At 44.1% G+C, this 144179-nt stretch overlaps 1 protein-coding gene across 1 annotated transcript; it reads left to right on the top strand.

Moving 5' to 3' along the window:
* Positions 1–57251: 57251 nt before the first annotated feature.
* Positions 57252–127562, top strand: LOC115311832 (A disintegrin and metalloproteinase with thrombospondin motifs 5-like). The gene is made up of 14 exons (XM_040218603.1): positions 57252–57279; positions 60378–60550; positions 60644–60733; positions 65670–65793; positions 73466–73522; positions 73640–73749; positions 77344–77415; positions 80687–80829; positions 94541–94587; positions 97829–97946; positions 103062–103238; positions 114149–114296; positions 127285–127398; positions 127518–127562. The coding sequence occupies exons 1-14, from the start codon at positions 57252–57254 to the stop codon at positions 127560–127562; spliced, it is 1446 nt and encodes a 481-aa protein (XP_040074537.1).
* The last annotated feature ends 16617 nt before the right edge of the window (positions 127563–144179 follow it).

Raw genomic sequence — 144179 nt, 5'->3', positions numbered from 1 at the left:
AAAAAAAAAACTGCGATCGAGCACTAAGAATGCCCCGCACCATGGGCTGTGGGAGCGAGGGTCGGTTACCACCACCAGAGGCTGCTGCTGACCACCCAGAGCAAAGAACGTCCGGGCGCGCAAACAGCGCACGAAAGACAGGCGCAAATGCATAAAAGAGCGGGACACGCCCACTGAAGGGGGGAGACGGACCGGCGGCACGGAGACGCGTAGGTCGAATGCCCGGCATTGTTATACTTTATTACTAACAACCCTTTGATGTCACGTTAATAAATGTAGTTTCTCGTTTTGGAAACCCCGGCTTCGTGTTGTTCCTCCCGGATGGGCATGCAGCAAGGCAACCCTACCACATGGCGCCCCACGTGGGGCCCGAAAAGCTCCCTGGTGCCGGCGACTCAAGCAGGTATTCGGACCAATGCCACAACTGTGGACAGCGCAGCCACTTCCAAAGAGAGTGCCCAAATACAAGCCCGAGGCAGTACGAAACAAATGACGGAAGGGCTGGAAGTGAGCGGAGGGATTGTGGAAATCCGGTCAGCCATCGCGCGCCTATGGGCCGTGAAAATCCTGAAGGTCACGTCGCATCACAATCGGCAAACTATTACGGCCGGCGGCAATGAGCCCCACTGCAGAGCCGCCGATGGCCGCTATCACAGCCGGGATCACGCTAGCAGCGTCACTTGTTCCATCGGTATGTCGAATTCAGCATAACGGTGAAATGATCGAGCCACGCATGACGATCACTTTGCTCGGTTTTCCTTTTGCCGCGCTTTTGGATACCGGGGCTGCTATCTCGCTTATAGTGGGCGCTGCCTATGAACTATGCAAAAATAAAAAAAAAAAATCTTTCGTTTGACAGCCACACGTCTGCAGTTAGCCTCCGGGTCAACAATATCGGTGGACGGAGCCGTAAGGCTTAAAATTTAATTTAATGAGAAGAAACAGCGTCAGCGCTTTCTGTATCTCCCGGGACTCGCCGTACCCGTGATCTTGGGTCGAGATTTTATCGCAGGCGTAAGCATGACGCTCGACTTCCCTGGTGGCGGCTATCGTCTGGGAAACCAGGCGGACCTGACTCGGTTCACCAGACGAGAGAACTGCATCGCTGGCCCAACCCTCCCAGCCCACTTCACAACGCCTGCAGCTGCCCTACCATCCGAAATCTCGGATACCCTACAGAAGTGTCCAGGCACTGACCTCGAGAAAGGACAGCTGGAGGACGTCCTGCGGCCGTTCTCTCCGATGTTCACGGAGCGACGAGGAAAGACAGGCATCCTGCTGCATCGGATTGAAACCGTTAACGCACCGCCTTGGGGGTGCAATCCACGCCCCATCAGCGTGCACAAAAGAGAACTCCTGGACGTGGCCCTTCAGGAGATGCTGGACACCGGCGCAGTACGTGAGTCAAAGAGCCCTTGGGCATTTCCTGTCGTTATCGCTCCGGAAAAAGATGGAACTGCCAGACTCTGCGTAGATTACAGACGGCTGAACGAAGTGTATGTACGGGACGGCTACCCTTTCCCTAGCATTTCCTCTATAATCCACGCGCTCGGCAACGCGACGGTGTTTACCACATTGGATTGCAGCCGTGGATTCCTTCAGATCGAAGTGCATCCGTTAGACGTGAAGAAAACCGCTTTCATTTGCCACTTAAAGCTGTACGAGTTCACCCGCTTGCCTTCTGGATTGTCCAACTCGCCAGCGAGTTTTCAGCGTCTGATGGACGTTGTGCTCGGAAACGCAAAGTACGAAATCGCGATGGCATACATGGATGACGTTGTTGTTTTCTCGCGTACATTGGAGGAGCATCTCGAACACTTGACTATCGTGCTTGAGCGGATGCGGAACGCGGGTCTAACAATCAACCCGGGGAAAGTTCAATTGGCCGAGCCCAAAATTAACCTCCTCGGATATGTTGTCGATAGCGGCACGCTCTGTCCGAACGAAGAAAAACTGCGCGCACTAACTGAGTACCCGTGCCCCCTTGACGTGAAAAGTTTACAGCGATATCTCAGAATGATTGCATTCTATAGGGACTTCATTCCTTACTGCTCCGAGATTTTTCAGCCGCTTAATCACCTTCTTCGAAAAGGCGTCAAATGGTGTTGGAGCCAACAGCAATAAAGCGCATTCGTAGCGTTATCAAAAGCAGTGACAGAGAACGCGTGTTTGCATCTTCCCGACCTAGACCAACCATTCGTTTTGCAGACAGATGCAAGCGATTGCGGCGTCGGAGCTGTTTTACTGCAGGAACATGACGGTATACTTCGGCCGGTTGCTTTCGCAAGTCAGACCCTCAATTCCGCACAGCGTAATTACAGTGTTGCCGAAAGAGAATGTTTAGCCATAGTGTATGCGTTAAAGCGATTTGACATGTATTTGGATGGCGCAACATTCCAAATTCAGTGTGATCATTTAGCGTTGTCATGGCTGAAAAGACTTCAGAACCCCGCTGGTCGCCTCGCTCGTTGGGCCCTTACGCTACAACAGTACGATTACACTATTGTTTACAGGCCGGGTGTTACAAACCAAATTGCTGATGCACTTTCCCGCGCCCCTCTTCCTGAGAACCACGTGCAGGAAGTCCCAGGTCTGGTCGCAGTCGTTAATACAACACAGGGACCCCCTGACTCACTGTGGGGTACATTGGTCTCAAGAGAGGATCTTCTCAAGGCCCAGCACGACGATGGGTTGTGCCAACAAGTGACTGCTTGGTTGGCAGCGTTCGGTCCAATCGACCACCCAAGTGACAAGGAGTTCGACTCCTACTTGATGAGCGACAACGGCCTCCTGCTGCGCTACATCCCTCAGACCGACGATGATCCGGATGGCTCGGCATTCCGGACCGTGACACCCCGCAAGCTACGTAAGCTTTTCATCCGATACATGCATGACTCTGCCTTGGCAGGACACAGCAGTGGGAGCAAGACTTACGATAAGTTGTCCCAGATTGCGACGTGGCCCGGCATGCGGCAAGATGAACAGAGGTATGCGCGTAGTTGCCGTCATACCAGAAAGCGGAGCCACGTGGTGGTCAACCCCCAGGTCTCATGCAACCGATCGCAAGCCAGAGCCCTTGGCAGATCTGTTGCTGTGACGTCATGGGTCCATTTCCACGTAGCCCACGCGGAAACCAGTACTTGTTCGTAGTAACAGACCATTTCACCAAATGGGTGGAGCTGTTCCCTTTACGAAAGTTGGATTCGCAGAAAATATGGGACTGCCTACTTCAAGTTTTCGCGCGTTTCGGTTTCCCGGCAAGCCTAATTTAGGATAATGCGTCGTATTTTACGAGCAAAGTGTTCGTCGATGCATGCGCGGTTCTGGGAATTGAACATAAACGGACTTCACCATATCATCCACAGGCAAATATAACCGAAGAGTGAATCGAAACCTTAAGATGATGCTTGTTGCTCATACGGAGCGTCACAAAGACTGGGATGCGAAGCTACCAGAAATGGCCTTCGCCACTCGCACCACGGTTAACCGGTCAACCGGGCTCAGCCCTGCCCAGCTCAATTTTGGCAGAGAGCTTGCTTTCCCTCTCACTAACACTCTCCGTTCGACAGAGCCCAGGGCACAGGACCGCGACTGCACAAAGTTCGCAGACGACCTGCGAAAGCGCTTCGCCATCAACCTCAAGGAAGCCCGGGAAAGCCTTGACGTTGCCAGACTGCAGCAATCCGACCAAAACAACTAGGGACGCCGAGACCTGCAGTTCGAGGTGGGAGACTTGGTGCTCAGGCGCACTCACCCCCTGAGTGACGCGGCGAAAGGCTTCACGGCCTCACTGGGCAACAGGTGGGATGGTCCATTTCGTGTAGGCAAAAAGCTTTCCCCGCTTACATACACACTAATTCACCATTTCAGTGGTGAGTCCAAAGGAACAATTCATGTCACCGACCTTAAACGATTCCACATCCCGGAAGATGGTTTTTCGCAGGGTCTGACCGATGCCGACGACGGCCCGGTCCCAAAACCCCCCTCGCCGCACAAAGGCGGTACAACCTGCGACGTCGGTGACGGCTGAGAGAGAAGTTGTGAAGCGGTGGACAAGATTATTCTGGTTTTTTTTTTTCCTTTCTTTCGGATTTCGAGCGTGGTACCTCGATCGTATATCATCCCACGGGTCTGATCGCCTTTCTGAGGGGGGGGGGGGGGGGGGGATTGCGCGATTGTGTGCCCACCCCAGATCCTTTATCCTTTTTTTATGCAACATAGAGCCAGGGGTTACACATGAGAGTAACCCATGGCAATTGCTCGTTCTGATCCACGAAGATGGATCACGGGCAACGCCACCACCGATCCCGGACATCTGGACGCCAGGGTCCCAGGACACGTGGCGGTTCCAGTCACCGGGGGCGGCAGCCGGCGAGGCCAACCCCACGGAACCGCGGCCAGTAGGCAGGATGGGCCAGGGACACCGGAGGCGGCCTCTGCCGGCGATGCCGGGAACGGCCGCAGAGGACGGCCGCTACCTGGACGGTCCTCGTCGAGGACATCTCCCGAGGCTGGGCTTCGGAATTGAGCTGGGGGGACCAGCCCAGGGCAGAGCGCGCCGGCCCTCCCAGGCAGTACCGGAACCGTTCCGGGGCCAGACACTGGAGGAGCGCCACCCCACGGAGCCGGCCGCGCACTACACGTCGGAGGAGATGGGCCTCCTCTGCCCGCTCTGTGGGGTTTCTGAGATATGCCGGGCGACGCAACTCCGAGGGGCCCTGCATGGGGAGCGGGCTGACGCGGAGCGCATCACCCGAATCAACCGTCTCGGCGACCGCGACTTGGAGCGCGCAATTGCGCCCATACAGCGCCGCCGGCCAGACCTTCTGCACCGACCCCCTCCCAGCGACGACCACGACGACACTGTCATTTATATGCCAGACGCCTAGGGGGGGGGGGGGGGAAATGTGGGAGCGAGGGTCGGCCACCACCAGCGGCAGTTGCGGTGCGCGGACGTGTTTCCTGGTTCTCCTCGAGCATCCGTAGCTAAGTGCCAGTTTTTCTTCTTTTCTCTCTCTTTTTTTGAGAGTTGATTGGAAGTGACTATGCGGTAGCAGTATTAGGTTTGAACAGCAGCAGTTAACGTTAGTTTCGCAAAGTAGGCTCTGTTTGAATTTTTGACGGGAAGGGACGGTTTGTTCCCGGTCTAGACATGGGTCTAGATTTGGGTCGGCATGACAAGGGTGGGGACGGGTTGGTGCAGTGCGAGGGGTGTGGGAGGTGGTGTTACCTAGAGGAGACGGGTTTCGGGAGCCTGGAGGAGGCGGCGGGGATGAGTTTCGAGTGTCGGCTTTCTGTGAAGCTTCAGCAGGTAACTGGGGAATGGGAGGGTAGAGTTCGGGAAATTGAGGCCCAGCTTAAGGCAGAAGGAGAGAAGCGGGTGGGTCTTCAGGCCCAGGTAGAGGAGCTGACTAGGCGGCTTAATCATGAGAGGGAGCAGCGGGTCGGCCTCGAGAAGCAGGCGGAAGAGCTGGGGGAAGTATGGAAGGCGGGTTTAGAGGAGCGTAAGAGGGAGTGTGACAGTAGGGTAGAGCGCCTGGAAGGGGTAATTCGAGCGAGTGAGAGTAGCAAGGGAAGAAAGGAGGAAGTGTCAGTTCTAGCGGGACGAACCGCCAGTCTGCAGGCTGGGGTCCCTGGTGGTCGGGAGTCCGGCCTGTTGGCAGGCGGGCTCGACGACGCTGGAGAGCTGATTGAACCTCAGCTCAATGGAGCCTTCGAGCAGCAGGCGTCGGGCAGTCAGGTGACAGGAGATAAGTCGCAGGACAAAGGCGCGCAGGCACCAGGGGGATCTAGGGTACTGGTAGTGGGGAGCTCTAACGTAGCTCGGGTTAGGAGGGGTGTACATAACAGGGTGAAGGGAGACCAGAGGGTAACCGTAGAAGTCCAGCCAGGGAAGTGTACGGTGGATGCTATGACCGCAGCACGTGAGGGGTGTGGGATAACCGGGAGGGAAGGAATCCAGTAATAGTTCATGCGGGGCTTAATGATGTGCTCAAGGGTAGCAGCCAGAACCTCTAAAAGCAGCTAAACGTGGGAATACGTAAGCTGAGGGACGTGTCTGAGAATGTGCATGTGGTTGTGTGCACCATTCCAGAAGTTCGGGGGCAGTCCGGGTTAACGGAGAGGAGGGTTGTCGAAGCCAACGGAGTAATTAAGGGTATGAGTCGACAGCTTCGGTACGACGTAATGGAAGTAAACAGAAAAGTGTACGAGGCTGGCTCCCGCCCTTTTGCAGATGGCATTCACTACAGTGAGGCCACGGGTTACAGGGTGGGGATAGGATGGGCCACACGGTGACTGCTTTTTTGGGGGGACCAAAGGCCCTGGGAGCACTGAAGTAACTGAAAACCCAACCAAGTCAGGAGAGGCACCCGGGGTTAAAAAGAGGAGAAAACGTAAGAACAGGTATAAACAAACAGCACAATCAGACATTGGATATATTAATATGCAGGGTGGTAGAAATAGCTTAAAATGGGAAGAGGTAGAGGAGCAACTAAGAAAGGAGGATTTAATGGTGTATGGGTTTGTGGAAACACATCTCAGAGACATGGAGCAGCCACCTTGCAACCCTGACTATCTGTGGGAAGAATGCAACAGAATGGAGGGAACGAGGAAGGGAGGTGGAATTGGAGCATTTATTAAGAAGAATATGAACTTTCAAAGGATCAGAAAGGAGTGCGCCGAACATTTGTGGCTGAAAGGAAAAGTCGCTGGGGAATCAACAGTCCTTGGAGTTGTTTACTTATGGACAGGGACAGGTGCTAAAGAGGAAAACAGACAAATGATTGATTGCACATCAAGAGACATTAGTGAACTAGGGGAAGGCTCCGAAATAATTATTATGGGAGACATGAATGCCCATATTGAGGGTCTGGATGGGTTTACAGACTCAACTGGAAGCATATTACTAGAACTGGTGGAAAAACATGACTTAGTTTTATGTAATACCAGTCAGAAGTGTGACGGGCACATAACTTGGGAAACTGGCAATCTAAATTCATCTATAGATTACGTATTCATGTCCAACAAAATATATGGTAAGTTACAAGTAATGAAAATAGATGAAGAAGGTTCCAAAAGTCTTGGTAGTGATCACAAACGTATTAAGCTGAATTCTGCCAGAGAAGTAAATACTGAAACTAGACAACATAATTCAAAGCAAACTTTCTGCAGCGACAAAGAGTTGGAAATAGTTGTTGAAAGAATAGAGGCGGCAGTTTCAGGGCAACGGTATACAGATTGGACCTATGAGAGCCTAACTAGGCTTTTTGCTCTAGAACTAGACAAAGTTCAGAGTAAACGAAAGGGGAAGCAAGGACATAGACCAAAAAGCTGGTGGGACAAAGAAGTGAAGCAAACGATACAAAAACGTTAGGAAGCCTCTAGAGAACACAGGTATTCCAAGCGTAGTGGGGAGTCCGAAACGGAAGTAAAAAGAAAATGGGACAATTTTATAACATGTCGCCGAGAGGCATCCAGTTTGATCAATGCGAAAATTCAGAGAAAGGGTGAGGAATGGATGAGTAATGTTACTAAGAAAGATAGAAACGCCGCCAAGAAGTTTTAGGAGCACTTGAACTCACTCGGTGAAACGACGCAAGCTAGAGACAGGTTCATACTCTCGCATCAGGGAGATCAATTAGAGGGAGATGATGCGATGCAATATACCGGAGCAGTGATGGAGGAAAAATTTCGGGAACGGGTACATGTGGAAGATAGGAGAACCGAAGGAAGTAGCAGTCCAGCTTGTGACATCGCGGATTTTGGACAAAGAGAATGGGAAAAGGCGGAGCGAAGAGTCCCTAGTGGCACGTCGAGAGGCACAGATGGGATCCCAATCAAGCTGGTGAAGAATTTAGGTCCTAAATCTAAGGCAAATCTAAGGCAAAACCATGATAACAAAAGGAAATATTCCAGATAAATGGAGGTTTAGTAGGATGAGTATGATATATAAGGGAAAGGGAGATAAGTCTGATATTAGGAATTATCGTCCCATAACCGTGACACCGGTTATTTACAGGTTGGTAATGCAGATTATAAAGAACAGACTGAAGGAATGGGTAGATTGCGAGGGCATACTGGGTGAGTTACAGAACGGGTTTCGGAAACAAAGAAGGTTGGAGGTCAATTTATTTTCTCTAACACAGTGTATAGAAATAGCACAAAAAGAAAACAGACAGCTCTGGCTGGCATTTCTGGATATCAAGGGTGCCTATGACAATGTGAACCAAAGGAACCTGTGGGAGATAATGGAGAGCTTAAACCTAGATGAAGGACTAACAGCACTCTTAAGGAACATTTACAAAGATAACAGGGTGATTATAACATGGGAAGGAAAGGCGACAGGGAAAATAGAGATAAGACAAGGCCTTAGGCAGGGGTGCCTGTTATCGCCTTTGCTGTTTATGTTGTATATGAGAGGATTGGAGGGTAGACTAGAGAAGAGTGGGCTTGGACTCGACCTTTCTTACAGTAAGCTAGGCCAAAAAATTCAGCAATCCTTACCGGAATTGATGTATGCGGATGATATCGTACTGATGGCTAACAACAGGACAGAGTTGCAGGAATTAATGAGCATCTGTGGTAGGGAAGGAGAGGAATTAGGTTTAGAATTCAGTAGCGAAAAATCAGCAGTCATGATTTTAACGAGGATGAAGTTGAGAGGCTGAAGATACAGAATATTACAGTTGAGAGAGCTAGTAAATACAAGTATCTAGGAGTATAGATATGTGATGGTGCAGAATATCTCAGAGAGCATGAAAAGTATATAATAGGTAAGGGCAACAGAAATGCAGCTGTAATGAAAAATAGAGCACTTTGGAATTACAACAGGTATGATGTGGTGAGAGAGATTTGGAAAGGGGTCATGGTGCCTGGCTTGACTTTTCGAAACGCAGTGCTATGCATGAAATCCAAAGTGCATGCGAGACTAGAAATAAACCAGCGCGGAGTAGGTAGACTGGCTTTGGGGGCACATTGCAAAACGCCAAACCAGGGAGTACAAGGAGACATGGGATGGGCGTCATTTGAGAGCAGGGAAGCGGTGAGCAAGATAGAATTTGAGGACAGGTTGAGGCAAATGGATGGTAGCAATGGGCACGAAAGGTTTTCAGCTATTTATACATGAGGAGTGTAGACACAAAGTGGAGACAGCGCACTAGGAAATTAAGAGGAAAGTTTTTGGGCTATAGCGAAGATACGGAAGAGCAAGTCTCAGTTAAGAAGAAAGTTAAGGCCACAGAAAGAGATGGGTGGCTAGAGGGAATGCAGACAAAGACGGCTCTGGAAAGCTATAGATTAAACAAAAGAGTTATTGCCAAAGAAAGCACTTATGACAATTCTAGGGGAAGCTCATTGCTGTTTGAGGCGAGGACGGGTGTTCTGCGAACCAGAACATACAGAGTGAAGTACCAGGAAATGGATACAGTGTGCACTGCTTGTGGAGAGGAGGATGAGACGGCTGAGCACTTGATACTCTACTGTAAAGGGCTTCACCCTATGCCTACCGAAGACAACATAGAATTAATAAAGTCATTGGGTTTTAGAGACAACGAAGGAAAAGTGGATTTCAAGAGTGTAGAGATTACCAAGCAAAGATTAAGTGAATGGTGGCAGAAATCGAGAGAAAACTAGGTATTTTCTTATTCACTGATGGCAAGGGGGTTTCATAGCCTCACTTTCTTTGCACTGCGGAGGGAATATAGATTTCACATATAAATATTCTAAGCTTAAATGGTAAAACAATATGGCTAGGTGGCGTAAGCTATCGCCCGATCCAAAGGGCTCAGCCATATTCATCCATCCATTCATCCAGCAAAGAACGTCTGGGCGCGCAAACAGCGCACGAAAGACAGGCGCAAGTGTATAAAACAGGGGGACACACCCACAGAAGGGGGAAGACGGACCGGCGGCACGGAGACGCGTAGGTCGAATGCCCGGCATTGTTATGCTTTATTACTAACAACCCTTTGATGTCACGTTAATAAATGTAGTTTCTCGTTTTGGAAACCCCGGCTTCGTGTTGTTCCTCCCAGATGGGCATGCAGCAAGGCAACCCTACTACAAGCTTAAAAAGGGGAGGGATATTTAATGTGTCAAATAGACTTCGGCTTCACTACCGTGATTCGAGTTGGCCATTATTCTTAACATACGTTTTTTTTTTAAACTTATAGGTCTATTATAGTTTGTCTTAACCGTGGTGCCCCGATCTAGTAAACAGTAGCGAAGTTTTTGATAAAAGGGGGTGTAGTATATTTGTACGTTCAACCATGCCGGTAAGAGGTCTTTTGTCTTATAAATTATTCCTATTGTTCTAGAGGGGTCGATTTGTATATGCTCAGTTTGTGTTGTCCGGGATATTTTGTCACTAAGCCATACCCCTAAGAATTTGCAATCAGTTATACGGTCTATAAGGCAGTTGTGAACATTAGGTGCGTTAAAGCCAATAGATAAACGGATAACTTGCCAGACACAACACACGTGGGTCGCGCGAACAGAAGGGCATTGAAAGATCACACCGGGTTTTAAGAACACGGGGACCACACTGGGGGTTCACCAGACGCTGTGTCTGCGTCTGTACGTAAACCTTTGTCGTGCTCGCGGCTCCCGCAGGCAGACCCCACAACCATGAAACTTAATCCGCGGTCTTCGCCGGTGCACCCTGCGCCCGAGACTAGCGTCGACGGCACTTCGTCTAGTTTTTTTAAACGGCTTGTCCGTTGACAAGTGCACTTAGGAGTTATGCGTGCTGTCCAGGTTTGCGTGTCTGAATCGACGGCCCTTGGGTTAGGGGGAAGACTTGAGGGCAATAATTAGCCGTGGGATAGACACAACCTCGCCGATGGCGAGAAAACTGTAGGTTCAACACGCACCGGAACGTATAAACAAATTAAAAACCAATTTCTGTCCCGGCGGCGCGCATATATACGACAACCTCTACCCCTATTGAAAATTCCATCAAGCTACGTAATTTGGGACACTGACTGCCAGTCAGCAGCGTTGGTGGAACGTGATGGACCATCAGACGTCATCTGATGGTCCATCAGATGACGTCTGACTGCTACTGCCAAGGGAATTTCATCAACAAGGGCAGCATTTATATAAGAGTAAAGCTATACGCACTCATAAATATCGCCAAATGCCTCAATAAAACAAAATGTTCGAGAAAAAAAAAATAGCACCACCGCGCATCGAATCCGCGACCACATGCGTACAAATCGGACATCTTAACCGCTATGCAACGCCACGGTTAGAGAATCTCGATTTGACTATTCGTTTTATACGAAATGCTTTGGCTGCAAATGCAGCATGTTATGCAAAGCACTTGTACATCACTCGCCGTACTTCAGTTCTACTCACCTGCCATGTAGAGTACTTTCGCGTCGTAGAACGATCCTTTTGTTCGCGCATCACCGGCCCAGTAGACCTGGTACACCCTGTCGTCTTCAACTACACCGCTAAAGTCCCTTACATCGTCGGAACTCACAACAGGCTGTGTCTTGTCGAGTAGAAATTCTACTAAAACATAAGACATTGTAGAGCCCGGGCAGGATCGACAGGTTGGAGCGAGCGGGCAAACAAAACGAGTCGAGAGCGATCGTTCATGAAAGCTCGGCGAAGCCTCTATGGGCGAAGCGAAGTGCGAAGTGTCGTGTTCGGCGCTTCGGCGGGCTTCTGATCAAGGTTGTCGGTCGGTTGCGTGTCATATCTCTAACGTCAGCGGTTTTATGGGCTCACGTCCCAAAATCGTTTTCTCGTGCATAGATTACTTTTCGTATTCATAGATTTGACGAAATAGTGGTATCCGAATGAACTTTACGTCCTTTGACCGTACGTCTGTCTGCACGTCAAAGCTTTCTGACGTACAGTCAGAGACAATCGATGTACAATCATAATCGCCACCAAGACATCTTGATGGCATTTTGTGGCGGCCGACTGCCACCAGGAAACCATCAGAAAGCCGACAAGTGGAGTCTGACTGGAGTTTGACTGTCGGTCCGAGTAACTTGTTGGCCAATCAGACATGCTTGACGTACAGTCAGGCACAGTCAGCGGTCCACTAGAAAATATTGACTGCCAAACAGGGTTACATTGATGGATTTTTCCTTCGGGACACTACATTCCCTATACTGAGAAGCATGTCTGTCAAAAAGAGCTACACTGACTAGGAATAAGTAGATGCACGTTTGATGATGCGCCGAAAGTATAGCATATTTGGCAATCGTTCTCCGCGGGCAACCGATTCATACCTTTTTTGTGATGTGGTCATCGCCAACAGCGACGATTGGCCGTTCTGCAGATTATGTCGTTTTCTTATAACGGAAGACTAAGAAGTGTACTGTGCATAAAATTTACTCTAAGGATGTAAGTGCGGGTTTGTTTTTCGTGCTTGAAATGAAAAGCAATAGAATCTACATCATTTGTTCTCAAGGTTTGGCAACTGTTTTAAAAGTAACAATGCATAATTACCTAATGCATCTCAACTTTAGACTTTCACATACACAAAAACTAAGTAACCGCTTTAGAGATGCTTTTGTTATGTCTACATTTCTTGATACTTGTTTAGTGACAGAGCGCTCTTGGAAGGACAATTTTAATAAGCTGTTTAGTACTGGTGTTTAAATCGTTATAGTGCGCCCTACAGTATGTTTGATTTTACCTCGAACCTATTTATTTTGAAATTCAGTGTAAGGTACGCTAATGCGATTTATGCAGGTGACTTCTACAGCCTGTGTGACATAATACAAAGTAGTATTCCTCATGTTACATCTGTTGATTAACTAATATTTGGTAACTAACTCTCAGCAAGTGAAAATGAACAAATGGTTATAGCTAGAAAGTTAATAAACGCCATCGAAAACAGCGAAAGCAGTATATTTCAGAGGGACTTGAAGCACGTGGGTAGCGCTGGGCGCTGGGGAGAGCCATTGTTACTATTCGCGAAACAGGTACCAGGCTACCAGTGCCTATCCTCGGATGACAGGATTTTATCCTACGGTGTCGCAGCGCTAGCCTCGTGCGTGTTGCGCGAGTAATAACTTTGCCATTACCCAGAGCTTTCCAAGTGCTTCAAGTCCACCTGAAATTGTGATTTAGTGGTTCTTGGTGACGCTCTGCAAATGTATCATTCGAACCTTATGTTTATTTTCACTAAATAAAAAAGTAAATACCAAACAGTAAATAATGGACGTAACGCGAGTAATAACCCACTATAATATATCCTTGACATATAACTCACCTGCACTAACAGGACTTGTTTACCTTTCACGGACTTTATCTTAAATAAATATTTGCAATTCAAACAAAATAGCCTACATAATTAAACTAAGTAATGTTCCCGCTCTTTTTGCACTAACTTATCTTCGTTTGATTGCTCTATATACAGCGAATCTCTGATATTTTTGTGTTTTAATCATGTTTAATGAACTTAAACGTTTGCCAAATAATTTCATAAAAATAATGTATGCTTCGATTTCAGCTTTTTCTTCTACGCTTTTCTACGTCTTTTAAGACTAGTGCACACAGGTGGAAATTCGATAGACACTCCGTGTTCTTTAAAAAGAATAATGCAAAGCAATCCTAAACCGACCGCGGTGTTGTTTCTTGATATATTGCAAGCAGACTAGATCGTTTCTGTCTTACGTTAAGTATAGATTGATCACTAGACCAGGAAACTGCAGACATATAAATTAATAGTCGATGTCTGTAACTATATCTCTTTGCACAATACAACAAATGGTGAGCTTCAGGTGCAGTGCATCCTGCCGTTCATTATTGATTTAAATATGAAAATAATTCTAATCACTTATTTGTGAACCCTTAGAAGGGGAAGATAAAAAACCGACAAAAGAATACAAGATCTGCTGTGTTTTATTAGTTTTTTTCCGTCTCAGGGTGTACAAGTATGCCGTTTCATAACCAGCTAGCCTGCAAGCTTGCACACTTCCTAATCGCTGTATTCGCGCAGTAGCTTATGAAACTATGTAAAATATATACCATAATTAGTTTACTTTTATTCGCATTTTAAGAATCAATACAAAATATAATAGCAGAAGCAAAGATTGTGTCCGTCCGCTTTTAAATCTCAATTTTCCACACACACAAAAAAAAAATGCTGAGGCCTTTCTTTTTGCGAAAAGGCACAATAAAGGTTATCGGTTATTTGTAAAAATCAACTAAAGGTCTCATAAACCTTTTAATGCCGTCACAATATTGTTATAACTGCAGTTTCTTGCTGACATTTTACTCTTCCATGGTTGCATTGCATTTCTTTCAGAATCTCGCAAGACATCCACGGAGGAGAGACAAAAATGTATAAACAGGCAGTTACAATGTAAATATTCTACAAAAGTCCAATCAAACCTTTTATTTACTTGAAGTCCAGTGTTCGCAATCTTTAGCTGTGTTTGGAGATTTATGTTTGTCCCTTGTCCCTCTTGTTCCCCTTCTCCAGGGATTATTTTCATCATTATTGTCCAGCTCGCTTGCCCCTTTGCATTTAATTGCATTATAATTATAACATGCCCAGTTTGCTTATGTTGGCGCCACCACGCAGTCATAGGGAACTGCGGTGGCGGCGCAGCTGAGTTGTTTTGAGATGCCTTGTATATTTAGTGAAAAACAAATGGCAGAAATACGTAGGGTTAAAAGGACAATAAAAATATCAATGCTGTAGGTGCTGAAAAAAAAATGAAAGAAAACAAGATTGCCACCGCGGACTTCTGCCTTCGTAAAAGACTGCGGGCGCCTGGATATCTTTTTGTCTGTCTATACACACGCACATTGCCTGTGTTTACCCATTTATTTACATTTTAAACAAAATTATCATGGGTTGTCTCGTCTGATATGTGGAGGTTAGCTTTGATAAATCTTTCAAGGTGAAGAAGTCGTGTTTCCCCGCTTTATTCAGAGAACGAAAGATGTTGAAAGCTTCGCAGCTGTGATCCTAAAACAGCTAGAAAAAGACATACTCGATTCACAGAATTGTCAGTCCTAGTGCCACGACAACACTACTGTAAAAGTGTTTTTCAAACAGGGCAGCATGAGGAAACAGGGCAAAAAGCAATATCTCAAAGGCGACGCGAAGCTTAGAGAAGTTTCCCTCATCTCCATACTAAAAATATCATAAAGGTAAGCTTTACGTATTGACACTTTCAGGTCAGTTTACTTTGAGATAAACCAGTTGAAGATTAAAATCTCTTCATGCAGAACATGGGCGTCGACATAACAGCCGTAAGATTATCCGAAAATAGCATTGTGCCCTTCGTCTACTTTATATGAAAACGGTGGATGGTACATCCTTTCCCTCGTCTCCGGTCATAACGATGTGCTTTTTAACTCGTTTGATATACGGGCGACCAGTCAGAGAGTAGGATAATGATGTCAAAGTCTTTCTGATAGGTTAGGGGAGTAGTAAAGGGAAACGGGGTTCGGCTCTATTAATAGAGTAAACGAGTGACCCGGAAGGGAATTTGGGATATTGGGTTCCAATTCAGAGGGTCAAGGGTGATAAAGGAGAAACACAAAGCTCCGGGAGGGGACATTCTTACCAGCCTGATTATTGAAATGTGCTACGCTAAATAAACCTTTTTAAGTTTGGAAGTTACGACAAGAGGTCACTTCGCAATTTGTTCGCCACCAGGCCCTCTTGTCTCAAGTGGGTGAACATCGAGAATCATCCTCGATGAAAGACCAAACATCGTAACTCTCAGTTTGCTCAGTTTTTTTTTTCGCTTCTACAGTAAACAGAGCGAGATGACAAAGTTTATCTTGGCACATGGAAGCTCGAAAGCTTAAAAGTATTAATTTCCTAGTTCAACATGAGCGCATTGGTGAAATTAAATGAAAATAGAAAGAATAAACATAGGGACGTACAGAACAGCACCTATTTCGAGGTGCTGTTCCGTCTGTCCCTATGTTTATTCTTTCTGTTTTATTTAATAATTTCAACTTGCTAAACGACGTCTCACAGGCAGGGATGAAATCGGCTATAATAACCAATAGCTCGAAGGCGATGCGAAGCTTAGAGAAGTCGCCCTCATCTCCATACTAAAAATAAAATAAAGGTGGGCTCTGCGTATGGACACATTCAGGTCAGTTCGCTTTGAGATAAACCAGTTGAAGATTGAAATCTCTTTATGCAGATGATGTGCGTCGACGTAACGGCCGTAGAAATATTCGAAACTAGCATTTTTCCCCTCGTCTATGTTATGTGATAACGGTGGAGGGTATATTCCATTCTTCTTTCTATTTTCCGCTTGGTCATTGAGCAGTCCACTGTAAATGTTTTCCCATACACTTTTTGTTTCTTGGACGCCTTTCAACTTTGATGCCTCCCTCTTCGCAGAGACGAAGCCTTCGTAAAGTCACTCGCACACCAAGGTTTCTTGTTTATCATGAAAATAAGTACAGAGCGCTTTAATGTCTAATCCTACATTGTGAAAAACCATTTTGAATCTTGCAGCCTTTTTGAACGCGACCTATGCGAACCCCTACCTTGTTTAAAAGGCCAAGCAAAATCGAGAACTCGAGACTCAGCATTCGATTGTACCAGTTTTATATAACTTCTTTCTTCTCATCTGGCTGGTTTTAATTTAATTGCTTTTGATTACCTGTAAAACTTAAAATACCTCCTCAAGGTAGCTGCTGGTGGGCTTCACTTCTTCCGTCTGCGCAATCCACCTCGTTTCGAACTCCAACTAGGGAGGAATAGGCTCGATGCCTTTTAGTTCTTCCCCCCCCCCCCCCCCCCCCCACTGCGTTAAGCGAGAAAAAATACGTAAAGTGCTTTAATAATCTGAAAAACGCAACCATCATTGTGCTTTGATTTGCGGAATGTACGCCCACCATGTTGAGGAAGTGATTGTCACAATATTTTCATTTGTTTATTTTTCGAGCATACCAATAGCCATGCGCTTATCCCGGTAGACCACGGTTAAAATTGCGCACAAATAAAAAGGAACAGTAGAGAGAGAAAAGAGACAAGCGCAAACTTGCAGCTTCATGTATTGAAGGAAGAAAAAAAGTGAAAGCCGTTTACAACTCCCTGTAACAACGAATTAGAGCGCAGCTCTTGAGGAGGAGGAGCGAAGGGTACTGGGGGTTGAAGTGACCTGGGGGGATCACGTGACCTTGGGGTGTTACGTGACCATGCCGATGATGTCATCAGTGACGTCACTGATGACGTTATCAGTGACGATGACGATGCGGACTCCGATGACGTCATCAGCGATAATGACGATGACGATGCGGATGTCGGTGACGTCATCAGTGACGTCACTGATGACGTCATCTATGATGATGACGATGCGGATGCCCCCCCGAAGTCACGTGACACCCCCAGGTCACGTGACCCCCGCCGAGGTCACGTGACCTCCCCGATGACGTCATCGTCACTGATGACGTCACCGGCATCCACATCGTCATCGTCATCATCACTGATGACGTCATGTGACGTCACTGATGACCTCACCGGCATCCGCATCGTCATCGTCATCATCACTGCGGACGTCATCAGTGATGTCACTGATTACGTCATCTGTGATGATGACGATGACGATGCGGATGCCCCCCCCCCCGAAGTCACGTGACACCCCCAGGTCACGTGACCCCCGCCGAGGTCACGTGACCTCCCCGATGACGTCATCGTCACTGATGACGTCACCGGCATCCGCATCGTCATCATCACTGATGACGTCATCAGTGACGTCACTGATGACCTCACCGGCATCCGCATCGTCATCATCACTGATGACGTCATCAATGACGTCACCGGCATCTGCATCGTCATCGTCATCATCACTGATGACGTCATCAATGACATCACCGGCATCCGCATCGTCATCCTCATCATCACTGATGACGTTGTAGGGCCAGCAAAAAGGAGAAGAAGAACCAGGGGCTTGATATAGAGAGCTCGAGACCGAAGACACCATCGCGGACTGTCGACCGAGATGGAATGTACATATAAGTAAATATATGAAGGGCAGATGAGCAACCCTTCATATGGTGACCCGGACGTGATCCCGATCTCAGCAAACTGAAATCCACACCTGACAGGACAACGCAACGGCAAGTCACCGTCGTTTTTCTCTTCACAGTTCTTCCCACAGTAGCCCGACATGGCTGACGCTAACGCCGGAGGTGAACAGCCGACCACCGAACAATTGGTCCACCAACTCGGCACTATCAGCCGCCGACTACCCACATTCTGGCCTGCGGACCCGGAATTGTGGTTCGCGCAAGTAGAGCAGGAGTTTGCCCGTAGAAACATCACCGCACAAATGACAAAATTTCGTGAGGTCGTCACGTCCTTGTCGTCTGCAGAGGCAATGGAAGTGAAAGACATCGTCATTTCTCCACCAGACCAAGAGCCCTATGAGCACCTCAAGCGAGAATTAATCCGGAGAACCACCGCGTCAGAACAGCGACGCCTGCAACAATTGATCACGGCTGAGGAACTTGGAGACCGCAAGCCGTCGCAGCTCCTACGACGCATGACACAACTTTTGGGCAGCCAAGCCTCCTTGCGGGATTCTTCCCTTCTACGAGAACTTTTTGCAGCGTCTGCCTTCGGATGTCCGCAGGATCCTGGCAACATCCAGCAATATTCCTCTCGACGACCTCGCCGAACTCGCCGACAAGATTCTAGATACGGCCCCACCAATGATTCAGGCGACCACTTACCCCACAAGTGGCCACCCGCTGCCTGCGACAGAGGCGTCTTCCTTTGATTTTCAAAGGCTGCACGATGACGTAGCCCATTTGATAACTGAGGTGGCTGCTCTTCGACAACCTCGTCCTAACCTGCCTCAACCGAATCACATGAGACGCTCTTTCTCAAAAGGCCGAGCAGATGCACCACCAGTTTGCTGGTACCACCGTACCTACGGACCCCGTGCGCACAACTGCTCTCCACCTTGCAGCTGGCCGAAGGAAAACCCCAGAAGCACTTACTGAAGGTGACAAGTCAAGTGCTTCTTCCCTCTCCAGGTCACCTTTTCTTTATCGTGGAACAGAACACAAAATTGAAATTTCTAATTGACACCGGAGCCCAAGTAAGCGTAGTACCACCGTCTCCCACAGAACGGAAATCTAAAAATGTCGCTTCGAGCTTACAGGCAATAAATGGATCCGGCATAGCTACATACGGACAGAAGTCGCTCACTCTCAATCTTGGGTTTCCGCGAATTTTTCGCTGGATTTTTCTTATTCCTGATGTCCACCATCCCATCTTGGGAGCAGATTTTTTGGCATATTTTGGTCTCTGCGTCGATGTACGCCATTCACGTCTTTTTGACACCACAACCCGACAAACCGTTACAGGGGCCACCACAAAGGCATCTCTGTCACCCTCACCTGCTCTTCACAGCACCACTTCTATCTATGACAACTTGTTCAGAGAATTTCCAGACCTCGCTAGACCAAGCAACATTATGCGGCCTTTAAAGCATAATGTTACACACCATATTGTAACCTCCGGGCCACCAGTTTACGCTAGAGCTCGAAGACTAGCTCCGGAACGCCTTCAGATCGCCCGTCAAGAATTTGACCACATGCTGGAACTGGGCATCATCCGACCATCTTCGAGTTCATGGTCTTCTCCACTTCACATGGTGCCTATGGTGACTCCAGGTGATTGGCGTCCCTGCGGCGATTATCGCGCCTTAAACAACGTAACACAAGCTGATCAACACCCCGTGCCTCATATTCAAGACTTCTCAAGCAAACTCCACGGGATGAAAGTGTTCTCTAAAATAGATTTAATCAAGGCTTACCACCGAATTCCCATCGAACCAAGTGACATTCCCAAAACGGCTATTACCACTCCATTTGGACTTTACGAATTTATCCGTATGCCATTTGGACTTCGAAACGCTGCACAAACGTTCCAGCGATTTATGGACCAGGTGACAAGAGGACTCGATTTTTGTTTTGCCTACGTTGACGATCTCCTCGTTGCAAGCAGAAATCAAGAAGAACACCTGGAGCACCTCCGCCTTCTCATGACACGTCTGGAGGAGAACGGCGTCATCATCAACCTAAACAAATGCCAGTTCGGCGTTCAGGAATTGATTTTCCTTGGGCATCGCCTTGACACCAACGGCATTAGACCACTACCGGATAAAGTAGACGCAATTATTCGTTTTCCGAAGCCCCAGAACCTCAAGAAATTGAGAGAATTCCTGGGATTCATAAATTTTTTCTGGCGTTTTCTTCCTAACTGTGCTACTACCATCCAGCCTCTTACAGAGGCCCTGTCTCCTAAGAACAGCAAAGACCAAGACATCATCTGGACGGATCGCAGAGTCCTCGCATTTGAGAGGATTAAGGACGACCTCGCGAGTGCCACGATGTTGGTTCACCCGGTGCCTAACGCTCCAACGCGTGTCATGACCGATGCGTCCGAAGAAGGCGTCGGGGCTGTTTTACAACAGAACATTGAGCAGCAATGGCAACCTCTCTCCTTCTTTTCTCAGAAACTACGCCCATCAGAAAAGAAGTATAGTACTTTTGGAAGAGAACTCTTGGCAATACATCTCGCATTGAAACATTTTCGATACTTCCTCGAAGGACGCTCCTTTCACATAGTCACCGATCACAAGCCCTTGACTTATGCCTTAACATCCAGTGGACATACATACTCTCCTCGAGAAATCAGGCAAATGGCGTTCATTATAGAATTCACAACCGATATCAGATACGTCAAAGGTTCTCGCAACAACGCAGCCGACGCTCTCTCCCGCGCAGATATACAGTCGTTGGAAGGAACCTTCTTGAGTACCGTCGATTTTCATCAGATGGCGCGCTCCCAACAGTCAGACCAAGAACTTCAAAATCTACGCTCTGGACACACCGCGCTCAGGTTCGAAGATCTTCATCTTCCATGGTGCAGTGCCACTCTAACGTGCGACATCTCTACAGGCACACCACGGCCGTTTGTTCCTCAGCAGTTCCGTCGTCAAATCTTCACTGCTCTGCACTCACTCGCACACCCTGGCATTCGGGCCACACAACGCCTAGTCACATCACGATTCGTCTGGCCCAAAATCAATGTCGATGTTCGCACATGGACACGTACTTGTCAGCAGTGCCAAAAGGCAAAAATTAATCGCCATACCGTTGCGCCAGTCGGCAGGTTCAAGCTCCCAGATACTAGATTTTCCGAAGTTCATATCGACCTTGTTGGACCATTACCACCTTCAAATGGATTTACGTACATTCTCACGTGCGTTGATCGATTCACACGCTGGCCAGAAGCAACACCACTAACCAATATCACAGCTGAAGAGGTCGCCCAAGCCTTTATGACAACATGGGTCTCACGCTTCGGCGTACCGGCCAAAATCACAACTGACAGAGGCCGACAGTTTGAGTCCCGCCTTTTTGCACAACTCCTACGGATTTTAGGAGCAACGCGAATCCGCACCACGTCCTATCACCCGACCTCAAACGGTCTAGTGGAACGGTTTCATCGGCAACTGAAGACATCGGTAAAGGCCTGCAAAAATCCAACAAACTGGTCGGAAGCACTCCCACTCGTTTTACTGGGTCTTCGTACGGTCTACAAAGCAGACCTCTCCTCTACACCGGCTGAACTCGTTTATGGTACGACCCTAAGGTTGCCAGGCGAGTTTTTCCATACTCTCGAAGAAGATGCTGTACCAGACATGCAGAACTACGTATCAAGACTCAGGACGACGATGAAAGCTTTGCGCCCACCACCTACACGACAACCGCTTAACAGAAAAGTTTTCATGAGCAAAGACTTAGATACGTGTACACACGTTTTCGTTCGCAGAGACGCAATGCGGACACCTCTGCAGGCCCCTTATGACGGACCGTTTTCCGTCATTCAACGGGGCCCCAAGGCTTTCCTTGTAGACCTAGGAAACAGACACGACAGGGTGTCTGTTGATCGACTGAAACCCGCGTACATTGAGAGTGTACAAGTTTCGCCCCAGACACCATTGAAACCATCGTTGCGACACCCTCCACGACTTCAGACCAAGTCATCAATTTGCCGACATGTGCATTGGCAAACCGTGCCTTGGCCTTCCCGGAGGGGGGAGTAATGTAGGGCCAGCAAGAAGGAGAAGAAGAAGAACCAGGGGCTTGATATAGAGAGCTCGAGACCGAAGACACCATCGCGGACTGTCGACCGAGAGGGAATGTACATATAAGTAAATATATGAAGGGCAGATGAGCAACCCTTCAACGTCATCAGTGACGTCACTGATGACGTCATCAGTGATGATGACGATGACGATGCGGATGCCGGTGACGTCATCGATGACCTCATCGGGGAGGTCACGTGACCTCGGCGGGGGTCACGTGACCTTGGGGGTGGTCACGTGACCTGGGGGTGCCACGTGACTTCGGGGGGTCACGTGACTTCGGGGGGGTCACGTCACCTCGGGGGGGTCACGTGACTTTAGGGGTGTCACGTGACTTTGGGGGTCACGTGACCTTGGGATGACCTTGGGGGCCACGTGACCTTGGGATGACCTTGGTTACGCCGACGGCGACGCCGACGGCGACGGCGACGCCGACGCCGCTCTAGCCGGGAACGGGCCCCTAAGAGCTGCGCTCTAAAAGAACGGGCCGCTGTATCAGCTCGAGCCGAGCCCACACTGGCACGGGCGAATCCCAGCACTCGGAGGACACACACCATCAACCGCACTCATACGTTTGTTGAAAGGCGATTTGATTGTCGGTTAATGCCACAGAAGGTACTTTTTCTGTGACAGACTGACGATCCAGGTACATTGCAGTGGTCTGGGATTTAGTATATTGTCATTCGCATGCCCCGTAATTGAGTATTATAATGCGTCCTGAAATTTCTAAACTAGATCTCTCCGAGTTCGCAAATGGTGCCTTACCTCGTCCACATAAGTGTCCGTCGATATCCGCCTGATCACGTCGTAGAAGTGTCATGCTGTCGCAGGTCGCGATCCAGGAGGCGTCCCAACAGCGGTGCTGAATGTGGAGAAACGTGTTCTGCTGCAGGTCCGTCTCCAGTGTGGCAGTCCACAGAAGTTTGGGCAGCCGCAAGTTGGGACGCCGCGACGTCAGCAACGCTCGCGTTCGCTCGTGCTTTACGCCAGCATTTGTACGGCGAACCGCCAAGATCGCGACATCCAACAGCATGACGCCTCTGTTTTTGGGACGTCATTTGTTGCCGTTTAGGGATCACTTTAGATGTATCGGCAGCATAGGACGCTAAACACACGAGTTGGAGACGTTCTTCAAGCTCCATAGTTCTGAGGAGTGCTAGAGCGGCGCAGCGGCGGCGCGGGACCGGTGCAGCCATCGCGTTAGGACTGGTGCTGTGATCGGCTCCCGGAGCGGAACCGTAAGGTGTCGTACGTCTGCATCTGTTGGCCCTTGTGTCTCCACACCACTTCGTATGCTACATTTTATAATTCGCGGTTTCATGAAACCATTCTTTATTCGAGTGTGCTAGAAACGATGTTTCCCGAAATTGATTTTTGTCTGCGTTTTTAAGCGCCATCCGTTTTCTATCGTTTCCTTAAACGCTCGTGTTATTCACATTCATTTAACAATAGTAAATTCATTCAAAATGTCTCGAGTTTTGCATATGAACCATAGGTTCGCGGGATCATGATGATTTCGTGCCGGAAGTTACTGGCGTTAGCGCGCCGTAGCGGTCACTAAGAAGTCGAAGGTTTGACGAGAGCGTCTAGCCAAAACATTTAGCGACGGTCACTTTGGTATATCACGTCCGGGTCACCAAATCTGTAGGAGCTGGATCGAGAGCAACCAGTAAAGGCAGCGGTAGGATTCGAACTGCGTTTATGTGCCCGCACCGAGCGAGCCTGTCTTTTTGTCATCTTCTTTATAGATCGACTTGTGCTGACCGTGAGGGTCGCTGTAGGCATCATGTTGAAGCGTAGATTCAGATTCTTAAGAAATATCCCCGTAGAACTAGCATTCCAATGCCTATTTTCGGTGTTTTTTTTTTTCTTTTTTTTGTTTTACAGATTTGTTTGTGGTCTGGAAACCCGTTAGCGGCCTGGAAACCCAGACCTATACTAACGCAAGGCGTGAAGTTGGGCTAGTTAGTTCATAATGCAAACTTGGAAACAACGCAAAAAAGACAATGGACAAGAACGACAAGTGAACGAACACAACGCTGACTGGCAACTGAAGTTTATTTCTGCGAGGAACAGAAAGGAAATCATAAAAGATGCAAGATAGATAAAACATAATCTACCCCCTTGAGGCACGCCCGAGCACTTAAACAAATCTGCCGAATTTCTTAATGAAAGTCACTTTGTCATCCGCAAAAGCCACGGACGGGGCACTAACACACGTGTCCGCTCCGTAGGTAGAAATAAAAAACGCCTCATCAATTTCTCTAGTCACTTTGTTGCGGTAACGAGCAAGAATCTTAATCTCCGAGAGAACCGGAGAACACGAACACCTTTCGCAGTGAACTGCAAGCTGTCCCGACGGTGAAGGCCGAAGGGAAAGGGAATGCTCCCTGGCCCTAACATTGACTCACCTCCCCGTCTGACCTATGTACACCCTGCCACACAACAAAGGGATCAGATACACGACACCCGTCGCGCACGTAACATACTGGGTTCGGTGGCTAACCACACACCGAGGCCCAGATGACCCAACATGATTAACTGCGGCGCAAAGACGGGACAACTTCTAAGGAGCTGAGAACACAACAGGCACGTCAAACTTTTCAGCCACCTGCTTGATCCTATCTGAAAATTTGTGTACATACAACAGAACAACCGACCTGGAGGGCCATCCTCCTCCTTTCCCTCATACTCAAAAGACCTCGAAACACTTTGAGAAGTGATTATGCAACACACACAACCACTGCCACCGGGAAGCCCGCAGAATGCAACCTGCTGGCCTGAGACAAAAAACTTTTCTCACAGCTATAGCGACAAGATTTCACCAAAAAGGAGCGTAGACATGACACAGCAATAGCCCTTTTTACAAGTTTTGAATGGGCATAATCATACCTCATTAGCCCCTTCTTTGACCGTGGTTCATACGACCAGCAAATATGAGAGGCCTGAATCTTAAGAGACAGGTCCAAATATTGAATGGCACCCTCAGAAGGGGTCTTGGGCTTGAACCTCAGGCCCGGGGAACATCCCGAAAAAAAGGTCGATCATCTCCTTTCTCGTACAGCGCGCCAGTGATGAGATGGACCTCGTTCCTCCAGAACACATCTGAAAGTGCTGAAAGCGCGTTGTCTCGTGTTTTCTTGTTTTTTTTTATTATTTCGCGGGATATTTTCCTATTTCGGTTCATAAACGAATAGTTAACATTAAGTTAATGAGTCTTAATTAACTAAAGGATTGGGCGCGTTAGAAAAATTTGAGCACTTTCCCGATATGTTTGCTTACAACATGCAGTTCGCGTAATTCTCGCAGAGCGCTCAGTATTTTTTTTTGTAAAGTTTTGTGCAATTTATTTATTTATTTATGTGGGACACCATGTATATCTATATGATGATTATGCCATTGATGCAAAGGCGTAAGCCAGCTGGACAAGACTGGCGAAGATAATCCCTGGAGAAGGGGAACAAGAGGGACAAAGGTCAAACACCTATCTCCAGACACAGCTAAGTGACTGGTGCGCGACTGATCGGTCGTGCACCAGTCACCTAGCTGTGCTTGGAGATGTGTGTTTGTCCTTTGTCCTTTATATATATATATATATATATATATATATATATATATATATATATATATATATATATATATATATATATATATATATATATATAGTCCAGGAGCCCGGCCTTCGTCAGAAAGACGAAGGCCGGACTCCTGCCGAAACGTCGAAGAATAAACCGTCCGTTATTGCTCTTGTTTTCACCAAGTTTTTTGTGTTCTTCTCAGTTATATATATGTATTATATATATATATATATATGGTGAGCGGGAAGCCGAGGGTGTGGGTATAATAATAATAATAATAATAATAATAATAATAATAATAATAATAATGGTTTATTTTCCAGTGCCCACAAACAACCTAGCGGTATACTGTGTGGTGCACAAATATGGGTGAATTATCATACATATAAGACAAAATACAAATCATCAAAGAAGAATTAACAACAGACACAAGCAAAAAAAAAACAAAAAAAAAACTAGGAGGCTTGATTTGTCCTGCTTGAGGCAATTGACCTTTTTCGGAGAATTTTGTGCGCATGCCCGAACTTGAGGAGAGAGTAGGAAAGGGAAAGGCGCCATCTTTGCGGGCTCTCCTCGTACGCTGCCTGGCTTCGCTCGCATTGCTAGGCGCGTCTGTCCGGCACTGTCGCGATGCTTCACCGCTGCTCGGCTGTTGCATGTACAAACAGCAAGAAAAACACGCCGAACGTGAGCTTCTTTAGATTCCCGAAAGCTACCGCGCACCTCAAGAAGAGAAAAAAATGGATTCAAGCGCTGCGACGCGAGAACTCCGACGGGACGCCTTGGCAGCCATCTGCGAACTCGCGTGTTTGCAGCATCCACTTCATTGGAGCTTAGTTCATTCATATTTGTTTGAACTCAAGATATACCCGTCATACTCCGTGCAGGCTAGTCATTCATAGCAAGGTTTTTGTTCCTGATTTTTACGACGCAGGGGTATCTTCACGAGACCAGAATCACCCAGACTTCGCTCCCTCCTTGCTTACATAGAAGCCGACACGTGCCTCCGCACCGAGTTTGCTTGCACGGTACAGCAGGGCAGCAAAGAGGCGGGACGCCAAGCCGTTGTCACGGAAAGCAGATCTTTACACTGTCGCATAGTGTAAAGAGCAGGCCAGCAATGTGCTGGCGTGTTCCGCTCAACCTGCAAAGTATATATTTACGCTTGAAACTCATTAAAATATTGAATAAAAAAATGGCCTACTACAGAATTTTATATCAACACGTCACCTAGTTCGATAAGTAGATCGATGACATAGCTTGGCCCTTTTTAGTTGCATGCTGAAGTACCACAAAAAAGACGAAAACGACAAATCTTGTTTTTTTAGATAACTTATCGCGTCACGCATAAAATATGATCAAAGGACTGGCACACACGGATCTTGATACAAATCTGCCGAAAGGATAGCGACTAAGGGGCTCACGCCTAACAAATATTGACACATCTTGTAGTCCTTAAGACACATTATTACATCGCCACGGGTTTTACCGAAGAAACAAACTCACACTGCAACGCAGTCGCAAGACGCTTGAACGATATCGGCGCTCTTGGAAAGCGATATCAGTTGCCTGTAATGTCCCGGCTTCATAGACGGTGCACACGTGCTCCTTACAAGGCGAAAGCTGTGGTCGGGATCAAAGTTGTTCACCATGACCTTCTTGACGTAGGCTTCTTTGAAAGCCCATCCTTTCCGGAGTTGTCTGCAGTCCTTCGCCAAGTACCGATCGACGTACGCTGTGTTGACGACCGGTACCGATGCAGCATCGGCACTCCATCAGTCTTCAAAAGCGTACAGACGGATAAAGTACGAAGTGTCGAAGACGGTTGCTTTACTCGATCCTCCGGGATCGTCATTAGCCATTTGTAGAGAACGACGGCCGGAAAACAGCGAGAAAAACTTTCCACAACGAACGCACCAAAACGATCGCGTCTAGGAAGCGAACGGGGTGACGGGAGGACGGACTGAGCTGACTGAGCCCGCAAACGTTTTGAATTATCTCCACGAGGGTGCGCCACGGTCGCTTCAACGAACTCTGAAAAAGGTCAATTGCATCCATTCGCGTAATTGTTGCATAAAATCCTGATGTGCACTAAAAATATCAAAGTTATTCTGATGTAAAATCAATTTGAACCCTCAAAAGAGGTGACACAGGTGATGTACAGGAGGGGTAAAACGTTGATTTGTTCCTAATGATTCGGGGTGGAACATGGAAGGAAATAGACTGGAATAAGTCCGTCGAGTTTACCTCACCATGTAGAACTTCGTATAAAAACATAAAATCTCAGTACTGTCTTCTCACAGTCAGTTTGTGCAATAGAAACCCGTGAAGCAATGATTCGTAATGGTAGAAACACCCCCTTCCAACATACCTATCATAGACAATTCTAATCATTCGCTGCCGGACTAAGGCCGAAACGTCGAAGAATAAATCGTCCGTTGTTGCTGTTTCCACCAAGATTTTTCTTTCTTCCCATTTATATATATATATAAGTAAAAAAGCCACCGAAGGTTCAAACAAACTTGGATAGTTTAATCGGACGTTTCGGAGGCGGACCCTCCTTCTTCAAGCGTGACATAAAAGTGAATAGGGTTACATGATGGCCGAGATTCTCACTCGGAGAGGGAGAGGAGAAAGCAGTACATGAGAGGGGACGACAGAAGGCACAACATAACAACATAAATTCCCCAAAAAGTGACGGCAACAGTAATTATATTTCAAGTTAAGATTTACGACAGGCGGAACACAAGTGTCCCCAGCCCCGAAAAGCCTCCCCCGATTACGGAACTGCGATGGCAGGGCCCCAAGGGCAAGAAGCCACACGCGGCCGGCAGAGCGAGGCATCTGGGGCTGACCCCCGCCCGCCCCGCCACGGGCGAGTCCCGCACACTTGCTCCCATGCCCGTTCGACTCCGACACCGGACCAGAAGCGCCAAAGGGCGCCGCTCACAATACATCTGCTAGACAAAGAGCGAGAGGGGCATTTTTGTTGTGTGGCCAAACCAACAGGAGCAAGCAAGGTCCGGTCAGGCTCCCATGTAAATTTATAACTTTAAAAGTAAGGTATCTCCGTAGGTCCTTCGAAAACCAACAGGAGCAAGCAAGGTCCGGTCAGGCTCCCATGTCCTTCGTCAAGATCTGAAAGCTTCACGCGAAGAAGATCGTCAGCGCACCTAAAATTTGCTGATTTAGGGGCTTTCGATTACGTTCAGCAAGCTTGCAGTTGGAACCCGGTTTTTTTCTCACTAATTAAAAAGTGAGTTACTAGATCTAGCATTTATTATGTTTCTAATTTTTTTTTTGGAAGCTCTGCTGTCACCGTCGTCAACAAATTTTACGGGAAAATGTTTAGTATTTGTTTCTCAACCAACCTATGGTTAGGAACGTTTGAAAGCATTCGCTGAAGCTCCCGTTATGTGCTACAATTTTTAATGTCAAAATCACTTCACTTCGCCCTTTCGAATTGTCAGAATGCAATGCATCTTGTGACCGTCAGACAACAATGACTCTTCTAACCTTTACGTAAACATGCTCTCGACCAAGAATAAAGGTCTATTGGTGTAGGCATTTGTGGGCGCTACTTGTTTACGTTGGTGTTTGAACACAACTTGTGCGATTCTTTATGGTAGCTGCAGCTTGGTGTTTGGTATTTTACTCACATGCCATTTTGAGTTATAGAATCATACGATACATCCAACATGTTTACAGAAATGAAATGCCAAGTGAAACGCGACAGTAATTCGAAGGTCGTGTGTGAACAATGCGAGCAGTAAACAGGGTGCTTACATTTTAGTTGGAACAGATTTACAAAAAAATATAGGATGAGAGATAGTCGAGCTTCGGTTTTCAACATGTATGAGGCTCGGCACACATTAAATCATGGGATAATCGACACGTAAAGTTAACAAATTAGCTAACATGATCAAATTAACTTTTACTTGGGCGTTTAAATTGAATAAGTTATGGTAATTAGTATTGGAGAATAGAGGAATTTAAATATTTCCAAGAACGTAATTTTTTTAGATACATTAATCGATCAAGTCCCGCGCTTTTTCGCCCGATTTAAAAACTGCGTGCGAAAAGAGCGCCATTAAGCTCCGGTCATGATGACACTTGGAGGAGTGATGTAGTCCTTTAGATAACGTCATGACAATACTTCTTATCAGCCTACTTCCACCGCAGCTAGAGCTACGAGGTAAAAGGACCAATCAAACAACTTCGAAGGCACAAGTCACAACGCATTTTCGCTTTATGATTGGTTCAGCGATGATGGAGCAAGCACAGACAAATCACGAGTATAATGATGGTGCGCTTTTGATGCTTCCTGGGTGGTTCCATCAGCTCGTGCGTCGCCTGCGTCTGGACTTAATGTGAAACGAAGTACGGCTTCGTTTGACTTACCCGCTCTTCCTGCACCGGTTCAGAAAAGTGTAAAGCAGCGTACTTCCGGTATGTGTACTGAGATACGACCGGTGGCTCACCGCCCTACACTTTTCTGCACCGGTGCACAGAAGGTGCGAATAAATCTAACGAAGCTCCTATGTCGCCAGTGTTTCCCTGAAGGGTGTGCCGGCGACACAAGGGACGACGTGACCTAAACAAATACGTCACTCAAGCGTCATTGCGGGCGCTTTTTTTGTGCGCGATTTGTAAATCGGGCGAAAAAACGCGAAAATTGATCGCAAAATGTTTATGAACGTCACTATTTCACAAATTTTATAAATTGGTCTGGCGTGTACTAGCAATTTCCGTCCATACTGCGATTCCAAGGGTAAAACTGAAATCAATCGGTTAAAAGGCAATTAAGAAATATTAGTCAATTAGTCTACTTACCATGACGTTCTTGCCCTCATCTGATGTCTGCCTAGCCTGATAGTGCGTGGTAAAGACGGCACTGGCCTAACCCTCACCCGCCTTTGAAAACCAAAATGAGTGATTTTTTATTAAAGGGACAATGAAGGCAATTTCGGACATCTTTTTGGCGATTGAACTGGGTTCCAGGCACGTCTCAGGCCACGTTGCCCAAATTTCAGCCAAAACCGGCGTTTGTGTGCCGCGCAAATCAATCAACAGTCGCGGTAATAATCGTACCGAGATCAACTGGGGCGACGCCCCGAGAGTTGCGGGAGAAGCCAGGAGAAGCGGAGCTCACGTGACCGATGCGGGGCCAAGAAGCGCGACGTCACAAGAGACGCGTCAGCGATTGGTCGAAACGAGAGACGTGGCCTCGGTCACGTTTTGGTTCGCGATTTTTAGGAATGCTGTTCTAATTTCCGCTTGAATAATCATGAAAAGTATAAATCGGACCGGAAATGATTACTAAACCGTAAATAAAGCAGCCATAAATGTTTTTTTTTTTCTTTGCTACGCTGGACGCGAAACGGCCAACGAGCAACTATGGGCACTTCGGCATGCGGGCCGCTCGTTTTTGGCTGGGCGGTCTCCGTCGGGTGGTGGTGGAGGCCGCCACACATGTACTCCCGTTCCGTTCGTGTTGGGTCACTGAACAAAAGCTTGAACTCGCTCGCGAGAACGCCATTGCCGTCCATGTTGACAGATTCGACGAAACGATCGCGCCACCACGCTGCTATAACCCACCGCGGTAACCGGAGTCTCGATCTCCTAAATGCTACCGATACCGACTATTCACACTTGACGTCACTCCCTACGTCACCTCCGTTTTCGGAGGCCCAGAAACGAGAATAGAGATTGTTCAGTCTCGGTTTCTTTACTTCTTTCGTAGGCACAGAAATACGCGTCAAAAATGTCTACAAAACATTGGGCAGCATGCTATGTTCCCAAGAAGCATAAAAACACCATTTAAAAGAAATTAAATAAAAGCGTCTTCATTGTCCCTTTAAGCACCCATTTAATTTAGGTTAACCCGAAAAACCTGCCTAGTATATCTAACCACCGAGATCTACTCAACAACACTTAATAACTACAATATGATGATTTTTCATCATCCTGTCTTAAAATATATATATATCAGGGTGTCGAACCGGAACCGAACCGAACCGAACCGAAAACAGGAACCGAGCCGGTATTTTTTCCGGAACTGAACCCGAACCCGAACCGTTATATTGTTATCGCGATGAACCCGAACCGGAACTGAACCGGAAAAAAAATAATGGTTACCGGCTCATGTCAAAACCGTTCGGCCACGCGCTGTTGACTATGAATGTGCTATCAATGCCATTTGTTTTTTAAGTGCCGTCAACTGACACACACCTTGCTTACATATTTTTCTTCTCCACTCAGTCTTAGAAATATAAACGCTGCATCCATGAATCTTGACAAACGCTGTATCCATGAATCTTGACATAGGAAGCAGTATTGCGCTGGTCGCGGCTTGCAGGAAAGAAAAAACATTAAAAAGCTGTGCAAAAAAAAAATCGCGTCACGGGATTTCATTTTCCTACAATCTCGTACATCCTAAATGCTGCTGTGTGCTCATTTCATAACACGTTTCTAGAACGCGCGAGTTCTTGAAGCTTGCTTCCATCGGAGTGAGAAAAGAAAAGGCTGTGGAGTTTGATAATAATGCATCCGGTTTCGTATAGGCACTTAGAAGCTAACATATTTGTGAGACAGCGAACTCTTCTATTTTAATATTTATCCTATTACGTCCTTCTGGCGTTGCGTTCGGTGAAGTTTTTTTCATATTTCGTGTCTTGTTTAATGAAAACTTCTTTAAGGGTCTAATTTGAGTTTCCGAAGGCTAGTTTAAATAAAGAAAGCTGTATTTTCTCTCCACTGTTCCTTCAATTGGTTACACGCCGAGGGGGCGGGATAGATAGCGAGTTCTACCTGTAAGTGGGTTTGTAAGGAGGTCGCGGATTTTACAGCTACTGCGTCGGACCCAATTAGATGAAGTCCGAATGCGTAAACGTCGGTGAGGTAACCTTTGAGTGCACATAAAGAAACCATTCCTGGTAGAAATCCCTGAGCCTACACTACGATGTATCCCGTTTCGTATGTGCTGATTTCAAATGTTTTATTTGTAATTGATTTTGATGTTGCAATTTGTCATTTATAATTTCCGAACCGGTTCGCGAACCGGTTCGCGGATCGAATTGATTGAACCGGAACTGAACCGGAACAAAATAAAATTACCTGAACCTGAACCGTAACCGAACCCGTATTTTTTTCGGTTCGACACACTGATATATATATATATATATATATATGTTTCTTTTTTTTTTATTTCAAATTTTATAGTAAGAACTGACTCAGTTCAATATTATCAACGAAGAACTTTTCTCATTATGCGTGGTATGTAAACACACAATGCGGAGACGTGATATTATGGTTAGCGTGGCAGAGTTGGCAGCTAATGGGGCTTAATTTCGGAGCACCGGATTCAAACTTCATTATTAAGATCTCTATTTAACGGTGATAGCTCTTTTGGGCTCTTCCCGCCCAATGGAAATGGCGGCCGTTATCCTTATAGTCGTTAAGGAAGTTTTCGTAGTGAGGAGTAGGGTATACAGCATTCGTTGTTAATATCGTCGAATGCTTGAAAACAATCGCCCACCGCCACGGTGTTCTATAAATTTGATCTTGGCTCCGCAGCGTATGAAACGAACGCGGCCTTACGCGCGTGTTACCACTTCATCGGCGTGTGATAAACACGGCACATATGAGTCTGCTGTAGTTCAAGCAAGACCATGCAAGATGTCCACAGTTGCTGTGACGTTCCGGTATAATATTTTATCATTTTCCTGTAACTCCAAATTTTATCGTAGGTAATTGTTTGAAACTAAAAAAGCTAAGGCTCAGTGCGTAAGCCGCCGCCCCATCCATCCGTCCTTCCATATGTAGATTCGCACCATGCCATTTGTCACAGCGTGTCACAAAATCTGCGACGTCACATCACGCCACATGGCAAAATTTCACATGGAAGAAAATTCCTGCACATTTTCCTTAAACGTAATCACTATGGGAACCCCCGCAGCGCCAATCAGCTTGCGGCTTGCAGCGTCTCCCAACGAGGGCGACGCTAGCACGCGTTTACTCCAGGACGTACGCGTCTGTCGGTTTGCGGCGAATCTCAACGAGGTTCGGCGTGTGTGTTGCTTGAGGTGGGTCGGGATTTACTAACAATGACGTCATCATGAGACTTCCAGATCAAGACTTCACGGTGCTTGATCGTGGCACCGATGACCAACGAATTCGCCGTTACGTGTCGCAGCTATCGCTGTGACTGTACTGGGAACTCACACAGGACTGCTCATTTTTTGTCATTAGTCACTAGTCGAGAATATTGCAGTTAATTATGAATAGCTAATTTTTGTTCTAGTTTAAAATTTCTTAAAATAAACCTTGTATAAAAGCAACAAAATCGCGCTGAATTCGGTCAATATTCTCCTATGTTTTTCGGTTCGACACCCCTACGCCGAGAGGACAATTATTCTATTTATTTTTGACAGAAGTTCTCGATATTAAGATCATCCATTTCCCAGTAGAAACGTATGGATTTGATTAGTCCGCTTCCTACGTCGACGTCGTTAGACCGGTGGATTTTCGTGGCAACACACTATCTGGCGCAACACGCCAAGACGAAGCTCTCCCGTTCGGGACTTCACTAGAAGTTTGCAAGTTATTCGTCGAGTACATCTTTTTCTGACAAGGCACGCCAAAACGTCTGATAGCCGATCAGAGGTCCGCCTTTTTGCCCCATATCACGCAAAAAGTGAGTTGCGTAAATTACACCAGCTATTGCAGGACAAAAAACCATCCGCCAGACGGATGAAGCAACCGAAGTTTGGACTGACATATTCGCTTTCTAAGTAGACTAACAGTCTGAAGTGTTCGCGCTCTACATATATAAAGTCGTCGAGAACAAAACGTGAGATGCAGTTCTGCCGTCCGTTACCTTCGTGTACAACACGTCCGTTCAAGAAACAACTGGGATCACTCTGCTTCAGACATTGCACGCCAGAAGAGTTACCACTTATCCCAATGCCAAGTTGCGTCACGAGCCTATTGACGATGGCAACGACCACGCTTAACCGATCTCTCAGCGCGTGGAGGCGGTTGGCAGACTGGTAAGACTCAGGGTTCAAGATCAACAGTGAGTTGTCGCAAACCGGTACAACCGTGATTGTCACGATATCCACTTTGAGCCCGGAAACTGGGTATATATTTGGTGGCCGATACTGGGACGCTGTCTCAGCGAGAAGCTTTCAAAACTCCCTTTGGCATACGTAGGGTGCGGCAAAGAGGAGTTGGGTTTTGGGGGAGGGGTTGGTGCAGGTGCACTTGGTGCCGCGTAGAAGCGTGTGTGTGGAAGGGGAGGGAGGGGCCACCGGTTTGATGAGTACACGGGAAGGAAGCCCTACGTTAGGATTGGACAAAGGCCACTGCGGGCCAGAATCTCTCTGTCCGGGTAGCCAGTGCAGTGAGCTCTCCACGCCGAAGTACGCTGGCCACCTGGTCGTCAAAGCTTAGGTACGCCAGGGCGCAACACTTGATGACAGTCAGCGCGAGGGCCGCTGTGTCCCCCCTCGCTACCGTTTTCTTCCTACATTTAACAATACAATTATCTTTGTTGCCTTGGTGTCGCACTGTTTGCTTATGCCACCACGCAACCGGGAAACCGTTACGAATATAATGTAATTAAATGCAAAGGTGCGAGCGAGCTGGACAATAATAACGAAAATAATCCCTGGAGAAGGGGAACAAGCGGGACAAAGGACAAACACAAATCTCCAAACACAGCTAAGTGACTTGTGCGCGACCGAAAAAATCCGCCAGGTACGGGTATCGAACCCAAGACCTCTTCACTTTCTTTTTTTTTTTTTTTTTGAGAGCCCTACTAGCTGAGTTATCTGACTGCGCTACTGAGTTGTTTTGAGAAGTCTCGTATATGTAGTGCAAAAATGACAGAAATGAGTAGTTATGGAAGGCCACTTAAAAGTCCGTTGCTGGAGGTGCGAAAAGAACGAAATAAATATCGCAATAGACCGATCTCACCAAGCGTTCCACGCATGCGCGAGGCAGCCATAACTTTAGTTCACAGAAGGCAGTCGGCAGTACACGAGACTGGCGCCAACAGCTAAATTATTACATCGGGTAAAAAGCGACAATTTGATATTAAGCGGCGAAACCTTCTATATACAGGCACATTCGGCTAAAAGCTAAAAGCATCTCCAAGCGTGGGCTCTCCCGGTCCCGGTCCGAGCAGACTCCCGAAACCCGAAACGCTTCTTAACGACCGCGGGGGAACCGCTCCCGCATTGCGGCCGCTATGGCCCCGCCGACACAAACCTAGAAAATTAAAAAAAAAAAAAAAAAAACAATGCCGACGCAACTCTGGAAAGATAAACTTTCCTAACAAAAATCACCTCAACTAATAAGCAGGATTCCTACAAACTTAACACCTCCCCAGCAAGAATGTTGCAAGTACACTTGTTGTTCGCGCAACATCAGTCCCACTGTTCGTCACTTCGGAGACACACAGCAACGAGCAAGACCCAGAGTCGTACATTCCAGATTCCACAATGTCCATATAGATATATTTAAACCCGCTAATCCCAAAGCTCTACAGTATGGGTGCAGACATCACTAGGCACTCTATTTCTAAAAAAGTTCACACTAGTCAAAGTAAACATTCAAAATAGAACAAAAAACTAGTCAAAGTAAACATTCAAAATAGAACAAAAAACAAAATAGAACAAAATAGAACAAAAAGAAAAAAAAAGAAATGCAAAATGCCCCAAGAAAGGAAACTACAGATAACTCTCAGCGTCTCCGCCAGCGCTTTCTCTAAGCTCTTTCGAGCCTCGATCTGCACGTTTCGAAATATGCTGAGGATTGACAAACTTCTCCTACGGAGAATAAAGGCTATGCGCCAAGAAATATTACGTAGAATATAAAATTCCGAGAGGCCGACCGAAAAGCAAAAGGAACGTTAATCAGGAGGGCAGTAAAATAAACGTAGCCTAAAGGCGAAACAAAACCCCAGTAGCCTTGCTAACAACCCTCCTAATCTTGGCCGTCTTGTCGTTCAGCTCGTTGCCATCGGAGACGTTCTGAGAACTGCCTGAGGCGGTGCGCAGTAGGTCGCTTCCACGACACTCGCTGAACCCGAGCTCAACCTGAAAGTCTGTTGTCCTCGCGTGCGAGCTCTGGCCACTGGCCGGAGTGGCTTCCCCTTCTTTTCCATGCCCATTTGTCGCCCGCAGCCCCCCGCAGCTACTTGCGTCCGGACTCCTCCTTCCGGACTCGTTCGACGCAGCCGTCTTCCTGATTGTCACCCTACGATGTACCGCCGGCCTGACCTTCGGCGAAGACACGGTGCCCGTACCGGAGTGTGTGCCTCTCCGCAGACGGAGCTTCCGTCTCGACGCCTGGATCGGAGGAATCAAGACCCTTTTCGCCGTCCTCTCGCCGTCGTCCACAGTCTCGCCGTGGTCATCCGCGTCGTAGCCCGGAGCCGATGCAGGATTCGACCCGGAGCACCTCTCGACCGCCGACTCCGACCTGTCGCTGCACCCCTTGCGCAGCTGCTTCTTTCAGCCTGGGACGGCACTTGCGTCCCCAATGCTGCGGTGACGGTTGCACCGGGGTTCCCCTGATCCCTGCGCTCGATGTAGCCAACCAGGGGCTCTAAGCTGGACGCTTGGCGAAAACGACGGCGAGAAATCTGGCGGCCGCGATTGGCCAACGCCACACTTGACCTTGGCGCCGGCCAATCATAGCCGCCGAATTTCTCGCCGATTTTTCTGCCAAGTGTCCAGATTAGGGCCCCAGGTTCGCCCCCTCGTCGCCACCGTCACCATCGCTCCCGCTCTCGCTCTTAATTTTCACTTCGCGGTCGCCGCAGTCATCGCCGTGTGCATCCTCCTCGCGGTCTTCCTCCGGGCTCATTTTAGTCTCAGCGCTCTTAAACCATGCCGGAGCGACGAGGGCTGCAAACTCCGGCATCGGCGCGAGGACGGCGCGGGGTTCTTTCGCGAGCTCTCTCATTTTTGTCGGGTCCTTCGAACTCCATTCTCTCATCGCCTGAATCTGGGCCAGCTTTACTTCCTCAATTTCGCGTTTGAGTCTAAGAATTTCAAGCGCTATAGCTGCCAATCTGCTACCTACTCCATCCTCCGCCCCCGAGAGCCGCCCTTAGCCCCTGATATTGTGGCCTTGGACATTGTGAGCCTCGGAGGAAACAACCCTGGGTCTTACCTGGGAACGAGGGTCCTGCCGTGCCGTCACATTTTCCCGGGGCTTCTCTGTGTCTCCCTTGTGCTGCCTCCTTCCGCCGGTCTCGAGTCCTTGACTCCCGGAGCCTCTCGCTGGGATGCCGCTCCGTCCGCCGCACACAACGCAACAGGCTATTGCCTCCGTCTTCTCACTCAGATGTTGTCGGGGCTCACCATCACCTGACGTTGTGGCGTTCTTCTCGCAACCCGTCGCAGAAAGTCAGCGGGATCCTGTCGACTGCGCCAGTCAACTTTCCTTTGGGCCTCCTGGATGGTATGGGGATGGGCGCGTCCTGGTCCAGATGGTGACGACCGATGACGGTGCTCGCCCGATGACAGCCCCCGGGAAGTTGATAATAAAAAAAAAGAACTAAAAGAACTAAAAGTTGTTCGATCCCGCTGAACACATTACGACGTTGGTTGGCTTTACAGTGGCCAGTGTGGCCACGTTTATTATGAAACAAAACAACTCAACAGTGAGTTAAAATCCCAAAATAAAACCCCGTACTTTTGTTCCCAGTCTCCCAAAATCGAATCGAAGCCAATCCTCCAGAATCCTCTCGGGAATCCTTTTGTAGACTCGTAGGGGCCTCCTTTCCCCTCAGAAACCGACCAATCCCTTCAAATTTCACCACTCCCACGTGGTACACTGTTCCCCAATGGTCGGCGAGCTGTCAGCCTGGCGCTCCTACCGCCAAATCCGAATTATTTCTAGAGTCAACCCTTGCATTTTACGTAGACTGGCTGGTGCCAACAGCTAAATTATTACATCTGGTAAAAAGCGACAATTTTACACTAAGCGGCAAAACCCTCTATATACAGGCACATTCGGCTAAAAGCTACAAGCATCTCCAAGCGCGGGCTCTCCCGGTCCCGGCCCGAGCAGACTCCCGAAACCCTAGACGCTTCTTAACGACCGCGGCGGGGGAACCGCTCCCGCATTGCGGCCGCTCTGGCCCCGCCGACACAGACCTAGAAAGTAAAAAAAAAACAATGCCGACGCAACTCTGGAAAGATAGACTTTCCTAACAAAAATCACCTTAACTAATAAGCATGATTCCTATAAAATTAACGGTTGGTAATGTCGGGGCGCCTCTTGGTTTCTGCGTGTCATTGTGAGCAGTGCTGTGTGCGTCGGTACCGATCATCTTGTATGGGGGACGGTGAGGACCGTGGTGTGACTCTCAACAGGGTTTTCCAGAGATAGAGTAGCTGGTCGTAGGCTGCATTATGTTATCTTTGTTTATGGCTTGTTGGACTTGGCGTGCTGGATTAAATGAGGGGTGTTCACCGTCGCAACGCTAGCAACAAGAGGTGCATGGATGGGGGTCTTACTGTTGTAAAGTCGACGCCTGTGGCAACTGACGGTGCGGCGCCCGTAGACACTGGAGCGTTCGCATTTTGTGGCTTTTGGTTGATGGGGGACAGGGCTGCTCCTCGCCTGAAGAGGACGGTGTGGGGAACTGTGGTGCCTTCGAAGGGTAGGATGACCTACTCGGTGGACCCCATCGTTCATGCCGTGATAATGGTGGCTTGATATCCTTCCATAAAGGCCACTAATTCATTGGAGAAAAAACCGACTTCGAAACCTTTTATAAAACCTTTGCATGAGTTAAGTGGTGCGGTAAGATAGGATGTGATTTGTTTGAGGTGATTATTATTTCTTACGTCGCCGACTTGTGTGAGTTGTTGTGCTTTGTATTATAGGTACTTTTGAGAAGGACGCTTTACGGCTTTTTGTGGCAAGCGAGTTTGTATTGTTAGATCCTTACATGCTCGGGGTGAAAGTGCCGCAGCTGAAATCAAGGCGGATAGGGATGCGTACATTTTGATGTGTTGCAAGTGGAGGGTGTGGGGGACTCGCATCACGATGGTGCGGAGACGTACCACAATGCTGCGGTCGAGGTACGAGGCTTTGTTTTCGGTTTTTGGCAGGCGTTATCTACCGTGATCCGTATCTGGATGAAGATTTTCGGGGAAAAGGGTGAGGGGGGGAGCCTAGTCCGAGTCGGCGTCGATGTTTGCGGCGTCTGAGTGGTGTTCGGAGAGTGATGCTGCAGGTGGTGGCTGCCTTGATGCCGCCGACGCGGCGTCCGTCATAGCAGAGCGCCGCGCTAGGCAGGAGGCTCAACGAGGCTTAACGGCAACCCGCCGCCGCGGAGATGAAGATTGTCGTTAATTCCATCCTCATTTTCACAGGTTGGTGTCAAAAGGAGAATGGAAGCATTTTGGGCAAGGTGAAGTCAATATTTTTCGTGGATGGCTCACCAATTGGAGGATGTCGATGGATTACTCGGAGCACAAAGCGAGAGAGTCAACACTCGCGGCGTTCGAATTTGAAATCCCCCGATGATGAAGTGCGAATAACACGCTTCGAAATTAAGCCCCGTTAGCTGCAAATTGTGCCACGCTGACGGCCATCTTATGTCTTCGCTTTATGTGTTTAGATGCTAGGCATAGTGATACACGTTTTTTGTTCATAGTACTCAACAGTGTACGTTCTGAGTACTAAATCTGAATTGAAGAAAAAACAACTATATAAAGAAATGAAAACCCATCATACTGTGTTCTTGAGTGATTTCGAGTCGGTCTCGGTGTTCAGACATGACACACACGTTTCTCTGTTTAAGCTGAATACACTGCTTTTTTAAAGTTTATTGCAATTTCCAAACACATTCTTTAAGGCGGCGGAGAGTTAGACGAGTGCCGACATCACCACGTATTTTTAGGCTCGTGACACATAATATGAAGGGAAAATCATAAGGGTAAGTTGACTAAATAACTAAAATCTCTTTATTAACTTTTGGAATATTGATTTCTGGGGCAATGTTAGAATTGCAGTATTGACGGTGATTACTAGTACAGGCCAGAGTAATTTATAAAATGTATAAACATGGAATGATCTTAAATATTTTTCGATCAACTTTCGCGTTTTTTTTTTGCCCGATTTAAAAATTGCACACACACACAAAAAAAACGCATCTGACTACAATGACGCTTGAAAAAGTGACGTATTTTTTTAGGTCACGTCGTCACTTGTGTCGTCTCGCACTCATCAAGGAAACGCTGTTGAGATACTGACGACGTTATATAAACGACTACGTCAGTCTTCCAAGCGTCATTCTGGGCAGGGCTTCATGAGCTCTTTTAGCATTTTTGTACGCGGAATGTTCAGATCGGTCGAAGAAGCGCGAAAAGTGATGGATTGATTCACCTAAATTCGTAACCTTTTTTGCAAATCTTGTAAACTTGTCTGATCTTTATTATTAATTGCTATGAATTCCTACAAACCAATAATTAAAAAGTTTATTATATTATTTAAGTTAAATAGTCAGCTTGAACTTAACGGCTATTCCCTCATTCAATGTCCAACAAGCCTTATAAATACAAGATGAAGGCATAACTCGTCGAACTCTTATCCTTTATTTTGTTCAAAATTATGTTGGAATTAAGATCAAACACCTTGTATATCGCTCGTGTCGTGCACACACGACCTTCTGAGTACACTTGTTCTTCTGCTTAAAATTTCGGTTCTGTAGCATGTTGGATGTATTGTATAACGCAAAATGGCACGTCAGTAAAGCACCGAGCACCACGATGCAGCTATCATAAAGAATCGAACACGGTGTGTAAACACATCAACTTAAACAAGTAGTACACTCAAATACCCACAGCAATGACCTTTATGCTTGGTCACCGAGAACTTGTTTACTCAAAGATTGAGAAAGGTCATTTTTCTCTGACAGCCACAAAAGTCATAGTTCTCTGAGTATCCAAAAGGGCACAATCAAGTGATTTTGACCTAGGAAATATAGCACATCACAGGGGTTTGAGAGAATGCTTTCGAACGCTCTTATTAATGGCATGGTTGAGAAGAAAACAAATCTTCTCGGCAACAATTTATTGACGACGGCGAAGTCAAACCTTGTAAGAAATAAAAAATAAGATATAAGAAATTTAAAATTTACTGACTCACTTTTTTAATTATTGTAAATAAACAGTGTCCCAAATATAAGCTTTCTGAGCGTCATCAAAAACCTCTAAATAGGCAAATTGTAGGTAGGCGGACGATTTCACTCACGTGAAACTTCTCTATCCTCTTGAAGGTCCTGCGGAGGAACCTTACATGAACAGGTGTAAATTTACATGGCAGCCTTAAACGGACCTTGTTTGTTCATGCTGATGTTGATCACACAACAGCAAGGCCACGGGAGAGAGTGTCGGCGACAAATCGAAGATATTGGTTTGATTTCACAGCGTGGGCGAGCGATGGCAGAGCGCGCGCCCCAAGCAGCACACACGCCGAAGCTCGGTGGCTTCGCGCTCGCTGTGAAACGCTGCAAGGCGCGAGCTAGTTGGCGCTGCGTGGAATAAATACCCTGCCGAAAACCAAAGTGTTACTTTTCTCTATCTGAATTACGGAACTAAAAAAATCTATCTAGGTTCTATATCGATTTCAGGATTTCAAAAATTATTCCTTTGTGTACAATCTGGATATCAGGTATCCAGATACAATTCCAGTTAGATTCTCGGTTTTATTATCCAGATAGTGAACAGTTATCCTGGATTTTTATGGTAGGGTAGTGGTGACGTTTGGGGCGGGGGGAGGAGGTGTAGGCCTTTTTTTCTAGGTGTTTTGGGGCCAAATGGTGTAATGTGACGTCATGGGTGGCATGACAAGACGTGACAAGTGGCATGATGTGACAATATATGGAAGGACGGATGAATAGCTCGGCGGCCTACGCCACCGAACAGTAAGCTTTTCAATTACCACAATTAGCTCCGATTAAATTTGAATTTACCTAAAAATAATAATTAAAAAAAATATATCGCCACATCACAGCAATTGTGGCCATCTTGCTTGATCTTTCTTGCACTACACGAGACTCACACCCACTGTGTGTTTTTTTAATGTAAATAACAAGGTAAGGCATAGTAACACGTGGAAACGCCCCCGCTTCACACGCGGCTGACCCAGGATCGAATCTTTAGAACACCGCGGCGGAGGGCGATTCTTTTCAAGCATTTGACGATATGACGACGGACAGTCTACGCCCAACTTCCCACTACTACCAGTACGTTCACTACTACAACGAAAACGGACGTTATTTCCTATGGTGGGGAGAGCCCAACGCATCTAAAGTTGTAGAACGAAAATTGCGATGTTGAAGTTAAAATCCCGTGCTTCGAAATTAAGCCCCGTTAGTTGCCAACTGTCCCACGCTGACGACAATATTAGGTCTTCGCGTTGTGTGTTTGCAAGTGAGGTATAGACCTTTTCATTTTAGTAGTTGCCTCACCGGCGGATAGAGGGCGCTGATGCGCTCAGCGCCATTAGGTTGCTTCAATTTTATTGGTTTCGGTTTCAACGTTTTTGCTTAAGTTTGTGATACGATTATTTTTTTGTAGCACAAAATCAATGAAACAGTGGTACTGAACCACTTTGAGGACTACGAGGTATATTTTAGCCTAAATTGCGGGCTTTTATTTTTTCTACCAACTCCTTTGATGATCTGATTATGGTCGGTTGCGAAACGACTGACTGATGTACAGGGAAGATTACCATCGTCTACGGCCGTACCGGATAACACCAGTTTCCAGGAAAGCCTATTGAAGAGACTAACACGGGAATGTAAAGAAGCATATCGACAGCTTGATTAGCATTGTGCTGAATCGACCAGAACAGATGAACTCGCGAATTTACTACTCACTCTTTGGTTTTTGTGGGAACCCAACCTTTAGTGAACTTGGCAGACTAAAACGTATCGTGTAATGACGCAGATAATTGATAGAAACAGGCACTTTCTTAATTCAGTACTCGAGCATGTTTTGACAGGCCGAGTAGGAAAATTGTTAAATTATCAACCCTGCTGAAGAACTCATTAGCAGCATTTCGCGATGTTGGCCCTAAAAAATAAATTATTTTTATCTCAATATTTGCTTACTCAAGATATGATACAAGTGACAGGCCCGTCAAATTAAATCTGGCATTTGTCCCCCGTAAAATTGGCCAATTAAAATTAAAGGGCGCAGGAGGAGAAATACTTCGGAAAGTTTGGCTGAATTCAAGCGCTTGGCACCACCTCATGGACCTGTCTGAACAAACATTTATTTGTTTAAACAAATTCGCTTTGTAGATTTCGGCGTCGGCAGCCACCAAAAGTGAACCTCTATTCGCCATCGACAATCCTGGACTCAAGTAATTGCAATATAGACGTCTTTTTTTTGCGTCAAATATTGCGGATTCCAGATACTAGAAAAAATTAAAACCCCAACGTGCGCAAGAAAAATATTAAAAAAGCCACGTCATTATTGCGCATGCGCCGAACCCAAACCGCGTTTTCAATTTGCAAATCGAAACGGCGTTATTTCTTTCTGCATGCTATTTTAAAAAACCCTATTGTTAAGTGTCTGTTGCAGTTTCTTAAACGGGAAGTCCCAAACTTTGTGTTAACATAAATTATGTGGATGGCACTGGTTATGTAAATATAATAAATAAATCACTTAAATTACTGTTGAAATGGGAGCGAGTAGGGTTCAAAATTTCTTAAACTTTATAAGTAAACCGACCAACCGAATATTTACCTCGCAAAAAAGGAATGAGAACCATATACACAGGTAGGTGTGATATTATGTACAAACAAATCGCCTGATGTTGACGTACCGTTACTTCTAGCCTCACGTTCGTTGTCTATCTCCTCCGCGAGTTTCCTCACATAATCAAAAAAAACAGTTTTCCATACATTATGAATACAATGAACGATACTTTCAGGAAATACAGATAGTCTCCTTGCGCTCCTTCCGATCCAAAATGCGTGATGTGAATATACGTGCTTCTTATTGAAAATGTTCCGTACTATTAGTAAACAAACCTCAGTTGTCGTAAGGACCTTTGAACCCTCTGTTGTCTTAGTTGTCGAGTAGACGTATCGGACTACAGTTTCCAAAGTAAGGCAAGAAAGCACGGTGAAACGCGACGAAAAGCACGAATTCAACGCATTCGCTAAGGCGCGGAGGGGAGAGCGGAGCAGCAAGTTGAAGCAACCTAATGGCTGCCGCGTCACGTCATTCCAAGATGGCAGCGCCCATGCGGAGGAGGATGAAAAGGTCTACAATGAGTCAAGCTCTTCGTTCACAATACTGAACTCGGTCCGTTTTGAGTATTAATTTTGATTATAACCATGTAAAGAGATGCAGTAGAAAACCACTCAGGGTTTGTTGTTGAGTGCTTTTGAGTCAGTCTCGATGTTTAGTTACACCGATCAGGTTTCTCTGTTGAACCTTAATATACTGGCCGTTAATTTTAATTCGAACAACTTGTTTTTAAATTTAAATTTGGGTGAGATTTTGACGAGTGCCGCCCTCGCCACGTGTTATTAGGCTCGGAAGACATTAGATGAGGAGAAAGTCGTCAAGGTCATTTAACTAATTAACTAAATACTCTTAATTAACTTTTAAATAAGGGTGGCGATGTGGTTTAGTTGGTTCATACTGACGAAAAGGCAAACCGTGCACAGTAAACGAGGACTAAAGGAAGTACAAACAGAACAAACGCTGCAATTAAATAATTTAAATAATTTAGTTCCGTGATAATGTTAGACTTGCAGAATGGACGGCATCTTCTAGTACACGACAGACCAATTTAAAAAAAAGTAACTGAAAATGTAATGTTTTTACATTTTTTCAATCAAGTTTCGCGTTTCTTCGCCTATAAAAGTGGCGTGCAAAAAAAAACGCGCCATTTTTTTTTCCATTAGGACGCTTGGAAGAGTGATATATTTCTTTAGGTCCCGTCGTCACTCGTGTCGTCGGCGCACCCATCAAGGAAAGGCTGCCGTGAAAGTGCCGATGTGACTTAAAAACGACAACGACACTCTTCCAAGCGTCATTTTGGGGAGAGCATGAGGCGCCCATTTTGCGGGGAACTTTTAAATCAGGCGAAAAAGTGCGAAAGTTGATCGACTGATATATATATAAATCACTTTTTTTTGCGAATTCTTTAAATTGGTCTGGTATCTTAAAGTAATTGCCATAAATTTGGCAATTTCATCATGACCCTTAAAACCAATACTTAAAAGTTATTATAATATTTTACTTCACTATTCAACTTAACGTTACGATGATCCCCTCATCTAATGTCCGCCAAGCCTTGTAAATATATGGTGAAGACAAAACTCGTCTAATTCTCATCCACTCTTTTTAAAAATATGTTCCAGTTAAAATCAAAAACCCTGTATACTACTCGTATTGTGCACGCAGGACCTTCTTATTACCCTCGTTCTTCCAATTGGAATTTATGTGCCGTAGACATGTTGGATGCATGTATTGTATGACGCAAAATGACATTGTGTAAACCACCGAGCACCAAGCTGCAGCTACCATGAAGAATCGCACACGTTTTTAAAGCACCAACGGAAACAAGTAGTACTCACAAATCCCCACATAAAGCACCTTTATGCTTGCTCACCGAGAATTTGTACTCGAAGATTCAAAAGTCATTTTTGTTTGACAGCCGCAAGAGTCATTGCTTTCTGACGATCCATAAGTGCGAAATGAAGGGATTTTGACGTTTAACACTATAGCACACAACTGGCGCTTCAGCGAATGCTTTCACACATTCCTATCGATAGGGTGGTGAGAAACAAAAAAAAAAATCCGAAAAAAATGTTTATTGACGACGGTAACATAACAACTGGCAAGAAACAAAAATAGATATAAAACAAACTTAAACTCTACGAACGTTCTAATTAATAAAAACGACCAGGGTTCCAAAAATAATCTTGCTGTGCGTCATTTAAAGACTTTAAATCAGCAAATTTTGCTTAGGCTGACGACCTCCTTCTAGTTATGCTTCTCAAACTTGTCGAAGGACCCTTGGAAATATCTTAATTTTAAAGTTTCAAATTTACATGGCAGCCTTGAAAGGACCTTGAGTTCTCCTGAAGGTGTTGGTCACACCATGGCAAAGCCATGGGAAGAGCGTCGGCGACAAATCAAAGGTGTTGGTTGACTTCCTCGCGCGGGCGACCAATGGCATCGCGCCACTGAAACGTAACCCTCTCATGGATGAGTTATAATGACCATATAGAAAGTGTACTATGTTGGGACGTTCATCTTGACTATAGGTTAAGTAAATACAGGATGTATATCTTAAAATAATTTGCATAAGCTGAACAGACGCGTTCTCTTTTGAGTGCAGCATGCATTCCAGTTGTCAGGTAATCTTATATTTGGTGCTACGCAGTAGTTCATTTTAAAATCAAAATGATTAGTGTATTTGGTCTTGAACAGCTTAGCACCGTTTCATTTCTTGATTAAGATACTAAACAAAATCCTCCTGCAGTGAATAATGAACGCGAATGTCTCCCGATGCATTTGACCTTTCAAAGCCCTCGGGGCAAAGAGAGATATCACAACGTTTACATGTGTGGCGTGTCTTGCTACTGCAAGGCTTGCTGCGACAGGCGACATCACTTGCGGTCTACCATTCTTCATCACCGCTGACGTCAAGGCCATCTTCAGGGTTATCAGTTATGTCTCAAGCTGCGTCAATTTCTTCCTGTGTGAGGGAAACTTTTTGTTTAGGTATTTTCATTCAGCGGAAGACAGTGCAGAGCAATAAAAAATTCAAGCCGTAAGAAGTCATCGTGTATTTGCCAAGAAAAAGTTGAAAACGCATGAAGCCTAATGAGGGCAGTGTTGCTGCATGGTGTCTATATTTCAGAATAACTATAGTGAGCGTCAACAAAACGACCGAAGAGAAATCTTTTTTTTTAAATTTTTATTGCTAATAATTTATTTATGGCTCAAAATATATAAAACAAAACTTGGATTCAATGATCGGACAAGCATTTGCCTAGAAATTGTTATTTAACTTTACAAACAGCTGCTTGGCGTTGCTAGGAATTGAGGCGAAGTTGCATGTCATCTTGGTAACAGCCGGCAAACGCTATCCCCCACCTAAAAAGGCCACCTAAAAAAATTACTTTTATGTCCTCACTAGAGGACACCAAGCCGCAAAGTATGGTGTAGGCGTATGCTCGCTTTTTTGTGGGCGCTTCTGTGATCAATATTTTTATTGCGAAAGCAACATTTGCAGAGGCCAATCTGATAAGTGGGCGGTCTAGGACACTACAGATCAACTCACCGTTTTGACGTCACGCAACGAACGAGATTACATTATTGGCAGATAAGTGCGCCGAATAGCGATTCGCGAAGCAAGACGCTTGAACAATATATGCAACGGCATGCGTTTTTTAATTTGTCGGGACTCTATAAATAACATCTTAAGAAACTCCGGGTGTGGCGAGTCCCGCACACTTTCTCATCGTTCCGCGGCCAATGTGATTACGGTAACAACGCCGAAGAAAGAATCACAAATGTAGAAATTAACCATATTAAGCCTCTCCCTGTGATCCGTAAGCTGCCAACGTCACTAGACGTACCTTGGAAAACAGAAGTCCATTCTTTACAAGAGAGTCATCGTTCCTTGCATTGCCCGTACTTAGTGGCATGTCCGTTAGTAAGAACTAGAGTAACTAGGCATAGCTGAACGCTCGTCTGATGGTTGGCCGAAAGAACGTGATATTTGAAACTCCTTTTCCGTGGGCGATCCTTGAAGATTCCCTTTGCAGGTGGTCATCGCCTCTGCGTAGATAGGGCACGTCCCGCAGATTATCGAGTTTCGTATAACTGACACATGACTAAGACCTGCAATGTACATGAAATTTGCTCCAAGAGTTCAAGTGTGGGGGCGCTTTCGTGTTTCTATTACAAAAGTAATAGAAGCTATATAATTTATTTTCATGTTGTGTCATTTTTTTAAATGTAACTACGCTTAATTACTACATGCAATTCAACTTCAGACCTGCACATACGCAAAAACGGGGTGATTGCCTCAGAGATGATTTTGTTATGCCTGCATTTGCATATTCATTTGGTGATTGAGCACTTAAAAGTGCAATATTTATGAGCGGTTTAGTGTTATTTAAACCTTCATAGCGTGTATATACATTGTTTTAATTTTAATTTGAACCCACGTTTGTATAACCGTTTCATGAAAGGTACGCTACTGCGGTTTGTGCGAGTGAGGTATACGGCCTGGAGTGCACAGTATAACAGATTTATCCTCACGTTACGTTAGATAACTAAAATTCGATAATTACCGTTTAATAAATGATAATGAATGTATGATTGTATTTACAAACATACTAAACGTAATCGAAATCAAATAAATCAATTATTTTCAGATTTCAGGTAGAGTGATTGTTTCCACTTCTGCAACAGGAACAAGGCTAGCAATGTGTAAACACGGATATCAAGGTTCTAATCTCCGTTGTCGCACGGCTAGCCTTGTGTCGGTTGCACGAGTGGTACTTTGGCACTCCCAAGCTTTTTTCACGCGCTTTAAGTCTAATTTTAACAGTCTTATTGAGTCGCTCTTTGCGACCTTCAGCAAGTTTATATTTCGAGCCACATGTTTATTTCTACAAATTAAAACTTAAGATATGAAAGTTTGGTTGAATATTCGACGTTACGCGAGGAATTACAAATTATATTATGTCCCCCTGGCCGTATAAATCACCAGCACCAACCGGATTGGTGTACAATTCGCGAATTTGATTTAAACAAATATTTAAGAATTAAAATAAACACCCGAAATCACAAAATATTCTTGCTCTTTTAGCACTAACTTCTAATCGTCCCATTGCTTTATGTGCAGCGAATGTGTGATCTGCGCGTATTTTCACCAAGCTTGACGCACTTATAATGTTGTCAAAATGTTTTGATAAAAATGAATTTATTTTTTGATTTTTACTTTGTTTTCTACGCCTCTTTATATCTCGTACAAATGGAGCATATATACCGCTGGAAATGTGACAAATAGTCAGTTTTTATTTTATTTAAAACGCAAAGCAATTCACTCCCCATAGTTGTGTTGTTTCCCGAGAAATTGCAAGCAGACTAGAGCGTCTCTGTCTTAAGTTTGGTAAAAAACAATCAGTAAACAAAAAAAAACAAAAAACAGAGCCACGTTTGATAATGGTAGACATTTTCAGTAATATTCGTGCAATCAATATGCCCAAGATGAGATTCAGGTGTAGGGCATCAAGCTGTTAATTATTGATTAAATATTAAAGGAATAGCATAGACTTGTTTGTGAACCCTCCAAAGTGGAAGATAAAAAACGGTAAAGCAACAAAGGGTCTTTGTTTTATGTCATCAATATCATAAAAGGCCGCGGCAATACTCCTGCATAATACTATAACAGTTTTTCATTTAGTTGATATATACAAATATATAATGTAAACGACTAAATTTTTGCTAGGACCTAATTTTCGCGAATTTCGCGAGTCACGTGCAATTCGCGAAAAATACACCCCGCGAGCCAAAAAACGGCGGAGCCATTTTTTGGCTTTCGGCGGGTTCCTGAAAAACTTGGATTCTTTAATTCATTGGATTAAGTACGGTTCATTCATCTGCACATATTCATTCATATCCTCCTCGGAGACCACGTACGATGACGTGAAGTGCCCGTGTTGTAAATATATATATATATATATATATATATATATATATATATATATGCTACAAGAGGCGAAATCAATGAGACGTTTGTTAAGATTTAAAATATATCTTTACATGCGAGCTTTTTTTTTTTTTTTAAGCGGACCTTGCTTTCTCCGAGTGGGGTCACTGGCGACAGAAAGGGAGGACTCCGATCCTGAGAGGGAAGCATCCATCGGACCTCAGCCAATTTTCACCCATGGATCTGTCAATTGCCTCCGGCAGCTGACCCTCCGAGGTCGATTCCTCCGCGGGCTTCCTCTAGGAAGCAAGGGTGCCAGTGAGTTTACCTCGGCCTTATAGAGTCGAAGTACCCGATGGAGCAGGGGGTTCCATCCCCTGCTCCGGGATGGATGCTGACGAGGAAGCACCTGCCTTGCGATTTGAAAGCGATGCTACTTCCGAGGAAATAGCTCGGAGACTGCGACGGGAGACGCAGATCGTTCGTAGACGTCCGTGTTCCAGTCAAACCATTGGCAGCACCGGTACCCTCCGTGCGGCCTGGGCCTAAGAGCCTCTGGAAACAAAGACGCAGCGCTTCTTTGCACTAATGTACACTCTTAGATATAGGGGGTGTATAGGGGTACATTACTGTCCCCAAATGTAGCACGCCAAAACAACATTTGGACCTTCAGGCCACTGACGTCGAGCTAGCGATGCCAACTTTTACGAGCGACTTGATAGCTGTTGGATATAACGTACCACATAGCTAATGTGCGACTAGAAAAAAAAACACGGTTTGCAGCAGGACTAAAAACAGCTTGATGGTCTTACTGTAGCCTTTAATGCGTACAGTAGCTGTTTTAATAAGTTGTATCGGTCGACTATCAAGCCGCTCTTGAAAGTTGGTATCGTTGTTCTAGGGTGTTACATATGGGACAAAGGGTGTACCACTATATTCCCCCTATTTATTAGAGTGTAGAAAATATTCTCAGTAATTTTAAGGTGAGGTTATTTTTTTCTTGTTTCTATAAGGCGCAATACCGGGAATATCTTGGATGCTTACCATTACAGTTGGCGCATTGAGCTTCATTCTCAGACGCATCAATGACAGGCTCCTTACTAAAGCACTTGGCGGAGGTATCCCCAACCAGACAGTTTTGCGACCCATGGGCGAGCATCAGCGGCACTTAAAGCACCGCTGAGGGTATGGACATAAGGCCGGACACGGCACTAAATGTAGCCTGCCTTTACCGTAGTTGGAAGAGGCGTAGAATCGTAGGTCTAACTAACATGCCTTGTTTGGCGTTCTACGCCGTCACGGAGTATGGTGATGCGTCGTGCTGCAACAAATACATGCCCAGAGAGACCATCAACTAGCTCCCTATCTGCTGAGTCGAGCAAGTCATCTCTAGAGATGAAATCATGGACAGTGTTCAGCTTTCGGTGAAGGGTTACTCCATCGTTGAAGTCTGAAGCGGAGTTGAGGGCTAGAAGTGATTAACTTTGCGTCTTTTTTATTTATGTCAACGACATTGTCACCTCAAGCAATCATTTTGGCGCTGAAGATTGACCCGAAAACAATTTTGAACACTTTGGACACCAAAAAGAGAGAAAGTTTAACAAGTGGCTTTTCGCCCTCAGAGTGCAGAACAAGGAACTTCGGGGAATTTGAAAAGATGAGGGGACGTTTTGGCAATGTCAAGAACTTCCGCTAGCCCTCTTTTCAGAGGCCGATCGCGAGGTTGTAGTTTCGAACCCGCAATAAATGGTAGATTTTATGCCCGAGTGCACCGCCCACCGCGGAGCCCAACACGGGGATAGGTAATGTGCCATAGCAAGAAGGGCTTAACTGACAGAAATATTCTACCAGTGCTGCGCAGGCACGATACCCGTGTGTGGTTGTAGGGAAGGGACCTCTTTCCACACAAAGTTGATCCGCGCCGCCTAAGAATAAGAAAACAAAAAATAATAAAGCGTAGTTTAAAACAAAAATCGGCAGAGACACTTAAGACTGCTTACTTGTAGGAATGCAAAAGCATTCCTACACACAGCGCATTCCTACAAGCAGCGAGCCACGTCTTCCTTTTGCACACGGCGCTCCGGTGGTGACGTCACGCTCCCCCACTGCGCAGGCGCCGCGAACCCCGCCGGCTTCACGACGGCTTCCGTGACGATGCATCTGCGTGGCTCTGCTTTTCTTCGTGTTTCATTTCTGAGGCGCGTCCGCTTTGACCTTAAGCGGCCCCGCCGGCTTTCGTGACGAAGCATCTGATATGACGCGTCGCCGCCAATGGGAATTTAGCTGCCGTTTCGCTGCTACTGCCACCGGCTTCGCTCCATGAAACGGTTGGTGCGTTAAAAAGAGAGAAATGAAAGGAATTTAGAAATAAGGAAGGCGAGGGTAGAAGAGGCGACTTACTAAATTTTCCGGCCCGGGACACGCAGGACACCTATCTATGGGAAGCAGGGACCGAAATGTTATATTGCTTCGCCCGGGGAGCCCGAGAGGGTCTAAAACTCTAAACATACCCCGGCTCAGCTCAACTACATAGATCAACTTTTTCCCAGACTCGTGTTAAGTCACAAACAGCCAGGCGTGGCTAGGTTAACCCACATGGCTCGGTGTTCGTAATGGAGCCACTCACGAAACACCTACTAACACAGACGCAAGTGACCCTGAGGGTGAGTCACTTGCGTCTGTTATTCACACACCCACCCTCAGCTGGCTGGGCAGCCACCCACAGCTGGCCTGAGGGTGGCTGGGTCCGTGGTGACGCCACTCCCTAAGCACCTAACACCTAAGATGTAGCTGCCCCCTTCGGGGGTTTGTTCTGATAGAAAAGAACTTGGGTCTCGTTAAGATAACGTTGTAAGATTGGACTGTACTTTGTCGTTTCTAATCGTCCTCCACATTTGAGAGAACACCATTTCTCAAGTTTGGAGGCGCCCATCCGTTTATTGCTCTTTCAGAAACGCCAGAATATTTATTTCCCTAGTTGAATGGATCGTAAACAATTGACACACTTCATGAAGCGACAGTTGATTAATATAAATTCTAAACATATAACACAGGTCTCGTCAGATGACACAGTGGAATGCTGTTTAACGAGACGTTGTTGCATATACATCTAATCACTTATAATATAAAGACATGGGGAAAGCGGAAGAAATAGCTCCAGGCTCACCCGCAAATGTTAGACCACCGCTCCGCGCGCGACCAATTGCTGGGATGCGTTGTATTCAATTGTGTTGAATGTTTTCTTTCGAAATATCACACTGACATTAAGTAAAACAACATCTTCCTAATCCATCATCTTATACTTGGCATGCTTGCGGACTCTCTGGGTAATAACAACGCGAATAATACAGTTTACAATGGGAATTGACATTTGAAATTCGGGGCATAAAACTTTCATTTTGACATTTGAAATGTTTGTTTACATTGAGTTGTTCTAATATGTTTGCCGTATTGCTCATCTCGCTATATATTTGGGTTTCTTTTAAGCAAGATAGCCATTCAGGTGAGTGAAAATTTTGGAGCTTAAGATGTCGCACGTCCTTCTGTGGATTTCTTTTTTCGCAATTTGGACGGGAGTTCATGATGCCTCTGGTAAGTTTGTTTAGTTCAATTTTATTTTCCTCCCCATTTGTATACATTTGGCAGTACTACTACGGTAAAACTTAGGTCATATAGCATGCAAACGAATAACTAATAACTAGTATGAAATAATGAGATCATAAAAAAGGACTCCGCTTCAAGTGGAAGGAAAAAGAAAAAGAGTCATAGCAGAATGACGGGTAATCACACTACTACTAAACATTACTCGGTGCATTAAACTTGCAATCAATCTGTTTAAAAATAATAAAGAAATTATTAAACAAATTAAGAAACAGGGAATCGTTTTTTTTTTTGTCCATGGTAAAGGCTGCATTTTAAGCGTTTTATTTTTTAGTTACGTTAGTTTGTCACGCAATGTAGATTCAAAGGGAGAAGTTCATTCCCGTTTCCTGAAGGAAGTCCAGAAGGGAACGGTGGTGCGGGCCATGTGTTCAGCTTTGATATTCCGGCGGCTGTTTAGGATGAAGGACGAACCCGCTGAGATGGCGCTAAAGGGTCGCTTGGATGCCCGGCACATCTAGAGGACGTGCTCTCGATCCGCCCCTAGCACATTCCGAGCACACTCTGAACCTGCCCGTGCTTTCAGTTAGCCGCGTATGTAATACAAAGTGGCCTTTAGTTGACAGCGTACGCAACCTGATTTGGTGATGTCCGGGTATAAAAAAAAGTAATGGTGCATGAAATGCAGATTCTGCGAACGACAGTTTCAATTGTTTGGAAGTCATTAAACAGTGGTTCCGGGAGTTAAGAACCTATATTTTGTTTATTACTGGGCGTCGATTAAAATTTAACCCCTTACTTCGACACTCCTTAATCAATTATTAATTGATCATTTGGCCTTGTTTATTCCTAATAACAATATGAAAAAATTGTTGCCTTTTAGAGCACAGCTCTTAGGCGCCCGTTTCCGGCTTGAGCGTCGTCGGCGTCGGCGTCGGCGTCGCCGTCGGCGTAACTGCGCGGGGCATTATGGGTAACTTTCCTTGCTAAATGTAGCAGAAAAGTTTCCCCGCTAAATTTTGCGAAAAAATTTCCTCGCTAAATCTAGTTGAAAAATTTCCCCGCTAAATTTAGCGGAAAAATTTCCTCGCTACATTTAGCAAAAAAATTTTCCCGCTAAATCTAGCTGAAAACTTTCCCCACTAAATTTAGCGGAAAAATTTCCCCGCTAAACTTTGCGGAAAAATTTCGCCGCTAAATCTTCCGGAAACATTTCCCGCTAAATTCAGCGGAAAAATTTCCCCGCTAAATCTAGCGGAAAAATTTCCCCGCTAAATCTAGCGGAACGATTTCCCCGCTAAATTTAGCGGAAAAATTTCTTCGCTCTATCTAGTGGAAAAGATTTTCGCTAAATTTAGCGAAAAAAATTTCCTCGCTAAATTTAGCAAAAACATTTTCCCGCTAAATCTAGCTGAAAACTTTCCCCACTAAATTTCGCGGAAAAATTTCCCCGCTAAATTTTGCGGAAAAATTTCGCCGCTAAATCTACCGGAAACATTTCCCGCTAAATTCAGCGGAAAAATTTCTCCGCTAAATCTAGCGGAACGATTTCCCCGCTAAATTTAGTGGAAAATTTCCCCGCTAAATTTAGCGAAAATTTTCCCCGCCAAATTTAGCGGAAAAATTTCCCCACTAAATTCAGCGGAAAAATTTTCTCAATAAATTTAGCAGAAAATTTTCTACGAAATGGGAGGCGAGCAGGAGAGGAGGTGGGGCATAGCCTCCTCTCCGTACCTTCCCCTCCTCCTCCTCAAGAGCTGCGCTCTAATTCGGCATTCCAGGAAGTGGAAAACGGCTTTAATTTTTTTTATTAGTGACAAAGGGCACAATATACAATTTTGATTTCAAATCAACCTCAATGAGTAGTTGATAACAGTTCATATCAACCTCGATGAGTTGTTGATAACAGTTCACACTCACGCTAAAATTATTACTTCGCCTGCCTCAGGCCGATATTCGTTGATATTCTACTGCAAGGGCGACCTCCTTGGTTGTTCAAAAAAGTCTGCTGTTCACAACAGTTTATGCTGCGCTAACAGGACACTCGAACGGCGTTGAAGTGGCCGGAACACGGGTAACCTTCTGCAATTGTCTGGAGTTGCAAAGCACGCCCATACAGTTTAGTCTAGACTGAAAGTTTATCTAAGGTTTGCCCTTCGTGCTGTTGTACTTTTCCACGTCTGCGCGGTAAATACGTTTAATTTTTGCTTTTTTTTTTTTGTTTCCTCAAAATTTTATTGTTCAGAGTTAATCGTAGCAAAAACATTAAATGAATAATCGGCCGTTAATCGATCAATTAATTGCCCAATCATTTTTTTTTTATTTTTGGGGGAAGCTGAATTGAGAGGGAATCAATGGCTGACACTGTTAACGCACCACAGCTTGGAGCACGTAGAGCGAAAGCTCGCTCTCCTGTACTCAGGGATCGTGGGTTGAATCCAAACTTGCGCCCGTTACTTGAAAAATGTAGTGCATTACAATTGCATATTACGAAGCCTCAAATGAAATGTATTACGGTTAAACATTACTGATTCTGAATTGCATGCTCATTGCGCTCTAGTTTCTGTATAATACTCATATTCTTAAAGACTAGAGTGGTTAATATAATCACTTTTCAATATCTTGTATTGAAAATATATTACAAATAACTGCCGCGCGAAGTAAAATGCCAGTCACAAAATTACTTCAAAAAGGAACAGATTACAAGAAATCCGCTACTTGTAACGGCTTACTTTCCAAGTATAATTGAATCCCAAGGCCTATTCGTTTCGATCTGGATGAGTGTCGTACCGGTGAGCGGTCTTGTATCACTACTGCGTGGTTCACATTAACCTGGCAATCGTACTGGCTAAATTTCTCATCTACAACTGAGGCACCCGACGCCCACTGTGGCCAACTTCCGGCTATACACACTAACAATACGTATTAAAACTGAATTGGTGTTCACGTGACTGGGCAGGAAGAAGGGAGGCAAATTGGGAGGAAGGGTATACAGAACGGGGAAGGAAAAAAGGAGAGGGTAGGGAGGGGTAGGGCGGAAGATGGAGAGGGGAAGAGAGCACAGTAGGAGGTTGAGGCATGGTATTTGGAAAGGGAGCGAAAGAGAAAGGAGAGAGAGGAATCGGGGAAGGAATCGGTGTGTCGTATGGCGTACATTTCTCCGCTAAATTGAACGGTGAAACTAATTTTATATGTCAAACAACTAAGTGATGGAGGGTATTGTATGAGAATGGGGAAAGAAGGGAAGCCTTATGGAGGTAGGTTGGAAGAAGGGGAAGCGAGGAGAAAGAAGGCAGATGGGGGACATCTTTGGAGGGGGTAGGTATGGGGAGAGAAACGGAGGGGAAGGGAGGAGAGGGGTAAGGGGAAGAGATCGGTGTGTCACGCGACGTATATTTCCCCTCTAAGTGGTATAGAAAATTAGAGTTCTAGTTTATCCCAGATTCCCCCGACCTTGACTCTTTCAAAATAAAAAAAATATATTTAAGAACTTCGACTGTTATGAAAAAAAAAATATAAGACCATATCTTGTTAATAAACCATTAGCAGTATATCTCCCCCTTCATGTAAACTAGATGGTAATACGGAACACCGTTGCTTAAACCTTCCTTTATTCATATTCTGTTTCGCCGTATTCGGTTTCTTCTGGACTCTCAGTTTTATTTATTTTTTTGTGATTGATTTTTTTCTGCTTGCTTCAGAGAAACGAACACGATAAGTCTATATTAGAAACTAGCTATATTAAAGAAACGTTTTTGATTTAGTTAAAACCATTTTAAGAAGTCTAAAAATGTTTCTTATTAGTGGAGTACATAATAAAATATTTTTCACTGAAGGAACTCTATCCTCTGGCTAAGAATTTAAGGTAATATGATCTGGGAGGGCTGGTTGGTTGTCCATCATGAGGATATATCGCGTAAAACAACAAGGAAGGATACACAAGGGAGACAGGATGAGCGCTAACTGACAACTCGCGTTTTCATACAGTTTAAACAAAAATGAGAAGAATGAAGTTCCAGATGCTATAGCGTAAAAGAAAGAGTAAAAAGAATATCCTCAAAGTCATTTGTTATACCTTTTAAAATTAAAGATAACGAACAGAAAAAAAGGAAACAAAAATCTATGAATTTATTAGAAACGATGACTAAGAATACTCTGAACCCTTTCATTCTGTGTTTAGCTATGATTTATTCGATAAACCAAAACAAAAACAAAAAGACTAAAAGAAGACATATGAAGTGTACCTGTGCTCAGTGAATTAATCCATCCTACAATTACATGCATGAACAGAATTCAAAAGGAAATGAACGGAATTAAAAAGGACATTTTTGCATGAATTGTTTTATTCTACAAATGAACTACTGGAACTTACGAGAAACAGGAATTTATATTCCAACTGATGAACATTATCATTTTCAAATTGTTAGAAATTCAAACGACACTTATAAAATCTCGAAACGAAATAGAACTGTTGTGCTCCAACACCATGTTTTCCGAAAGTATTTCAATGCAGACTAAAGATTGTTAAAAGTTACGATACGAATCGCAATGATGCCGTTATTGTTACATTTGTTAATGAGACTGGTGCGAATGCATTTTTCGAGCTTAGATTAACTGTTAATAATAAAGAAATCAAACATCTTTTTTTTTTTCCTCAAATCAGTTCAACGATCGCCAAATTCATCCCGTGCTCAGATGGTGTCTCAAGGTCTCCAGCCACATCCTAGTTTTGGTATCCAGACACGTTTGAAACGCATGAACTAAACAAATACAAAGTCATCGTAGATGCCCTGAACAGTGTTACTGGTGTTAAAGTAAACCGAAGAGATATGAAATATCCAAAAACTTAAAGATTGCAGAAGTGTTTGTTAAAGTCGAAGATCTAATAAGTTTTCTTTTTCAGAATTGATAAAGTATTTTAAGAAATGAGATTTGAGCAAACTCTAACCAAAATAAATACACTGACAGGTTAAGTAACACTGGAGAAAGTAACAAAGTTCTGTTTGACAGGCTATTGTGAAAGTTTTCAAAGTTAAGACCAAATTTGGAAACTCGATTTCTCGTAACCGAACAATTAAAGAGCAATGAGATTGTATCCTACGAATGGGAAAGTTCTAAAACATCTAGAACATTAGATTTTTTTAAGGCAGTTAAAACCTCTAGAACAATGAATTTTTTAATGAAAAAATTGTAAGGGTGCAGGCGAGCTGGTGGAAGTTAACCATAGTTTTGTTTAACCCGAGACTGGGGTATTTCGGAAAAGGGACGAGAAGAAAAGAGGCCACAAGGAGGCGACGTCTCAAGCAGAATACACCATAGATTTTAGAGGAATATTGTATAAACTAAAATATATTTATATTGATTTCTGAAACTTTTCTAGAATCAATTCTTCAATTGGAATCAATATGTTTTCATAATTTAAACCTGGAAAATATCAATGTAGAAGTAAACACCCATACATTTTTTTTTCAATTTGTTGTGATTTCAAACTCGCCAATTTCGTTATTGATCACTTTTAGAAGCCGGATTTAAAACTGTAGATGCAAATACCGGGACAGTTGTAACAAAACGAACATATGCAGGTCTTTACCCAATATTCTGTTTCGAAGCTACAAATATGCCTACGAATGCATTCGAAAATGTTTACACATCTCTACGTAAATGTTAAACCTCGAAGTAATCCGGCTACAGGATGGTAAAATTTTGGTATTTGTGGTTCCGTTAAAAATAATTTCATGCTTTAATATCCGGTTGTTCCGAAATAACGGCTTGCGAAGATATTGATACTTTACTCGCCCTTGTATGAGTTTCGAAGTCGCATACTATTGAATAAATAGCCGTCGCACTAACCGGTGGGCAGCTCTTGTAAAAGTAGCTTCTGCTTGAGTAATATTTGATACTCAATTATACACTTCATAGCACACAAAAGACATTCGACTGAAATTGGTTCATATCTGTGCACTAACTCGGGTTTTTAAAAGTCTATTTTGTGCATGGTATTAAGCGGTGCCGCATGAATTTCAGTCATGCGCAAGAAGGTGTAGGAAATAAAAATTAATGAAACTAACTTCCAAGTAAGCCTTCCAGATGTACTTTGGGCCATTTTTTTTTTATCGGCGGCCAGCCTACAGTAGAACAAATAAAGAACATTTTCAGAGGCTCATGTCATCTAGTTGCGAGTGAGACAATTTTCTGAGTAAGCCATTGCTTGGGCACACACGCTGAGCATGTTTTGGAAGCAAAAGCTGAATCAGTGTTCGACGTGAGTTCAGCTCAGCTCGTATCAAGAATGCTGCTTGATGGTGTTTGGCACAGGGCTTATTGTTCCATCAATATTTTCTTTTTTTCCTCCTAGGATTCGGGAGAAGAAGGCTTGTGTACCCACGTCTAATAGAGGCTCGAAATTACGGCAGTCAGCTAACGCTGTTTATCAATGAAGAGATTACTTTATCACTGGGACCAGCGGATATTTTTCCGGAGACGTTTTTGTTGCAGTATGACGAAGGGGCAAGCCGGGTGATACATAATGTGAGAGTTTTTTTGTTTTTTTTATCTTGCAGCATAAAATCTAAAAAATTCGGAAGAACATACAGTTGAATTATATCTTCTTCCTCGTTTCAGATGAATGGAACGGAGCTTAACAAAATGGTATATCATGACACGGACCAAAGGGCGGCCGTATCTGTCGAAAGAGATAAAGGACTGCGTGTGGTAATGACGAAATATTTCTTTGGGATATTTTCAATGTGAATTCGTGAAAAGTAGTACTACATAATTAAGCTAAGCGTAACCATTCTTCAAGACGAGATGCAGAAGCAGCAAAAATTCCGAAACTTATTTTAGAAAATCGCTAATTAATTTAATAGAAAAGTGAATGTAAGAAAAAAAATCCTAAATATAATCCTTGCAAATCAAAGCAATAAAATAAATATGGCGTTCTCTTTTCGTTTCCATATATATATATATATATATATATGGAAACGAAAAGAGAACAAAATATTTATTTTATTGCTTTATATATATATATATATATATATTCCTCACCTATTAACGCTGAACTAGAGTCATTTTATGTGTTTTTCAGGGAGGCGTTCCATAGTTACTCAATTGAGGAAAACTGGCTCCGTTTTAAAAATAGGTTATCATTCCTTGCGAATAAATACGTGCCTCTGGTGAACATCAAGACAGATAGTCAGAACCCCTGGTATACTAAAGCAATCAAGCGACTAGCCAATAAAAAAAAAGATTATTCAAGCGTGCTAAACAGAAGCCCTTAAACAAAGAGATACAAAGTGAATATGAAGAATGCGAAAAATGATATAGATATGAAATTACAAAAGCCAAATCAAAATTTTACGGTACCGACCTATTACAAGTATTAACCGACAAACCCAAACAGTTCTGGAACGTAATCAATCCTAAGCCGTTCACCCCTCTTGCTCTCACATATGACGAAGGTCTAGTTCTCTCCGACGACCAGTGTGCTGATTGCCTAAACAACTTTTTTTGTTCCGTGTTCACTAACGAAAATCTTAACAACATTCCGCTACTTCCGGCCCTTATTCATCCGTCCATGGAAACCATTGCCATCGACTATTCTGGAGTTATCAACGCAATTGAAAATCTTAAACTTTCCTCGAGTTCTGGCGATGACCTCATCAACTCAAAAATATTAAAAAATACGAAGCATGCATCATCTCTGTTTTTAACCGACATTTTTCTTGAATCCCTTTCGACAGGTATCTTCCCTCATGACTGGAAAATTAGCCGCGTCATCCCCATACATAATTCTGGAAACCGAAATTCACCCTTAAATTATCGCCCAATATCACTGACCAGCATTCCTTCGAAAATCTTGGAACATATTGTCATGCGAGACCCAACTCCTCGAATTTGTACATAACATTCATTCTAATTTCGAACATAAACAACAAACTGACGCTATCTTTCTTGACTTTTCGAAGGCCTTCGATAGAGTATCACATAACCGCCTTATAATGAAACTTCACCAATTAAAAATTGACCACTTTGTTATTACTTCGATTTCTGAATTTCTTTCTGATCGCTATCAATATACCGTTGTTGATAACTCAGCATCAGCCAAAATGAGCGTAACATCTGGCGTTCCTCAAGGGAGCGTGCTCGGACCACTCCTTTTTTTTAATCTACATCAATGACCTCCCTCTTTGTGTTTCTTCGACCATCCGTCTTTTCGCAGACGACTCGGTAATCTACCGTATTATCTCGAGCACCAGCGACCACTCATCCCTGCAAGCTGACTTGCCATCCACTGCAAAATGGTGTGATAATTGGCAGATGTCACTAAACCTAGATAAATGCAAAGTACTCACCTTTTCTCGTCTTTTGTCCCCGTCTTCTTATAACTACAGCATTAACGATATTATTCTCGGTTCATTTTCACCTTACAAATATCTTGGTCTTCATATAACCAGCGATCTGACATGGACCACCCACGTCAATCACATTGTTGCTAAGCCAAACAGCACACTCGGTTTTCTCCGACGGAACTAAAGACTCGCACCCCCTAAAGTAAAACAAATTGCATATCTAACATTAGTACGCCCAAAACTAGAATATGTTGCATCCATATGGTCTCCGGGGCAAACTTATCTGAAAGACGAACTAGAACGTGTCCAAAGAAGAGCATTACGATTTATTTATTCTGATTATTCTTTTCACACAAGTTTGTCTGAACTACGTAAACGAGCAAACTTCCCTGAACTCACTTTAAGGTGGAAAATATTTCGTTTGACACAGTTTTACAAGATTTACCACCATAACCCAACAATTAGAAATAAACTATTTTTTCCTCCCACTTCTTTTTTTCCGAGATTAGATAACAGCTGTAAAATACAACCCATATATGCATCCACGACTTCTTACGCTAGCTCTTTCATACCTTTTACAATTAATGAATGGAACGCTTTGCCTAACAGCATAGTCACAGCTCACATTATAGATGTATTTAAAAAAGTGCTAGGCGAAGTTTTAGAATCCACAATGAACTAGCACTTTTTAGTGCTAGTTCATAAGTGTATTCGAATACACATAAGTGTATTCGAACTTTTTGTCATGTTTTGTTTGAATATTTTGTTGATTCTTTTTGTTTTATTGTTCATGAGTGTATATGCTTTATATCCTTTTCTTATTATCCTACAAATATGAGGTGCCCATCCCTTGTATAATGCCCTGTTTTAGGGCCTTCAAGGTACTAATAAATAAATAAATATATATACATATAGAAAGAGAGATGAAAAAAAAAACGTAGCTCAGGATGACGAAAAGTATATACGGCAGAAAACGCACTTCAGACGGTTGTTGGAGTTTTTAAAACATATTATACGAAGAATATGTTTTAAGAACTCCAACAACCATCTCAAGTGCGTTTTCTGCCGAATATATATATATATATATATATATATATATATATATATATATATATATATATATATATATATATATATATATATATATATATATATATATATATATATATATATATATATATAGGTGAGGAAGAGTTGTACGATAGTTTCGCCGAGAGGCTCGGATTTGTCAGGAGATGGCATACATGTATGCCATCTCCTGATGAAGCCGAGCCTCTCGGCGAAACTGTCGTAATATACACAATAAACTTCTAGCATAGCAACTCCGAAAGAACGCGTCTTTGACTTATTATATATATATATATATATATATATATATATATATATATATATATTAGTTTTTCACACGATATTTATAAAAAATTAAACTTTAGTGTTTTTTTGTTTTTTTTTTTCAGTCAGTGCGGTGCGGAATAGTTGAAGCGTTTATGATGCTTCCGTTGCTTGTGTTATTGTGAACAGTGTGCGAGTATTAGAGAGTTTTAGTATCGCGTGTAGGAGCAAACGGACGCACTGTGTGTTTGCGAAAGTGCTGCATACTCCACGTTATTTATACGCCATACGCACGCCGCGCAGCGAGCTGGGCGAACGTACGCATGCTATCGATTTTTGCGTGCGTACGTAGCGTCACTCTACGTGACCTTCTCGTTGCTCCCTTCGCGCGCTAGAGAGCGCTAGACTGTCAGATTAAAAAACGAGATACATACCTGTAATAGTATTTTTAAACGAAACAAGACAACAAAAAAAGGCCTATTTAGAGGCGCCACCCGGGAGAGAGATGCACAGCATTTAGGTAGCGTTGGTATTCGCGGCATCAGATTGGCCTGACCCAATTCTGGATTTGGATTGCTCGAAGCAGTTTTCGAGGACACATTTAGATGACCTTGCAACTGCAGGCTCGCGTATGCAGTGTATGCGCTTGAGCTTCAGTCTATTTAAGTTACTAGTTTAAACTGCTCTGCAGCGTTTCACTGAGGGCTTCAGTGCATCGTATACCCAGTGCTGACGCAGGGGTAATTCTGCTATTCTGAAACAATGTATTAAAATAGCTTCTCTCAGCACGATGCTGACAAGAAAACACTAAAATTACCATAAGAAAGAATAGCAACCTAAAGGTTTGTGATTGGCGTAAAATGCATAACTTTACAAATTTGTAAAATAGGACTTTGTATATGACACTAGAATCCAAAATATTCTGATGATAACGACACACGCACAAAAAAGTAAAGACGCAGCAGATATTGAGTGTTAATTTAGCAAGGACCTAAAATTCACTCGTCATCTACATCGCTATTACTTTAAATATTATTAATTATACCAATGTAGCTTTCCAAATTTCTATAACAATAACGCCCTTTTTTGCATAACAGTAAGTTTAGAAAGTGCCCGCTCACCAATTACTACGGCCGCTCGATTCTCCTATGCGGTCCCGTTCCGTACACTCGAAACTGACAACCCGCCGAGGTGCGCGTTTCTTCAGAAGCGGAAGCTGGTCAAACTGTCAAATCTGGGCAGCAAAAGGCAGATGGTACTACGTTTCAAAACACTCATGAATTCACGAAACTTTGATTGGCAGGCTTGAATCTCATCATTTGCCTGAACAGAACCACTGAAGACACCAATGTACTATCGGGGAAAAATTAAATGCGAGCAGAGGAGCGCGTGGCTCGCGGTACAGGCTGCGCCGCCTGGAAGGGAGTCCAGAGGCGAGGGTGCGTGGCCTACTCTGACGTGCTTACGCCCTGCCGCTCGGCGCTCCCCAAGCTTCGGCAATCTGCCACCGCTATCTCTGCTCGCTCGGCGCGATTACTCGCACTATGCTTTTTTTCACTTTGATCGTTCACCAGCTCGCCTGCGAGTATCAATTATTTCATTCATTCAAAGAAGACAGTCATGGACCCATTCTTGGCAAAGGAAAATTTTCTGATAAAAGACAAGTTAATGAAAAAATATAGCGCAATTATGTCATTATAAGTAATGGAAGCGAAAACCGTAAATCATTGCTAGATGGCTCATAGGTCCATGGCGTGTCTACTGTTTACAATGTAGAAACTTATAAATAAACACTAATATTTATTTCCGCAAAAGAGGAGGGGTCTTTTTTAGGGCTTCGAGTTTATCTGGCTTACTGCATCACATGACGCAAAAAGACCAAAAGGCTTTGTGTAGAAACACTGCCCACTAATGCTATGTATCTACTAGTTTCATAAAGTAAATTACTGCTTCTCTCCTATTCACAGCATGGAATTATCCGCGATTCACTACGTATAAGACCAGTTATTATTGTAGAGCGATCTAGTGCCGGACACATTGCACACGAAATTTTTAGTGTTGATGAGCACTTTTCAAATACACGGGACGATTGTGAGTAAATCATTCCATAATTTTAATGTTAGTGGTTATGTCCAATTTTGAATTATGTGTTCATAATTACAGGTGCATAGAAAATCAAAACTTGAGATTATATGTCTGTCCTCTATGTTACACCTGAGGTATAGCTGTTATAGTTTTACACAGTGTGTCTTTGACTTTTATAAGATTAACATATTTGTTTAAAAAACGCCGTGAAAGCAACATTTATGCAGCTTCATTCAGGTGAGTTTATACGGCCAGGGATCACAATAGAGAGGGCTAATCGTAAGGATCAGTCGGCTATTTGACTAGAAATGGTAATTAACTCCTTAATCAGTAAAAATAGCCACATGGCTTCAATCATAAACTTGCTGAGCGTCATCAAAAACCAATAAATTAGTATTTTAGAAAGACTTCGAGCGCGTCCGAAGCGCAGTAGTGCTCTGAGGTTAGCACGCGTGCAGCAGGAGCAGGGCTAGCGATGCGATAACGACCCCGAGCGATTTTGTCGTCTTATATCATAGCCCCAGCCTTGTACCTGTTGCACGAGTAACACCTTCAGCGCACCACTACGCTTCCCACGTGCTACATGATTTATACAACTTGATTTAAGGAGTTTTGACGACGCTCAGAAGTTTCGAAGTTGAGCGAGATATCTTTTTGCACTAAGAAGTTCATTAACACATTTTATTAATTAGCCGACTGATCGCTACAATTAGACTTTTATACTATCTTCCCCTGGCCGTATAACTCGCCTGCACGAACAACAGAAGTGTATTTTTTACGGCTTAAGAAAACACCCTGAATATACAGGATTCAATATAAAAAAGAAAGAACAAAATTTAAGAACAAAATTAAGTTATCTTTTTATTTGTGCAACTCAATGTATAAGAGGTTTGGAACCAATTATATCTGATCAAAATAGAATTAAATAATTTCATATCAAGAAGAGAAAACAAGCCAGGGCCTACAAAAGAAGAAACCTGAATTATAGGCGGGCCTTTATTGTATATATATATATATATACAACACGGGCACTTCACACCATCGTACGTGGTCTCCGAGGACGATATAAACGAACATATGTACATGAATGAACCGTACTTAATCTAATGCATCAAAGAATCAAAGTTTTCAGGAACTCGCCGAAAGCCAAAAAACGGCGGAGCCAGGATTTGAACTCTGGGCCTTCCAATGTCCGGTCCGTTATAGAGCTTAGCACACCTGACCGGACATTGGAGGCCCAGAATTCGAATCCTGGCTCCGCCATTTTTTGGCTTTCGGTTGCTTCCTGAAAACTTCGATTCTTTGATTTATTGGATTAACTACGTTTCGTTCACCTGCATATGTTTGTTTATATATACATATATATAATGGGAATGAGTGAAAATTGACAAGTGCAGCCGTAGTAATATTGTGAACGAAGAGGGGAGAAGGTAATTATTGAATTTATTGCATTAAAGTTAGGGAAAGGGAAAGAGAGCTGGCCAATGGCACGCACGACATAATTTTAGGATGGCATTTATTAGCCGACCGACGGGCATTTATTAACTGTTGCACACGCACACTTCTCCTTAACGAAAAGCAAATGACGCTTCCACATTTCGACAACAATCTGTACCTTTCCGCGCAGTGAATCACACACGGATAGCAACATTTACTCAAGCTATCGTACAATTGGCATAATGTGTGACAGACGACACCTACATGGTGGAACCAAATCGTGAAGTGTTATTTCAGAAGGGACTTGCTCTACCCATAACGAATGTAACGTGCACTGTTTACGCAACCACGGTTTTTTATAGGAAATACCACTAAAATTGCTCGATATTTGTCAGCTGGTACCTGACTGGCGTTCACAAAAATTAACAACGTAGAGTATGTTAATAGTGTCAGTTATCAAATGTAACCCCGATATCTCTGAATGATCATTGGAACGCCTTCAAGTTCTTTCGGAAAACAAATTAGCACTGATTTGCCACCACAGCTGCAGGATACCCTACACAAACTATTATGCTTCTTCATTGATTTTTTTTTATTTTAGCTCTTAATCTCTGGCTTCAACATCTGCTGTTCTATATCGATATCGAACAGCAGATCAGACAGAAGTTTCGATACTAGAACTAAAAGGCCCATACGCAGCCGTCCGTATCGAGTTACACGTTCAGAACGAGAAGTCATCAGGAGCCGTGGGAGTGACATGTTACAAAAAATATAATAGTAGAATCTGAAAGTCCCTGGTCTTCTCCCATATTGCTTGTGAAAGAAAATATGGCACATGGCGTTTTTGTGTTGACTACAGACGATCCAACAAAATTACCAAAAAAGATGTCTATCCCCTACCCCGAATTCATAATGCCCTCGATACGCTACATTACGCCAACTATTTTTCGTCGATTGCATGCGCTCAGGCAATTGGAAAATTAGCGTTGACAAAAAATATCGAGAAAAAACAGCTTTCGTCACGACTGATGGACTTTGCCAGTTTGGAGTCATGCCTTTTGGCTTATGCAATGCTCCTGCAACTTTCGAACGTATGATATATTCACTTCTACGCAGCTTGCGCTGGAAAATCCGTCTGTGCTACTTGGATGCAGTGTCGTCTTTTCGAACACTTTTCTTAAACATTCATCTCGATGACAACTCTTTTAGAATGCTTCCGAAACGCCGGCCTCAAACTCCACTCTAAAATGTGTCTTTTTGGTACAAGAGAAATCAAAATTCTTCGACATGTCATCAGCCGTCACGGAATATCACCAGACCCTGAGAAACTCCGCGCTGTTTCTTATTTTCCACGCCCCATAGTAGTTAAGGCACTGCGCTAATTTTTTGGAATTTGTTGATATTTCCAAAGATTTATTCACGGATTTGCTGTCATTTCTTCTCCTTTAAACGCTCTCTTCAAGAAAGATTGACCTTTCGTATGGTCTCAAGATCAAGAGGATGCATTCGCAACCCTGAAGTCCGCACTGACCACCTAGCCAGTCTTGGCATATTTTTACTCTGATCTTGACATCAAAATTCACACCGATGCAAGCATTTATGAACTTGGTGCTGTACTGATGCAGAAGCAAGACGCTCGAGAACATGTTGTCCCATGTGCGAGCTGAACTTTGTTCTACGAAGAGGTCGAGTACTCCATCACTGAAAAAGAATGTCTTGCCGTAACTTAGGCCATCAGCAAGTTTACACCTTATATATTTTGTCGTCCATTTACAGCATTTCATAATCAGCACTTTTTGTGCTGATTATGAAATGAAATATCCTCCGGACATTTGGGATGGTGGGCACTAAAACTCCAAAAATACGACGTCTCCGTATTCCATAAGTCTGGAAAACAACACGACGCGTTTGACTGCTTATCTCCAGAGTTCCATCTCACCATTCTTAAAAACTCCCTCTTCTGCCGTTGCCGCAATTGCTTTTGCCTATAGCTTGGATTTTGCTCTGGATCCACACTTGCAACGAATTTTTAACTGCCTAAAAAAAAAAAACTTCTTTTATTATTAACAATGGCTTGTTGGCCTCTGCAATGCAGAACAACATACTGTATCGTCGCAAGATATCTCCGTATTGTCACAAGACATCTACTGTATCGTTCCAAGACATCTCCGACCTGATACATTAGATGCTCTACACGATGACCCCACTGCTGGAAACCTGGGCTTTATTAAAACTTCCATGCGTGTGCGTAATACCTTCTACTGGCACGGCAAGTTACGCGACATCCCCAAGTACGTAGCATCATGCGTCCAATGTCAGTGACCAAAAAGGTCAATAACCGCACCAGCTGGGCTTCTACATCCTTTCGATCCACCTCACTGCCTATTTGAACGCATCGATATCGACCTGTTGGGGCCCTTTTCTCTTACACACAACGGCAACCACTAGGTCTTTGTTGCCATGGACCATTTTTCACGTTATGAAAAGGCCGCTGCCTTAGCGTCCACGAATTCGGACGAAGTCGACACATTTTTCTTGCACATCATTTTGCGACACGGCCCCCTTCGTCACATACTCAGCGATTGAGGCACAGTATTTCTTTCCCAGGTGATACAGAAACTATTACATCTTTGTGGGACCATTCATAAACCGATAAACCGACAACAGCATATCATCCACAAATGGCTTGGTGGAACTTTTTAATCGCACCATTGCCGATATGATTTTCATGTGCGTCCAGTCTGACCAACACCAATGGGATGTTTTCCTTTCATTCGTGCCTTACGCATACAACACTGCCGTTCAAGACACTCACGGCTATTCTTCATAGTATATTTTCCATAATCACCCTCCTACGACATTTTTGGACACGCTCTTGCCTTAACGTCAAGATGACGAACTTCCCAACACTGTAGCACATCTTGTGTGTCGTGCTGAAGGGGGGCATCAACTTGCCGGGCTACGCACAGGTACATCAAAGCAACGCCAATGCCGACGGTATGACAAGACTCACCGCCACGTTTCCGACGAAATAGGGGACCATGTCGTACTCTGGACGCCTCACCGTCACCAGGGCTTAGATACCAAGTTCCTCCACCACTACATCGGTCCTTACGTACTCCTCCGCAAGCTGTCCGAAATCTCATATCACGTGCAATTACAGCAAAATACTACTGACAGACACCGAGCAACCTCCGATGTAGTCCACGTCGCCCGTATGAAGACCAAAACCCCCTGACCCGGCGGCTAAGACCACCGCCATCCTCGTTACTTAATACAAGTCATGAGCCATTCCACTCTGTGAAGGTGGATGGCCAGCGAAGCTCCTTAGCACACGACACAGATGTGACACTTACATTTTAACAAATGCACGAACACATTTATTGCCTTGATCGATGGCCATCGTGACGAAAGGTGCGCCCACAGATGTCGAGGACTATCGCCGCCCCGAGGGCGGTGCAAGCGTGGACATGGCCTGAGTTTTTGTTGACGCGCACGAAGACTGCGCGGAACCCAGTAGGCACGCGAGACGGGACCGCCACCCCGGGGAAGGAAAGAAAATGTGGTACGCTAGCACTTGGAACGACGACAAAGAGAGGGCGGCGCGAGCCTAGACATGGCCTGACTTTTAATGCGAAAGAATTAACTGTCTCATTGAGCGAGCTGATGTCATCAGTTTGAAGTGCGAAAACGGCACCTAGTTTCCTTCGGTTCCATTGGCTGGCGCGCGCCGACGCGCCTCCCATCGGCCGCTGCAATCGTCAGTTTCCACGACCGCTCACCCCATGGCTCCGCGTGTCCATCAGCGCGCCATTAACACAGACCGTCCAACGTCACCTAGACCAGAGGCGCACCCGCACTGACCGGCGACGAAAAGTATGCAGCAGACGGAAAAGGAAGCGGACGAGCGGCGTACATGGTTTTGCATTCAAACCTCATAAGGAGTGCTTAGGTTATACTCGAGATTTTGTTGACGCAAACGAAAAATGCACAGAACCCTAACCATTCACAACTTCGCTGTAAAAAAAAAAATAATATTAATTGTTTTTTTTTTTGTTTTTTTTTTTTGCGGTCGGGACGACGGCGCAATAAGGGATGGAAAGGGGGGGGGGGGGGTAATGCTAACTAGAAGACGTAAAAGAGCGCGTCTAAAAAATGGTTAGGGCGCGCGACAGCTCGAGCTGAGCCAGGCAGTTCGAAATAAAAGCAAAAATTAAAAATGAAGAAACTCAATTCTTACTAAAAACAACTCTGTTAAGACGGATACACCTCTAACAAAGAAAACACACACACACATATATATATATATATATATACAGGGTGTTTCAGAGAACGCAGGCCAAATCGCTCCTGCGAAAACTACTTATCGCAACAAAAAAAGGCTTGTGGCGTTTTGGTCCGGGGCCACGGCCCCATTTGGGAAAATTATTAAAGTCGGGGATAATAAGCTCTTAATTATTTTTGCGTAATTAACATTTTAATATTGTGCTTAAGGGCATGGTTTAAATTCGAAAATTACTCAGCATCATCGAAAAACACTAAACCAACAAATTGCAGAACGATAAAAGGCACGCGAAGCATTTTACGACTTTTCGAAAAAACACACAAAATCGACGGGTTTTTAAGTTTCGGTTTGCTTTCGGAGCACATATCAGCCCCGGCGGCGCCGCGCCCCGTGGAGAGATAGTGCAACCAACCTCTGCTGCGTCGCGCGATGACAGCGCAGCAGAGGTTGGTTGCACTCTTTCTTCGCGGGGTGCGGTACCGCCGAGGCTGAGATGCGCTCCGATAGCAAACCGAAACTTAAAAACCTGTCGATTTTGTGTGGTTTTTCAAAAAGTCGTAAAATGCTTCGCGTGCTTTCTATCGTACTGCAATTTGTAGATTTAGTGTTTTTCGATGATACTGAGTAATTTTCGAATTTAAACCAAGCCCTTAAGCACGATATTAAAAAGTTAATTACGCAAAAATAATTAAGAGCTTATTATCCCCGACTTTAATAATTTTCCCGAATGGGGCCGTGGCCCCGGACCAAAACGCCACAAGCCTTTTTTCGCTGCGATAAGTAGTTTTCGCAGGAGCGATTTGGCCTGCGTCCTCTGAAACACCCTGTATATATATATATATATATATATATATATATATATATATATATATATATATATATATATGGTGTTTTTTTAAGCTTTACAGATTTAGTTGAGAGTCCAGTGAAAGTTAGACTTAAATCAGATAATTATATAATATTCGTTTTTTAACTTTCTAATTACGGAAAGTAGACATATGGTTTCAGTTAGAAACTTACTGACCGTCATCGAAAACCACTAAATCAACTCTTTTTAAAACGACTTGAAGATCGTGGGAAATTTGGGTGCGCACCCAAGTTACCACTCGAGCAGTAGGCGCAAAGCTAGCATTGGCAGAACGCGTTTATAATCTAATCATCTGCGTTCCGCTACTGCTAGCTTTGCGCCTGCTGCACGAATGGTAACTTTGGTGCGCCCCCAATTTTTTCCCATGGGCTTCAAATCGTTCTAAAAAGAGTTGATATAGTGGTTTTCGATGACGGTCAGGAAGTTTCTAACTGAAACCATACGTGTATTTTCACTAAATAAAAAGTTAATTAACGAATTTTAATTAATTAACCGACTCAGAGTAAAGAATTGCCAACCATATAATGTCCCCCTGGTCGCATAACTCACCTGCACCAATCGGATAAGTGTAACATTAACGCCTTTTTAGACAAATCTATAAAGCTTAAACAATACCCTATTAATATTTGTTTTGTTAGATGTGTATTTGTTATAAGAGATCTGCTTTCAGTAGGAATTGGATGTCTTAGTTTTTACTATTGGACCCTCATTTCAGCTTCTGTAATGAGTAAGAGCTTTTGAAATTAATATATAATTTTGTTTATGTGTATTCTTCTATTTTCTTTTTTTATCCCTAATTGTTATCAAAGCACAACAGTGCTATGGTTTGGGTTGTAATTTAATTTTCAAGGTATACGCTCAGGCATATATGCACTCTCTCATTTTTTTTTATGAACAACATGGCAGAACAATGAAATTAGAGCCTGTATATACATTTTATTTTCTAGTGAGAAGTGAGAACTAAAATGGAATAGAAATAAAATTCACCGCTACCTTTGCCTCTAAACTGTATAAGGTTTAGGCCAATTCAGAAATATACTTCAGATAGTGTCTGATATTCTAAACCATTATTGATAAACACTGCGTAGATCTTGAAGTTCCACCACTTCAGCCAGCTCAACTCATCAAGGAAAGGAGTATAACAGGTAAGGTGCATGTGGCCTATAAGACTTGGCACCTCACTTGACTGGCACTGTTCATCAGTCAATCGTTCGCATACTAAAAAAAGCACATTAAAAGCAATAATTTCCAACCCGCCCTAGTTCCCAGCACGGTGAGGCCTGAAATAATGATGTTGGTGGATACTACGAGGAACAAGAATCTAAAAAGACCCATAAAGGTGGCACTTTACGCAGGCGTACTTATGGCTTCTGTAAGTACTTCTGCCATACACTTTATACCCGCGCTGCGTGGAACGGATTGTCAATGGCTAATCTTGTCATGTTTGGTTTTCGGCCAATTATTTCTGGCAAGATTCTAAAATGTCAAACGTTGGCGAAAAACTTGCCAGCATACATTAAATCTAATCATACAATTAGTTCACTTTAATACTGACCTTGCGTTGTTCGTTATAAACAGTGGAGAAATACGACGGGTACCATTCTTCTATACGTATGGTGTGCTTACTTCTCTACCTTTACCTGTACGGTGATCGTTCTGGTTTACAGTCTCAAAAGGTACAAAAGCGCCGAAAACAATAAGGAAAAAAACAAAGTAAGACAAACACACGGCTCACTCGTAACAGTAATTCGTTTCGCACTCGCAATGGTAATGTTGTTTCAGGCGCTTTTATATCTTTTAAGACCCTAAACCAACTGCCTTAAGTAACCACCTTGCTGCTTTAAAGTTCACGCATTATAAAATCTAAGCGATTGTGGAAGAGAAATTTGTTTTAAAAAGCAATGCAGCCTGTCCATCGCATCTGGTCTAAGCGAAGGAATGAACATCCATGCAGCCTCCGAATTTATTGCTCTGTACAAGGCGCATATGGAGCACGGTGTCTTTCCATTGCCAATTACATTTCGCGTGTTTTGTTACGCTGAAGCACCTAGAAAGCGAATTCTTTTTATCCTTTAGCTCTCAGGAATATGTATTTCCGTAAGGCCCTGTCACACTGAGGCAACACGACGGCAACCGCAACACAACACGTTCTCCAACAGTCGGACAACTTGTTGCTCGCTCCCCGTGTTGTCCGACAAACCTGTCACATCGCGGCAACAGCAGAATAAAATGAAGGACAACGAAAATGTTGCTCGGTATGACAGCTTTTGGCAACAAAAACAGCAGCAACTTGATTTGGACAACGCGTGTTGCCCTAATCGCTGGCTGAGCGAATTTCGAGCCGGCAACACGACGACACAAATAGCTTCGATGGCAGAGCTAGTTGCCTATCAAGAACGTCTTACTCGCATAAATGTTTGGAAAAGGTTATTGAACAATAATTAAGTCTGGCGTGCAGCTAAAATAATGTGATGAATGTTTTTACTGCGTAGTAACGAAAAGAGATTGTCGCAATGGTCATAGCTACGGTCGTGAACGTTCAGACTGGTGTTGAAATTAGAACTTCTGACAGACCAGCTCACATTACTGCTAGTGAAATAAAATGGCATGTCTACTCGCCCGCTGATAGAGTATAATAAAAAGAAACCAGGAAAGCGAAGATTCGTAACTCTAAGCATTAAAACGATCACCCATGTGATGATTGTCGATGCTAAGAACTTGGAAACAGCCGCTCCAGACACCTGATTTGTTTCAAAAATACTCAGGACGTTTTGGGGAATGAAGCGATCACATAGCAGGCGGTAGGCAACTAGAAAGCGTTGAAAAGATATTTATTCCACCGACTGGTATGAAGGTCGATCTTGTCGGTGTCGCAGTTTTCAAGCACTGACAGTTCAGCTCAACAAAAGGCTATAAAAGAGGCTTTGGGGTACTGCCAGTGCTAACTAAATTTTTCAGTAGAAATAGGAGTTGAACGAAAGAATGAACCGGACAGAAACATTTCATACGGTGGCGTAAATCCCGAACTTATATCAGCGATTTCACTTTCCTCGGTTAGGGCTATTTGCTTTGTCAGCGAATGAAGAACATTCGGATAAAATAAAGGGTGGAAAATACTCCCCATGTCATTTTTTCTAACCACAGTCACTGGTTGTTGCCGTACCGTGGTCATTTCCGACACTTCGAAAGCACTAGCACTTTGTACAGTCACAATTCCAGCGTCGCCGCGCCGCACTTGAACGAAGGTAAACAATCAAGATGGCGGAGTGTTTACCGTGTTGTCCTCGCCGTCAGCGCGGTGTGACAGGGTTGTCGGACAACAAATCGGGCAACACGGTTGCCGGGCGGCAGCAACACGTTGCCCGACTGTTGTTGTTGCCGCGATGTGACAGGGTCACCGGCAACACGACTTTCTCGTGTTGCCGGATAGAGTTGTCCAAGTGTTGCCTCGGTGTGACAGGGCCTTAAGCGAGGTGTGACAGGGTGGTCGGACAACAAATCGGCCAACTCGGTTGCCGGGAGGCAGCAACATGTTGCCCGACTGTTGTGGTTGCCGCGATGTGAAAGGGTCGCCGGCAACACGATTTCCTCGTGTTGCCGAATAGAGTTTTCCAACTGTAGCCTTAGTGCGACAGGGTCTTTATAGAAGTGTTTGCCTGTCCGTATCGTTTATTCTTCCTTTCTCAGCTGTTTCTTCTGTTTAAGCTTTCATTGACGTTTTAGTCGTTTGAAAACGATTTTGGCAATTACATTTATCTCTGTTCCACCGCGTACAAAACATAACTGTTACTTGTTTAGTGGTTATTCGGGCATTTATATTGCTACCACACTTTAGAACGTATCACACCAGCCCACTTGTGTCGTTACTCACAAAAGAGTTGTATATTCTAGGCTTAATTTGGACGTTACGTTTATTACCCCATCCTCTATTCTTGACATGAGGAAACGCTCTTCATACCTGCCCTCGTTTAAGAACCTACTACGTTGATGTCCATAGGAGCGCTGGCGTACCCAGATGATTCAAGTACCCATTAACAGCGGGAACTAAAAGGACGATTTAAAGAGACGGAATTATATCCGAACATAACAATATATGTAAGACATACTTGATTTTAACGAGTAAACTAATTCAATCAATCTTAAAAATTGCGTATTGAACAGAAATATTTACGATTGAGTTTGGACTGCGTTACTTTTAGGAATCTTTTCAGAAACAATATATTCCGGACATCAAAGCGACCTTAAAGTTTGATGAGCATTTCATCATTGGAAAGAACAATTAGTTCCTGGTATTAACATCGCGTAATTTATGCACTTGTGAATACCATTTGCTTTAAGAATTTCAGTTCCATAACGATGATATTTCCACGCGCTTCACTTGGGCTAAAAAGTGGAATAAAATAACGGTTATTGCTATTAATTTTGCCGAGTAAATCGAGCGTAAGAAAAAAAATCTACCATCGTTTCAAGCTTGTAGTACGGGCGGCCGAGATGCCAGACACTTCAATTATTTTCTAACTATCAAAGCATGGCATCGATAGCACCATCATCCCACTCCTTCGCTCTTTAACGAAAAACAATAATCCCCTCGTCGTCGCCAATTTGGTATGAATTGTCCCGAGCAAATCGGTTTAGAAAAGAAAGTCCAGCATTGTTCGAAGAGTGTCGTACGTCCGGCCGAAATGCCAGACTTCTTTTGTTCTCGTGCTACCAAAGCATGCCTAATATATCACCATCATCAAAGTTATAATTAAAATGTAAAAACAAACTTAGACCACCACAAAAAATGAAATATATATATACGCGTTAAGCGAATTCTTCGATCAAACATACACCGAGAAGAAATTTGTCATCATGTTAAACGCTTTATAAAATATACACGAATATGCGTTAGCTACTACACGTGCGATATGCAATCCGAGATAATACAATTCAACTATTAATTTTTCTTCACTTTTTGGTTCAGGTCAACATACGGTATTCATCTATGACCGACCCAAAATTGAAAACAAGGTTATGTTTCGTTAAAATTCTGTCGGTGAGTAAGGACATCATTCTACTTCAAATTGCATGCGTTACGAAAGTTTAGCCGACTATATTAACTAAAGTTACCACAACTTATATTATGCATAATGTACCGGTTGTGTCCTGCATGAACACCAGAAACATGTTTAGTACTATATCTAACTTGACAAGACTGACCATGTATTCCGCTCGTAACTTTCGTCAAAAATAATTTACGACGAGATATAAGAGGCAAGTCCAGAAAGTAAGTATAATTTATTCACACACAAGTCCCTTGCAAGTATATATTTCAAAGTCGCACATTCGCACTTGTGTTTCTTCCCATCTTGAGATAGCCATAAAAAGTCTAACTCTATTTCTTAATCGTCAAGTTAACGGTTCGTAATCGGCTTTAAGTTGATGTAAACAAAATGGCCCGCAGGCAGTTTGAGATAAAGGGTTTTGAGTTATAAACATTAGATCACTCGTTAAATGAATCGGCAAATCTGCTAAAGTTTATGCATTAAAATTAATGAGTGGTAATTATAGATAAATGTATATGTATATGATATGAAACATGATAGTGCGATCATAATAAAATGTAGAGCGATTCCGGAGCAGCATCACACAAACCAAGCCCTTGAATTACTGCTTTGTCAAGGAATCGTTACGGAAAGCTACCAAAGCACAACTTCTGTTCCCGATAGATGGCGAAAAATCGTGATTGAACAGATCTCAAGGAAGCGCACGTTATTTAATTTGGAAATTTTTGTGGAGGAACGAGAAGAGAGGGTCTCTAAAAAGAGACACGCAGTCTCCTGGTAACAGGAGGGGAGCATGTTATGCCTTTTGGTACCGGAGCGATTTTGTTGATTGAAGTCATTCCTCGGTGCACAAGAATCAACGTTTCCTATCTTTGTTTTTGCGAGACACGGAGAAAGTTGCCTCGTGCAATTTAAAACTAAAGGCTCGGCAAGCTGACGTAAACAGTCGATCTCGTTTATGACAACACAAGGTCTCGTTCTTAAAAAGTGGCTTGAAGAATTTTCATCTAGCTGAGATTGGAGCATGTAGGAAAAAACCAAAAAATATGTATCTTTCTAAACAAATTCTAATTGGAAGGTTGTTCAATGATTACGCTGATGGGAAAGGAAATGTCTCAAACATGTTAGAGACTTTGTTGCAATATGAGAGATTCCTTAAAATGTGTGGGGATACGATAAACGTAGATCAAGATATGCAAAATTTATATAAAGTACGAGTTAAACAAAAGTGCATTTGTTTTGTTTACCTAGGCCGGTCCAAGTCTACACTCGGACCCGTCTCGTCCATAAAATGCACGAGAGTAATACTGAACTTAAAAAGTAAACTCATGTCCCCAGAATTTTTATGTGCCGTCCGTTTCACATATGATACGCGTTTAATAGCTTGGGAGCATATTGGCAGATTCTACAATTGATGCTCGCACTGATGTTTTTGGAAATCAAGGTATATATATTTAGGTTTGTAAATATATACTTAGGTAAGACGCGCTCATAGTAATATTTTCTGATGCATTTTATTTTTATAATTCGCTCTTTGCGAACTTTTATTCGTGGTAACAAAATATTTAGGCGTAACACGTCTTCTATTTTCGCCTTAATTTTAAATTTTGTTAAAGCTCTAGTAATACATGAACTCTGCTAATAAACCTATTTGGACAAAGCGGGAAACACTGACTAGGAATTTTATATATCCCATAAGGGTTTGTATGATGCCGTTTTCAAGCATCTCTTATACACAGTGATAGTAAGGATATAAAATACAGAAAAAATAATAGACGTTTCTTTAATACTTTTATTATTTTGAATTTCGTATTCATTTACATATAAAATGTATAATTTTTTATTGCTTTTAAACATTGAAAATAAACACATTTACATTGTGATTTATGCACATTTTACATTGACACTAAATAAAAGTCTGGGCCCACCTCGGATTATCACCGTTTCAGCACATTAAACATAAAAACAAAAATATCAGAAAGAGTGAAATCACGAAAGGAGCAGACCTGTGCATTAACGTTTACTGGGGGTGGCATTTATTTTCTCCTACAACAATCAATAAGAGAGACGTTAACTCGGCGCTAACGCGACATACATCGAATTAACGGACGACATGTTTGGGAAGCTTTTCCAGCTTCAATAAAGCATTTCCATAAAAGCTTACAAAGAGCTTACCTCTATAAGTTGCTCTGCATTTCATGATGTCACACATGCCCTTGAATAAATTTAACTGATAAAGGTGAGGTTTAATGCATGAGTAACAAAAATTCACAAAAGCGTATTCATAAATGTAATGCATAAATACCTTAAGACATCTTTAAATACTTGGATAAGACACGTATGATAAAAATGAATTATCCCCGGAAAAAACAAACTAAGCAATATTTGCTTCTCGAGACTAGTTTCTAACTTGAAAACAAGCGGTTAATTTGGAATCAAGGACTCCAAGCAGAAGCATTTTTTGGGGGATAGCTCTCAACTAAGAACAAGCCTCGCGATGTAAGAGCATTTAAATAGTGGCTTTTTCTAGGAAAGTTACTTATTGCGAAATACGTGTTCTATCCTGACACTTAAGCCTATATTTTGGGCTTTGAATGTGGTTTTACACAAATGGACTGAAAACCTTACAGGCGCAGATGTTTTCTCTTTCTTGAACTCGCGGTTAAAGGTTCGCCAATAACAAATTATAGGAAAATGTTGACCCGAAAGTAGTGGAAAATGTATAAATCCTTTTCGTATTCGTATATTTCGCCTAACTAGTTCCTTGTAGGCACAAGTATAAATAGCTTAAAACTTCTCACAAACGGGCAATACATATGCAGCTTTTTAAAGGTTTTGATCTTCCAATCCTGAACCTACCAGTCAAACTACGTGGTAAAGTTTTGACTCCCCAATCACATCCCAGCTTGAGGAGTGCATTCCCGCTGCTTTAGTGACAAATCTGGCTTTGAGCTGCTCGCAGTAAATCAATATTTGGGTAACCAGCCAGCGTCGTTAAGCTTAAGGAGAACTGTATATTAGCACCTTTTTGTTTCTTTTAATAAAACGATTTCTTAGTAAATGTCTAAACAACCTTTTAATTATGCTGTCTGGCTGATTCCAGAACAGAGATCACAACTTTACATGAAGGGGCGTTTTTAAACTATAAATGCATTCCTTAAAATTGTTAAAATAGCATAAGCCACAAGTATTCATATGAATAAGCTTCTGCCTTCCTAGTACCCTATAATGCGTTATGGTCTAATTTTCTCTACCTTCCAGAAGAAACTAACAAGAGATTTGTATAAATATGTAACTTATCAAGGTACCGAATACCTGGACGCGTCTGCTACGCTTGATAGCCTGAAACAGGAAGTACGAAAAACATCATATGAAAAATACGATGCTGTTCTCCTATTAACAAAGTAAGTGGGGTGGTTAGTATATTAAAATTTGATTATAGAGAAATTCATAAAATGCTGTTATGTTGGATTCCTTTAGACGCCGTGAAGGTTTACGAGTTTACCAAGCGAATGTTCATTTACTCATGCTTGCTCTGTTGTTGTTGTTTTTTTTCAGGGTGAGTTTTTTCCTAAAAACTCTCCAAAAAACGAGAGAAAACTATGAAATCTTCATGATTAAAAAAGTGTGAGGCAGGTTTAGAAAATAGGCATAAATAATAACTTTAGTCTTCTTCAAGTTTGTATAAAGCTAGACAACGTCAGTACATTCCTTTATTTTTTATGACTTTCAGCTTTCAAATGTCATTCTTGCATCGAGCATACACAAGCATAGACCAATCACCTAACTAAAAAGCAAAAAAAAATGAAATGAACAGGAACCTAAAGCAACAACAAACAAAATATTACACATTTTTGGAAACCGGAGACGACGGACGAAGAAGGGGACAACACACAAAACGTCTCAAACGCAGCGTTTGAGACGTTTTGTGTGTTGTCCCCTTCTTGTCCGTCGTCTCCGGTTTTCAAAAATGTGTAATATCAACCAGCTCGCCTGCCTACTTACTTTATCTTCAAACAAATTATTGCGTTTAAACTGTTCGATTTTTAGATTATGAATATTTACCAACTGTAATCAGTGAAAAAATCAGAATTCTGAAGCTCCGTATACAGGCGTTAAGCGCTTGTTTGTTCATCTTGAAGACCCAGTGCATCTTGAAGACCGGAGCACGGCCACTCGATTTTGGTTCCCACTCCACTGGGAACAGCTTGTGAAGCAGCTCCCTTTGAAGAAGGAAAGGATTGCTCACATAGTGGCCGCAGTGAGGGGTGCTGAACCCGGTGGTGCTCACCAACGTGACAGTAATTTACGGCCAACGAGAAGGAGCGGCGCGAGGGTCAAAACACCGCGTCGTTAGCCGCTCTGCCGAACCCCCATTGGAACACTTTTCTTATAGCCGCGTTTACATGAATGCGACTTATGGTGAATTCGGGTGGTCGCCTGTCTTCTTTGACCTTGATTTAGCAGAGCGCCCCCACCTCGCCACTAGAGGTACTCGAAATTCTTTTCAGCCAACCACAGCTGCTGGGCTCAGAGCGCTCTGACATTCCCAGACAAGTCACGGAAGTAAAACTTTTCGACATTGGTAATGCATAAAAAGAAAAAAAGATTTTACAAGGTGCGGTGGACGATTGAGCAAGATTTACTCTCGCAACGTGATGAAATAACGGTTGTGACGTAAATTGTTTTACGCATCGGTATGGTAAAAAAGAGAAAAAAAGAAAAAGCAGTATGTGAATTAATTTTTGCAGAACGGAACGAAAGCCAATGCTTGGAAAGAGTTGTCAACTCATCGCGTTTTCAACAATGAACGCGCTGCGATAGCGGTCAAGCGTTACGGCAGAGCAGGCAAATATAAAATGTTTAATAAACCGCATTTTTCTCATGGCGAAACATCGTGCAAGTAGGATTTAGCACATATTGCCATGTGACACAAATCACAGTGCATTATATTCGACTCTGGCTTTATTTTAAGACACAAACCTTTGAACGCACTTTTACCAAACCTGAACATTTCTTGAAGCGACCAGAACACCCGGTCGAACAGCGGCGAGGTCTGCGAGCTGTTTCTTCGTCGGTTAGGTTTAGCGGATTCAACGCCGTGAGATGAACGATCTCGTGAAAGCACTGGGAATGCTTCACACGTCGATTTTTCCTCTTAAGGTCACAAACGATTGTCATGCCGTGCGTCGTAATCCTCGCACCGTCGAAAGCACAAGCACTTTGTAGAACCAGATATCAATGGCCGTCATGCCGGACCTCGCGCACCACCACAGACCACTGCCAGATATCGTCAAAAAAACCACGGGATCACCGCCCAAGTACCCCGTCACGCCTGCGTCGCTCAGCACTAGCCCCGAGAGCGAACACAAGCGTCGCTGCGGTCGCCGCGCCCTGATTGGGTGAGGTGTACCGTGACGTCAGGGGGAGTACTCCGCTCCGTGACCTCGCATCGGCTCGCTTCCCAGCACCGGTTTCCCGGTTTGGCGTTGTGTCCCGGAAGCTCTTCGAGGACCTGGACTTCGTGTACCCGGTGTACAAGACGTTGGGTGAGGCCGATATTGACGTGCTTCGATCCGTACATTTTATAAGCCTGCTTGCCCTTTTTGCCTTTAAAATTGGGTTACAAATCCCGAAAGCTATCGGAGGAGGGAATTCCGCCGATGAACCTCACCGTCCGTCCACACGACACAAGGCAATCTTGAGAAGGGTCCGTGAGGCGGTGGCGCAAGTGTTTCAGACGCTGCAATTCTGTTCCTTGCCTGTTCATGATTTAGGACGATATTACATCCCGCTTTCAAGGCATTTGAAGTGGCATTTATATCAAGGGCCTTTGGGTGGTCGGCAAATTAGCTCGCGACCCCGACTCTGCGCTTCCACTCTGCATGCGCTGGTTCGCAGATGTCTTAAAGACCCTGCATCTGATGATCTTTGAAGTGCTCGTGAAACAGGGCTGTTTTACGTAAATGTAGCTTATTCGTGAATTAATTATATAGTTTGTGCACGTATGCAGGCATATTTCTTAAAAACGCAACATTACTGAAAATTAGTTTTTTTTTTTTTTTTATGGTAGCAGCAAAAACGGCCGAATTGCGCCCAGTTGCCTGTATGCTATGTATCGAACTGCCCAAAATATGTACAGCAATGGTGCCGTAATTTGGAATGTTTATACTTTTTCCTGAAATTCTTTATTCCAGCCTTGGGTATTAAAAAAAATACACCGTTTAGTCTGAATTGTCATTTCCAATTAAAAGAGACACTGCTGCAGGTCCCCAAAAGCTTCCTCAGCCTCCAAACTCCCTACAGCTGGACTCTGATATCAGAGGAAAACAGGAGTAAAAGCAAGCATTCGAACGTCTGTCCAGTGGTAGACGCAGCACTAGCAGCAGAAAATGTGGAACCTGTGAAGGGCGACAGTTTGCGTGAAAAAAGCTTCTGGTATTTTAGCTTTAGGGCAGTTCGATTTAAGTAAAGTTTCAATATTAGGGCTTAAGGAACTAATAACGAGCTAGACATCTTCGCTTACGTTTGTTATACATTTCTTGAGGGTTGATGTAAGTAAGTCCACAAATACCACCCGTGTAGTCCTTTGAGATACTATCCGAATCCAGCAAAGGTTAAATGCGAGCAATGTATATAATAAATGTTCCTTGTATTTTTACTTTTCTCCTGCACTTGGGGTGTCTCACTTGTGATTCTCTCCCCATGGCCCAGACTGTATTTAGCATGTTGCTCGAGGAGCATGCACCTTTTCTGCTTCGGCGATCTTGTTTAAAAGCAGAGATAAAAAAAAATAGTATACATAACCTGCCAATTCATTCAGATCATCAACAGCATTTATTGTGCGAGATGTAAATCTATAATGATGCTGCTGCAATATTGGCCATATTTCTTTATTTTCATATACCAGCTGCGATTCATGCGTTGCCTGCGCTGTCAAGCATGCTTAAAATGTTCGTTGAAGTTTCACCTGTAGCTACAGGCCATACCTCAATAAAGGCACATATAAAAATTTACACTTCCTACGAAAACCACGCCAAAAAAAATTAAATAGAAACGAGCGCGCCGGCAGCTAGCGTCGTCACAGCCTCCACAGACCGAGCGGGGCGAGTCGGGGAAAAATTCTCTCCTCGCCGTGACGTCACCCCGGTTCGCCGTAAGGGGGCGCCACGCGAACTTCTCGGGGTAGAGGGAAAGGCGCCCTCGGATGAAGCAGCCGATTAGGCCCAGAGCACGCTTTCCACCCCCCAACATTGCGTGCTCTGGAAAGAGCGCTCGAGAGCACGCAGAAAGAAGAACGCGAATTCGCCATCTGTCGCATCGACACCAGTTGTCGCATTTAATGTGGCCATCTAAACGGCATAATGCGATAGGGAAGCCCATCGCATTGATGTCGTTTGACGTAGGTGGATCGAGATGGAGAATGCGCATTCATTTAACTCATGTAAACGGACTCATCGAATTTCAGAGCCGGGAGGATCATGGGAAGGCGCTCGTTTCAGGAGCGTGTAAAGAGCTGAGAACATGGTGGTGGCGGCCGCGGAGAGCGGTACCGTGTGGTCGACCGCACTTTTCGCCCTAAAAGAAAGGCCAACTTTTATTGCCATGCCATCATAAGTGAGAGGAAAAGAGCTGAGCAGCTCGGTGAGAGCGGCCTCCGACCAAGCTTTCCGAATCACCACTTGCGCCCCAGAAAGAGTCCTTAGAGGCTCTGGCGCAAACAGGAACAGCGCCGGGAGCTCCGAGCACTCACTGGTACTGCCGGAGGAGCAGCTTCTACCTTGCTGCATTTCCTCCCTGCGCCGGAGCCTCTGAATCCGGTCGGAGTTGCTTTGGTCTGGCGAGGAGGAGCGCGCGGCGTCCTCCGAGCGCTTGGAAGCGACCTAGCCCGCCATGGTTAGCCCACCCACGTCGACACTGTTTCAGCCCGGCCCGGCCCGGTGCATAAAGTGCTTGAGTTGAAATGTTTCACGTCTTGTAAGTCGCACAGCATCGAAAACAACGGGCACGATCTTTACGCTCGTCGACAGAGCATCCGTACGCGAAGAAAAAGCACCGGAAAGCGTAGTCACTTGGTACGGCTGGTACCGCTCCATGCAGCTTTAGCTTTGAGATGTGACACGGCGTGTTGCCATTTTCGCGTGGGATTTGATGCGCATCCATGGAAACGTTGACACTTCGGCTTCATTCCACTAACGATTGGAGTCGATGCACTCATGTAAACTCAGCTTATCCTCCTGGCGAAGCGGCAGATCGTACCCGAGCTTGAGATAAAAAAAAAGAGGACGATGGGCTTGCATTCCACTCCATCGTTCAATGGATTACCGCGGATGCTACATGTCATGAGAGCAAGTTCAATGCAGCGTGCGAGTTTACGCACAAAAAAAAAAAGCTAAAAAAAGTAACGTGCCCTTTTGAGAAGGGAAGAGGGGGAAGTAGAGAAGTGCGGGGGGGGGGGGGGGGGGGGGGGGCGGGGGGAGGCTATGCGCTAGGCTCGCTCGCGACCTAAAATGCTGGAGTGGCTAGTATGTCCCTGGAACGCCCGCTGCGGTCACTCGTAAAGGAAATGGAGTATAGTTCTTACTACTTCACCCTCCTGACTGACCTCGTTGTCCTGGCCACGTGTAGCTTTGGTTTGGTCTGAGATTTAAGCACGCAGTAACGTGCCTGTGACGACGTTGTGTAAGTGCTTCGCCACGGTGCCGCAGATGTCTACTCCTAGGCAAAAAAGTTATTCGGCGCCTAGAACTTGAAGTTGACCTACAGAGATTACGTGCGCCTGAGGGACAGGAGCTTACAGGGCGAGCTCTGAAGCTGCTAAAATGCTGAGTTATAATTCAGGACCAGTTAAATAAGTAAAATTTGATACCACTTACTCAAACTTAAACGCAAATTTTATCGAGAGATTTGCAACGGATTTTCGACTATCGGGTTGTTGGTAAGCCTCCACGCCTGCCAAAAAGTAGCGTTTGACATATATTCTGGCAAAAATAACGCATGCAAAATAACGCATATTTGAAACTGTTCCATCTGCGAACATATTAGAAATACATCTTTCACTGTCTATTCCCCAACCTCGTGAGCTTTTCTTTTTTTTTTTTTTTTTTTTTTTTATAGGCGGACAAGCAAAATAGTAATGCGAATTGTATTATATTGATTTTATGTTGGACTAAAAGAATATCGGCGACTTTAGAACGCGCGGTCAACCTGCATTTCAGCTTCGAAAGTTATATTCAGATCCTTGGTAAATGACAAGTTTTGTCTCGTATCTGCGTTCATGGTTTATAATATTCGAACTGTCCCCTCAAATTTCACTTATATTAAGCCTCGGGAGATATTATACTATAGTTGATGATTGAAAACAGCTTTAATTCAGTTACTCGTGCAAGAAATACATCGCGTCACTCGTCCATTTGTAACACTGATGTGTAATGCACGTTAAGGACCCAAAACTAAGTGCCGCACTGGACTGGCCAGATTTCTCATCTATAGCGGAGACACTAGACCCACTGAGGCTGATTGACTTCCCGGTGTCTAAGTACACACAACATAATTGAAATTAGTTTTTACGTTAACGTGTTAAATATAACAATTTGTTTTATTTATATAGGGAGAAGATAATTGAAAGAACAGCATGTAGTTTACTTTAACCGACGACCATGGCGCAGATGGCAATGGTGGGTTTCTAGCAACTCTGTGTGTAGACTGTAGAGCCATGGCCTTTTAGTCTAAACCTCGATGTTTAGTCTACAGCCTACAGTCTTCACATAACTCTGAGTGTAGACTGCAGAGTAATAACCTTTTATTTTAAACCTCGATATTTAGTCTTGTTCGTGGAAACCCAATAAAACACAGAATGGTGTCAGAAGAAAGTTCTTAATTAACGTTATATTCGTGAACTTTGTGTACCACAGCATCATTGAAAGAGCTCCAGAAAGAAGCAAAAGAGCACCGAAGCAGATAGAGAATGGTCACACACCTCAGCCATTTCAGAGCCTTAAACTTCGAGCAACAGTCACCGATAATATCAACAAGTAGCAGGCCAAATCGTGAACAGATTTGGGAACTTACTTTGTGTCGCCCGTCACTATTAAAGACGCCCTCAATAAGGGCCTTCTTTATTACGCTAGATAGAAAGTCCACCATATCTTCTGATCACACATCGAGAAAACCTGACCAATGCCAACTTTCGGCACCGCCATTCAAGGCGTGCTGGGGACGTCAATGTTGTAATACGACACGGCGAAAGCAAAATTTCGGTGCTATATTGAGCCTGTACTCAACACGAAATTTCCAATCTTTAGATTTTCTAATGCACTTTCCATCATGCACTTTGCATCATTGCTAACATAAAGCTTGAAATGAAGAGCCAAATCATAATTTCAGCAACAATTTCTCGCCTGCGGAGGTATGTCATACTTCACCCCTATGCCACACATGCTCAAGCATTAACAAACGTTGAAGAACGTACAACACGTTTTGGAAATTGAACGGCTCGCCCACTACAACAACTCTGTACCCGCAGTAGACAGCCACTGTCAAAAAAGCGGGAGCAAGCGAAAGCGGAACGAGAGGCTACCCAATAATGCAGCTCGGGGGTGGACTGAGCGACTGGAGTCCAACTCTCTAAAGAGTCTCGCGTCAGATACCTCCACACTGGGTTATTTTGAACCATTAAGGACGACGAGAATAACTGGATACAAGCCTAGATTGATTTGGTGCTATACTAACGCAGCGAGGTTACACACATATTGAAGTGACAGTATATGCGAGCAAAGCATATGCAACTACTGGCAAGAGCTGTACGGCATCCTCCACAACATACCTATTTCTTCTAAATTTTCCGGCCCGGTATCTGGAACATTCAGCATAGAATGTTCGAGTATCGCGCTACGGTGAGACTGACTCGGCGAACCCGCGTTGTCCTACTTATCTATTACACTCCGTGTAAAAATAATTACTAATCCTTTAGAAGCACCGAGAAGCGTTCCCACTCGTCCGTGCACGAGGCAATACAACGTTGTGTTGTGTTCGTCCCCTCCTGTGTTCCTGAGTCTCGGGCTTTATTACCATGAATCATCACCAGCTCGCTTGTTTTTTAGTACTATTGCTATATATACTGATTCATTACTTTGGCAACTGTATCATATATTCATGTTCTATTAATCTAGTTACTTTAAGAATGTTCTCTAAAAGAGCAATGTTGTAGATTTTCAAGTTCAAAAGAAGAAAAAGTTACTAATTATCTCGGCACAACACATTTAGCCTGATTTCTAACATCAATGTTAATATCACCGTAAACAAAATATTTCGTGTTATTAAATGTAGTGAAAAAAGTTGATATTTCCTCAGTCAAAACATTTACGTTCGAGCAAGGTAGCATACACTACACACGATGTAACAGCATACGTTTTTAAAGATAGACACAACGTATGTCTCTGCACATTCCAATTAAATTTCAAGTATATCTGATTAACAGTTCTCACTGACAGTCATAACTATTCCACCAGTTGTTTCTTCCCTATTTATTTCACTAAAATGGGCTCTTCTCAGGAAGTTATTTTTTGGACAACAGCAGTTTAATTTTACCTGAAAACGTTTTTAATCTTTCCTCATTTTCTATTCACCAGGATGATGTCCTTAGGCATGTTTTGTGTAGACAACCATTCTTTGAATGAGCGGAACGACCCATTCATAGGCATTTAATTTTATTTAAGTTTCTTTTATCTTGAATGTGATTAACATTCTCTTGCGCACTTCTTAATGTTTTATAGTAAGGTCTTCTTTCTCTTTAAGTTCCCGTTAATGTGTATGTCTTCATCTCCCAGAGTCACTCACTTCTGAGTTCAGAAATTTCTCAGTATTTGCCCTGTGAACCTCACCAACAATGAAGCTGTCTGTCCGTCCTGTGCCTGAGCATGCGGACTGCATTGACTACTCCTTATCTTAGTTCCGGAAGCCGCTGTTTCTTGGTTATCTCTTTGACCACTGTTACTGCATCTTCACTATGCTGTCAAGTGACTACTTGAATTTAAGTATTCTGCAGTCTATACTAATATTATGCCTTGTTCATTAATGTTTTCAGCTCCTGTATTTCCGTAATAGGTTACGATGAAGCGCCGTCGAGAAGTTGTGCTTCAAAACCTTTGTATTCCATAGAGCAGTGGTTCTCGATCACTGAAGTTTCGCGGACCCTTTGTGAATCGGCGGATAAGACGGTGGACCCCCTTCGGGAAGAAAGGAAGGGAAACTTATAGGTTAATTAGGATATTGATTTAATAACTGAATATAGCTAAGGGCTAGTGTAAATGGATGTTTCTCAATGACACACACACGAGAAAACTCACCCGAAAATTGGAACGTTTCTTTTGAATCTGAAAAATACAGCTTTTATTGCCGGGCTTGACTGATGAGGCATGGCTTCGGGGACACCTAGAATGCCTTCGCGGACCCCAAAGTGTCCGCGGGGCCCCATTTGAGAGTCACTGCCATAGAGGGCACTGTACCCATGAACGGAAGCGAGTTGAACGACACGAGGCGGGCATTGGGGAATATGGGGGCACTGCCCGTGGAAGCAGCTTCTATGGCAGTAGCTCATATCTGAGCTCAGCCAGTGACGTTGGCTCCAACGTACCTAGTGTATTCTGCCATTTTTTGTCTCCCCCTTTGCCCACACGGGGTGCGGGTCAAAGAACGATGTTTTTAATTGTATCTAAAATTTTATCACCGAACGTGTTCAGTCGGAGTGTTTAACAAGAAAAACCTTTAAAGTATTATACGAAAACGTAGCACCTAATTTCCCCGCTAAATATTTTGGAAATATTTTTTTTTTGTTATAATTATACACCAATTCCATTTCCCACTAAAGTTATCGGGAAACGCTTCCAGTTGAGGTCTTAAATCTTCGAAACATGAAACTTTTAAATTCTACCATCAGTTTTATTATAAATATCGAACACCTTAAAATATTTTTTATCTGTTCACTTTGCGTCGTGGTAAAAGCCACATGAGCATTTCATACAAAAACCTCTAGGCGTAACGCATTTATGGTTTTGAATGAAATGCTCCCGTGGATTTTAGAAAAACTAAAGCTCTAATATTTTAATGCCGACAGTTATGGTTACAGTTAAGCAGAATACAGCAAATAGTGTCATTGAATAACACGTAACAAAATGTCAATTCTCTATACAGCAAAAACGTGGCGAAGAATTATGGAAATTCCGTGGACGTCAGAACACAAGGTACGAAACTTTTAACTATCCGCGCTAGACGTTTTAAATAATATAACAAAAAATAACTAGAAAAAGTGAGGATAGTAAGAACCGGAGACAAGGATATAGACGAAGGAAAAAGAAAGGGTAATCGAAAGAAAAAAGACAAAATCATTCTTGTAATAGAATAAGGTAGCATATCATATGTTTTCTGTGGCGCAGGTTGATGTAGCAAAAAAACGATTTTCCGACCTGGCACCAGCGTTGCGGAATGGGCACCCGAATTCCATTCCAATTCTATTCCAGGGAATTAGAGATTCCAACTATTCTACTGCTGTCAACTCCTCGGAATGAAAACGTTGCACCCGTTCTCATTCCTGGAATGGCTGAAATCTTCTATTCATTCCTTTAGTTTCTAAACGTGAAAAAAAGGGCGATTGACAGCCACACTCTGATGTTGAGAAAGAGCAGCATAAAGCTGCTGACCTTATAAAACGGGGGACGACTGAAAAAGTATGGAAAAGCTTTCTGAAGTCATTCCCTTTCAGTAAACAGAAGGGCGGTCGCACAAAGCGCTTCGTGGCACTTGGAAGTGCGGCAGCTACCAAGCGTAGAAATTCTTGGTGGTGGAACAGACGCCAAAAATTAAAACCACCCATTTTCTTCTCGAATGAACCCCATACCCGCAAAAGGTACCTAGTTAGCATGTTGTTTGTTTGATACAACGTTCAACACGTTCAACTAATTTTCTTTACCAAGGAATTCAAGGAAATTATGGGATCTCGTAAATGAACTAATTGGTAGAAAAAGAAAAAATAACATTGAAGATGCGATAAGAAATAACTTTCCCAGTTTAAACAACGACATGGAACTGGCCCGGTCTTTCAATACCAGTTTTATTACTACTGTAAAAGCCTTAAAGTAGAATATAATGCGGCATGTAAAAAAGGCTGGCTGAACAGGGGAATTCTTAACTTCAGCGCACTTATCAGAACTATACAAACACGAATTGTTCTATATTATCAATTCATTTTCAATTACAAAGATACATGGAGAGATAAAATTCATGTACGGGATTTAAAGTATGCCACAGTGAAAAATGACCTTACTTAAAATTATCAATGGCTGTTTGACAACGGGTGAACTACCAGAAAGGCTGAGTACCAATAGTAAGACGGCTTTGTAAATATGATAATAATAAAGAAGTTGCAAGTGATGGACCCTTGCGTATCTATATTATATGTGATCGGTCACATCCAAGAGAAATAAGTTGAAAAATGTATAAATGTATTTTGCGACAAATGTACGCTATTAAATGACGCGCAATATGACTTCCGAAGACAAAGAAGTACAATTTCACTACCATAAAATTTCTCCTATTTCCTATTCCCTTACAGTGTTCGCTCAGACATATTGTGCCGTTCTAGTGAAGTGCGGGGCATGGGAGTGCTTTTTGACTCCTCCTTGAGATTTGATAGCCATGTGGCTCGTATAAGTATCTGCGCCTTGCGCGCTCGGTGTTGTTTGTCGAACGACTAGAGTATTTAAAAACCCCGCAACGTTTGTAACCCTGTATCGCTTTTTGACAAGGTCTCAACTCGAACACGCATCTCCTGTATGGAGTGGTAGTTGTAAAACTACCCTCCTAAGGCTGGAGCGAGTGCAAAACAATTTTTCATCTATATATCGATATCGATATCTGCGCGATGAAACATCTCTATCAAAGAATAACAGTGTATTGGACGTCCTACATATGAACAGCTTATACCACCGTCGAGAAAAGGCAGATCTGGTTTTCATTTTCAAAGTCCTTCAGGGCATGGCCGACTGTTCATTTGCTTTATTTTCAGTGCAACACAAACAGCTATACGCCTTCTTAGTGGTGCACTACGTCGAAATAAAAGGAATTCGGATCTCAAGAACAAATGTTGACATGTCAGAACGAAAGGAAGATTTTGATGCACTTTCTAAATAGTTCTTCTAAGTTGGGTTCGAATTTGTTAAAAACCAGCTGCAGTCGGGTAATAGGGTCAGCGTTGTGTAAAATGGAAGGATAGAACAATGAGCGTATGCGAATAGACCGCTGAGGAACACGCAAATATATACTGTTCAGTAACACTGTGCAGTCAACAACACCATTAACAACTTTATGCAAGAACATGAAATCACGCGTCATTCGCCTATTACACAAGGGACGTAAGCCAATTTGTTTACATATTCTCTCATAGTCATAAAATACCTTGGACTGCAAGTAACGATCATAAAAGACACGTATAATTTTTCGTTGCACTCGCTCAATACTAGATGAGTTGGATTCTCCAATGCTGTTCCATACAACTGAAGAAAACTCAAGGCGGCTTAGCACAAGAGGGCGAAATAACATTAAAAAACACTGTGGATTTCTAAAATTTCTCGATATACGCGTTATGATACCAAAAACATTTAGAGACGAGTTTACAATATTCATGACCTGGTGATTAAACGAAATTTCAGTGTCTAAATATACACCCAAATCCCTAATCAGAGACACACGACTGATAACAGTTATGTCTAAAGCATAGCAATATTGCAAAATGTCACGTTTCCTGCTGAGAGAAATAATCTTTGTTTTCGATTCGTTCAATGCAAGGCCATTGGTCAAGCACCATAAAGAAATAGAGCATACGTCACGCTGAAGCAAAGCACAGCCCTCCACAGTATTTGTCCGTCGATACCAATTTATGTCGTCGGCAAATAACAACATTTTTGAGTATTTCACACAAGAAGTGAGGTCATTTACGAAAATTAAAAAGAGAAGAGGCCCAAGATTTCTTCCCTGTGGGACGCCCGACGTAGCCAAGAAAGGATTCGATAAGCAACTGGACACACGTAACAAAACGTAAGGGCGCAAACGAGCTGGTGTGCATTGCACATGGTTGAAAAAACCCCGAGACTGCGGGTAAACGACACAACACTAAAAAGTCTCTACTTTTTAGTGTTGTGTCCTTTACTTTTTAGTGTTGTGTCGTTTACCCGCAGTCTCGGGGTTTTTTCAAACACGTACCAAGTTGTCGCGTTAAGACAAATAACTCTCAAAAAGTTTGCAATACTTGGGGCATAAACCATACATATCTAACTTGGCCAATAAATGCCGGTGATTCACTTTGTCAAATGCCTTCATCATGTCAAAGTAGACCACATCAGCTTGCTCCTGGTTATGAACAATGGGAACAACATCATGCAGAAAAGAACACAAATTCGTCTCCACCGAACGACCCTTCAAAAATCCGTCCTGTTCGGGTACAATTTTCTGACGAAAATACGCAAATAGACCATTGCGTAATATTATTTCGAAAACTTTTGACAATGTGCAGAGCAGTGACACAGGTCGATAATTGTTCACTTTACTTCGGTCACCCGACTTAAACACTGGAATAACAAGAGAACTCTTTCACGTTGTCGGGAATACACCAGATTCTAGAGATAACACCCGGTTCCAGAGACTGCTCTCACAAATATCTTTACGAGTTCCTCGAACAGCGACCCGTTTGACAACGTCTTCTTACTCTCCTCGGACGTTAAGTATCCTGGACCCCATGTTTCGTATGTGTCGGGCATATAATGGCATTGGAAGTGATCTTGATATTTTTTGTGTGACTGAATTTGTCAAATCTCTCAGAGTCTTGTATGAGACTCGCCGAACCTGTCGAAATTGTGATGTTATTATATATTATTTTGATAAGGTATATATTCGTTTTTGTGGTAGTCTTCAACTCTGCGTTCAGACCCTGTGTTCCGTTCTTTTCTTGTTGTGTATCTCGTATTGTTGTGTCAGCGTGCGTTACATGTATCATATCTTTTACTCAATGATTTGAGCTTTTTATGTTTTTTTCTGTTTTTTCCCCCAATTTTTGTAGTGTGTAAGATTCGGTGTGCCAGTACCAAGACCACATGGTCGTTCCTGGACATCTAATGAAAATTATTCTTGATTCTTGAATATTATTATTTTTATTTAGGGAGTCCCTTAGGTATCTCTGATGTTCTCGTGGGATTCTGGAAAATTCGGCGTAGAACGTTTGGCGCGTAGAACATTCAGAACTCGATCAGACGAGAATGTTCTCGAACTTGCGAGAACGCCAAGTTGAAAGAATAAATACAGGAACTTTCCGCTGACTGGAATTGAACCTAGGCCTTCCGCGCGACAGTCAAGCGCGTCAACCATTCGGCCACGCACGCGCTCGCTTGGCGACGCGCGTGGCAGTATGAAGAATACATGAAAGAAAAATGCAGGATGGAATGACCAACAAAGTACCTACAGCGTGTTTTCATAAAGGTTTGGCGGACCATGTTCGTTGACCATTTTTAATTTTCTAGACTCAATGCCCATCAGAACAAAACCGGAATGAAGCAATCGTGAAGGTGCATGCTAGCTGGTGTAAATTGAGCATAGTTGTAAACCCGCGACCGGGGAGACGGAGGAGGGACAAAACACAGAACGACACGTACAAAGTCTCGAAAATCTGTTTTGTGAAAAAAAAAATTGTCGTCCTTGCGGAAAAAAATGAGAGGCACGCTCCAAGTGCAAATCGCTTTCTTAGAATTGCGCGCAGTTGGCTTTTCGGGCACATCTCCCCGTAAAATATGTTGTGGCTTCCGGTCTACAGATATTTACTCACAAACTACGTATGAGGCAGATTGACTCAAAATATTTATCACTAAGTGACGACGTGGTGAATGTCTAAAAAAAAAAATCACAAACATGGCACTTTCTGGAAAAATACTTACTCTTTATATTTTGTTTTCTCAGCATCTCTATATACTTGAACATTGAAACCTTCCCAGCGTGTTGTCCCGTGTATTTTTAATATTACCGCTAAATATGGTTGTTCTGGGCAGCAGTAATAATCAATGAGAAGCGCTCAAATGTGGTTATTTTAATAATTACGAATTAATTTTAAGCTTAATCTAAAAAAAAAATCTTCGATTTGTTTTATATGTTCCACATTAAGGCAAATGATAGGTGCTAACATAATCTGCACAAAACCTATTGCATCATTTTTTATATATTATAAGTTATAAAGCTAGAAATATGGCCAATTTGAGGCTACTGCTCCCGATACAGATAGATGACAATTTCGTTATTTTTATACAGTGTACAAATACTCGAGATTGGTCAGAAAAAAAACAAATATACGGCACAGAGGCGGACGGTGGTTTTAAAGTAAGATTGCTTATTGCGTTTTTTGTATGAGAGGCTAAGTAATTGCGTGGGGTATGGGTGACGTTCATTCGTAGGGTAGCGTTAATTCACACTTAGGGGAATACGAGAAGATGACAGCGAGGACATATCGACCCAATTTGAGACCGCTCAGTGCCGCGAACTGCCAACAGCACCGCTGTCCAAGGGTTAAAGTGACATTTTCTGCTACCACCTCGACACTATCCACTCGTGCCAAAAATAAATACTTGTGTGCCGCTGTTATGCACCAAGGGAGAAAGAACACCATAATAGGTGTACAGCGAAGCGACATTAGCTTTACTAAACCAAAGCATGGCATAAGTAAGGTCTTCCTCGAGCAGGCTCGACCTCGGATCGTTTGCCGATGTCCCCATCCCTGCGCTCTCGCGCTCAACCCTTGCACACCACAACCGCAAAGAGGTCTCGCTGGTTGAAAGGTTGGATGAATGGACAGGAAAGATCGCGGCGTGCTAGACGAGTTTTGAAAGAAGCTTGTTGATACAGACCCGTGGGAGCACCGAAACCTGCAGCGCGTCTGCCGTGAACAGTTCCTGCAGCTTCCTTCACGCGTAAAACCAATAATCTCGTAACGTAATCAACAAAACACAACTATACCCCATTTTTGCCACAACCTATTCATTTTCGCTTTGCTTCTCAGAACACTCCTGTGTTGTTGCCGCACCAAATGTTTCTCAATGCCCACCAAAGATCCCTCGAATAGCGCTCGACTATTTCTGTTTGCCCGTCCGCGGACTGAAATAATATTTGATTTCTGCTTCAGGGTGTTTCCACTTGAAATTGTGTGAAGTTGGCCCGGGTCATATTTTTTTCTGTTTATGAAAATATATAGGTGTAGTTTATGTTCTTAGAAGGAGCATTCTGCTATAAGCGAACGCCGTCGCTAATTATGTTCTAGATATATATATTTTTTTTAATTGTGTACGTAGTAATAATTTTTACTAGTTATTGCATGAATGGTTTACAGTATGCACAAATAATATTAAATAAAATAAAATATTTATATTCAAAATCATTAAAAAAACGTTACATAACCACGTTAAGAGATCAAATAACGCAAAATATACCAAAATAATCGCCTTAAAATTAATTTTACGAATAAAGAAAAGAATACGCTTAGATATTATTAGTTTTAGAATTATTATAGAAACCCAGCTCTTTTGTCTAAATGTGGCCAACTTGCACGTCAATATTTGAAAAATAAATTTATCTTATTATGAAAAAAAGAAACAGGACACGCGCCGAGCTCCTGACATTGTAAGAATTCGGCTATTGTGCCCATTGCTGCGATTGAACACGAGCCAATACCCGCATGCTCCTCGAGATATTAATTGTCCTTAGCTCAAATTGAGTCACGAATTGCTCGGGTTCAATCTATGAGCCGCACTAATTTAATTGGGGCACTTTCCCAAACACTGCGACCTCCGAGCTGCGCCATCAAATTTTGCGACGTAAAAATTTAAAACACAAAACGCTCGCTTTTATTTTTGAAATTACACCGCGACAAGTACCTTCATCATATACTGGGATTGCATGCGATAATACTTGGGTCCCACTAGCGCCAGTGAGCTCGTGTAAAGTGAAATACATTCTAACTGAATATAATTTCATCGTCCTTTTAAAATCTCTGTTCTTTTTTTTTTTTTTTTTTTACGCGTCTAGCAGTTTGTTTGTTCATGAATGCAATCCCAGTATCAAAAGCTGGTGAAGACAAAAAAAAAACTCCAAGTCATGTAAAATGACACTGCCAGTGTGGTACCGTGGTACAGGAATAAACTATTTATATTTAAAGCTTTCTTTAATGTCTGCATTGACCCTTTCTGAATTTAATCAAGACAGAAATATTATAATATTGTTAGTTTTTATGCAAGTCATTCATAAGCTCCTAGAGATACCTAATCATTGGCGAGGTCGGGATATGTTGTCACATTTATAATATATGGCATATTATTACACTGTCTTCAGGTATTGCATATCTTGCCGGTGTGTGCTTAGAAGGTAAAGTGGCACTTTTGGAAGATGATGGCTTGTCCCACTCAGGAGTTTATACCGCTGCTCATGAACTGGGCCACTTGTAAGTATAAACAAATTTTATATATGCGTGCGAAAACTCCAATAACATATATAATGTTAAATTATGGACCCCTTATGGCAAGGGGAGAATGTGTTGAAAGAATTACCTCCTTGTAATTATGCTTCTGCTAAAGAAACAATTTCATCAGGTGCCAAGCAGGGCATCGCAGTAGCCAGTAATTTTATGTCAAAATATTTCCTTCCTGGCATGCAGCCTTTCTCAAAGGGGAGACAAGAGCCTGTGAAGACACGCTGGCAAATAGCCACGTATACAAATATTGTCACGAGCCGAAATCAAATGCACACGCAGTGCTCGTCTTCATTTAAATGTTGTCCCAAAGACCTTTACACGGCATTTAATTAGTGTCGTCATTGCAGGAATCGCAAAGCTTGATGACGAAATTTTGAAAATAACATTGTTGACAACGTTAACAATGCAACCCCGATAGCATCGTCCTCAAGATTTCCGAGAGACTGAAAGACGTTCGTTTTAGAGCGCAGCTCTTAGGCGCCCGTTTCCGGCTTGAGCGGCGAAAACGTCGCCGTTGGCGTAACCAAGGTCACCCCAAGGTCACGTGACCCCCAGGTCACGTGACCCCCTAAAGTCACGTGACTCCCCTGAGGTCACATAACCCCCGAAGTCACGTGACCCCCCCACGATGACGATGATGTTGATGACGTCATCATCACTAATGACGTCATCGTCACTGATGATGTTACCGGCATCCGCACTGTCATCGTCATCACCACTGATGACGTCATCAGTGACGACACTGATGTCATCACCGGCATCCGCATCGTCATCGTCATCATCACTGATGACGTCACAGATGACGTCACCGACATCCGCATCGTCACCGTCATCATCACTGGTGACGTCATCGGTATCCGCATCGTCATCGTCCCTGATGACGTCATCAGTGACGTCACTGATGACATCATCGGCACTGTCATTGTCACGTGACCCCCAGGTCACGTGACCCCCCCTCCCTCCTGTCAGTTAACCCCCCCCCCCCCCAGTACCCTTCCCTCCTCCTCCTCAAGAGCTGCGCTCTAATTCGGCGTTACAGGGAGGTGTAAACGGCTTTCACTTTTTATCCTTGAAATTACGTAACGACAAATACTTTTTGTTCAGTCGCATTGGTTGCGTGCGAGTACAGTCTTATTCGTTTACTTGCGTCCCCAGTCACCTTGTGACATATCCGACACGGCGACAAAAAAGGCAGAAAACATTTCAACCTGCCAATAGTTCAAAAAATAGATGTGAGATAAAACGAGAATTGATGACGGCTACGCTCATATCGTGTGTGTGTATTGTATTGGCGTGGTGACGGGCAAACAATGGTTTCGCCCATACTGGAAGTGACACATTCAAGATGGTGGCACCCTTGTGGAAAACGTCTATACTTGGGTCTTACAAGTGTCACTATGTTTGTAAAGATTTAGAAGAATTCGTACCCAATATCGTTGCACGGCCCATTTAAAGACTACCCATCTAGTGTTTAGGCACCACTCAAAGTTCGACAAACCTTACACTTAGAGGGATGAGTATATGCACCAACTAATGTTTACAAACAAACCGGATCGCCCCTCGAGGCAAGCCACCGGCGCCGCGCATGCGCGATGGGCTATGGTTAACAAGCGCCGCGCTCCGCATCAACAAACCTTTGGAATGTGATGTTGTCGGCGTCAGTGTGAGAACTCATGCTCTTTTTTGCGTTGGAATTCTTGATTCTGCGCCTTCCTAGCAGTGTCTTACTATTTTAGTGGCCTGAGCGAATTTAACGAGGCGTGTCACACCGCACATTTCGGGTAAACAATGTGAAGTGCGGCAATTCATAACGCGTGAACGCCCAAGAATGAACGCCAAATTCTGATTCACATAGATGAGATTGCGTTCGCTATTTTCAGTCACGACGTTGCTCGGGCTGCAAACGCATGGACGGTAACTGCGATACTCGCCGGCGACACTAAAAACAGCCAGCAGAATTGGACCAAGTGAGTGAGGGACAGGTCGGTGGTGGGCCACTGGTAACTGTGATCAGCATATCTTGTATCTACTGTTTACGCTGAGCTTGCTTACCACACCGTGCTTACCACAAACAACCTTTATGCTTAAAAGCACTGTGGTGTTTACAGTTACTTTTTATCACAACGGTTGATCTATACTTGCCACTGTCGTTTGAACGAGCATACGACAGTTTAGAGGAACTTTAAATATCAAACACGTTTTGAACGATCAGAAGCCCGTTTGAGTGTGAAGACGCACTGAACGTGGTCAGCGGGTGGTCCAGATAACTTGACGCCTTTCCCGCGTTCGTGTTGGAACAAAGCAATTAAATCTGACGACAACTTTTCTCCGCGAATTCCCGCAACAGCAGTCTTTGAACGACGGGTCTGATTTTCCCTTCTCAGGGCAACTAAATATAGCCACGTTTTCGGACCGACCGAGCGGGCAGAGAACACGTAAAAACTGATCACACATTTCCCGGCTCTTTTGACACGGCCCAATTTGCGGAATTTTCACGAGAACGCAGGCTTTAGTACATTTCTTCTAAAATAGCACACCAATGCTCGTACAACATGGCGACTTCCGCCCGAAGCGCCACCACCGCGGTGTGACACAACAGAGTTGAGTTGGTGTGTAATAAACATTTTTCGGACGCTACACTAAAACTGTATTCAACGAAAAATCGGTGCTCTGCATAGCTGCTTCCGCACAATCTTATAGAGCGACTTTTGCGAGAGTGATCTCTTCATCTCTTACAAGAAGTTAGTGTTGAAGAAAACAGTAACGGGATGCGCTGGCTCGTTCATCTTTTTTTAGAGCGCAGCTCTTAGGGGCCCGTTTCCGGCTTGAGCGACGTCGGCGTCGGCGTCGCCGTCGGCGTAACCGCGAGGTCACGTGACCCCTGAAGTCACGTGACCCCCTAAGGTCGCGTGACCCCCCTCAGGTCCCGTGTCCCACTCAGGTCACTTGACCCGCCTCATATCACGTAACCCCCTGAGGCCACGTGACCCCCTCAGGCCACGTGACCCCACTGAGGCCACGTGACCCCCCGAGGTCACGTGACCCCCTTAGGTCACGTGACCCCCTGAAGTCACGTGACCCCCTAAGGCCACGTGACCCCCTAAGGCCACGTGACCTCCCTCAGGTCACGTGACCCCCTCAGGTCACGTGTCCTTCCTCAGGTCACTTGACCCGCCTCAGATCATGTAACCCCCTGAGGCCACGTGACCCCCTCAGGCCACGTGACCCCACTGAGGCCACGTGACCCCACTGAGGTCATGTGACCCCCTGAGGTCACGTGACCCCCTTGGGGACACGTGACCCCCTTGGGGACACGTGACCCCCGAGTTCACGTGACCCCCCTGAAGTCACGCGACCCCCGAGGTCACGTGACCCCCCTGACGTCACGCGAGCCCCCTTAGGTCACTTGACCTCAAAGAGTCACCTATGCCTCAGTACGCTTCCATCTTCCTCCTCAAGAGCTGCGCTCTAACCGGCGTTACAGGGAATTGTAAACGGCTTCCATTTTTTTTCTTCTTATTTTACTGTCCTTTACTTTCTTGCACATTATGCTGGTAGCGTATGAAAAGCTGAATATACTACTGCACTTCAAAAAGCGATCTACGCAGAAAAAATGAGCAAAAGACCCACTATTCGCATTGACCCATCGTAAAAATCTATTTTCAATGCGAAAGCGTTTACTGTCTCATGGCGCGAACCGACGTCATCAGCTTTTAAAGCCGTGCCAAACGGCACCTAAACTCCCCTGTCCCAAAGGGAGCGAAGACTGTCGTCTGTAGCAGAGATCTGATGGATAGGCTCCCATTGGCTGGCGTACGTCATAGTTTCAAGGAACGATGCTCACATTGGCTCTTGCAGCGTAGTTTCAAGGAACGCCACGAGAGAAGCCCTCTCCATGGCGGCGCAGCGCACGCAGCGGCCCGGCCACCGGTAAGGGGGAGCGTCTGGCCGCAGACCCTGCACGGGCAAACTCCGAAAAGGCTGCCCGGCCGAGCTCAGCGCGGCGCAGCCACTTCACGAGAGCGCGCGCTAGGCCGTCGGCCGCCACCTCGGCAGTAGCGAAACGTGGCCCTCCAAGCCCATACGCCGCAGACGAACTAAGGAAGCGGAAAAACGACATTCATGCTTTCGCATTCACAACTCATAAAAAGGGTTAAGGTTCCCCGGAATGTTTTTTTTTTTTTTTTTCAACTGTAGTTGTCATTTTTTTCACAAATCACCTGGATCCTGCGAATTAGCAGCTTAATTCACTTGGGTGCCTAGACGAGACATGGCAGTTTCCATTGGAATAATGCTGATGCGTATGCCAACAAAAGCGTTGGCCTTTCTTTGTGATACTTGCTGTCTACGTAGCAGCTATTATTTATAAAGTGGGAGTTCTTTTCTACAGTTTCTTTTCCTGAATTCGGTTACCGCACTAAGATTGGACATATCCAGCTTAGGGGGCAGTTTTTATTACAAAATAAAAAAGAGTTGCTGAAATTGACGCATCGGAAAACCTCTCTACGGCCCGTGACGTGTCATAGGCTACGTGACGTTATCAATGGCATCTCCGAGTCAGCTGAAATTCTTCAAAGGGCCACCTCACAGTGCGACGGCGTCAATTTCACTAGATGCCCCACCCTCCTCCCCTGTACACCGCGGGTAATAGGAGACAAGGCTACAGCCAAGTTTTAATCAATGATTACGTTGCACCCATAACCACACTACATAATTTAAATATATTATTTTTATGTTGCCTACTTCAAAACCCTCAGACGTTTTTCTATATATGAAACCGCGTCCCGCATAGAAAGAGAAGAAAAACTTACATTCATCTGTTTTACATGCTTCTTTTCATGTTTAGGAGGGAACTAAAAGAGTAATATCAGAAGCCTACAACTCACACATACTCGTAATGTGTATAAGCTCAATTTTAATTAATAAAATCGGTTAATCGTCGGAAGCCAGTTTATGAAAAGGTACTTTTTAATATTTTGTTCGGGATTGTTTCGACGTCACTATGTTTTTGACGACCAGGATAACATAGAATCTACTGTGCGCTAATTATTAGGGTGTATACAAAATACCTATTTTAACCTGCAGGCTTGGATGCCCACATGACGGGGGACAAGCGCCTCCCAGTCTCCCAAACTCTCCTGGGGCGGCATCATGTTCGGACAGCGATGGATTTTTAATGACCTCAGCCATTACGGACACGAGCAATAAAAATATCTACCAGCTATCATCATGCTCCAAAGAACAGATACGCTATGTTGCGGAGTAAGTAACTCACGGCCAAGAATAATGTTGGAATTTCTCTCAATCCTTCCAAGTAGAACGGTGGTCTTTTTATTTTATCTTATCTGCATCTATTATAACGCTGAAATCAGATAATTATATATACATTGCAAACATAGCTGGTGGGTTAGATGTTTCGAGGATTATTTCAGAAATTAACCTGACGAAGGTAGAAAGTTGGGCGAGTTGGTGATTCATAATAATAAAAAAGCGCAACAGGACAACGGACACAGAAGAAGACACAGACTGTGTCTTCTTCTGTGTCCGTTGTCCTGTTGCGCTTTTTAATTATTATTCAGAAATTAGTTTGTTCCCCCAACACCTTCCTCAAAAGCCAGCAGTCTTGCCTTGGGTCCAAGGCAAGACAGTCGGCCCCTCACCCTAAGTTAACGCGGGAAGAACGGGTAGCTTATTCGCGTCTCCAGCTCGACGCTCGCCCTCCCGCGGCGGAAACGGGAAGCGCTCTAGTGAGGGTCCCCCGATTCTCCTGCTCAGCGGGCACGGCGGAACTGCTCGCGATCATGGCTCGCAAATTGTCATTTCCGAATACGAACAACACTCTTCAGTGTCCCAACGTAGTGCTGCAGTCGGTATGGGATTGTATCTTACTACAGAGTTTTAGTATTGTGCATAGAAGCAAACAAAAGCGTTGCGCTTTTTTCGTTAGAGTTGCGTGCCCTACGTTGTGCGTGCGCCTCATTCCATGCGCCAATTTAAGACCCCAATTCTTGGCTCCGGGCACGCGCTAACGCAAACACACAGCGTTTGCGTTCGCTCGTATACGCAATACTAAAACTCACTACTGTTTCACCGGCTTCCAACGCCAACGAAGCGTGCTGCAGTGAGCAGACGTGCAAGCAGTTAGGCGTTCCTTCGAACTGGAAATGCTGAGATTGGCAAAACGGCGGAGCGTAGAAATTAAAGTGACTACATGTTATAAAAATATTGGCAATTAAAACAAAATTATTTTAATTTTAATTTCTTTTTAATTTTTGGGCATTTGGTTTGGAAGGATATTGGCGGCGACATTGTAACTCTTGCCGATTGTCAAAAGTCGCGACTTTGATAGTAAAATATGCGTTACCCACATTAATGTAATTTTACATGGATTTCTCACATTAGCTAGAATGTTTTCATGATTTTAGACTATTTTTATTTTATTACTTGGCAATTAAAAATGCTGCATTTGGCACCAGTGATGATAATTAGCACACTTGATTGTCATACTTCTTCGTGCATTTAAAATTAGATCATAAGCAAAAAAATTATATTAGAGTTTGAAAAATTGCGTATTAAAATATATGAATTTTAATACTATTATTATTAATACAAATCACGGCGATGTATGCTTCAATTAACGCCAAGATCGCAAAAATACGCAATTTAATCATAATAGCCTTTCCAAAAAGGTATCATTTTTGTTTTTCTTTTTAGCATGTGAAAAACTCTGACATCGTTATCAAGATAGACAAACAGTCCGGAAGCAATATAAAGTGCTATGCGTCACGCGTTGCTCTAAAAAACACACACACTTCAGCTGTCTGACTCGGATTCCGTCTTTGGGTTGTTGTAGTGAGAACAGCGTTTATTAATTTATACGTTTTGTGGACGTATTGTAAAAACTGGATTTATTCTGTTATTCTTGTGCTCGAATAATGTTAAAGCAATTAATCATCTAAATACCCAAAAACCATTAAAAAGCCCGCAGTTCATTATCTCATATGACAATTATCTGAGCGAGAAAAGGCGGCGAGAACGCACAAATATCAGCACTGATTTTTTTCAACAACTACAATATTCTACGTTACCTCTATAGGTGTATGAAAGACCCTTAGTTTAAAGGTGTACTGAAATCTACAAAATAGATTGAAGTGCCTGAATCGAACATGTATGTCACAAAATAAAGTTTCCGTGAACAACTTCGTAAACTAAATAATTACGATGTGAGACACATCTTGAGTTATGAAAGAAGTCGAAATTGACACCTATATCGAAAAATTAAATCCACAATAAAGGTTAGTTTCGGTTTCGCTCCAGAATTAAAACCTGCCTCCTGGAGTAAGTATTACGCTAAACACCGTTTTTGTTTGCAGGATAAAGAGATGATCCGCGCTTATAACACCCCGGCTTCCTTGTATTGCCAGAAATAATTTGTCACTCAGTGAAGCCAGCACACTAGACAGGCTCAGCAGCCGGCACGCATCTCCGACCCACACTATAACCGCCATTTTGGAAAACGAGTAGCGCTACCTATAGTTAGTTGGAATCGCGATATGGCAAATTCAGTTGGGGTCCTTCCCCCACCCCCTTTCACTCAGTCGCAAGTTCCCCACTCAACAAGGCGAGAACTGCCCAGTGTGCCAAGAGGAACCCTCCGTCATATGGTAGGCGAGTGTAGATCCAATCAAGAACACCCACCACCCCTATACCCCACCACCCTCGCCCTTTCCGCTGTAGAACTTGCTGTCCAGCCCCGCCGTGGAAGATCAGCTTGGGTTGGTCACCAGGGGCCAGGCCGCTAAGGCACCGTATGAGATTTCGTGAAGAGGGAACTACTTTTATCCGGCACGGGCCACCGTGCTGAAATGCTCAGAAGTGTATATATATATATATACATATATATATATATATATATACCGGGTGTCCATTTTTAATTTGAACATATTTATTTTAAAAAAGCCGTGAAAGTTACACTTAAGGCCTGTTCACACATGCAGCGGAGCGCTACAAGCATAGCGCTTACCTCGCGCTAAGCGCGTGCTGAGGGGAGCGTTCATCAGCTTTGTATCGCAACGTCAAAACTGTTGCTCATGGCAGACGATAAGTAGCTGACGGCACGTGAGAAGCGCTACATGAGCGCTTCGCTGCATGTGAGAACCGGCCTTTATGCTGCTTGTGGAGGTGAGTTATACGGCCAGGGGACACATTATAGGGGGCTAATCCTAACGATCAGTTGGCTAGCTAACTAAACTTCGATAATGAACTTTTTAAATAATGAAAATAGACACATGGTTCCAATTAGAAACTTTCTCAGTGTCGCCGAAAACCACAAAATCAGTCATTTTCAGAAAGACTTTGAGCGCGTGAGACGAGTAGTAGCGCACTAAAGTTACCACTCGTGGAGCCGGTACAAAGCTAGCGGTTGCGGTAAGGAGCCCGCGCGATGTTTCCGTCTCTTATCTAGCCCCAGCCTTGCACCTGCTCCACGAGTCGTAACTTTAGTGCACTACTACGCTTCTCACGCGCTCAAAGTCTTTCTGAAAATTACTGATTTTGTGGTTTTCGATGACGCTGTGCAAGATTCTAATTGGAACCATGTATCTATTTTCATTAACTAAAAAGGTGATTAACTAATTTTAATTAATCATCCAACTGATCGTTACGATTAGCCCCATATAATATGTCCCCTTGGCCGTATAACTCACCTGCAAAAACCGTATCAGTGCATCTTTTACGGATTTTTTAAAATAAATCTGTTCGGATTAAAAATGAACACCCGGTATATATATATATATATATATATATATATATATATATATATATATATATATATATATATATATATATATATATATATATATTGTTAAGATGTTGGAAAACGATGATTTAAAGGAGCTATGCAACAATTTTTGTACTTTGCGCAAATACCGCTTAAAAGGGATCCCTAACGTTAATGACCTATGAAACACGCGTTCGTTTTTCACCCCACGCAATAGAAGTCCCAGAAAAAAATTAAAGAAAAACGAGCAGCGTTCACCCCCTCAACTCGCAGCCAGAACAAGCGGCCACGTGATCTGGAGCCGATTATATGCCGCCAGTGTTGATCATAGCCGCGCGCTGGGGTTGGCAAAGCGCAGGACACGCGCTGAGTTCCAGACATTGTTATGGCTCGGCTATTGTCGTCGTTGCAGCGATTGGACACGGGTCACAGCCCGAATGCTTCTCGAGCTAGCAATTGTCACAAGCCCAAGTCGGGTGCCCACGCAATGCTCGGGTCCAATCTATGAAACGCATTCAAATATCGTCACTTGGGTGTGCTGCGATCCCCGAGTTACGTCATGAAATTTTGCAAAGGAGAGATTGAATGAAAATGATCGATTTTGCCCTTGAAATTACACCGCAACAAAGGAGTTTCTTGGCCAATGGCGTTGCGTGCGAGTATCCTTGAGTCCCACTAGTGCCAGTAAGCTCGTGTAGAGAGAAAAACATTCCAATTGAATATCGTTGCACAGCTCCTTTAATGCTGGATGAGATTTACAATGCGGTTTGTAAATCGGCGGTTGGGGTCAGCACGCTCAAAATCCTCGAGCCCTCTCGTTCGCTTTTTGCTGCACGAGCCCGTCGTCCTCTTCTTTTCCTAACAGTAGCCCCCCGGTGGATGGAGACGCCGGTCCTCCGGCGGCTGTTAACGGAGGATGGTGGTGGTGTTTAGGTGTCCGGGCGGCGATAGGGGCGGATTCTGGCGACGTGGACAATGTCCGATGCGCGGGATCGGCGATCGCGAGGTGGCGATACAGGGGCAACCTCGTAGTTGGTAGCGGAAAGTTGACGGGTGATACGAAAAGGGCCGATAAACTTGCTTTGAAGCTTTTCGCATTTCCCGAGGGCACGTGAAGGAGACCAGATAAGAACCTCGTCTCCGATGTTGTAGGTCGCTGGGCGGTGGGATGCATTGTAGCGCAGCTCTTGCTGCTGCTGGGATTGGGACGTGTGGATACGAGCGAGCTGGCGGGCATCTTCGGCGTGGGAGACGATATGGGCCGGATAGGAGCCCTGGGCCCGTTCGTCCACGTAGGGCAGAACTGTGTCCAGTGTCGTGAAAGGTTCTCTGGCGTAAAGAAGATGGTATGGTGAGAAACCAGTTGTTGATTGGCGGCGTCCCAAGTAGTTTGATTGTCGGTGACATACATCGAAATCATATCAGATAAAGTATGATTGAGGCGCTCGGTTAGGCCATTCGTTTGCGGATGGTAGGCGGTTGTGACGGTGTGAATGGTGGAAGCCAGCCGCAAAACTTCTTGAAGAAGTTTTGAAACGAAGGGTGTTCCTCTATCGCTTATGATGTATTGAGGCGCTCCGTGACGCAACAAAATTGTTTGTAAAAAGAAGACGGCAACTTCCTCGGCGGTAGCAGACGGGACGCATTTTGTCTCGGCGTAGCGGGTCAGGTGGTCAATGACGACAATTATCCACCTGTTGTTTGATGTGGACAGGGGAAAAGGGCCCAGGAAGTCGATTCCAATCCGCTGAAAGGGTCGTTGCGGTTGGGGAATCGGCCGCAGTAGACCCGATGGCGAAGTTGTGGAGCTTTTCTTCGTTTGACAAAGATGACATGATCGAACATAACGATTGATGGTACGAGTCATGCCTGGCCAGAAGTAGCGTGTGCGAATGCGGAAGTACGTTTTTGAGAAACCAAGGTGTCCGGCGGTTGGGTCATCGTGACTGGCTCGTATGATTTCTCTTTGTAATTGGCGAGGGATCACGAGGAGCCATGGACGACCTTGGACGTCGTAGTTACGTCTGTAGAGGATGCCGTCGCGAAGTTGGAACAGTCGTGCACGCCGCATTGTGCGTCGACTTGCATGGTTCGTTGGATGGAGTAGGCAGGAGATTATCTGACTCAACGTTTCGTCAGTTTGTTGAGCGATACGAATGTCAATAGTATCTAGAACTGCGGTGACATCGGTGAGGGGAGCGATGACAGAAGGCGCAGGGTCATTGGGAAGAGGGCATCTAGAAAGGCTGTCGGCATCGATGTGTCGTTTTCCGGATTTGTACTTGATCGTAAATTGGTAGTCTTGCAACTTTAGAGACCAGCGACCAAGGCGTCCTGAGGGGTCCTTAAGTGTGGCAAGCCAACAAAGGGAGTGGTGATCCGTAAGAATTGTAAAGTGAGTCCCATAAAGGTAAGGACGTAATTTAGTAATTGCCCACACAACAGCCGAGCATTCCCGTTCGGTAGTAGTATAATTTCGTTCGTATTTTGTCAAAGTTCTACTGGCATAGGCAATGACACGTTCGGCACCAGATACGGTTTGAGCTAAGACTGCACCGATACCATGTCCGCTGGCATCCGTTCGAATCTCAGTAGGCGCGCCTTGAACGAAGTGATCAAGGATGGGGACTGAGGTCAGTGCAGCTTTTAAGTTTTGAAAGGCCGCACTCTGAATAGAAGTCCATTGAAATGATACGTTATTTCGGAGGAGGCTGTTTAAAGGCTCGGCTATGTGAGCAAAACCGGGGATAAATTTGCGAAAATAAGTGCAAAGTTCAAGAAACGTACGTACGTCTTTTGTGTGTTTTGGGACTGGAAATTCTGTTACGGCCTGGACTTTATCTGGGTCAGGACGCAGACCATCAGCACTGACAAGGTGTCCTAAAATTTTGATCTGGCGGGCTCCGAACACGCACTTCTTTGAATTCAGTTGCAAAGTGGCTGTTTGAAAGCAGTCGAGGACTTGACGTAGACAGTGTAAATGTTGGTCAAACATCGATGAAAAGACGATAACGTCGTCCAGATAGCAGAGACATATGGTCCACGTTAGTCCCCGCAGAAGGGTGTCCATCATCCTTTCGAAAGTTGCCGGGGCGTTACATAGGCCGAACGGTATCACGTTGAACTGGTACAAGCCATTGGGTGTAATGAATGCTGTCTTAGGCTTGTCAGTGTCGGCGACAGGTATTTGCCAATAGCCGGATCGGAGATCCATGGAGGAAAAGAAGGAAGACCCCTGGAGGGTATCTAATGTGTCGTCAATACGAGGTAGTGGGTAAACGTCTTTTTTTAGTAACGCTGTTCAAGCGGCGGTAATCCACACAAAAACGCCAAGAGCCGTCCTTTTTCTTAACGAGTACAACCGGAGAAGACCAAGGGCTTGAAGAGGGCTCTATTACATTCTTGTGGAGCATATCAGTAACATGATTGGCAATTGCGTTTCGTTCGGCGGCGGAAACACGGTATGGGCGGCTCCGAAGTGGTGATGCGTTACCAGTGTCGATGGTATGATGAAGCACTGTAGTCTGGGCTAGTGGACGACTATTGAAATCGAACAGCTCCTCGTATGTAAGAGTCTTGTTAGGGCGTCTCGTTCGCAGGTTGTTAGACTTGGGTCAGTCATCTGAGTAATGCGGGTTGAGATGTCACTTTTTGTGTTCAGGAGGACAGGTTCGGCCTCGGAAACGTCAGAGAGAGTGGCTAAGGTGTCCTGAAAATGTCGTCGTAGCGTGGCTAGGCGTGTACCTTGACAAAGAATTTGTGGCTGGGCGGAAACATTTGTTGCGAAGAGGCCGATGCTTCCGCTTCCCGTGGGGACAATAGAGTAGGGAATGATGACAGGGTTTTTTTTCGGCAGTGGTTTGCATCGGCTCGACGAGACCGTACGGCGCTTCGAAGGGCTGTGAAGGCTTGAGAGTGACAGCGACAACAGACAGTAGAGGTATTAGATAGTCATCATCTGCGTGGAGGGATATAGGAGCGTCGTCATGGGAGTCTTCACATCCGGCCGAAGAGTTGAGGTGAATTTCTCGTTTAGAACAATCAATGAAGGCGTCCGTAGATGACAGGAAGTCCCAACCTAAAATTATATCCAGGAGACAATTGCTGAGCACGGTAAAAACAACTGTGTAGAAGCCGCCGCCCAGTGCAAATGAGAGGGTTGAGCAACCAATAGGTTGCACAAGGTCGCCGTTTCCCATACGTAAGAAGGTTCCTGAAGGGGGAGTGAGCACTTTGTGCAAGCGACGGCGAAGTTTATCCGACAGACATGATTTTGCGGCCCCAGTATCGACCAGGGCAGTAAACAGCTGATTTCCAATTGTAACAGTGACTGTAGTGGGTCCGAGAGAGGGAGGCTTTGGAATGGTTCGGGGCTGCGCAGCCTGACCTCCAGTGTCAAGACAGGCTGCCTTCTTTAGTATGACGGTTGGCTGGCGGCGGGGCCATTGTTAAGTGGAGAGACGGAACGGGGGCGTCGAGGATACGGCGATGGTGAGCGGCCACGGCGGGTGTCATACGCAGAGTAGGAGCCCACGGACCGGCGATTGTCGAAAGAGGGGCGGTCCTCGGCGTTGGCGGCGGGGCGACGGTTGTTTGAGAAACGGTTGTAACTGCTATCATCGATGCGGCGGTGACAATAACGGGCTATGTGTCCTGGTATATTGCAATAAAAACAAACCGGGCGGTCATCGGGTGTTCTCCAGGCATCCGTCCTTCGGAGTGGTCCATTTCTCTGTGGACGGTATGAAGTTGTGTCCGGTGGCGTGCTTGAGTAGCAGCGAGTAGTGTCTGGCTGCATAGAGCAAATCGGAGTAGGGGTGTGCGGTGCCGACGTGTAGACGGATGGAGTCGGGGGGATTGGACGGAGTGCAGCACGGAGTTCGTCTTGCACAGATTTTCGAATATGCTTTAGCTCGGTGTTAAGAGATGGGCCATCAGCAGGCGAGTGAAGAGACCGGAAGAATTCACGGAGCTCATCGCGAATAATGTCTCGAATGAGTCCCGGAAGATCAGCAGTCGTACAGGCATTCATTAATGATACCTCAGGAAGCCGCTGAAATAGCGTCGTAGATATGCGACCACTCCGAAGTTCTTCGTATTTTCGGCATTCTTTGATGAGGGTTTGGACTGTTGGTGGCGACTTAGGAGCAACGATGGAGAATAGCTCTTGTGACAAACCTTTAAATATGTGACGTATTTTGTCTTGTTCGGTCATGGCAGGATCAGCACGGCTGCAGAGGCGAATGACGTCTTCGATGTATCCAGTTGAAGATTCGGAGACCGCTTGGTAGCGGCGAGCAAGCTTGTCTTGTGCTCGCTGGCGGCGGCTCTCAAGCTTTCCAAAAACCTCTGAAAACGCTGCTTTGAAGCCATCCCACGAGAGGAAGTCTGCTTCGTGGTTGTCGTACCACTGATAAGCGGTATTCGTCAAAAAGAAAACGACGTTGGCGAGCTTTAGGGTATCATCCCAACGGTTGTGGTCGCTGACGCGATCATAAGTCTTCAACCAGTCGTGCACATCTGCGTCATGTGCGCCTGAGAAGTTGGGGGGGTCTCGTTGGCGTGTTTTGACCGGTCGATTGATAGTGCTGGCGTTTCCCGTTTCGTCAGGCATGGGGCGAGAGGTAGAGCGTCCACTGCGCAATTCCAAGGCAGCAGACGGGGTTGTGAGGTAGGAGAAAGCTTGCTTACCTCCACCACTTGTTAAGATGTTGGAAAACGATGATTTAATGCTGGATGAGATTTACAATGCGGTTTGTAAATCGGCGGTTGGGGTCAGCACGCTCAAAATCCTCGAGCCCTCTCGTTCGCTTTTTGCTGCACGCGCCCGTCGTCCTCTTCTTTTCCTAACAATATATATATATATATATATATATATATATATATGGTGTTTCAGAGAACGCAGGCCAAATCGCTCCTGCGAAAACCACTCATCGCAACGAAAAAAGGCTCGTGGCGTTGTGGTCCTGGGCCAGGGGCCCATTTAAGAAAATAATTAAAGTCCGAAATAATTAACTTGTTAATTATTTTCGCCCAATTAACTTTTTAATACTGTGTTTAGGGGCATGGTTTTAATTAGAAAATTGCTCAGCATCATCGAAAACCACTAAACCAACAAATTTCAGAACGATATAAGGCACGTGAAGCATTTTACGGCTTTCTGAAAAACCGCACAAATCCGACGGGTTTTTAAGTTTCGGTTTGTTATCGGAGCGCATATCGGCCCCGGCAGCATCGCGCCCCGTGGAAAGATGGTGCAACCAGACTCTGTTGCGTCGCGCAATGACAGCGCAGCAGAGGTTGGTTGCACTATCTCTCCAAGGGGCGGTGCTGCCGAGGCCGAGGTGCGCTCCGATAACAAACCGAAACTTAAAAACCCGTCGGATTTGTGCGGTTTTTCAGAAAGCCGTAAAATGCTTCGCGTGCCTTATATCGTTCTGCAATTTGTTGGTTTAGTGGTTTTCGATGATGCTGAGCAATTTTCTAATTAAAACCATGCCCCTAAACACAATATTAAAAAAGTTAATTAGGTGAAAATAATTAACAAGTTAATTATGCCGGACTTTAATTATTTTCTTAAATGGACCCCCGGCCCAGGACCAGAACGTCAGAAACCTTTTTTCGTTGCGATGAGTAGTTTTCGCAGGAGCGATGTGGCCTGCGTTCTCTGAAACACCCTGTATATATATATATATATATATATATATATTGTTTCACACTTCTTGCTTTGTGATTCCCTTTTCGGCGTGCTTATCGCCCAGTCCATCTCTCATGTGCTGCAGAGCATTAATAATATGGTCGAACACACCACGCCGTGTTTTTTTAGCTGTCAGTGTCCACTGGGCTCGCTTGAAGTCTGGCTTGACACCGATCGCCTGCTTCAGTGTCTTGACTTTGTATATTCTCCAACTTGCATCTTGCGCGTTCACACACAATCACCTCTGCAACAACCGGCGCGCTGCTAACTGTACTCATAAACGAAATAGTACTTTTCTTTACAAACATACTTCAGTTACACCTTTTTTAATGTGACACTGAATAAAAATAAGAACCACCTCTCCGTGAACCACTTCCACAAAAGCTACACAGTAGCAAACCAGAGCACAATAAAGTACACTGACCCTTCGCACATTGCAAGGGAGGTCACGTGAAACCAGATTCTGATTGAGTCATGTCACCTAGATTGTTTTCAAATATATAGCAACCACGTAGAATATTTTGGTACAGATCAATCTGATAAACTTTTCTCAGCGCGAACAATAAATAGTTGTCATTCGATGTCGGATTTATAGTGAAAATTGCCGTCTTGAGTTGCACGTACGAATTGTGTTATCTGATTAACAACCACATATGAAGTTAAACTGCCTGTTTGTATTGCTTATACTCCAATTAGGCACGACGATTATGAATGCCTGCGAAAGAGAACGCTTAGAAGCGATTTATCAACCGACAGGCTACCTGGCAGTGTTACGACTCCAAACGAAACTTGTGAAATGAATCTTCGAGCCTTCAATCGTTCTGGTGGATATCATGAAGATAAGGTAACAATTGCATAATATATATATTATACGTATATTTCCTTTTTACACGCGCTGAATGAATAGACATGAACCCGAATTTAGTAACGTTTTTTATTTGGACGCGTCGAAAAGTAAGTAAACAGGAGAAAAGATGCTTATATGCCCTCGCCCGATTCTCTCAAATTAAGCTCGCATATCTAGATATCAGCGTATCCTAAGTAAAATGGCGCATTGCAATTCGTGAAGGTCTTAAACTGAATATGAAAATAATATTAAAACATAATTTCTCTCTTCGTAAATTGTGGGAGACAACTTTTAGGAAAACTAAACTTAATTAAAACGCATAATAATCTAGGTTCACAGATTTTGTCAATCAGCAGAGACATATTTTTATTGCCCTACAGTAGCATAAATATATATAGATATATCCTTAAACTAAATCAGGCACAGTCCATATACCAGCAAGGAGATATTTATATAGGCAGGATTATATTCAAACATAAGACTTTAGAAATGTGAACGTTTACAAACGCAATAAAAAATGTAACTTCTATGTTTATCTTAAGGTGCAACCTCACTGTGCAGGCCGTTTTGCTTAATTTTTGACGGTGCATACCTTTTTATCATGCTATAGTCATAAAAATAATGTGAAACTAAAGAACAGTCCTTTATGACTGTACTTTATTTTCTCGATACAAGGTTTCTTCTAATATATGTTAGTTTATTATTTAGCTTTTAATAAAACAGAGTCTTTCATATTCAACATTTTTTTTCTCGAGTTACGAAGTCCCAACGTACAGGAAAATTTATGTCAAAGGCCCGTTGGATATAATATTTTTTTTTTTAAAGTAAGCGATAAACTGTACCAAGAATGTAATGTTAAAACAAAAAATAAAGTTTCAACTTATGTTATTTCGTAGTGCTCTAAAAACGAAATTACGTCAACTAACGCATATAACGAGACATTAAATTACAATTCCTCTTTCGAAATTACAGTTTCCAGAAACTGAATATCGATATATTACACGTTAAATTTAGTATGCAATCTCAAACTTTTCCCATTCACTTACGGCAATTTGAAGTTCTGTACTATGAAATACAGATGTTGACTCCTGTTCAAGAATGGCTTGATTCACATTTGACGTCATGTGCCGCTTGGAACATTACGCCACATGATAGACAGAAACGGAGCTAGAGATTTGTGTGTTTAGGTGCCTGGGCGCCCGCAGTGAGCGAGCCAGGAATGTTAGAACAACAAGCGCGAGGCTGCAGGTGAACCAGAGCTAATTTTGTGCGCGTTCCATTGTGCCTCGGCACGCCCAAATGAAATGGACGCCATGAAAGGAATTCCGGCGGTCGCAATTCAACCAGGTTTGCCTAATAAACTTTTTTTTCAGCAATTGCCGAATTGTTTTTTGCAATCCCACTAACTCCTTATAATGGTGCGACGATACTTTGTTTAATAGCCGTCTCGGTGGCATTTAAGCGGGAATAATATATAAAAGAGTATCGTTGATTCTGAGGCAAAGCTCTGGCCTACGGATCCGCGCTTGGCGGGATCCTATCTCGGCCGAGGAGCCCGTGATCCGTTGGAGGCCTATTACTGAGAAGGCCCCGCGGCAACGGATACTTTAGTTGTAACTCAAAAGATCTCCATTTAAACAAAAAATTAACAAGTGTTTTTTTTTTTTTTTTTTTTTGGTAGGTGCGAGATGTTTTTCGTTGGTCACTTCAGTCGTATTGGTACTTAAAATCATTGTTATCAGCTATTTGAAGCTTCATCATAAATTGCAGGAAAGTTTTTTCCGTCCTCCAGAAACGGTCGAACAGTTCACGAACGAGCAAAACGACGTCACCTGAGCCTGCTACCACCGTGTCTCAAGCTGAGAAAGTCGCCTTTTTAAAATCTGATGATCGACAGTTACGTCTGCTTTGCTCAAAGCACCAAGATGGCGGTGCCCACTAGCAGATCGGAGAACAAAGTGCCGCACTCTAAGCGTAGTTTTTATACTGACTCTAGCTTGACCCTAAGATCGGAATATTAACTTTAATTTACCTTAGATAGGCGGATGAAGTCAATCGAAAAGCGCAAAGAACGCACAATCATGCATTTTTTTTTAGCGTTTATCGTCTAAAACGAGTGCAGTGAATACGCCTTGACATTGCGTATTTAGTGTGCGTGTTCACGTTTTTTTTTAAATATATTTTTGGGAGCGCTCTGACTTCTGAAACACCGCATAGTTCTCGGAGTTCTGGGAAAGTAGTATAAATTTAAAAATTATCCTATTCATTTGAGGGAAGAAAAGAAAACGAAAATTAGAACAGTTGCAACGTTTCTCATTGTTATATTTCTGATTGTCAAATTCACAATACCCGTAGCAATGTTGCTTGTTCACTTTGAATCAAGCAAAAAAAGCCACAACTGTTCTGGAGCGTTTTCGTTTTTTTATTGTAATTTTTCATAGTGAACATTTTTCTTTATATGTTGCCACAAAAATGTATTCATCATTTGTACTCTACATCGCAATTTTGCGACTTCAGGTATTTTCATAGCTGCCTCGTAGACAACGAGGCGAAGCGGAGGCCTACAGATCCCCAGTTAGTTCTAGCGATCCCCAGACCTGCAGCGATAATACCTAAAATTTAAGCGTCTGATCATACCCTTGTGGCATTTCCGATCAAGACTGATAAAAAAAGAACATTAGTATGCTGTACTGGCGGCTAGCTCTTCGTTAGCTCAGTTGGTAGAGCGCTTCGGCACTCATGGTGAGTTCCCTGGATCGATTCCTGGACTAGGCGGATATTTTCAGCGGAGACAAGTCGCCTAGTGAGTGGAGTGTACTCCATATGAGGTTCAAGAAAATATATTCAAGCGTAAATCTGTTCCACCTTAAGGATTTCTCTTAAATTAGTAAATGTACTTCATATTGCAATTGTGTGGAATATTAACAAGGATAGGGAACTTTACGTGGTACGGCTCAGCGCATAACTTATCTCTCGAGTGCACTAGGGCGCTCACGCCCGTACATCATATAAAGGTGAAAACATCTTTAATAATAAATTAACTAATTTCGTCTTAATGAAATGAAATTTGTCTTATCTAAATGTGCGTTATATGGTATCAATCGCTTGACCTTGAAATAATAATTTCTGCATTTGAACTCGCGTACAGCCTGCTAGTTGGCCAAAAAAATGTTTTTTTCATTTGATTTTAAAGCGGTAAGGTGGTGGTATGGGGCTCAAAAAAGAAGCAGCAAGTTCGTGTAAGGCAGTACCATTTCTTTTCAATTGAATGTCAATCTTAGATTTATAACCCAATATGTATCTCTGTAAGGGTTAATCTATTCCTCTTTATTTATTCCTTTCTCTTTTTTCCTCTTCCTCTTTCTTTCTCTCTGTCTTCCTACCGGTATGTGTGCTTTTGTGCAGACGCATACTTCTTGTGCTTGTTTCCTTCCTTAGTGTTCCAATTTGTTTACAGAGGATACCACAGAACTCAGCGACTTAAGTGGAAAGTAAAAACAAAGCTCACATTTCCGATTTGCTTAGAAGAATACCATACTTTGCTCCTTTTCATCCTGATATTTATAATTTTTTGTTTAGCTATTTATTTTAATAAAAATAAAATAAACGCACATGAAAAGCATTTTGTCGCAAACAAACGATGAATAAAAATATTTTTGGTACTATCGTTTTAGAAAAAGTAATTTTTATATTATCACAGTAAAACTGGAGTACTTCCAATCCCAATTTCAATTATGCTTAAAACCACGCTTTAAACCATTTCGATGTGTATGATCTACCATGCTTCGCCACACCCCTGCATAAAAATGTGAAGTAAAAACGCATGTTGACAAAAACAATGAGCTTGCAATGCTGGGCAGTTTCGAATGCACGTGGATTCCTCGGACAGGTTCAGTGCGATGAACCAACAGCGCAGAATCACTAGGAGACTCGTGCATCGTTCGTTTCGGTCACCACCCGGCAACCCATTCAATTACTAGCAGTGAAGAGCAAATATGAGTCAACAAGTATCATACTAAAGGGAACCTGAAGAGCTTTTCGAAAAAAAAAAAGAGTTAATGCTTGAGTCCCACATGTTCGTGCCTGCTGAGTCCAAACGTCACAGCCGTTTGGCCCAAAATATTCACTAAACGTAAACAAAAAGCCAAGAAAACAGAAGCGATCACTGTAGCAGCACGCCATGGGATAGTGACGCGTGAATCACCACTACGTCAAAAAAGGTCCATCTTGATTCTCGCTTGCTCCGTCGCTTGCGGAAGTTGTCGGGCGCCGTGGCTTCTGCTCTTGTAAATCGGGTTCGGCTTCTGATTTGTTTAAATTTTTCGGCGGATCTGAAAGGGGAATGTGTCCAGAAGACCCTCTACCGGACAAAGTACGCGTTCCAGCCGTTGGCAAAGCAGAAAAATGACCCGCCGCGGTAATACGTACGGGCAGACACGAGGAACCGCTTGTGCCGACGCGACATGGCCGGCTTCATACGTTCTGGAACATACTGACTGCTACTTATTGTAACGTAAAGCGTTGACAATTAACAGAGTGCTATTGATGGGACGCGTCAGGCCGGATTAGCTTGACCCTCCCCTAAACGGCCGTCATATGACGAGAATTCGGCACATACTGGCCTTCACGCTTGGCAGATGCTGGACACCTGAGCGTGCATGCTGCATTGTTCACCAAGGCTGAAGTGGTTTGACGGGATAGTATATCGGCTTGGGGCAACGGAGAGCTTTCCCTGAATTGAGACGAGTGATGAGACAGGGTCGCCGTTCTCCGGCCGCGATTACCTTGCGAACTACGCGAATAGCTGCACAGAACGTACAGTCGTCCTCAATATGAGCGTGAACACGCCGCCGTCGACCGATTGGTACTGCCAGCTTCAGCTAGCGGCTCTTCCACGAGTCACCGCGAGAATAAGCGCCTGCGCAGAAAGGACGGATGCGCTGTTGCGATAGCGTGTATCACCCCCGTTCTGGAATCTTAAAACCGCCCGCGGCCCGTCTGTTTTGTTTTATTGATAGTTGGAAGCGCTGGTTGTAATAAGCAATCGGCCACGGATTGCACTTTTTAAACGACAAATCCTGCTGTGTAGCTTGCGCGTGTCGGCATAGTCGATAGTCACTCTTGATGGTATAAAACAAATCTGTTTGACAAGGAAGTAGGAATCGGGGGAGTTATGATTGGGTCTTGGAGTTGGTATCAGTGAAGACGTTTTATCTATACTTCGTTTCACCTTAAATGCAGACGCAGCCGATGCTACGAGCTAATCGGACCAATCAGACAGCGTCAAAAGCGCGCCATCATGCTTGTTCGTCAAAAAAATACATGCGTGCCTCCTTAGAAAAAAAAAAATCAGTTCCGCGTTAACGAAAAGATAGCGCACGAAGCGAGATCAGAAAAACGGAGCGCGCGTGGAGGGTCGCATCTACACTGACCCGTTCAATTTTTATAAATATATAAAGCAGCACTCACTGCCTTATCCAAACTGACATGCAAAAGGGGGTGGCGTGCGCTCTCGTAACAGCCCATTCGTCCTTTCTGCGCAGGCGCATATTCTCGCAATGACTCGTGGAAGCGCCGCTAGCTGGAGCTGGCAGTACCAATCGGTCGACGGCGGCGTGTTCACGCTCATATTGAGGACGACTGTACATCCTTGCGATAACGGTACCCTCTGCATGGCTTCATTTGTTTGCCACCAATTATTACGCAATTACTGCTTTAGAACAAGCGGAGATGCGTGCCCGGCAGCCCTCAGTTTGATGTCGAAGTCGTGAAAGCTTCCTGGGCGTCTACATTCCCACACACCTCCCAAGGTTTGTTGACTGCATTAGACCACCACCAAGCACTATCATCGTCCGATCGCATTTCCACGGTACAAAGAACCATTGCACGCCCCACGAACTTTATACGAAACACGCTGCATAACTTATAAAACAAAGAACTCGATTCACAACAGAATGTCACATGCTTCGTATCTCCAAAAAGCGTTCTTAAAGAGAATATGTATGTACCCATGAAAGGAAAATTTAACAAAAATCTATGTTTACGTTTAAAAAATATAAGACCTTTAATAGCATTAACAATTCTAAAAAAGTCCATGCGAAAACAAGTTCCACCGTGAAAGTCTCCTCCTAAGTGACTGGGTAGCAGAGTAGATTAAAAACAAAATAAAACAATCTTGGGTAACGGAGTCGGTCCGAGAAATATGGTCCCTTCAACGATATAAAGAGAAACCGAAACTAAAACACTCATTAAGGCGATTAACACAAAAGAGCCAGCACGCTATTTGGGTATATGATCGCGGCTTTCCGGTACACTGCACACAAATAATAACGTAATGGCTTTTTCCAGAAGAGTTAACCTAAAATTCCTACCTAGTGTCGTCTCCGCTTTGCGTATGCCCTTTAAAGTGCTATATCGCCTTCTTACATTCAAAAGTGGCCGGCAGAGCGTCTGGTCTGGCAAGCCTTTTTCGGACCCAAACCCATACGTACATTGTTTTCATATGCGCCGTCCTGAGCACGTTCCGAACAGAAAACAGGGTACTCGCTTAAACTCGTCTGTTTGCGTAGCGAGAACCCATCCCTTTGAAATCTCGGTGTGAGGGGAAAGGGCGGTAAGCGGGAAGAACAACCGCGACGAGCGCTGTTCGTGCAAGCCGGCGGCTACACATGAGCACGGCATCGTGCACCAGCGCGAGTAAGTTGCTTCGGCGCCACGAGAATTCTGCAAACCCGTGAAAAAATAAGAGAGCAATCAACGTCAAGTGATTGAGTCAATAGCGCAACAAATCCACGAATAAACGCAAGCACTATATGGCGGTAGAACAACGACGGCTCGAAAAGTCAGTAGCCTACGAAGGAAGCGCGACCAGCCGCAGCTGGGTCCCCAGCCGCACCTGTTTTGACATTGGCGGACGGGCTTCTTTCTCTCTCCCCCTTTTCTTTGCTTCGGAGGGGCGTTGCTTCAGAGCTACTTTGAAGGTGGTTTCCGGTCAATTCGCGCATAAAATGATCAAACCAATTTGATATTCGTGATGGCTTAGGTCTAATTAACCAGGCTCGAGTGTTTTTTCTCATATTTAAAACCGCATCAGCTTCCCTTTAACCCTTTACTAGCCTTCTTCATGGTAAAGTTCTGTTCTGATGCTCTGAAAGAACGTTGGATGTTACGCCATGTGAGGCTTGGCTCCCTACCTATTGACGCTTGTCACCCTCGAATATATCTCAAGAATACCCTTACAGATTCCAACAACAAACTATTTTACCTGCCCCGAACTGGAGGAACAAAAAGTATTTTATATTTATGTGGGTACGACACGGCAAAATTTTCGCAAAACAAAGTTATGAATCCACGACACTTCACGTCACTAACACTAAAACATTGCAGCTAATCGTCCAGACAAAAATGACTAGCTTTTTTTCTGCTTGACACCCTTCTATCTTTCTTAGGAATCTTCACGCCAAGCGTTTGGACTTTCACTTTATTTCATGTTAACATCTGTAGCATCCGGAAGCACTTGGAGGGATTTTAACCGGCTATTCATTCTGTGCTCTCAAGAACTGACGTACTTTTTCAGCAGAAATCAATATTTCTAATGAAAGTAAGGACCAATTTTTCATACCCGGGTCCAAAAGCATTTTTACACTCGCGACGAGAGGCGCAGCGGTGGTATCGTCGCCCTTTTCTTAAAACAAGAGCTTTTTTTTTTATATACACAGGTAGCGTTTCGGTTATTTGAATCAATAGCACTGCATATACTTACATTGGTCTCTGATCTCTACCGTTTGGCTGTTTGAACCCCCCTCTGAACGAATATAAAATTTTTAGCCGAGCTCCAAAAGTGTATGCCTCCTTTGCCAGATAAAGCAATCCTTTCTCTGGTTGTTGATTTAATCATTGATTTAATGAAGTTTTCTAAACCTCTGGTTTGCAAATATATAACTCTTTTTTCAGACCATGGTATCTAGTCGACAGTTCTTGGTCCTACATGGGGGAATCGCTTAGAAGCAATTTGGTTATCTCCTCGATAGACTACCTTAGTATGAGATCGCTATGGTCAAATAAAACAAAAAACAGCAGTCATAACTCAAGACCATTGCTTTGTGACATGCCACACAGAGGATCTTGGCTTTACATCCAAAGTAGCGCACAATAACGATTATCAAGCTGAAATGATTCACCATCAAAAACTTGATAATTATATATCTACCGACGACTGACTGCTTTTCACACAAACTTACTCGAACATCTACCAATTGTTTGTTGAGATGTTTAAGCAGTTGTATGAAAACTAATATACATATTCACTAAACAAAGAAAAACTAACATACCTAGTTAAATAAGGATATACTATCTGCCATAAAGTTTAAAAAATTGTTTAGAAATGATGCCGTCGATCACCCCTAAACGCAGACCTTCTCTGTTATTTTAGAACGATTCGGAACAAAGTAAGCGCCCTGATTCGCTCAGCAAAGCGCCTTTAGTTTAATAAAAGTGTTTGAATTTCGAACCAGTCTCGCAAAATCCTTGTCATTGAAGAATGAATTACGTGGGGTTCCTACTAAACGTCTACACTGGAATGCTTTAAACGCTTCTTTTGGATCTGATCCACTTATTACGGCTCATGCCTTCAGCAATGTTTTGGCAACGTTTTCAGGTAAAGCCCAACAAAATGACTCAACTTTGCCCCTACCTGACTGTAGTAGGGCGTCTGCATTTCTTCCGCAACTGACACTTTCCGACCTTGAGACAATAACCTTTAGTCTGAAACCGAACGAGTCCCAGAATACGATGGGACGCGCTTCAGCGATATTCGTAGAAATTTAAAGAACATAAAATATACACTTCATGCTTTCTTCAACGGAGTATTGAAACTGGTTCAATTCCCATTCAATTCAAAACTGCTATTGTTAAACCTCTTTTCAAAGGAGGACAACGAGACCGAATAGAAAACCATAGATCAATATCTATTGCGCCATGTATGATTAAAATATTCGAAAAAAAATATTCATATAAAAATCTCTTTCTGTGTGAATAAACGCAACATCATATTTCGCACCCAGTACGGATTTATTTCGAGGTAGTATACACATCATCTTCTCGAACCACTCTCTCATCCAACACAAATTTAGGTTTCGAGTCTTACCTGTTTTTTGTGCATGTTTTCTCGAGGTCTCCAAGGCGTTCGACATTGTAAACGATTAAATTTCAATACAAAAGGTCTCCGCTGTTGGTTTCCGATGGTGTTTATTGGCCACGTTAAATAACCCTCTACAAGATTGAACACAAATTGTTTCAATATAAACAAATATGCAGCAACAAAATTTTTCTAAAAGCACGTGTGCCACAGGGTTCGACTTCTTCACCTTCGTTTGTTTTTGTTTTTTTATATATAAACGTCAACTTTTGTGTATACTTTCATTGGAAACTGTTCCATCTGTCAATATTCTCATGACAATCTCCTGCTAACAAGTCACCTCTATTTTCCTAGAGTGACGATAATACTACTGAAATGCTCCTTCGAAATAACAAACTAATTTGCCAAACAAAAAATCTAATTGACAAAACCCTCACACAAAACAAAACTAGGTCGTTTTCACAATTCACTTAGGATAATCCTTTTAGACATTCCTCTTCTGCTCCACACATTATCATGCATCGCAAGCCAATGTGCTCAAACACCGTAAAAGACGAAGGCATCATTTTGACTCAGTCAATTAATGGAACTCACATTTCAGAAAACTATATTTGAAGTTAAGGAGTATTTTCTGTATAATATAGAACATGAAGCCTTTCTTGCAGTTTGGTATCTTAAAACCCATAGATAACTCCATAGCTTATAACATACACAGCTATAGCATAGCAGTTTTTTGCAACTCCTACAGTTTATGGCACAAAAACATCAACTTATATCTTAAACGAAATACTGCGCAATGTTCATTACAAACCCACGTCATTTTGACCCGGTCTTTTTCAAGCCCTATTTATGCCCAATTTCTAGTAGTTTTTTTTTTCTTTTCTGAGCAAACGTCCTTACCAAGCACTGGAGTGACGAATTTAAAACACCCTATACAAAATTACGCCTACTACGACTAGTCACTCAGTTTCTTGTTCCCGCGTGTTGTACACGTTATGGCACAGAGGTGTGATGTTATGATTTTCCTCAGATATATAGCTCGCAACATTCCAAACTTCAAAATCTCACTTTGACAAAGAAACTAGGGAGAGCTTTATACGCTCAAACTTCCTTAAACGGAACCTTCTGTTGTTGTTTTTTTTTCTTCTTTTGTTCGTGGCGGTATTTTGTCGAGTTTAAACTACCAAATTTCAAACCTATTTTTTTATCAACTTTTTTAAATATTTGTTTTGTGCTACACGTTGTCGGTTTGCGTTTACTTTTTGTTCAACTGAGTGGAGGTATTGTTATTGGAAAGGACCGAAGACTGATAGACATGTGTATAGTAGAGCTAATTTTTCATAATGATTGGTGCTTCAGAATACGTACTGTGTGAATGTAGAACTTTAAACATTTTGGTGTCGGATGACCTAATTTTTTTTTTAAATACTTCACTTGATACTGTTGCCATTCTTATGGATTTTTAAAATAATACTTCAGTTGATGCTACTGGAACGCTTAAGTTTTCTTATACTTAGGTGGTGCCACTTAAACTTACGTTCTGTCCCACAATCCCCTGACAGCTTTGACGGACCTGCATATTATTTTGAATTTTCTCAAACATTATCAATGCTTTATTATTATTATTTTAATAGTGTTATTATTTTTAATACCAGGTGTGGGCTTCATCATATTAGCATGGAGGTTTCGCTTCACAAGTGCGTGCTTAAATAGAAGCAGAAACCTACAGCGTTATACTGCCACCTGCTCTTGTGAAAGTTGTTTTGACGCATGACTATTTTGTTGTGTATGGCACTGCTACTTACAAGGGCACTGTGAAACTCATATAAGGGACACGTAACTTCAGTTACGCTTCACCACATTATATACTTTTTGGACAGCTTTTTCAGAAGGAAAGAAAAGTGCGCGTTCACAGCTATAATGGGCGCTCAATAAGCAGCGTTAAAACAGAGAAGACCCCACAGCATGGGGGTCCCTAAGCCACAGGGGGACCCGGCTTATAGAATAGGGATTTTTATTATGTAGTTCAATACAAAAAAAAAATGTATTTGCCGAAGGTGGAGCCCTCCTAGCCTTCGAAGCTAATGCTGGTTACAAAAGGGAAGGGAAAATATTTGAGGTGAGCTGTTTACAAAACTGGACAAAATACCAAGTATGAATTATACCCTGAAGTTCGGGGGTATTGCAATCGTGTAGAATCAGTGAACTGAAAAATTAAGAAAAAAAAGTTGTAGAGCTACCTTTAACTCGGCCTGCATTTACACAAACTTGTTTATTTCTCTACTATTGGTAGATCGGCAGTTAGTCCAGAAAAGTCAGAGTGATCACCAGCGGCCCCTGAATAGGAGGTGCAATGATATTCGGTTGGAATGATTTTCCCTTTCTTCGAGCTTACTGGCGCTAGTGGAATCCAAGCATACTCGCTTGCAGCGCCACTGATCAAAAACTTCTTTGTAGTGGTTTAATTAACTAGGATAAAGGCGGGCATTTTCTTTCGATCTCTTTCTCGCAAAACTTGATGACGAAGCTTGTAGGTTGGTACTGTCCTCCGAGTGACGATATTGTAATGCGTTTTACGAATTGGACCCGAGCATTGCGTGGGCACTTAATTTGGGTTCTTGATGATCAATAGCCTGAGGTAGTTGCTGGTGCTCAATCTCTTCAAAATATTAGCCGGACCGTATTAATCTCGAAAACTTAGCTCGTCTCCTCTGCTCTGCCGACCCCCATAGCGATGATAAACAATGGTGACATGCAATCGGTTCCAGATCACGTGGCCGCTTGTTCTGGCATCCAGTTGAGGTGGGTGAACGCTGCCCGTTATATTTTAATTTCTTTTTCTGCTACTCTGTCACTGCGCGGAAGGAAAAACTATCGCGCGATTCATCGTCAAACACGCAGTTTAAGAAAGTAAAGCGGAAAGTGACGCGTTGCAAACTTTGATGAGCTACCCGAAGGATACCTTAAGTATTTTGTCTCTACGACACCAAAATAAACAACTCGTCGGAGCCTTCGCCAACTTTCCCGCCTCCCTCATCCTTCTCCATGTCCTGAGCACCGACGCCGAGCGATATCATGTTGAAAATAAAATAGAGCAGAACCAAGGAGATGACCGATGTATCGTCAGTAAAACTTTCGGGCTCTGTGTTCTTATATATCGAAGTCAGCGGCACAGTGCCTCTGCAATTGCCGTAAACAACATTTACATTATTATTTTATACAGGCATACAAGACGCAACGTCTCTAATTTTATGAAATATGCCTTCGCCAACCACGTCATAAAAAATGGAGGGGAGAAAATCCACTTCATCTGACTTTTGACGGGCTGCTATGCACTCTAAATGTGTTTTTTCTTGTGCAATTGTTTTAGGATTTTATTGCGAGTTTTTGGGTTTTGGAGCGTTGGAAACAATATAAAGTTTTCGTAGATCGTACGCTACGGAAAGCAAGTCCAGTGGGTGTGTGCTCTATTCATGCTTTGAAGTTATGGCACGAGCTGCCGCTAGCAAATCGTGGCTCTAGAACAGTCTACTGAAATATTCTAAAACAGGAGTAGAGATATGGGGGTCAGCAATGGCACTTTACCGTGCATCACAAATAGAGATTTCACAACACAGCAGTGCACTGTGAGTTAATATCCGCACCAGCAAGGGTGAAAATTCAGTACTAGATACCTGGCGTCTGCGGGACTAGTTTTCGCGCCTTTATTCTCCCACCTAGGGTGCAGTAACAATTGCTCAGTCAACTACTCCCAGATCAAGCTTGGAATCTCTGTGATTTATACCGACATATCTAAAGTTGGGCACCTGTTTTAGGACACATCAAAACAACGCACGATACTTTTTGCAGGACGGAATGCTGGAGAGGTGCGTTCTATATTGTACAACGAGTCCTGATCAGGATGGCCGTTTTTCGCTTTTGAATGTCACAGCACCGGACGGGACACGTTGCAGCGACTCAAAGGTGGGCTTAAACTTCACGTCTTATGAGGGCAACAGAAATAAACACCCAACAAATAAAAAATTAACATGCACTTAGCCTACTATGAAGAAACTGTCCTCATATAGCACGTAATATTTCAGCCCCCGAAGCTCTGCATAGCTGAAGAATGCGTTGACTGGATATAAGAACCATGACCTGCCGGGCGACTAAAATGAAAATCCTTGGGTTGAAACGTCGCACGCAAAACACGATTTGTTTCCCAACAAAATAAAAGAATAAAAGTTACCTATTTCTGGAGTCAGGGCACCATGAATTGTGAGCACAATAAAGCCGTTAAAAAGAGCATTGTTTCAAACTTTGTGGTTAATGATCACAGCAAATCTCTCATAAATATTTATACAGCAAGCCTAAATTCATCCTGACACGGTATTTATACCCGCCAAGATTTTTATTTAAACATGACCTATAATGGCCCAACTACACAGAACACAATTTGCGGCTCGAAATTCGTTTTCTTTTCGCCCGAAAACTGCCGGTCGAGAATCGACCGGTTTTAGTCGCTCTTACCCTCTTTTCCATGACCAAGTGGCGTTCAAGCTGAAGGGTACCAAATATGTTCAAAGTCGTGGTTCATCTAAGGCACATATTCAATATAAAAAAATTATATCAACCTCGCTTTTCTAGCCTGGCTTCCAAGAAACCGCAAATACGTTGATAAAAAAACGATCCACAGATCAGGGGAAGTACTGGTACATATAGCACGTCATTCTTAACATGGCGATGTACCGTGGGCTGGACGACGCGATGGCAGAGCACGTCGGACCAATGTTCCGATAGACATGGGAACTGAACTTCGTACTACCGGCCAATCGATCTTCCAGCGCCAAATTCTGTTGCTTTTATGCTTAGACAGCCTTGAAATTGGTACGCCTCAACGGGTGACCTGTCTCTCAGCCGTAAACGAAAAATTTAGCCAGAGCAGTACAACCGCTAACCTGGGGTCTTTAACGTGCACAACGTAGTAGAGATTACACGAAGACGTTCCGGTACGCAGCTCATTCAGATCGAACGGGCAAGGGGTGGGTCTTCAAGCTCAGAACATCGAGCTTGAAGGCCCACCGGAACATCGAGCGGAAGACATATAAGTGCGAAACAAAAGCACAAAAAACGGTGCACGCAACTTCGTCGCCGTCATCGTCTGCTTCGCACAACGTAGATGCGTAGAAAAAAAAAAAACACGGTCGGGTGTAGCTTACGTTACCACCGGCATCGCCTCTCCTCTCCATTCCTCCCTCCTTCTCGGCGCACATCGTCCACATGTCGTGGCCACGAGCTTCCGTGCTCGTGTTTCGGTTTCGGCTTTCAGCGGTTGAGTATTTGGGTACATTAAAAATATACGTGACTGTAGCAAAATATTGATCGGGTGGTCTCTGACACCATATTAAGTCGACGTTCAAACAATTAAAACAATTTTTTAAGGGGGGGGGGGGGGAGGGTGTTAGTGTTTTTTTAAGCTCCGCTTCTATATTTTGTCTCACTTTATTTCCCTGTAGCATATATTTAGGATAAGGGAACCAGCCGAGATAGCACGGCCATGAAGCTGAATATTTAGCCGCGACCGGGGGGAGGGGGGGGGGGGGAATCCCGGAGAAAAGCTCACCGGAGAAAAGCTCACTGGAGAGAAACTCACCGGAGAAAAGCTCACCGCAAAAGTGGCAGATACGGAGAGAAGCTCACTGGTCCTGGGGCATAGGCGGAGGAAAGCAGTCGCGACGGCAGTCCACGCATCATTCCAAAACTGCGCTACTTTGCAGACTGCTTCAATCGCCTGTTCCGGTTGATAAGCGCTACCCCTGCAATCGTCGACAGCCTACGATCCTGTGCCTGGCTGGATACGCTCCGTCACTGCTGCTGCCTTCCCCTCGGACGTCTACGATACCAACTGACCGCTGTATGAGGCCGCTGCTGTCGTCTGCACTATAAGAAAAGGATCCTTGCATCGCTCATCACTTGGCAGTCGCGACGGCAGTCCACGCATTATTCCAAAACTGCGCTACTTTGCAGACTGCTTCAATCGCCTGTTCCGGTTGATAAGCGCTACCCCTGCAATCGTCGACAGCCTACGATCCTGTGCCTGGCTGGATACGCTCCGTCACTGCTGCTGCCTTCCCCTCGGACGTCTACGATACCAACTGACCGCTGTATGAGGCCGCTGCTGTCGTCTGCACTATAAGAAAAGGATCCTTGCATCGCTCATCACTTGGCAGTCGCGACGGCAGTCCACGCATTATTCCAAAACTGCGCTACTTTGCAGACTGCTTCAATCGCCTGTTCCGGTTGATAAGCGCTACCCCTGCAATCGTCGACAGCCTACGATCCTGTGCCTGGCTGGATACGCTCCGTCACTGCTGCTGCCTTCCCCTCGGACGTCTACGATACCAACTGACCGCTGTATGAGGCCGCTGCTGTCGTCTGCACTATAAGAAAAGGATCCTTGCATCGCTCATCACTTGGCAGTCGCGACGGCAGTCCACGCATCATTCCAAATTGCGCTACTTTGCAGACTGCTTCAATCGCCTGTTCCGGTTGATAAGCGCTACCCCTGCAATCGTCGACAGCCTACGATCCTGTGCCTGGCTGGATACGCTCCGTCACTGCTGCTGCCTTCCCCTCGGACGTCTACGATACCAACTGACCGCTGTATGAGGCCGCTGCAGTCGTCTGCACTATAAGAAGAGGATCCTTGCATCGCTCATCACTTGGCAGTCGCGACGGCAGTCCACGCATCATTCTAAAACTGCGCTACTTTGCAGGTTGGTGTTTTACAATATAATACTACCCGAACATTTAGAAAACTTGCCGTCGCTGCTGCCAATTGTGTTGTTGTTCACGATAATGTGTAACCGACCCAATGGCGAAGGACCTTACGCGCCTTTTCGCAGAATTGCGGGATGAGATGAGGACCGAGTGGAAATCCTTGAGGGAAACGATAGAGAGGGACTTTCGCAATGAAATTCGTGACCTCCGTTCAGATATACGGGAAGTGAAGTCTAGTATGGATTTTATAAATGCTAAATTTGAGAACATGAAGAAGAAACTTGCAAGCGAAGTCGAGACAGCTTCTGCGTTAAAGAAAGAAAATGATGAGCTTCGAGCGAGGTATCACGCCCTTGAGGGGGATGTGAAAGCAAACCGGATGAGCATTGTCCAATGCGAACAGCACTCTCGCGCCTACAACCTAGAGATAAAAGGAATGGCAGTTATTGAAAACGAGGATCTTCATGCAACTTTGTGCAAGCTTGGTGAACTAATTGGCGAACCGATTGATAAACAAGATGTTGAAATCTGTCACCGAGTCCGCACACGAGAACTAAACAAGCAAAATATTATCGTGCAGTTCGTACGAAGAGAGAAACGCGAAAAGGTGCTTGCAAAAGCCAGGAAAAAGCGACTCACGAACAAAGACTTCGGATTATCGACTGACACCGCGGTCTTTGTAAACGAGCATTTGTGCCCGACCTTGAAGAAACTACTTGGAAAGGCCACTGCAAAAAAGCGAGACGCGGGATGAAAATACGTGTGGCTGCGAAACAGCAAGATTTGAGCCCGTAGATCTGAAACCGCAGATATCGTATCGATAGAACACGACGGTGATCTCGACAAGATTTGTTAAGCCAAAATTGTAGGATAAGCGTTTTCCTTTTTATTGTTTTTTTCTGCTAGGTAATGGCAGACAACGATCTGTTTCTTCCGCAAGATATTTGTAACGAAACAAATAAAACAAGTAAACTCTTGAAACGTTTTCACCTGAATGTTAGGTCTGCTAGATCTAAGATAGACGACCTTATGTTTCTTTTTGAGTCATGTGAATGCTCGTTCGATGTCGTAATGTTCACGGAAACGTGGTACAGAGATGGAACAGATTTTTTTATTCTCCCCCAGTATAATCATTTTTATCAAAATCGTGTTTCCGGGCGGGGGGGTGGTGTCGCTATGCTTGTCGCGAGTGATAATTTCGAAAATATTCCTGAATACACATCTGTTATGGATGACTATGAAATACTGTGTATAAAACGGGACTTTTATATTTTTGCTGTTATATATCGTCCGCCCAGCGGGAATGTGGCACCATTTTTGACATTTCTAGATAAACTGCTGTGTCACGCAAACGAAAGCAAATATGTTCTTTTTATTGGTGGCGATCTAAATATTAATTTGTTGGAAACTAGCCCCAACGCGGCCGACTTGTTATTATTGTTAACGGCGAACAATTTTGTTAATGTAATTACTCATCCCACACGCACTACACTTTCTACATCAACATTAATTGATCTTTTTATTACAAACCATGAGAAGGAAAAGATCAAAGCTGGCGTAATAAGCTCGGATATTAGCGACCATCTGCCCATATTTATGCTAGCTGACACAACACGAGAGGTACATAAGCGCGACACAAATTCTATGACTTTCCAAAACATTACACCACTTACACTAGATGCATTTAGGCAGAAATTATTGGCCACTGATTGGACCGATGTACTGAAGTCAAAAGACGTGGATAGTGCATACAACGCGTTTTTGGAAAAATTTAAACAGGTTTATTTTTCTTGTTTTCCAAATAAAACTATTAAACTTGCTCGAAAAGGACGAAAGCCTTGGATGACCACTGCACTCCTTAAGAAGACGCGTATAAAATATAAACTTTATAAAACATTTCTTGTGACACGTGAAGCAGTGGCATTAGTCAATTTCAAAGAATACAGAAACCAACTAACAGCGGAAATTAGAAAATCTAAAAGAATTTATTATTCTAGTCTGTTTGACGCTGAGTGTCTAAAAAAGGCCGATATATTATGGAAACGTATAAATAGTGTTTTCAATTCGTCTTACAAGCCAGAAAGTTTTGAAAATTTTAAACATAATGGAGAGGTCTTAAGTGCCTCAAACCTGGCAAACGTATTTAACAACCATTTTGTGAATATCGGGAACAACTCTTATTATCATGAAGCGTCAGAAAATATTAAGCCTATCTCGGAATCGCTCTTTATGTACCCCACATATGAGACTGAAGTGTGTTCCTCTATTATGTGTCTGAGTAACAGTGGCAGTCGTGATGCGGATGATTTACAAATTAAACCTGTAAAATATGTAGCAGACATTATTGCCCCATATATAACATACATATACAACCTCGCAATATCTTCCGGTATCTTTCCTAAAAAAATGCAAATCGCGAAAGTTGTAGCTTTATTCAAATCAGGAAACAAAAATGAGTTAGGAAATTACCGTCCTATATCCATTCTTCCGGTATTCTCAAAAGGGTTAGAAAAGATTATTCACTCCCGCATTATTAATTTCTGTGATAAGCACTCGCTCATTACTGACTGTCAATTTGGATTCCGAAAACATAGATCAACAGAAACAGCCTTATTAGTTCAAAAAGAACATATACTTAGAAATTTCGAAGACAAAATTTTGACGCTTGGGTTGTTTTTAGATTTCAGCAAAGCATTTGATTGCATAAATCATTTAATCCTGCTAGATAAATTATTTTCTTATGGCATTCGCGATCTTCCACTCACACTAATTAAGTCCTATTTACAGCATCGCTCCCAATTTGTGCAAATTAAAAATTAGAGATCAACACCTTTAAATATATTATCAGGAGTTCCCCAGGGAAGTATCCTCGGGCCATTTCTTTTTTTGTTATATATAAATGACATAGTGAAACTCGATTCAAGTTGCAAATATATTATCTATGCAGACGACACCAGTATATTTTTTTCAGATTCATCCGAGGAGGGTCTTGTAAATAAAGCAAATGCGTTTCTTATAAAATTAAAAACATGGGCTGAAGTAAATTGTTTAACTATTAATGTCTCAAAAACAAAAGCAATAATATTTCGCCCACGTGGTTCGAGCGATAGATTATACAATCCTTTCAACTTTGGATCCTTGCACATTGAATTTGTAAATAGTGTTAAAACACTTGGAGTTATTTTTTGTGATAATATGCTCTGGACTAACCATAAAAAAAAGCTCTGCTCTAAACTGGGTAAATCTGTAGGAATTATGAACAAACATAGACATGTCCTACCGAAAAGCGTAAAAAGGGTTTTATATAACTCATTATTTTATTCCCATTTGTGTTATTGCAATCTCGTCTGGGGAAATTCGTCTGATTCAAATTTAAATATGATACATTTATTACAAAAAAGGTGATACGAATAATAGCAGATGTTTCTTACATTCATCACACCGAATCATTGTTTCAATTATATAAGATCCTCAACATACAGCAAATTTATAACTATCGTTTAACAATGGCTTACAGAAATGCTACTTACGGCCGTTCCAGTACAATTCTTCAACTGTATGTATTAAAAGAAACAGAGAATCATTACCCGTCTAGACATCACCAACCTTGGAAAATTCCGAAATGCAGGACAAATTATGGAAAACAAACAATACGTTATGCTTTACCTTTTTTGTTGAATGAATATTGTGATCAAAATATAGATGTAGTGAATATGTCAAACAGCAGTATACTCAATTTGTATTTTAATACTTAAGAATGTATTCCTTATGTGCGCACTATATTTGCATTGTTTATTTCTGAACACATTTTATTTGTTTTTGTGTTCCGTCATAGCTGCTGAGGGGGGGGGGGGGGGAAGGGGGGGGGGGGGGGTCCGGAGCTCGTCAAGCTGCATTTCTGCAGCTTTTTCTCCGGCCTCCCATTCACCACATGTATCTGTGGTGAGAATAAAGTTTGTATTGTATTGTTGTATTGTATTGTATTGTAAAGCTCACCACTTTTTTTAAATTATTTTCATAGCGAAGCTCTGGGATGCTCCATCACATACAGCAACTCATTATACCATTATATGAGTCAGGTTAATAACTTGAAACTTTCTCTTGTTGTTGCAGTATTTGTGGAACCGATTAGGTACATTGCTTGCAACCATGTGTTACAGGCAAATATTTTCTGTAGATTGTTTAGTAGGCAAATAAAAATTTTATTAACTTGGAGTGTAGGAAATAGTCTGCGGAGTTATGCAGTAAGTTTTTCTGTTAATTCGACCTCTACAGGACCGTGAAATTATGTCGAATAGTCTCGAAGATCGAATTAAACCATGGGGAATACATGCGCAAATGTGTCCCGGGGCCTTTCAACGCGATCGAATTATTCGAGGTCGCATTAAAAAAAACTTATTGTAACGTCCGCCTAGGACAAAAAAAAAAAGCGGAACTGTCAACAGTGCGACGCCTAAAACTCTCCTAGAAGCTACAGTAAGCATCGAAAACAGAACGGAGCGGTGAGTAGAATGTCAAGACTTCTTTCTTCCAAGCACATGCCCGCCTTCTAGGCGTTCGTGCTTATTTCTCCACGCGTTGCTTTTTTTGCGATAGTGCCACTACGGGGACCTTCTATGACCTTCATAGTTGCACACGGGGGTCGAAGCCTCAGATCTGTGCCAACGATTCACTAAAAGGCCTGCTTCCACCTTCCACGCTAATTAAGAAGCAGAATTCACGCCTTTTGTTGCGTTCTTTCTCGTGACTGATTTTAGATATTCCTTTGTGTCTTAAGCCCCTTCCATCCTAACTTCAAAGCAGGGTTCACACCTTTTGTTGTGTTGTTTCTCGAGGCTGGTTTAATAAATATTGTTTTCTTTATTAAACCAAGCCAATAGGATAAAAAGATTTTTTGTTGTCGTTTAGTGGTTCCTTTTTAAATCGCAGATTAAGAAAGTTTTGCTATATCATATTGGTTGATATAGTGGTACAGTCGAACGCTAGTTCCTGAAGACGTTTGCTATATAAAGCAAACATTTTAGCCGTACCTGCATTCTGATTGTCATCATGGAGGTAATTCGTTTGAACAAGGGTAAGGCGAAAGTTTTGCTTGACGGTTACGACTACGTGCAAAAGCAGTAAAAAAACGGGTGGATCCGGTGGCAGTGCCGTAAGCAGCGGACAGGCGGGTGCAAGGGAGCAATAACTACGGACCACGCTGTGAGTATAACTATCCTTGTTTTGACAGCAAAAAATAGGTACGGGCTGGGGCATATTTTTTGTTTGTGTTGCATGCTATTATCGGACCTGTAGTTTTCTTCACATTGTTGACCAGAATAGAGGGGTTTGACATTTATTTGGGATAAAAATGATTTTGTGGGTGTACTAAGATTCTAATGTTTTATTCATTCATTGATTCTTTACTTTTCAAAATAATGAATGCTACCTATTAGCAAAAATATATCCTCTGAACGACGATGATGCACCGCATGTACGTTTCAACAAAGAGATGAGGAGAGGTAAAGTTTTGGATAGAAAAATGATAAATAACTGACCAAGAGTGCTCCTGGACCAAAATATCCCTTCTGTCTATCCGCTCGTCCACAATACTTGCTGGCCATTTTACAATTTTTTCTTCGCGTGCAATTAGGCGCATTTTCAATTTCCAACGTGAAACGATTGTTACTGTTATCTGATATTCTCTTTTTTCTTAAATATTAGAAAAGGAATATAATTTCCAAGCTGATATTTTTCAAAGAACAAGTAAGAACTTGTTGAATTATAAAATTTTAAAACTGCCCTGGTGTTTTCTAAGTAAGCAGCGTCTCATAAGGCGGTCTTAATTTTTCGGCACTGCAGATTACTCGCTTTTGGTCAGTGTCGGAGCGCAACCTTTGCAGCTACTTTGACGGCGTTAAGGTGACGGAGATAGAATGAACCTGAAAAGAAAAGCGCAAGAAACGTCGGAACCACCAAGCAAGCTCTTGGCCCAGGCGTTATGCAGTTCGTCGGCTGCTGTGCGGGCGAATATTAGTAAGTAAGTAAGTAAGTAATATTTATTTTCAGCAATATTGTGCTGAGGGCACCAGACAAAAAGCTTCCATGAGGTAGCTTGACTGGGCCTGGTGCCCCTGCACTTACAGGGCATTATAAAAAAAACAAGTACTACAGAATACACTTTGACTAAACAAAACAAACACGTACATCTTTTTTTGTTAAACAGTGAATATCATTGTGGTCTATAAGGAACTTGTTAAGTAATGAAGGCAGGTTATGCGCAATAGATTGGAGTGCATAATTTGTACGAAAATGAGGCACGTTCCAGAACTCTCTGCGTCTGACAAGGATGAAGGATTCACGTTTTGTCAGATGGGATACATTAGACAAAAAAGAAGCAAACTCAGCGGTCGAAAATAAATAAGAACATAGCAAACGGTACTCGTATACACTGGCAATCCTCATGATGTTGAATTTAAGAAATAATGGCTCAGTATGAGTGTCGTAAGGCACGTTTGCAATAAAACGCAGCATTTTCTTTTGTAGGATCGTGAGTTTGTTAATATTAGATTTGGTTGTTGTGCCCCAAACCAAATGACAATAGTTAATTTGTGAGCTAAACAGAGCATGATAAATTTGCATTTTAATATTTACAGGCAACAAGGAGCGACAGTGGCATATTATTCCAACAACTTTTGACAGTTTCGTAACTAAGTATTCGATGTGATTATCCCATTGCATATGTTCTGAAAAAATGACACCTAGCGTTTTGTGCTGTTTAACTATTTCAATTAGAAGCCTAGAGACTGTGCGTCACGACTTGCGCCAGCAAAGAAGCCGGCTGCACCCACCGGAACCAGAATCCACCGCTAAGCTCGAGGTCGAGGACATCTGGGCAACGACCGAAGGAGAAGTGCCACAATCCTTCCTCATTTATGACAACGGATCGGAGCAGCGGGACCGGATGCTCGTCTTCGCCAGCAGCGAGCAGCTCAGAGCCTTGAGCACGAGCCCAACCGGGTACATGGACGGGACGTTTTCAGTCTGCCCCCGGCTGTTTAAACAACTCTACGTGCTCAGGTGCGCAATCGGGGAAAGCTCCGTCGCCTGGTCTACGCTCTCCTTGCTGGCAAGAGCCTCGCGATTTATGAAGAGCTTTTTCGGGCCGTCCTTGACGCATGCGAAGCAAGAGGTTACCTTCCAGACCCCAGCGTCATCGTGAGTGATTACGAGATGGCTGCGATCCGGGCAGCAAGGGAAGTCTTCGGACCAGACTTTGCATCCAGGGGGTGTTTCTTTCATCTCTGCCAGAGTACCCATCGCAAGGTAATGTGCGATCCTACAGCTTCCAGTAAACAATGATTTCTATTGAATCCTTTATAACAAAAATATATTTAATATCATCTTATTGAAGGCTAATTGGGATAACGTGAAATACGATAGGCAAAGAGAGTTATTAGGGTGAGGATGCGCAACGTGAAATTACCAATAAAAGTGTATTGTAGCGTTTCAAATGTGATGTTACCCCTCGCTCCTCGGATTTATGTGGATGCATAAGTGTTTGCTAATTATACATTTCTGTTCACTACAGGTACGTGAGCTGGGTCTGATCAACAGGTACCGGACCGACGACGCCTTCAGGAAGGCTTGCGGGATGCTAGACGGCCCTGCCTTCGTGCCTGCCGACCTTGTACCATCCGGACTTCAGCACATTCGTGACATGGCACCCGACGACATGGCCGAAATGCTCGCGTACTTTGACTCTACATACGTGAGCGGAACGTTTCGCACTGTTTCAAGAGCGGAAGCAGATGGAAGACTGACAACCACCGTGCACCGCCGACGCCCCGAGTTTCTTCCGGAGCTCTGGGACGTCATGGAAGCAACGCTGCGAGGTGAGGAACACACCAACAACGCCTGCGAGGGGTGGAACAACGCCTTCAAACACCTCGTTGGGCATTCTCATCCGAGTGTTCCGAGGCTCATCGAATGCCTGCAGCAAAACCAAGCGATCGCCGGTACAACCTTGTAGCAAGTCAGCCGTCGAGAGCCGCCTGCTAAGAAGACAAGCAGGGAGACAAGCCGACTGCAAAGCCGACTACACCACCTCTGCACGGATTATTTGCAGCACAATCAGCTCACTGTGCTCCTCGAAGCAGTTGGGCAGTGCATTCGTTTTTGAGCCAAAATTTTGACTTAGGTAAAAGCGATGCTATCAATAAGTTGTTGTCCTCTTTACAGGTGTCCCATTTCTTTTTTTCCCTTGCGGCGTTATTAATAGACAAACTGCTGGATTCTTCACTTGCAAGAAATATGCATGATAAATTTGATAAATATTACATAAAAATGATATTTTTCCTCTACTACACTGACGAACTCTAATATTAGTAAAAACGAAATGAGAAACACCATCTAACAGATTTTCTATGAAAATAATAAAACATTCGGTGAGTTTTTCTCCACCTCGGCTCCGGGCCCGGTGAGCTTTTCTCCGCATGTGCTTGTTTTTCGGTGAGCTTTTCTCCGGTGAGCTTTTCTCCGCCGCCCCGGGAAGGGGGGGGGGGGGGGGAGGTGACTCCAGTGGTTTCGCGTAGTGCAAACAAGACGTCTGGATTGCCAGAGCATCTTCCAGTGGACCTGGTCGCCTCTGCTCCACCTGCGCGGAGCGTAAGGGACGGTACGGGATCAGAAATATTTGGTTTAATTTTCAAGGTAGTTTTATCTTCTTTTTATTTTTTCTTGTCCAACAGGATCAGGAAACGTGCGTAGTGGGAATAACTGCTGTTTGCGAAGTGTGCGTAGTTAGTGTAAAAATATGTGGGATAATTAGTCAGTAACTTCAGTGAAATGGAAATAGCAACTTCACAAGTTGCTGTTTCAATGCAGTGCTGCAAAGCACGATCAAGCACGGGGAAGCTGACGCACCCGAGGGAATTGGGCACAAAGTCTCAACCCTCCAGTGCTGATAATCACACTTCACCTCCTTAAGAAGCCTAGTACATGGGTTCAAACTTTAAAACTAAATGTGCTTTGTTTTCCGCCCTTGACCGCCACGGTTCAAGGCATGTACCGCATGGGCGTGCCAACCGCGGGGGCAAGGGGGGCGATTGCCCCCCCAGCTCTCAAAGTGGGGGGCAAGGCATGTGTTTCGCCCCCCCTTTCCCCCCTTTGCCCCCCCCCCCCCCCCCCCCCCGAAACGGCCGCCACTGGGCCGGGCAAACACTGGCCGGCGGCGCACAAGGAATACCAAGGGCACCGCCCCCAGACCCGCGCGGTCATATCTTTAACGCGCAGGCGATACATATCCCAGAAAACGGCGCTCACGCCGGATTGGAAAGTTCGTGGGGATAGGCACTGCCGCCGTCAACATAGGCAGCGGATACACTGCGAGTTTCCGAACCGGTAGCATAAGTTAGTAGTAAGATGTCTGCCTCATATGTAGCAGACCCGGGTTCTATCCATGGTGTGGGCCTACATCTTTTATTTTTTTTTTCCTCGGACATTTTGTTTTGTCGAGGCATTTGGCGCTATTTACGACATTTCTTTTTTTACCATTAACACTGAAAATGAAAACGAATGTTGTTGACGAAACGTCGCTGAACTAAATCGTATAGGACTCTATTTACGGAAGTGCATGGGGGACAACGGTGGTTAGGTTGCCGACTGAACTGCGCAAAGCGGCGTGTACGGGGGGGGGGGGGGGGGGGGGGGGGGGGGGGGGGGGGGGGGAGGGGGGTTAGGCTAAGTTGGTTATTAGTTTTGAAATCAGGAGCCGCACACTGTCGTTGCGAAGCGGCGTGAACGGTCGCGCGGGCGTGGGGTTAGCGCGTTTCGGGTGATGCACGCACCGTCCGAATTCGAAATTTAAGTTCCCCGCGCGTTGGCGAGCAGCCAATCCGGCGTGAGCGTCGTTGCTAGGGGGGTCTATCGCCTGCGCCGTAAATGGAGCCAGTGATCAAAGCGCCCGGGTGCGCATACACAACTGGCCCTCTCCTCTCTCCCCCCCCCCCCTCTTTTACAACGCCTACACACACACACGCCGTAAAAGTTGGTGATGGATCCGATCTGCCGAACTTCAGATTCGGCAAAGTTCCGCACATGCCGAAAGGTTGAAAAAAAGTTCGGCAAAGAATCGGAAAAAATTTGGCAAATGTCTGCGCACGCGCACGAAAGCGATGAGGCCATGAATCGCAAATGGACGCCGCGCAGTCGTGCGCCATCGAACAGTTTAGTACAACTAGCGGTTACGGCGAGGTGTGGCGTAGGCGACACGGTAACTGTGCGTTTGTGAGGTTTTTGCGAGCGCGGTTCTCTTAATTATTTTTCTGCCTCAAGAACAGAAGATCGACCAGTAATTTACGCAGTCCACATGCGCTAGTGACAAATGATGCGGTGCATTCTGAATAACGTGATTCTCATTTGACCTTTCCATTGATGCAACGAGGTTGAAACATTGACTGAAAAAGTGCACAATTACGCTCAGTGTGCGCAGCCCAGACTTGTACCGTACGCATTACAAGTAATCAAAATACTTGTAATCGATTAACGTTTTGAGTAATTTTGTAATCAGTTGATTACTTTTATTAGGCAGTAATCGCAAGTGTAATCTGATTACTTTTTGAAGTAATAAAATTACTTGTAACCGTTACAATTTGTCCACGCCCCCCCCCCCCCCCCCGGGCACACGCCTTTTTTAATGAAATGATAAAAATAAAATTTGCTTTTTTCTTTTTTTTTCGAACGGGAAAAAATAAAGATTTTTGCGGAGCTGTAGGAAGTGAGGTCAATCTCTTTCTATGTACAGTTTCTGTGGAACGTCCGTTTTTTTTTTTTTGTTGCGTTTTTCGAGCTGGGACTGGGAAGCCTTAGGGAAGCCACAGTGCGTGACAAAGGCCATTCAGGGCCAAGTTTTCGGAAGCGGACTGTAGCTTTGCGAGTCCTTCGTTCAAACTAGCCCCCTCACGCACACACACACAGAAATAATAATAAAAAAAATCCTGCTTAGGGTACCTACGTGCAGCCTGTAGGAGAACCAGAACCGAAGAATGCCTAAAGCGGATGCAAATTATGACAAAGGCAGTCGAAATATTTGCCCCATTTCCCCTACGTGGTCTTTGTGACAAGCAATGTTTCGAGTTGAGAAGTGGTCGGGGCGATCTCTTCCGCTAATGGATACTACGCATGATCCGTTTCAAATCCTGGAGCTGCTGCTCTTTTGTATAACATGCGAGCTCATCCACATGTGAATAATAAAATGAGCGACGCAAACTTTGGGCGACAACCCTTGCTGAAGCTTAGCAAGATCTAGAACCCCCCTCCGCTCCCCCCCCCCCCCCCCCCACACACACACACACACTGGCGAACGCCCAAATCATTTAACGTCTTCAAACGAATTCTGTGCTTGTGTCCGCATAGTGAAGGTGCAACGACCACGAAGAGGGGAGCCAGTTTTTCTTCAATACTTCAGTGCAAATGTGAAATATAGGTTGGAAGTAGTTCATTGTTATGAGCGCTAAAGATGTGTCTTCACACAATAAAGTAATCGGAAAAGTAACGATTACTTCTTTAAGTAATGCCCAATTACTTTTGCCTTCGAGTAATCAAGTAATCTAATCGAATACTTTTTAGCTGAGAGTAATAGTAATTGTAATCAATTACTTTTTTTTAGTAACGTGTACAAGACTGGCGCAGCCCACTGCCGTCAAACGGGGCAGTGTCGCGAGAGCTTGCCGGAATGTATGGGATGCAGCTGGCATCCTCGTCATAATGTAATACATGTTTTCTCCCTTCTTTCATTTGCACGTACTTTCTGAAGTGCGTATATTCTGCACATTTATTCGTATGTTTTGTTTTTTCATATGTGGTGGCGAGCTGGCAGCAGACATGTACAAGCTAATCAAAAAAGTAATTAAGTTAAGTTACTGAGTATTAGCCTCAAAAGTAATTTGAGAAGAGTAGAAAATACTAAAATGGAAAGTAATTCAGTAAATCACTAATTACCGTAAAAGAAGAGCAAATTACTTTTGAAGTAGGTTTAGAAAGAGTTATATACGTAAAAACAGGGGACGGGACAACACATCTTTCAACTTTCAACAAACAAATGAATTTATTGCCAGACGCTTCGCCTTCGGAGCTCCCACTATAGGAGAGGGAAAGTTAAAAGGAGGGGGAAGGGGAAGGAGGGCGGAGGGGGGGGGGGGGGGGGGGGGGGGCAAGACAAGGACCCGGGAGAAAAAACTGGGGAAAGTAAAGCGCAGAGACATCGGAAAGGAGAGGAAGGAAGGAAGCATCCCGATTTCCCTCTCAGGAGCAAGGGGCGCTCGCCCGGCCCACCAAGGCCGTCAACTCCGGTCTCAGGAATGTCGCCTCCCTCTCGGACAGCGACAACGAGGCCGAGGAAAATGTTCCTCGGCGCCTCTTTTATGGCGAACGCCTCCACGATCTCGCGCCCGTAGCGGTTCTTGTTGGCCCCCAGAACACGCGCGGACGGGAACTCGGGGGCACATGGGAGCGCAAGCCTTGAGGTGATGCACCATGGGGGTGTTGGGAGTCTTCGTCGTTTTTTTCGATTTCTCTCTCATGTTCGCGCAGGCGGTCGTTGAGGCAGCGGCCCGTCTGTCCGATGTACTCTGCCCCGCACGAGAAGGGCACTGAATACACCCGTCCGACCGCGCAGGGAACAAAGGGGGCCGCATGCCTCTTGGCGCAGCTGATCTTGGGAGGAGGGGGGAGAGTTTACCAGGCGGCACATGGCGCTCAACTTGAAGGGGCACGAAAACGCAACGTCCATGTCGAAAACGTCGAGCCACTGTTTTTAGTCGGTGGGCAGTGTTGTGGAAATAGGGGATGGTTGTATACCTCTGCCGGGCAGGCTTCCGAGCGGTGGCTTTTTCAACTATTAGTTTTCTGAGCGTGGAGGCCAGCAGGTCGCGCGGGTATCCGGCGTTTTTGAGGCGGCTGAGCTGTCCCTCCAGGCTAGATGAGGAGAGGTGTTGACAGGACTTTGTGCGGGTGGAGGACATGAGACTTTTTGCGATGCCTGCTTTTACTGTCTTTGAATGGTGGCTAGTAAATGGTAGCCCCGGCTTCTGCGTCCGCTGCTGGAAGCGCCAGCAAGTGCCTCCCTGGGTGGCCACAAGGCGTACGTCCAGGAACTGGAGACCCTCCGCCGAGGGGTCCTCCCTGGTGAAGCTCAGGCCGTTTGCGTTATCCGTGAAGGCTTTCTGGATGGCGGCGGTGGGGCGCGCCGGAGTCGTGGAGCACCAGATAGTCATCCACATATCTGAACACCTGGGTTCCTGGGGCGACGCTGTCCAGTTGCTCCTTCACGGCCTGATCCACGAAGGAAAGGTAGACTTCGCTGAGCGAAGGTGCCAGGCAGGACCCGATGCAGACACCCGATTTTTGTAAATATATTTTCCCGTCATGCTCCACCATGGTCGACCGAAGATATACCCTGATTAATTGCAGGAACGCGCTGAGGGGGATGCCGGAAGAGTTTTGGAATTTGACGATACCCTGTGTGGTGATGGCTTTTTCTACCGCATCCAGGAGGATGTTGAAGTCGAGGCTGTAGTACATGTCGGTGATGTCTAGGGAGAAGAAAGTGGTACCTGGGCCTGATGTGTGGAGAAGCTGGAGGGCTGGGAGGAGTTCCTGAGAGCTGCCCACGCGGAAAGGCTGGTCCAGGGGGACGGCTGCCAGGTGCTTCTGCAGGTAGAGAGCCAGAGGCTTCTGCCAGCATCCATTTTCTGATACGATGCTCCTTAGCGGGATCTCCGGTTTGTGGGTCTTGGCAGTGAAAAAAACTTTTAGATACTGGTTCGCAGGGGCCGACACTCTCGTGAGAAGCGACGAAAGGTTGTTCGACCTGCAGGATGTCTTTGACTTCCGAACGGAGGGTGCCGGACGGTCTTTTGTTAACGAGGACGAAGTTTTTCTTGATGGCGAGTTCAACCTTTTCACCGAAGTTAGACTCGTTCATAACCACAAACACTCCTGTCTTG

Source organism: Ixodes scapularis, unplaced genomic scaffold (genome assembly GCF_016920785.2).
Source record: "Ixodes scapularis isolate PalLabHiFi unplaced genomic scaffold, ASM1692078v2 PGA_scaffold4__175_contigs__length_147842914, whole genome shotgun sequence".
Lineage (NCBI taxonomy): Eukaryota > Metazoa > Arthropoda > Arachnida > Ixodida > Ixodidae > Ixodes > Ixodes scapularis.
This window is presented reverse-complemented; position numbering and strand designations above follow the sequence as displayed.

Excerpts from the sequence above, each read along its gene's own strand:
- LOC115311832 (XM_040218603.1), top strand. The coding sequence starts at position 57,252 with ATGGGGAAAGAAGGGAAGCCTTATGGAG. Across the intron at positions 57,280-60,377 it reads AGAAGGGAAGCCTTATGGAG|GATTCGGGAGAAGAAGGCTT; the intron begins GTAGGTTGGAAG and ends TTTTCCTCCTAG. Across the intron at positions 80,830-94,540 it reads GCTGTTCTCCTATTAACAAA|ATTCGGTGTGCCAGTACCAA; the intron begins GTAAGTGGGGTG and ends GTAGTGTGTAAG.